Source organism: Dipteris shenzhenensis, chromosome 10, assembly GCF_047967505.1.
Source record: "Dipteris shenzhenensis isolate YYH24624 ecotype China chromosome 10, Dip_SZ_1.0, whole genome shotgun sequence".
NCBI classification, from domain to species: domain Eukaryota; kingdom Viridiplantae; phylum Streptophyta; class Polypodiopsida; order Gleicheniales; family Dipteridaceae; genus Dipteris; species Dipteris shenzhenensis.
In genome coordinates this window covers 31,875,285-32,019,463 of record NC_141605.1, presented here as the reverse complement: position 1 = coordinate 32,019,463, position 144,179 = coordinate 31,875,285, and the positions used below count along the sequence as shown (strand labels likewise).

At 41.1% G+C, this 144,179-nt stretch overlaps 2 protein-coding genes across 2 annotated transcripts; both read right to left on the bottom strand.

Moving 5' to 3' along the window:
• Nucleotides 1-27,450: 27,450 nt before the first annotated feature.
• Nucleotides 27,451-42,411, bottom strand: LOC147897702 (microtubule-associated protein TORTIFOLIA1-like). The gene is made up of 7 exons (XM_087380292.1): nucleotides 41,468-42,411; nucleotides 33,358-33,549; nucleotides 33,140-33,236; nucleotides 32,357-32,761; nucleotides 32,003-32,280; nucleotides 28,451-29,389; nucleotides 27,451-28,186 (listed from the first exon to the last, which is right to left on the bottom strand). Exons 1-7 carry the CDS (start codon nucleotides 42,161-42,163, stop codon nucleotides 27,986-27,988), a joined length of 2,808 nt encoding a protein of 935 aa, XP_087236418.1. The 5' UTR covers nucleotides 42,164-42,411; the 3' UTR covers nucleotides 27,451-27,985.
• A 30,623-nt stretch (nucleotides 42,412-73,034) lies between these two features.
• Nucleotides 73,035-76,699, bottom strand: LOC147897701 (ent-kaurene oxidase 2-like). The gene is made up of 9 exons (XM_087380098.1): nucleotides 76,564-76,699; nucleotides 75,364-75,524; nucleotides 75,086-75,247; nucleotides 74,844-74,990; nucleotides 74,498-74,752; nucleotides 74,203-74,364; nucleotides 73,898-74,092; nucleotides 73,434-73,778; nucleotides 73,035-73,151 (listed from the first exon to the last, which is right to left on the bottom strand). The coding sequence occupies exons 1-9, from the start codon at nucleotides 76,697-76,699 to the stop codon at nucleotides 73,035-73,037; spliced, it is 1,680 nt and encodes a 559-aa protein (XP_087236224.1).
• Nucleotides 76,700-144,179: the final 67,480 nt, after the last annotated feature.

The window sequence follows — 144,179 nt, the reverse complement described above, 5'->3', positions numbered from 1 at the left end:
GTAAGATATCCTCAACATCAGAGGTCTTACAGAAGGCAAGGGTGATATGGACAACATTTGGTTCCCCAAATCCTGATTTGAAGCGAAAGGTCACAAAAGCAGACGCCGACACACTCACAAACTTTTATACTTCTTTGAGTGCAGTTGTGCCTAGGGGAACCCAAGAGCGGGAAGAAAGTATGACAAGCCTCAAGGTGGTGAGGGACAGATATGCCGACTATACTTCTATCATATTTCGTCCTATTGAAGTGTTCAATGAGATGCTTGAAACGTGCATTGCTTGTGAGCATGGACAGCTGACCTATGAAGCTCCTTTGTTTATCTCCGGCAAGTCAAAGGTAATGGATAAGAAGGAGTTGACGGCAAGGATGTGGAGGCCTGTAAAGTACTTACCTGATAAGTATGCATCCATGGCAGTACAAAAAATTTTAAAGAAAGAATGGTTTTTTGGAAAAAAAGACAAAGACCACTGCATGGAAGAATGCATCAATGTACAGGTGAGGCGTGATGCAGTGCATAGTGCCATCAAGTATTTGCTGTCAGAGAAACAAATTCCACTTACTCATTGTAACATTGACTATAATGTGGTGAAGCATATAGCTTCTTTGTCAACACCCAAGGTAAAGCTATGGGCAAACAGGTGGATTAAAAAGGATGAAGATGGGTCGGAAATAGTAACCTCTTATATGAGAAAAGAGATCCCACAACAGGTGGTTGCATATGTGGAAAGATTAATCAGCGAGATAAGAATGCCGACAGATATGCACCAAAGCTTTCAATTCAATGTAGAGGTTACGGCAGAGTCTGGAAAGCTTGTCAACTTCAGGGGAGTCTCAGAAGATGACTTCTTTAAGAATGAGTCAGCATGGGATAAGCCACAACTATTCTTTATCAATGAAGTTTCTAGCGATGATATCCATAACTTCATTGATAGAATAGTATATACCACCATTAGCAAAGTGGCGATTTGTAACATTGTCATATTTGTTGATAAAAAAGACAAAGAAGCCATGCAGGTTACTCTAGAGCGAGCATATTCATCAGATTTGAAGATCTATAGTGGTGTTTATGCAGCAAAGAGAGGCAAGAGAGAATGTGGCATAGCGATTCAAACTCTTGAATCATTCTTTCTGTGTATGCAAAGTCCCAACCCTGATCACTCTTTACAAAAGAACATAAGAGGGAATTCAAATAATTTGAGATTGATGCTAGAAGAGCAAGATATTCCCAGGTCCATACATTATCAAAAAAACAACTATGGAAGTCCTGCAAAAAGTGGGAGTCTCTTGCTTACCATGATGGAGAATTTGCTGCCGGCAGGTTGGGAGGTCACCTTGTGCAGGATGGGATATTTATTTGAGGATCTCCTAAGAAAAGGCAACTCCACCAATATTATTGAAAATAAGCATTTCATGGCCTATTTCCAGCTTCAAGCAGATCTAACCACAGGCTATGAAAAAGAGATAGACCACAAGGATACCGATGACATGGATGATTACCTTGAAGATCATAATGTCCCAGTTGTTGATGATGAAAAGATGGACTTACATGACCCATTCACAGAGAGGTTGGTGGATGAAGACAAATATGATGATGCCCTCTTTGATAATTATGGCTCGCAGGGTTATGAAAAAAGGCCACTATGACAATACTTAGCGGTATGAACTCTCTATTTCTCAACTAAATACAATTTTTTAAATAAGATTTAAATTTAAAGATAATGAATCTAATCTCTCATATTTGTTTATAGGCAATAGAGGGAGAAGAAATGGATGAAGTCAATACGGAGGCACTCCCTTCTACTTCAACAATGAACCACCTCTAAATTCGATTGAAAAATCAAATTTAGCTGCATTAGATAAAATGGAGAGCTCATTTCAAGTTAAGATCGTTTTGAAACGAGAACCTCAGTATTTAAGCTTTGGTAGAGAGGAGGTTTCAATCCTCTCCAATCCTTTAAAAGAGGTTAATGACAATGTTATCTTGGCCATTCTCAGGTAATGTTTATTTATTTATTGCTACTTCAATAAGCTAACATTTGTTTATTTATTCACAGTTCAGTTATATATCAGTTTCCTATTGCAGAATGCAAATCAATTCTATGAGCTAATGTTTGTTTATTTCTTGGTGCAGTGTAGTTATTTCTCAACTTCCTAGTACAGTGCAGCATCGTGTCTACATGCTCGATGCTCTCCTTTCTTCTATTCTTAGCTCTCCTCAAAAGACTATAGAAGATGTTTGTACCTGGTTAAGCCCTTTGAATTTAGATGGGGTGCGAGTCATCTTAATGCCTTATCATGAGGCGTAAGTATCAACTCTAACCTTATTTTTACTATTTCTTTGGCAAGTTTGTGTAAAACAATAATCATTTTTATTCTGGTCGTGTAGCTCACATTGGAGTCTGATCTTCTAGGACCTTAAACTCAACCATTTATGGTTTGTGAATTCAATAGAAGGCTATCATGCCAACTCCCCAAGGTAATTATTCTCTTAATATTTTTGATACTTTCTTATTTTGTATCTTATGATCATGACATATTAATATATTTCATATGTCATGTTGGACAGTGCTGCATCTGCTGTCAGAACAACCACGGAGCAACAAGATCAAGTAGAATTCAAAAGACGTCTGCCAGTGGAGCAAAAAGATGGACACAGCTGTGGGTGGAGAGTCGCCTACAATTGCATGTTGTTTCTTAGAGAGATTTTTGATTTGGAGTTACCAGTCAAAATGGAATCATATACAGAAGTTGATCTGCTAGCATTTCGGGCTGAGAGTATTCAGCATCTAATTACTACCATTGGGAAACAACATGAAAATATGACTACATTGCAACATGTATAAAACCTTATCTTTATACTTGTATACTTGTTCCAGCCTTTAATTGGGATGTATAAATCTCATAACTTTTTTATATTTTCTTCCAAAAGGAGAAGAGAATGAGTTTAATGAAAGCATGCTATCTTTATACTTTTATAATTATTTAAACCATTAATTTTATTTGGGATGTGTAAATCTCATAACTTGTCTAATGAAAGCATGCTATCTTTATACTTCTATGATTATTTAACCATTATTTTTATTTGGGATGTGTAAATCTCATAACTTTTTAAATTTTTCATCCAAGAGAAGGAGAGACTCACTCTAATGAAAGCGTGTATGAAACCTTTTTAAATTTTTGCTCCAAGCAGAGGAGAGACTTACACTAATGAAAGCATGTATGAAACCTTATCTGCTTGTTTAAGCCTTTATTTGGGATGTGTACATCGCATAACTTTTTTATATTTTTATGGCAGAAGGAGGATGTGGAGGACATAGCAAGTGAAGAAGAATACGATGTAGACTACTCCCTCAATAAGATGAGTCATAAAAATATGAATCTATTGGAGCAGATTGGAAGTTCATTCACTGCCATGTTAATTCGACAACCACCTCATTTTTTTGAATTTGGTGAAGAAGAGATTTCAATCCTCTTGAATCCTAAGAATGAGGTTAATGTCAAAGTCATTACAACCATCTGATGCATCCTTTTCCTTGGCTTTATACTTTGCTTATTTTGATTAAACCCAAGAAGCTAATACTTTTTTTTTTAATATAGTAATGTTATAGCAAATTTTCCGCAAAATACACAAAGCGTTTCATATATGCTCGATCCTCATATTTCGGAAGTGCTTAGCAACAAAGAAGAAACCATAGAGAATGTTTGCAAGTGGTTGAAGCACATTCCTATGAATGATGTACGAGTTATTTTTATAGCATATTATGAGAAGTAAGCATCAAACCCTACTTGTTTTTTCTATTGCATTGCTAGAATTGTCTCAAACACAGTAATTATTCTTTATTGATAATGCAGCTCACATTGGAGTCTGGTAGTCGTGGACATCCTTGCGAAGAAGTGCTTCTTTGCAAACTCAATGACATCCGTCCATGGCAATGTGTTAGAGTAAGTATAGACTACACTTGTTGTCACTTCTTGACATGTAGATTGATATGCAATGCACATATTCACTGTTGTTATATGTTTTGATATGCAGATCAGCTCGAAAATTAGTAGATGCTATCGACATAGTAATGCGGCAATGTGACTTGGCACAACAAATAGAGTATATAACATGTCAGGTATCACATCAAGATAATAGCCACATCTATAATTGTGGATGGAGGGTGGGCTACAATTGCTTTTTGGTACTTGGTCAAATTTTTGAGATGCAAAATGACACCACACTATCAACATATACGGATTTGCATCTCTATGCATTTATAACATGTACCATTCGAGCAATCATTGATTGCGAAACGAATGCCATCAAAGAGTCAAAGTGGATAGATGACCTCAACTCTACAAACATGGCTTCATTAAAAGAATTGGGAAGCTCTTTTAATGTTAGGGTTATGATTCAACATAGACCTCAGTATCTTGAATTTGGGGGAGAAGAGATTTCAATTCTCTCTAGAGCTTCAAATGAGGTCAATAACAACGTTATGATGGCCATTCTCAGGTTTGATACAAACTTTTCTCTACTTGATAATTCAATATTTTGATTTAATCTAATAAGCTAATAAGCTAATATTCATTTATTTTGATTAAATCTAATAAGCTAATATTCATTTATTTGTTGGTGCAGTATAGTTATCTCACGATTTGGTAGAGTCGTACAAAATCGTGCGTATATGTTGGATTCCCTCCTTTCTCCTATACTTAGCGATAGCAGAAAGACAATAGCCGATGTTTGTAAATTATTACAGCCTTTACATTTACATGGCGTGCGAGTCCTATTTATGGCATATCATGAGATGTAAGTATCATGGCAACCTTTATTTTCATCTTATACTGGCAACATTGTGTTAAATAATAATGGTTCTTAATTATTCGTGTAGGGAACATTGGAGTCTGGTGGTTTGGAACCTTGAAGACAACTATTGTTGGTTTGTTAACTCGATTGCAGGCTTTCATGGCTCAGTGCAAACGTAAGTATTCTATTAATCTATTGTTACTTCTATATTATGTACCTTATGTGATAGATACACTAAGTTTTTTTAATATGTCATGATGAGCATGTCGATTGAGAAGTTGGTATCTGCTATCAGAGAAACAGGACAGTACAAAGACTCGGTAGACTTCCAAAAGTGTTTAGTAGTAGAGCAGGAAGATGGGCATAGTTGTGGGTGGAGAGTTGCCTACAAATGCATGTTGATTTTCAAAGAAATTTTCTCACTTAAGCCACAGATCTTATCGGAAGACTCTTTGGAGCTCAAATATTCAGAGGAGGATATACAATTGTTTAGGGCTGAAATCATTCGAGACCTAATTGCTGCCATTAGAATACAACGTGCAACTGAAGCAATACCAGAGCTTCCCTTTAAGGAAGAGGAGACTGAGTCTACTATGAAAGCACTACATACTACAGAAGAAGTAGAGACCCAATGTACACCTACAGCACCACAGCCTCCACTGGAAGCATCAGAAGAGTTGCCACCGCCTCCGCTTGCATTTAAGGAAGAGGATACTGAGTCTACTCCGAAAGCACTACATACTATAAAAGAAGTAGAGGCCGAGTGTACATCTACAGCACCACAGCCTCCATTGGAAGCATCCGAAGAGTTGCCAGAGTCTCCACTAGAAGCATCACAAGAGTTGTGATGCATGTATGATGTTGTGTTTGTAGTTTTTGTTGATTATACACCAATTTGTGACTTATTACTTAAGTGGCATAATCATGATATTTATATAATTTCTTTATACACACAATTTTATGATATGAATGTGTGATGATGTGATTATTTGGAAATAAATCCTTGTGTGATGAGAATTCTGATATGAATATGTGATGATGTAATATTTGTAATATATTTATTTCATGCACACAATTTTATGATATGAATGTGTGATGATGTGAGTATTTCAAAATAAATCCTTGTGTGATGAGAATTTTGATATGAATATGTGATGATGTAATATTTGTAATATATTTCTTCATGCACACAATTTCATGATATGAATGTGTGATGATGTGATTATTTGGAAATAAATCCTTGTGTGATGAGAATTTTATTCAGTTGGACAGTCTCCACACATAGGGGATACCAACATAGCTAATGTTGCCCGTTTTGCAGCTAACTGATCTAAGCTATGCTCCCCTTTTACTTTTTGCAGGCCATTTCTTAGGTTAGAGAGCATTACCTCGTGGGTGTGCATCTCACGAGGTGTTGGTACGGTTGTTACTCTACGAACTTTAGGGTGCAAGCTAAAGATTATGAAGACTTGAATGCTCCCACCAATCATGACACCACAGCTCGTGTTCATGGATAATTGTTTCAAGTTAGTTTCGTTAAGAAGCTAAAATTTTATATTGGCATCGAAAGTTTATATGCCCTAATTAAAAAAAATGTTTGAAACATTCGCCAAAATTTGAAAATTTTATGCAAAAAAATTTTAAGTATCGCCAGGATTTACATTTTTTCCTTCAAACGTCAAAAGAAAATATTTTAAAAAGTACTACGTTCTACCAATATTGTGAAACTAAAAAAATGAGCTTGAAAACTTTTGCCAAGATTTTATATTATTATGTAAGCATAGCTGCGATAAAGACATCTCTGCTTGTGTTCTTCGCTCCGATGGCAATTGACGATCGAATGCATGCATCTGCAACTGCTTTCTACTGAGCTGTTCTACAAGGAGTCTTATTTCTTCTCGTCGTTTCTCCCTTTGCAAATGTTACAAAAGTGTTTTCCATTGCCGTTTCGATATCATGCCATTTCTTTCCTCAACCCACAATCTGTTCCTTATGCCTTGGCCAAGCTTTTTAGCTTTCTTGTCTTGCAGCCTCTGTTTGCTTCTCTTGCAAGCCATGTTGCCATTGATGCCATGGCCATGATCAATCTAGAATGAGTCCAGAATAGACCCAAATAAGCTAGCTTGTGAGGCAAGCAAAGAATTGAAGACAACTTACCCGAAAGTAGACAATGCCAAACCAAAGTCTATGCAAGGTCACGTCGAGGTGTGTGCGGGTTGCAGGACGTGGGTAGGTTGCAAATACTTAATATTCCAAGATTCGATGGGCAAATTCATGGGAGTAGCAAAATTTTCAGCCGTCGGGTTTTCCCTTGGCCGATGATACACGTCAACAGAATTAGATAGCCCAAACAAGTGCAATGTTGCCTAAAATGCTTCGAAACACAAATAGGCCAAAGGGCACGCTATCGGGTTTGATGCCATGTATTATGAAATGCAATGACCTTTGGCATGCTTACGAGCCATATAGTAAGCAAGTGCATGGAAAAAGAAACAATTCAAAATTGTAACTAGGGTTGGATTTATTAAAAGACCTTTGGCATTCTTACGAAATGCAATGACCTTTGGCATTCTTACGAGCCATATAGTAAACAAGTGCATGGAAAAAGAAACAATTCAAAATTGTAACTAGGGTTGGATTTATTAAAAGATCTTTGCACATGCACAAATTGCACATTTTCAACCTCTTCCATTTTAGTGTGAATCTAGATACCAATATCAACAACTATCAATGTTTTAAGACTACCATGCAGTAGTCCCACTAGTTTAGATTCCAAATTTTCAATCCGTTTTGGTTTTTGAACAAAGCAAAAAAAAGTTATGGAGCCTCGGGGGGTTCACCTCACAAAATTTTAGTGTACCACGTGCATTCAAAAGGAGGGGTTTTAAATTCAAAAAATTTTAAAAATTTAACAGGATTACAATAACAGGAGGGATTCTCAAATTCAAGTTTAGAAAAAAATCACTTAGTTCATAAGTAATGAGGAGTGTTTTTATTGGGGGAAAATTTTAGCTGAGGGGTTTTTAATATACTCCTTGAACACACGTGATATATAGGGTTTCTTAGTATTGTCACCCCCGAGTATGGACTGTGCCCTCAAATGGGTGTGCATCACTTTAGCACAACATTGGAGGCCCATTAACCCATGCCTAATGTTCTCATTTAGGTGTGTCCTTGGGTTGAGGAGAAGCTCACGTAGTGTACTTTTGAATGATTACTTAATTGCATGTATGTATAGCCTACAATTTTGATGTTTTTGAATAAATTGCTATATCCTATAGTCTTCAAGATGCATGCTTCACATGCAACATAGCACTTATAATGCTTTAATGGTCTCGTTCCAAATCCTTATTCCATAATTTTTTGGTCTCATGTTCAAGTTGGAATGTGTACTACAACTTGAAGACAAAGTTTGCCGAATTCTATTGAGCAATGCATAAGTTATGGGTCATGCAAGATACCTATATATAGAAAGTTTCCTAAACCTCACAAAAAATAGCTACACCCAAGCAAACAATGACCTGTAGCACATGCCATGTTTGTGTGGTGATGTAGTGTTAGGTGGGTGTGACTCATTGATCCGATTAAGTCCTAGAAATCCTGCAATGTAGCCGGTGAAATAGGGTATCCATATTATGATTACACAAGGGGTGTGGATCCAACGGTGGACATCCATGCTCCCATGGTCCCGCAAGCCATTTTCTCGACCATCAAAGGCTTTGGAGGGGAAAGTCAGGTAGGTCGAGGAGTGGACATGAAGTTCCTAATAAAAGGGACCTTAGGAGACAGGTAGGCAACAAGCGATAGTCGGGAGCCTACACGCCAATGTGGGGACTTTCCTAGGCATCAAGGGCTAAGGGTGAGAGGTGAAAATGATGTGCTAAAACATTTTGTAGGTCATGAGAATGACTTGAAATCGTATCTTTCTTCAGGTCTCTTGGACATTTTGTCGAGCGGTGCTCTTGACGGAGTAGGTAGAGGCACGAGGAGGCCTTTACCCATGTGAAAGTGATGAGCGACGAAGCCGCGAGTTACTTTTACATGGGGTAAAGGTCGATCAATGGCTTCTACCGACCGTCAAAGTAGATGGGTCAAGGAAGTTTAATTTTTGCGAATTTACCTTTGATGCGATGGGGCTAGTGTGGAAGTTTAGGATGCGGGAGCACGCATGGAAATTTTTAGCCATGAATGATGATGTGATTGGCGAATCTGAAAGTTCTTGACCCGTTAGCCATGTCATAGTGCCCACCATTTTATGGATTTTAAAGAGACTTGATCGAATGGCTCAGATCGTCCCTCCGAGCCCCAACGACTTTGACAGAGTAGGGAAAAGGAGGGGGGAAGCCTTTCCCCTCATAGAATGGCGAGCGGGTGGGCAGCCCGTGAGCCATTTTATGAGGGGGAAAGGCTTACCCTCTTTTCCCTTCCGTCAGAGGCATGGGGAGCGAACCATGTGTACTATTCTGACAACGGGCAGCTGTTTTGGGTAGGGTCGAAATTTCGATTCTGCATGATCTCTAACCGAACGGATGAGATCGCATTACGGGCGACCTGAGCCTTTGATGGAAAAACAACAGTTGAGCTCTGAATTCCGAGGACCAAAGAGCTCTAAATTGCGAGGACCAAACCGAAGCCTTTGAGGGGGAGGCTTCAAGGGGAAAGGAATCTAACGACTAAGATGATGGAGAGGGGGGGCGGGGTTGCTGTTTCCTATCGCTATCAAACCAAGGATTAAAGGGGATTTTAGGAAACTTTGAAGTCCATAGAATTAAACTCTATTTCAAATTTTTGCCATTGCATGACGAAACAGAGACGGAGAAGAAGAAGAAGAAGAAGAAGAACAGAACCACGAACAACATCAACAACAACACAATATTTCATTTCCTTCATCGATCGTCGACGCACCTCCGAAATCCGTCCTTCCTTCTTCCAGGTTTGCAATACCGTCCAGTTTTTTATTCTATTTTCTGTTCGGATCGTTTGCATTCTACGTCGCCTTCTCGCAATCCTGCTTTTCCTGTCGAAATTCCGCTTCTCCGCTTCCGAATTCTACCAAGGAAGCGCCATAGCAGGCGAGGACGACGGAAGGCGGGGCAATGCAGGGAGGAAGGAGCGGAATTCGATTCAAGATTTCTTTCATCGCGAGCTTCTTGTTTCCTCAGAGGCTTAGGTCTGCTTGCCTGTAATTCGAATGAATCGTCCTCCATCGACCAGCTTCTTACTCTACTCTGTCCAGCTGTTAAAGATTTGCGGACAGATCGGTGTCTGATATATCTTGCAGGTATGTAAAAGATGCACCCTAAATTACATGTGACTCGCTCAGCTTTTTTGTGGAATCTGATCGGCTAGCCGATGCTGGTGTTTTTTGCTCGACCAGATGCGAGTATGGTGCCCGCTCTACCGAAGACCGCAAACCGCTCCCGCGCACATTTGAGCCCGGGTGAATATTACAAGGTGAAACTCAGAACGGCTTCCGGCACTAGCTTAACTATACGTTACAGGAAACGTCCGTCCATGCCGGAATGCTGCAGCGGAGAGAGCTCGAGTGTGGATCACGCTGAATCTTCACGGCGTGCTTTCAGAACGGAGATCTACACGAGTGTTGATGTTGACAATACATTTGAAATGCTAAGTGATCTTAGGGAGTGCAAGGGATACGATTGCGACGCAGTGTCGCTACATGACGATTTCGAGGTTTTCTATGACAGCGTGCAGCCTGACTTCTCTGCTTATCATTTCTGGGCTTCAGAAGACTGCACCACCTCTGATGGAAGTAACATTGGATCGAATGAGGGCTTCGCAGACTTTCCTGATCATACATTCAGTGTTCCCACGGATCCCGCTCTCAGTGGAAACCACCTCATTCCAGATTCGAGCTCCGAAGGACAACATTCTCCTAATCTATTTGAAGAGTTCTGTGCAGAGGAGTTGCAGGCTCACGACATGACTCTGCTGTATGCTGAGGGCATGCAGGCGAACAATTCTACTCAGCTGGATAACATGGAAAATTCTAATCTGCAACTTGAACTGCTAAATGTAATTTCTAAAGAATCGATGGAGGTCCTCAGCGATGCGGAAGCTGGGGAGGATATCCTTCCACAATACAGATCTACGCGACTCAGTGCTGAAGACCAAGTTAAGATAGAGAACTCAGAGCTTGAGCTGATTCACCTCCCTTCAGAGCTACAAATCGAGGCAAGTGGGCAAATCTTAGGTCCCCTTACTTCACAGAGTGGAGCACAATGCGAGGAAAGTGGGAAGGACAGCAGCCGTCCATCAAACGAAGCATTTTCGTACAACGATGCAGGACAGAGAGATAAGCTGCACTCAGGAGAAGGAGGCATGGCCAAGAATGAAAGTGGAATAAGTCCAACTGTGCGAAACGCGGTGCCGGAAGTGCCTATCAGTGTAGCTGCATTCGGTGCTCTGGTTGCAGGAAGCAAGAAGTTAAGGAAGAAGCGGGTCAAAAGAGCTATACCAGTACATACCATGCGATCACTGCTTACAGAAACAAATATGCACTACCAGATTACGCAACTTCAAGCAGAGGACAGCAAGCGATCGAAGCTGGCAACAAAGCAAGAAAACGAAGGGAGCTGCGGCTTGAAGGTTGATGACAATGCCGTTAATTTGTCATTGACAAAAGGCTCCAAGCAAGAAGGGAAAGATTTGTATCAGAGCTGCAACTTGAAGGCTGCGTTTTTGCCACTGTCAAGAGCTTCGACCGAGTTGATTTTGCAGACAAGCGACCACCTTGAAGACGCCGGCTCGTCTGCACTGAAGCTCCACAATCCGCTGAAACGACATATACTTGGAAGCAGCGTAGGTCGTCCCGAAAAGATATCGCATGGGGGATCACATCAGCAGGCAGTCTGTGGTAGCCTCCGCGACACAAATAATCTGCATGCAGTCCACACAACCGACACCGCAATACAACAGAGTTGGAGCAGCCGTCCATCACCTAAGGGATGCCCCAAACGAAAAGGCAGTCGCCGCTCTGACCCTGAATCTTCCCGAAGAAAGCAGCTCCCACAGCACGCTGTAGATATCCTCCGGCAGTGGCTGGACGATCACATTGGCTTTCCCTTCGCAGACAAGGATGAAAAGTCTGAGCTTGTTTCCGCGACGGGATTGACACTCTCTCAGGTCAGGAATTTCTTTGTGTACTATCACTGTCTGACTTCGAACTTCTGCATGTCTTCAATCTTTCTCGGTCATTTCGCTCGACCTCATTTTTAGGGTCTGGACATCATCCATATTGTTTCCGTCTTCTTCGCCGTATGAATTCACTTAAATATGTTGTCCAGCAGCGTTCTGTGACCGACTTTTAGAAAGATCATATCAATTTGCAAATTTGCAATGTGCTGTAGGTTGAAAACTGGTTATCAAACAGCAGGCACAAGTTGAAGGTGAAAAAAAGCTTTTATGAAGGGAAAGAATTCTGTCCAGAGATGGCGAACAGGAAAGGTGGCAGAGGCAGAAAAAAGAAGTATCAACCCGATCAGAAGCTTGTAACCTGTCTCCAATTCACATAAGCAAAGCTTTTTCCATTGAGATTTCCTCACAATCTTAGTTTGCTGCAACATAGAGTATCACTTAACGGGTTGTAAATTGAACGGATTTGTGTTGATCTTTCTCCGGCATTGGCTGACTTTCTTTTCATGTTCTCCTAACTCAGGACTACGTTGCCAAATATAAACCCCTCTTACTGCGATGACAGCGTCCAGAAGACAGAGAGTTTCAGCGCCTCGCTGTGTAAGCTGGTCTCCATCAACCCCAACTTAACATGATACAGATCACTCACAGGAGGTGGAAAATCATTCTCACCAATTTCTTTAGTTTGTTTAACATATACACATTCTCAAAATGCTTCTAGCGTGTAGTACTTATACCTAAAAATCATTACTAAACTTGTCGTTCTGATTATCCTGATCAATCACGTGATTGTATGCTGGAGATCACAGATAGACATGCATCCTTTAAATCGGCCATTCTTTGATGGATGCATAAGGCTCTTGAGACTTGGATTCACGTTTCTAATCTTAGTTCTTTTAAGTTTTCTTCATAACTCCATGTCACTTTTACAATACAAACTGCCATTTTCACAGCATGTATGTTCTTTCCTTTGTATACACCATTGGCTTCTGGAAACTTATCGCATTAGTTTTTTGCTCTTGATTTCTGCCAACCATTCCTGATTTATCTCATGCTTCAAAGCACGTACATTCAAGAAACAATGCATTTGCGTGCATTGTTTCTTGCCTCACCATATTCCTTTCAACCCTCAAGTTGAATACACTGCCTTCAATTGGGTTGGTATAGTCAGATTGTCTTTATTCACCCGTTTAGAGAAATACTACCGAATATATATTTACATTGTGTTACGTTGTATTCACTTTTTATTTTCTCGGATTGGTAATAGTAGTCTACTTTGAACTTATTTCATGCTAGTTCACATGTTCATAGATTTCTTTGTCAAGTGCCATGGAGTGTTATACAATATCGTCTTAAGATTCTAAAGTCAAGACGTCCCTTATACCAAACTTGGGAAGAATGTGTTCCTAGTATTATGTAAGATTGAATAGATCAAGGTTTGCCCTCTACTTTATAGAATGGAGCTGATCATCTAATAGTATAAATAAAGGAGACCGTATGGACTCTAGGTTGTTTACATTTCAATTACGATGTATCCTAACAAACATGAATTGCATTGTGTGGTCTCTGAGTACTCTCGTGGGTGTGGGGGGGCTAGAGGGGTGGAAGCAAGTAAGGAAGAAGTGGTGTGTTTCAAAAATGTGAAACATTATCTTATATAAAAAATACATTAAATAAGAGGGACTTTTGTATACCACTTTTTAGATAAAGTTTATAGACACAAGATGCATATTTATTTTAAAGATTTGAAAAAAATTATTCAAAAATTATTTAGCATGAAATGAGAGTATTTAGCATAAAATTATTTGAAAAAAACCCTAAATAAGCAAGGGGGAGGGTGCTAAGTTACCCCTTAAACACACGTTGTATGGGGCACATTTAAAAGAATGATGTATATGTGTTGGAGTTGGTGTGGCAAAGTATGTATCAATAGCAATAAGTGCAATAACCAATGGGAAGTGGACTTACATGTGCTTGATTTGGTTGAATCTTCTCTAATTAATTTGCAATTTTGCATAGCCCTTAGCTCCAAAAAATCAATGTTATGTAGCCCTAGGAGATGCTCGTGCAAAGATTTTAAGAACATTTTAGCCATATCAAGGAGCTTCCAAGTCCCACTCTTATAGAAAATGGATGAGCTTTTACAGATTGAATTCTGATCGATTTTGTGTTTAGTCATTTTGCATCAACTAAATGGTTTTTAAATATGGAATAGATACAAATGTGTTGCTTAGCTACATCATTTCTAAAAGAGTCAAAGGATATTTGGATATGTTTTGCCTTGTCTTTTAGTACATATTGTTCCTTTGTACTATTCTTCTATCTTATGACTATAAATTTTACATGCTACTTGATCACCAAGTTTGTTATTTGTACTACTAGCAAGTGAATTTTGCTCATAAAATGGCTACATAATGAAAAGTATTAACAAAAAATGTGTGAATCAAAGGTTGTTCTATAAAAAAAGAATTCAATAGGACCTATCTATATTTCAATATCAAAAGCTCTACAGAATTTCAATGTTAATACGAATCCCAAGGGCTAAAAACATGTCAGTATACTCCAATGTGGAGTCAACATAAGGGATCATTGAGATTTTGCAAAGAAAGTCTAAAGTTTCATACAATTAATATTACAATTACAACAAGGAAATGTCAAGTGTGATGCTACAAACATAATTTTTGTAATGGTTGAACAATTCTTCAACAATTGGGTCCTCATTTCCAATCTTCTAGTGGGTGCAAATATCTCTAAATAGCTACACTTTCAATTTGATAAGATCTGTTATGGCCAAATTTTATTGCTTTTAGTATAGCTTCCATATAACTCATTCTTTGTAACGGTTTCCTTTCTTATAAAAATTTGAATTGTTCTTCTATTAACTCTACTAGTGGGTCAGGTTTATGTTTCCTTTGTTGCTCTACTCTGGGCACTTAGCTGCTCTTTCTTTGAGTCCTTATACACTCTACTATGGGCTCTAGATCTTAGACTTTCCCTTTGTAGTTTTTCTTCTTGGAAGAAGAATTATGAGTTCAAATATTTTATTAAGATGACTACTTGCATTGTACTTTTGTGAACCTTTAAAGCATTACTTTGTCATATATAAAAACATCTTCTAAAATTCATCACATAATATATGATTTGCTATTTATGGGTTATTGCCACATCTTGTTACATCGACGATTAGACAAATAGCATGACATTTTCATAATAGGGTAAATTTCTTATCTCAATTCCAACACAATGGATGACCTCCTATCACTACAAGACATGGGCCTCTTTTTGACATCGATACCGATGCTAAATATGAATATTATTTTTTTAATGAGTGGAAATTTTTAGAAACTCTGTCGATGTGGACATCGCAAAGAAAGCGTCAGTACAGGTGTCGGTGCAGGCATCGATAAAATACACCTGATAGTTTCAGTATGGCATCGATATAAGCGTCAGTATATATTAACACCATAGTGTTGGTACATGTAAGTTACAGGCATCGGTATATATCAATGTTTTAATAGAAGCTTTAAAAAAATTATGTGGGGTAGGATGGGGCTTGTTTCAGTCCCATCCTGCCCCACATAATTGTTTTTCCATTAAAATCATGATTAAATGTGATACAAATGCGGAGGCATACATTATAATTTTGCAATGAAAGTCTACAAAGTGATGTCAATATGCTACAAAATGGCAAATCCGTCGAAGTAATTAATGCGCTACAAAATGGTCGCTTCTTCCTCAGATCCCATCTCTCCATCCGAATCTCCGGATGGGTCGAATGTGCCTCCCTAAGAATGAAACAAGTTAGAAAAACTAAGAGCGATGATTGTAAGGCAATGGTGATAGTCAAACGATAACTAAGAGGAATAGGGTATATACTCACATGATGTGTCGCTACCCTTTGCCAATCGATGTGGACTCCTCTCTGCTTGTCCTTAAACCATGCCTTGGCTCCAATCCTAAAGGCCCTTCTGTACTCCTCGTTGTCTAGAGGCCTTCCAATCACAGATTCCTATGGATCCAAATTCAATAAGTTAGATATGACTGACAAGACATTTGAACGATTGAACATATTAGAAATTTAGTAGAAGATAGATATATACTTACCACCCATGCCTCATTGCCGAGTCTGCCACCACTCCTGAGGTGTAAAGGATTTACAGTCTCCAAGTGTATCCTCGCTGCCCGCCACCCTGCTGAGGCTCATACGCATCTGGATTGTCCTTGTAAAACTTCTTCACTTTCTTCCAATCCTTCGGGTCCACCCACCCTGGCTTGTGCTTACCTTTGACTACAACATCCCTTCGTTCGTGTCTATGAGATCTAAGGAGATGCCCCATGGAAACAAGCATGGCATTTGTTCAAACTCAAACCCTTTAGGATTTGGAAATTGTCTCCTGAGGGCATCTATGCAAGCTTCCTTGGATCTATTGTCTTGTTGTTTCCAAGGTTTGAATATATCATTTGGGAAGTGGGTGCTCACCAACCTCCTCATGTATCTGGTGACCGCCTTCCCATCCTCTCATCCTTATAACCTCCCCAACGTTGTTCACTTTGTAGGAAAGGTCCTCGGGCAAAACAAAGTCTGAAGGATTTGCGACAGTGGATGGAGTAGTAGAGCTAGAGCGACGGGTGGTGCGAGTGCTTAAGGAGCGAGGAGTAGTAGAGGGAGTGGGCTCTCGGGTGCCACTGCCTGTGAGTGGAGAGGGCAAGAGACCTAACTGGTACTGCATCACGAAGTGGAGACCTATAGGCATGTGAGTATGCAGACTCGTTTACATCCCTCGAGCCACCACAGCAGCCTCGACCCTTACTACTCTTCCTAGACCTACGATGGGTATGCCCAGATGATGACCCCTCGATCGAAGGGGCTACAAGGGATGGCTGTCGAATAGGTAAAGCTGTCAATGGCCCTGATCTAGCCCCGAGGGGTGTAGGAGATGGAATAGCTGAGGTCCTCTAGGACAGAAGATAGAAGAATCTCACTGCCTTCGCCTCACTCATGGATGCAACAAACTTGTCGCGACTCCTGATGAAGCCATGGGCTACTAGCAAAGGAGTTCCCCTAGGGATAGTCATAGTGCTAGGCCCAAGAGGAGTCAACCCATGGGGAGTCCACCCAGGTGTAGTCGCAAAGGAAGGCCCTTGACGAGTCAGCTGAGTGGAATCAAAGTTCTCTGAAGAGTACCAATCATGATGTCTCCTCCTACAAGGGGTTTTTTACTCTCTGGACATGCAACGTGCTCATGTAGAGGAGGAGGTCTACTGCTCTGCATTACTATCCGAGGTACTTTCCTCCTCCTCACCCCATTAGAGAGGTCACTCAGGACCTCATATTCCACTTCTTTTTATATATAATTGTACTCTTCTTGGACTATGTACTCATAATCCAAGAAGATGTCTACACAAACCATTATGTCTTTTATAGTAATCTCCTTGCTATATACTTGGTCATAGTGGTCTCTCCAAAGCTTATGGATATCTCGTATGTTGTTTTGTGCCTCCCTTTGTCCATGCCACTCCACACACAATCGGTCAGGTTCCCACCCACATGCATGTACTTCGACGTTATACTTCACCCAATCCATATCACGTGCAATCTTCTCTGCTACATGTGATAATAGAGTTTGGATGTCCCAAATGATAGCAACATGGGAAACTGGGTTGGGATTTTTGGAAGATTGTCAAGAAAAAAGAACCAAATATGGGCATATGAAACACATTACAAATCATATCAAGGCACTCATTCAAGATATGTAAAAGAATTCAGGGTACAAACAAGCTACATTCACATACGCTTCTATTCAACAAATTATATATATCGCACAAGCCATTATATTCCTAAAATATAATTCTAGGAAACTTTATTGCATCCACTCTCCGCTACTTCCAGTCGATCTCTCGTGCCTTCCTTGAGGTTGCTCACTTCTAGTCACCCTTCTCTTCGCTCTCTCTCTCTCTCTTTCTCTCTCTCTCTCTCTCTCTCTCTCTCTCTCTCTCTCTCTCTCTCTCTGTGCTACTCCCCATGGCCCCTAGTGAAAAAGCTATGGTCGCATACTTGGAGGATCTGTACAGACAATATTATGATATAAAAAATGGGGAGGTAGATGTACCATCGCTCTCTGGTGCGCATCTATGTCCAAACGCACATGCCGAGGGCGAGGAGCTGCCTGACGAGGACATGTACAAGATTGATCAAGAGATCCTAGAGGATTCTATTAAGAAGATGCAGAGGTTGATCTAGGAGGAAGGCCATATGCCTAAGGAAGCTCCTTGGGCTAAGGAGCAAAAGAAAAAAGAGGTGGAGGATAACAAGAAGAAGAGAGATGACAAAGGGGGGGGTAGCACTTCATCGAGAAACAATGAAGAATGTCTTTACAGTTTATAAAGTACTCCAATTTGGAGAATGTTAGCTATAGTTTTTGGTGTATGAGAGGGAGCCCTCTCTTGGATATTTGTTGTAACCCCTCTTGGATATTTGTTACGATATATGATGAGATTATGTTATATCCCTCTCTTTGTTATTCGTTATGCTTTATGTTTTTAAAAATAGAGAAAAGATAGGGGGAAATGTTTGAAAAGAGAGAGAGAAAAAGATAGGCTTGTCAGCGTAGGATTTAGCAAGCATTTACAGACTCAGATCATTCTTTGAATTCTTGGGTCTCGAATCTTAGCCTCCAAAATGCATTACGGAAAAGAGAGACTCTCAGGAGTCAAAGAATAATTTAGAGAGGGGCGCAATGACACAAGCCTGCATATGCTTGCTCAATGTTAGTCTGTTGAAGCTTCACATGGGTGGGACCTCAAGGAGAAAAGAGAGAGGAAAGAGAGGAAAAGAGAGAAGGAAAAGAGAGGAAAAGAGAAGAAAAGAGAGAAAGAAATGACAGGAAAAGGAGCGAAAAGAGAGGAAGGAAAAGAGAGGAAAAGAGAGAAGGAAAAGAGAGGAAAAGAGAGAAGGAAGGAGAGGAAAAGTGAGGGGAAAAGAGAGAAGAGGAGATAGGAGAGGGGAGAGAAGAGGAAGGAAAAGAGAGGAAAAGAGAGAAAGAAAGAGAGGAAAAGAGAGAAAGAAAGAGAGGGCAAAAGAGAGGAAAAGAGAGAAGGAAAGAGAGGAAAAGAGAGGAGGAAAGAGAGGAAAAGAGAGGGGAAAAGAGAGGAGGAGAAGAGAGGAAAAGAGAGAAGGAAAGAGAGGAAAAGAGAGAAATAAAGAGAGGGGAAAAGAGAGGAAAAAAGAGAAGAGGAGAAGAGAGGAGAAGAGGAGAAAAGAGAGGAAAAGAGAGAACAAGAGATGAGGAAAAGAGAACAAAAGAAAGGGGAAAAGAGAGGAAAAAAGCAAAGGAAAAGAGAGAATGTATGGAAGGAAAAGAGAGGAGAAAGAGAGAAAAAGAGAGGAAGGAAAAGAGAGGAAGGAAAAGAGAGGAGGAAAAGAGAGGAAAAGAGAAGAAAAGAGAGAAGGAAACATAGAAAAAGAGAGGAAAAGAGAGAAATAAAGAGAAGGGAAAAGAGAGGAAAAAAGAGAAGAGGAGAAGAGGAGAAGAGGAGAAAAGATAGGAAAAGAGAGAACATGAGAGGAGGAAAAGAGAGGGGAAAAGAGAGGAAAAAAGAGAAGGAAAAGAGAGAATGTATGGAAGGAAAAGAGAGGAGAAAGAGCGGAAAAGATAGAAAAAGTGAGGAAGGAAAAGAGAGGAGAAAGAGAGGAAAAGATAGCAAAAGAGAGGAAAAGAGAAGAAAAGGGGGAAGGAAACAGAGAAAAAGAGCGGAAAAGAGAGAAATAAAGAGGGGAAAAGAGAGGAAAAAAGAGGAGGAGAAGAAATAGTGTAAAATCTAATTCGAGAACTGTAACATCGAAATGAGAACTCTAGGGGAATCTTTCAAAGATTCCCTCCTTTTCATGTGAATTTTACATATTTTTTAAAAAGATGGCCATTTTTCACAATGTCTTTTGACAAAAGACATAAAAACCATCTTTTTCTTTTAAAAAATCGACAATGGTATTTCAAAAAACAAGCATGAAAACCTTTACTTAGAATACAAAATCCACATAAAATACAATAATGTCTCAAAACCATTACAATATGGACCTATGCATCCAATGCAAATAAAAGGGCCATGGCATGACATATTTCAAAGTCTAATATGCTAGAAATTACATTGCTTCACAAATATACATGCCATTGATTCTACAAAGAATAGTACTCATCCTTGGATCCTATACCTTCAAATGCACTAGAGATAAATCTTTATGGGGTAAAAGTTGTAAGAGCCTTCCTCCTCCAAACTATCCACTAGAACATTCTCTGAGTGAACCTAGCCAAGTTGAGATGCCACCCTCTTTATTGCATGGCGTGTCTTGGCTTCAACTTGTGCATTGCATCCAATCAATGTCTTTGGAATCTTTCCGGATAATGTTATGTATTGTGTCGCCTTTGGCAATTGCCCTACTTATCTCAATTGAAATGCATATACCAAAATATCTAACCCAATTGCTCAGTCAATGATATCATCTACCAAGCTCTGCCTTACTTGCTTAATGCAACCAAGCTATATGCTTGGTCAATGATATCATTGATCTGTAAGAAAATAATACAACGTCTGTGCTCAACAGATAACAAGATCTCGTACGCAAGAGAGAAAACAAGATAGTATGGAGAATCAAAAAATTTGACTCACTGTAGAACTGATACAATAGATGGCGTTGCCTCCCAACCGTGCGCTCCTGTGAAAGAAGCTTCGATGGCATGCTGGAAACAGTAGAAGACGGAGGCTGGATGCTAAGGAATCAGGGTTGTTGTAGCCAGTGATGAAATGGGCTTCACGAGCTTGCTCTCATATAGCCACCAATCGTAGTCGGTTAGGCTCAATTGGGTGGCCAACCCAGTCCACCCAAAATGGTCGACTGGGGGTCAGTCCCGAAATAGGCCACCGACCATACGATAGAAGCAGTGCGCAAAACAGAGCAACTATCCTACGGTCTCCGTTCAGCCCACAGCCATCCGGGATCATCTGAGGCTCCAAACGGGCCCCGCAACCTGAGAGTGGGTTGCCCCGGGAAATGCTCTGTCTACCCTCAGTGCGGTTAGTCAAGGGATGCCTTCCCGCACTTGCATGTAGCCTAGTTGGCGGTGTGCCAACTCTACCTGAAGCCGTCCAATCATTAGGCCACACATGGCCCCCATCTGGTGTCCAAACCAGGACCTACCGGATAACCGAGCTACTCAAATGCCTTCTCCTCATATGGGGGGCTTACAAGTAGAGTTAGCTGGTTCCTGTGTAGTTACACGAGAGTGGATCATTGATATCTAACATGATCGAGTGAGCCAAAACCTTTGAAAGCTCTAAATTATTTGGAAAAAAATTTAAACTTTTTGTAGATACATATTTTGGTACTTTTGACATCAGAAATGAGCTTGGAAGGCCCCAAAACCCTAAAACGACTGCATACATGGGTACCTTCTGATGATTTTTTGAAAAAGCCTGGAGGGAAAAGCATTCGTCCACGTGCTAGGTTGATGATATCATCGACCTGGCACGTGTTTGGTTGATGACATCATCGACCCAAACGAGACTTTTCACCCACTTTTTAAATCACATAAAGAAAGAATTAAAATCTTTTATTTGAGTGAGCCAAAACCTTTAAATTATTTGAGAAAAAAAGTAATTTTTTTTCTAAATTCATATTTTAGTACTTTTGACATTATAAATGATCTCGAAAGGCCCCAAAACCCTAAAAACGACTACAAACATAGATACCTTCCGATGATTTTTTGAAAACCCCAGATGGGAAAGCATGCACCCGGATCTTCATTGATGATATCATTGACATGGCACGTGTTTGGTTGATGACATCATCGACCAAGAACGTTCTTGGTCGATGATATCATCGACCAAAAACGCGCCATGTCAATGATATCATCAATGAAGATCCGGGTGCATGCTTTCCCATCTGGGGTTTTCAAAAAATCATCGGAAGGTATCTATGTTTGCAGTCGTTTTTAGGGTTTTGGGGCCTTTCGAGATCATTTATAATGTCAAAAGTACTAAAATATGAATTTAGAAAAAAAATTACTTTTTTTCTCAAATAATTTAAAGGTTTTGGCTCACTCAAATAAAAGATTTTAATTCTTTCTTTATGTGATTTAAAAAGTGGGTGAAAAGTCTCGTTTGGACAATAATGAATAGAACATGCTACTAGGTGCAACAAGTAAGATAATAAAGTTATTTTTTGAAAAAAAATACAAAGGGCACCAGAAGGAAAAATCTTTAAGACTTTGAGAATATAGAAAATTGAAAGATATTTTGCGATATAGTGGAGGCCCTTTTTAATTTATAGGCATGATGTTTGGAAAATGTATGAATTTTGTGAGTTTTTAGTTTTTGACTATGCAAAATATAGCTTTTTTTTGAAAAAGTTGTAATTTTAATGAATTTTTTAGGGAATCTGAAAATGGGTACCAATGTTACATACCTGAAATAGATGTTACACTGTTAAGAGCGGAAAAGAGAGGGGAAAAGAGAGGAAAAAAGAGAAGAGGAGAAGAGAGGAGAAGAGGAGAAAAGAGAGGAAAAGAGAGGAAAAGAAAGAAGAAAAGAGGGGAAAAGAGAGTAAAAGAGAGAAGAGGAGAAGAGAGGGGAAAAGAGACTCGAAAAAGAGAGAAGAGGGGAAGATAGGAAATAAGAGAAGAGATAGGAGAAAAGAGAGGAAATAGGAGAGGGGAAAGAAGAGGAAGGAAAAGAGAGGAAAAGAGTCTCATGGGAAAACACCTGCTGAAAACTCTGGTGTTGGCTTGACCTGGGCTGCTGTGACTGTAAATCGGACCTCGTTTCCTGATGAAGAAGTTGCTGCACTTTTGTCCTCTCCTCAAGCTGATGCTTCATCCCAGGGCAGAAGCCCGGACATTGAGGTGGAAATGCAGACGTAGACAGCCCGTTAGTTGCTGTACATACCTGTTCCATACTTGTAAATATGCTTGATCATCTGAAGTGTGTTATTCTCAATGTACAGGGAATGTGTGATGGTCGCAAATGGAAACTGGTCTAGTAGATGTATATCAAGCAATTGCAGCCTGATAAAATTGCTTTGCAAGAGCATAATCAGCATATGTATGTTGGTCAGATAGGCCATTTTGCTAGTTATGATATCTTCTATGCTGGAGAGCACTCCTTTTCTGGTGTGGCTTTTTTGGTAAAGCACGACCTTCAACCTGTTGTGGCTCTCAATGATCGCCATGGTAGATGGATTATTGTTCAATGCCTTGTTCAAGGGGAAATTTTTGAATTTGTATCGGTTTATGCCCCCCAATCTTCTCGTGATAGAGCTTTGATATGGGCTTCCATGCATACTTATCCATGGCGACAATATGCCTTCATTTGTGGTGACTTTAATAATGCCCCTCAATCGCGTGACAACACCTCAGGCCACACTCATATGTTGGCTTTTGAAACACAGGCATGGTTTGATTTTTTGCTTCAGTTGCACCTGGTTGATCTCTGGAAGGAATTACAGCCCATGCTTCCGGGCTATACCTTTCAGCATAATGCTCAATCTTCTTATCGGGCATGCTTGGATAGATGGTATCAAGTTGATCCACAGCATTGTGATGCCTTTACTTGTCAAATTTGGGTTGGTCATGCTTTCACACATTCAGATCATGCTCCTCTTTGGTTGAGGCTTTCCTTACATGAATTTCCCACTGACAGATTGCCTTGCCGAAGGCCTTCGCTGATTAATAATAGTTATCTAGAGCATGTTGACTTTAAAGCATTGGTCTCTAATGCTATTCAGCGTCTCTCTCGTCGGATACACATTGGCTTCGATTATGCCTACTGGTAGGCTTTTCTTGCTCGAATGCAAGCAATTATTTGAGATTATGGCAAATCCTATATGCAAGCCACAAGGGAGACTATAGCACATGCCAAATTTACTTGTCAGAGTTTAACTGAGCTTGCTCATCTTCGCCCTTTGTCTTCAGAGGAAAGCATGCTCTTATGTCAAGCTCAATTCTCTCTTCAATCCAATGATCGCAGAAAGCTTGCTAAATGGGAAACCCGATCCAAACAATGGGCTTTTTAGGATAAAGGCTGCTCTTCCAAGCAATTTTTTAAGAGTTTACACTACAAAAGACAGGCTGCCAATATCTATCAGATCCGGATGCCTAATGGTTCTTGGTCAACATCTCATTCAGAGCTTGCTGATTTATGTGTGCAGCACTTCTCCACTCATTTCGGGCATGTGGATACTCTTTCTCCTCGGGTCGTGTCTGCACGTCAGCTTCTTTTGCAACGTATTCATCCAATTCTATCTGATGCTTAGGCTTTGGAACTTGAATATCCCTTCACTAAAAGGAAATTGTATGATGCACTGAGATCCTGTGGTAGATGGAAATCTCTAGGATGGGATGGTCTCACTGTTGAATTCTTTCTTGCATTCTGGGATCTTCTTAAATTCACCTTGCTACAAATGGTAAATACAGCATGGCAAAATCAACAGATGCCTGTGTCATGGAAAAAGGGTCTTCTCAAGCTGATTCCAAAGAAGCAGCTATGTGATTCACTTGGTGATTGGAGGCCAATTACGCTCATGTAAGTCATTTACAAGATCTTTGCCAAAATGGTGGTTGATCGGACTAAAGGTTATTTGCATGATGGGTTGCATCCCTCCCAATATGGCTTTGTCCCATGTCGCCATATCACAGATAACATTGCCAATGCTTATATTGGGATTGAATATGCCAAATACACGCAGCAGGATGTTCTACTCTTGCACGTAGATATTGCAAAAGCCTTTGACACAATTCAATGGGATTTCATCTCGCAAACTATGCGAGCTTTGGGATTTGGACCAAAAATGTAGCAGGTTATTTATTGGCTTTACAAAGATAGCAATGTGGCTTGCATTCTTTCTGGGGATATCTCTGATGAGTGGACTCTTCGTTGTTCGGTCCGCCAGGGATGCCCTCTCATTGCTTTACTGTATGCCATTGCTACTCATCCTATGCTGTAATATATTGATCATCTTGTGGCTACAGGATCACTTCATGGCTTGGAATTGGATGCTAATCTCGCAGCATGGTTGCTCAAGCTTATGCTGATGATTCTTTCTTTACCCCGAAGAATACGCCCCATGATCTTGGTGCCTTGATGTAGGCCCTCTCTGTTTATGGTTCGGCAGTTGGTCTTCATGTTAATTTTCAGAAGTCTAAGGTGCTCCCCTTGCATTCCAAAGACTGGCATAGTCTATTATGGCCCGGGGATATCATTCCACCCACTCAGTTTGTTCATCATCTTGGTTACCCTTTGGGGTGGGAACTCACTCGCCAACAACAAACTGATTGGGTTTTGGCTAAGCTTCAGAAAAAGCTTGAGTATTGGAAACTGGCAACCTAGCCTTTGCACATTTGTCTTCGAATAGTACAGTCCCCATCCTTGTGGCATATATTCAATTTTACTTACCATTGATCATATTCACTAAGGTAGATCTTACATCTTTCATGTCTGCCTTTATGGAAATCTTCTGTGATCCAAACATGGCAGAAAAAGTCTCAAGCTGCTTTCGATGCATCACATTTGTTCTCCCAAGATGCATGGTGGATTGAACATCACGGATATTCATGTGCACATTCTTGCCCACAGGGGGAAAATGTTGCTGCAATTTCTGTAAGGTGCTCAACCTTGGGCTCTTATGATTAGGACTCTGGTCACTCATATCAGTATTTCTGCGTTTGGTCTTGGCAACTCGATCAATGGGATTTCTTTTTTGGTTGCACTGATGGCACTTTGCCTAGCTGCCCTTTCTTTGTGGACCATTTCTAAACATTTCTTGGCTTATGGTCAATCTAATAGAATGGTTCTTAGCTAGAGAATCAATTACATGATTAAGCTAGTAAAAGATTGATGGAAATTTTATAATTTGAATTTCATCTCCTTTAAAAATCTTTAAAAATTTGCTTGTTTTTATGTTTTCATTTGTGCTTTGAAGATCCTATCAAACTAATAGAAGATATTATACACTCTCTAACAAAAGCATTATAACTTCATGGAACTTAGACATTGTCTCCTACTTGCTTCTTGACTGGAAGCATGTTCTTTCTCATCTGGAATGGAATGGATGACAATCTTTGCTTGGGAATTCTTTGAGAGCTGAAAGCATTCACTGGTCGAAAGTCTTTCAACCTCCCTTGGCTTTACAAGAACCTCGACGTTCCTACTTTGTCTTGTTTAAAGCATCACCTCGATTGCTGATGTTATAGATGATGCTGGTACTATGCTCCCCTTTTCTCTAGTAACCACTACATATGGATTGGGCTCTCATTATCGTCCTTTGTGGCAACAAATTACTTCTATGCTTTCGCCTTTTGTTCCGATTCCTCCTTTGAAACTCCAAGACCGCCGACTGGAAGATTAGACTTTGACTTCTCCAGGGTCCTCTTCTCGTCCTTTGAGGCTATCTTAGATTACTGTACCTGCATTGTATAAAATCCTTTTGCCTCAACCTTGGGTTTCAAAGAGAGGTGATTATGTTTGGCAAATACATCGCCCAACCAAGTGGTGGGGGAAAAGATTACACCAACTTTGGGCCTATAAAGTTCCGCTTCGGCAACAGGTTTTCTTTTGGCGAGTTCTTTTGGGATGTTTCCATCTGGACAACTATTAGCTCATCAACCCATTACTCCTGCACTTTGCCACAGATGTTCTGCTTCTTCGGAGAATGTGCCTCACTTGTTTTGGCATTGTCTGTGCTTATTGCTGCACCCATGTGGTCCTGTGCATGCTCGTTAATGCTGAAGTGCAAAAAAACTCATACATCAGCACACTCTTTATTGGATGTGTATGGGCCCTGAGTTAAGGATGCCCCTTTGTCCAACAGAATGCTAGGTTTCCTTTGTGAATTGTGAAAAAAATACAGCCAGTAATGGATGTGTGGTTACTGAAGTGTGGATGTGTGTGCTTGTGGGAGAGCTTGAGTTTATACAGCTCTACGTTCATCGTTAGCTTTGTGGGAGAGCTTGAGTTTATACAGCTCTACGTTCATTGTTAGCTTTGATGATGTTGGGGTGTCATAGCAGCTATTTCCTGCTAATCACATGCTTGTTTGGGCCTTGTGGGTGATCGAATTGCAATTCTTTGTTTTGCTGTTACAAGCTAAGTTTGGCAATAATCTTAGATGTATCCAGATGTCATGCTTACATGATTACAAAAGGGCGACAGTGTTAGCAGGTGAAGAAATTCAAACATAACTTCATTTTATCTGTACAAGGAAGCTTCATTCTAGTTTGGCACGAAAGCAAAAAAGATCTCAATATAAGACCGAGTTTGTTTCCTGGCAAAGCATCGTAAACAAAAGCCTTTACATTCCCACAAGTTCACGGCAGCTTTAATCCATGAACTCCACCTTGCATAGAGTGGACTCATGATATGATATATGATATCCCTGCTAGCATCACCAGCACCCAAAATATACATGCAGATCGTATACATAAAGCTCTATCCACTTATTTATACTGCCTCCAATAAGTAAACTTTCTCCAGAGGCAAAGGTAAGCCTCAGAAATTATAAAAGTTGGCACTAGAGTGCACAGCTATTACAAACAGAACCATTCTAGTGGTTGAGGTAAAATCCCCATCAGAAGAAAGCCTCTCTGACATCTAATCTACTCAGTGGCACTCATCCATGGGAGAGGCTTTCCAAAAAATTCCAAGTACAAATCTGAACGGAGCACATCATTAGTGCTGAATTTGATACGCACTGCATATCAAAATACGAGATCCTAGAGTGCCACTCTGCTAATTGCCAATGTGTCTTGCCCACTTACAAGCGTTTCTGGACACCATCATGTGATGCACGTGTAAATCTCAAAGCCAAGGATGTTATTTGGCATTTCAGTCTACTTTGGAGTATATTGCCCAAACAGACGATGAAAAGTGAAGAGCCCTGACAAGCAATCACTATTCCAACCCTGTGAAAATACTCACCTTGATTTTGGGAGCCAGATATGATCCATTCAAAGAAGCCTGTGTCTGTTAGGACTGTCAGCACTGAGATGAGTTACAAATCTGTTCCAACCTGCATGATATCAATGGACCAAGCACTTGCCAGTTGTTGTAAGAGCTGGTCAACACTATTGCCTAACCAACCCTCTGGCAAATCCATACCGGCTGCATCTTGCAAAGACAGAAGAAGCTCTTTCTTTGCATCAAGAGAGAGTGCTAAACAATCTGCTCCACTGCTAACCACCATATCTGCAACCTGTAGTAGCAATGGCAACGAAAGTTAAACTTCAATCCAAATATCATATAACTTCTTTAGTTAGGTTCCCCACATGATGACCTGTGCATTGTTTATGCTTTAAAGAACAAAGAAAATCTCCCGAGGTGATAAGAAAATAGAACCATGCATGTTTATTCCTTTAAAGCGCAATGAAAGATGTCCAAGTGCTGAGAAATAGAAAAGTAGATACCTTATTCCTTAAAGCACAAAGAGCAGTGACACAAAAAGTTATAAGATTCTAACCTGTTGGATCCAAGCAATGCAAAAATCAAAATAGCTCTGCTGTTGGAGAAGCTGCCCAACAGCATGTAGCATTTCACTAGCTGTGCTGGTAGAAAGCTGGTCTAGGGTTGGTCCTGTTCTGCTCATCAGCCGTACAAGCATGTGCTCATCTTCGCTAGAAAGCACCTCCACATAAGCTGACTCTACATCCCCAGCATGAACAAATTCCATGGCGGAGCCCCACAAACTCCAATACTGGCCCTTCCCCTGCCCACCATTTTTGTATAATAAACTCTCAGAACCCAATTCTGGATTGACAATCCTAGAAGCTCCGGTTGAGAGAGCCTCCACCTCTGCACCTCCTGCATCTTCACCTGCTACACGTATTGCTGCTAGAGTAGCTTCATCTTTTGAAGCCTGCCAAACACTTCTTGCAGATGGACCTTCCCCAAGTCTGACAGGTCCAGATATTCTGTCCCAAACTCTCCTTGTTACAACCTGTTCGGTTCCCAAATCTTCCCTACCAATCCTTGTAAGATCACTAGGACCCCCAATATTGCTACGGTGAGTTCCAACTTGACCATCACCAAGATAGGTTCCCACTGGCCCACCTCTAGGATTCCCATAAGCGTAGTCATCCCAATCATCAGGAGCAGGCTCAGAAGACCTATAATTAGACTCCCGTGCACTTCTGATACCTGTATTTGTATGTTCTGATGCAGGTAGCCTCTCTGTGTATGAATAATGACTGTCAATACCCTTTCCAAACTTAGTGTTTACATAATCCTGCCCTTGGAAAAATTTTGCAGACGGCCTGCCTTCATAACTGCCAACAACCCCATTTATCCTCCTCCCAGATGGAAAATCCAGATCTCGAGCCATATCCTCAACCATCCTTTCCAATACTCTCACTCTTGCTTGTAATGCAAACATAGTTTCCTGAGAGCTGGCCATAAAATCCTGGAAAACCATCAACAAACAAACAAACATTTTAGAGAGTTCCCCTGGCCTGGTGTTCGATGCACTTAACAAAGGATTCCCATGAGCGAACTTTACAAATCTATTGCGCTGATCAGACTCCAATTGATTAGCAAAAACAGTGTTCCTGTTTAAACTTAAAATACGGTTTGGTCCCAAAGTTCAGAAACTGGTAGCTCATCACAAAATTTAAAAAACGTCCATGCCAAGAAAGAATCACAATTCAAGTCTCCATATTTTTCACCACAACAACTTTGAGACCTATTCCTTAGAAGCATACATATTGAGCCGCACAACATTTCCCAATCACTGCAAAATCATTGATCTATCATTGCATTAAATCTCAATTCTCTCCCATTCTTCTTCATTTACTCTGGGTGGTTGGGATTTATACCCGTTTTTAGTAGCCCCACCCCGTCTTTCATTGTATCTGGTTTTTTCAGTCTCATAGACCCTTCGTTCTTTCATAGACCTTAATAAACTCTCTCTCTCTCTCTCTCTCTCTCTCTCTCTCTCTCTCAGATTGATATATAGTCGACTATCGACATGACTATGTTGTACTTAGGACTTAGTAACTGCCATTTTGCATTTTTTGCATTTTGCATTGGTGTGGATGCTCATTTAGTAGCTCCACTACCACAGCTCATTGTATCAGGTTTTTCAGTCTCATAGACCCATCGGTCTTCCGAAGACTTTAATAAACTTTCTTTGGCTGATCAATCTAAACCTCAATGTTGGTTTTTAGGAGTGAGTAATGAACTGTAGATTTCACGTTTTTAGGTTAGATTTCCACCTAAAAACGGTTGTGCATTCATTGATATTGTGGTGTTTCTTGATCCCCTCATGTTGGGGTTTGTTGACTTCAAACTGGGGGGTACGTCTTGGCTAAATACACCCATACCCCAAGGCTGGTGTCTGAATCACGACAATAAATACATCACAATGTCGCTGCGAGATAGAGAACCTAAAAAGTAAAAGGCAGTGATGGGATGCCACTGGCTGGTGACCGGCCAATCAGCTATCCATCTGGGATGACTGGACTTGTGTATGCTATCTGTGGGACCAACTCTACCGGTCAGCTGAGTATAGACAAGATGATCTCATCTGAAAATGGCTCTAGATCTGGTGAGGTCTGGCATCGTCTTTTCAGGTTACAACCAAGTGTCGATCGCCCCACAAGATCAACATAAGACCGCCTTCGCAACCGAATGGGGTGTATATGCAGCCAGTAGGAAGAAAATCGTGATGAATCGCTGCTGTCTAGATTGTCGCTGTGGCCTATGAATTCATATACGAGATGCTTCTCCTGAAAGAACTGGCCACAACTGTGTATACCTCATGGATGAAAAGAATCACTGAAGTCAGCTCAATGCCAAAGGATAAAGCCATGAGTGTAGTAGTCACTCACTCTTATCAACAGTAGTGGTGCCTTCTCTTACTATTGTCAAAACAAGCTCCGAGTGTCACAAGGCAAGTCTGTCCAGGTCTGGTGCCCGTAGAAATAAACACTATACGTAGATACAGAACATCACTAAGAGGCTCACTCCCCTCCCATGGAATGTAGGAGCAAAGGTAGTGATAATCTACTCTTGAACAGCAAGAGCTCTAAATGTTTATCCAAGCCCTCCCTACTTCCACCCTCTGAGCGCCCCAAAACAAACTGCCTCCCCCCCCCCTCCCTTCCCCCTCTTCCCTTCTCACCCCTATCCAACCCTAAACTGCCCATAGGAATAAACACTACGCATAGCTATAGAACATCACTAAGAGGCTCACTCCCCTCCCATGGGATGTAGGAGCAAAGGAGGTTATAATCTACTCTTGAACAGCAAGAGCTCTCAATGTTCCTCCAAGCCCTCCCTACTTCCACCCTCTTGGCGTCCCAAAACACCCCCCCCCCCCCCCCCCCCCCCCCCCTTCCCTTCTCACCCCTAAGCAAACCTACACTGTTTGGCTGCCTTCTCCCGTTGCAGCCCACAGCCCCCTCACCTGGTCTGTAATGGTCCACCAGAGTCCCCCCTCTTAGCCTCCCCGTCACCTCTCTCGTCTCCCAGTCACCCTCACCCCTCCCCATTTGTGATTTCCTCCTCTCTTCTTTGAGGGCTACCCCCATTCTCTTGTCTTGCATGATTATCCAATCCAGATCCCCTTTCTATTCAGCACTGATCAAAAATGTTTTCAAAAAGCAGGGAGGTAAAGGGTTTCCATTTCAATGTCTCCCCCCGATAATGTAAAGAGAAAACATCCCTGCATGACTATGAATCAGATATGTCTAGAAGTTCTTTATATGCAGTCATGAAAGGATTAACAGAAGCATAGCATACTCCATTGGAGAGCTCAAAATGAAAGGACTAACAGAAGCATAGCATACTTCTATTCAGCACTGATCAAAAATGTTTTCAAAAAGCAGGGAGGTAAAGGGTTCCATTTCAATGTCTCCCCCCGATAATGTAAAGAGAAAACATCCCTGCATGACTATGAATCTGATATGTCTAGAAGTTCTTTATATGCAGTCATGAAAGGATTAACAGAAGCATAGCATACTTCATTGGAGGACTCACCCATCACTCATAATGATGAGGTGAATTTTGAAGATACCTGAACCATTTGCATCAGACTTGACTGCTGATGCTCGAGCTGAGAAAGCTGTTTGTATATGTAGTGACAGTTGGTAGTGCCATTTGGAGGACCTTCTTCAAAGGTCCCATTGCTTGATGAGCCTGTTATGTGACCATTTATTTCCCAAGCATGATTGTCTATAATCCTTTTCTTTTCAAACTCCATTTCAGAGTCTTCCTGGCTCATCATTGAATTCTTTAGCATGTGGCCATCCACTACGGAAGTTTTATCCGTGGAGAAAGACTCAGTCTGCAAGCCTGCATTACATACACTACATTCAGTTTCTCTTTCCCTGCAATCAACTACAAAACAACTGTACTGGACGTACATCACCTTTTGAAATTTGCCCTCTCTTTGAGCTTAAACTTTCTTTACATTGGGCAAAGTCATCCAATCCAATACCATCCTCTCCTTTGACATCCACCTCTTGTGCTGTAGGTGTGGATGGGGGGAAGTTGCGAGGGACAGCAACTTCAATCTGCCAGTCATCCTTGTTTCTCATCTCAAGCTTTTGGAAAAAATCAGGATTCAGTTTTTTATCAGTAAGAGCAGGAGCTCGGTTCTTGACGGCAGCCAATTGATGTGCAGATGACAGCTTGCGCTTAGGACTGGAATTTGCTGTTGATTCAGGAGTGTTTTCATTTGAAGGACTTCCTCTTGCTACACTGCTGGTCTCTTTTAAAGGGCTAGGAGTTCGCAACTGAAGACTTTGCATTGCCACAGCCAATTCAGCACCATCTGTCATCACCATATCTCGAGACACGCAAACAGCAGGGACATAGGTTTCGTTAAGATCCTGTTGCCAAACTAGGTGATTGAGTGGGCAAATTTTCAAAAGAGACCCTAGCACATGCGACCTGAATGCTGCAATATCCTCTTACTTTCTGAATGAAAACATCACTGAGCACCTCTTGAATTTCATACAATAACACTTCATTCATAATGTTTTCAATAGAGAATCTAGCACATGTATCACATCTATACAGTGCAATGTCCATTCTCAGAATGCCCATGAATATCATTCAGGAACATGTCAACAAAATTTACTACCGCAGACCGATCACAACCATATATATCCACTCTATCTCAATGCAAACAGAAAGGCCAAACAACCACCAGATTTTATTGCTGATCCAGTAGTTTCCGACTCTGTCCCAGGGAGGTTCTTCCAAAGCTGAGTTGCATCATGAACACTGTCTCTCACAGGTTTCACCTAGCAAATACAAGATCATAAAACATATTGAAATGAGGAAATGTACAAAACAAAAACAGACAAGGTTGCACAGGAGGGAACTATAGGTATATACATTTCAGAAATGCTCATAAAGATCTACCTTGTCAAATCGACAGGATTCCAGCACATGAAGGGTCGTCGACTTGAAACAGGCTAAGGCAGGCCCAAGATTAGAGCCAATGCGACTGAGCGTCTCAGCTGCCGCCTTTCGAGTTGCCCAGTCAGTGTTCTCCAAGGCTTCATGTACACAAGGCATCAGCATGGCTAGGTGTTGCTGACCGAGGGCTCCAACCTGCACCTTTGTGACAAGCCTATGAGGACAGACCCAAAACAACCGTGGAAATACTAGAAATGGAATCAAAGAAATAATTAACTAACAAATTAAGCTGATCAAGCCATCATAGAGAGTCCATAGTGTATCATGTGATTCTCTTATGAACAGAAAGACAGCATCTTGAACTCTTTCTAACTGTCATTACTCCAAGACTGAATTGGGACAGAGACTGCATGCCACCTGAATGAATACACAGATAAAGCATAACATGACACACAACTGACTGTGCTGAGACAAAAACAACTATTCTCTGAGGCCTCAAATTCAATGATGGTGATGATGCATATGCATGCTTGTTTTATTTGGTTTCACTCGGTTTTTCTTCGCTCGGAATCTTGCTCAAAGTTTGGGAATAGACTTGGCACAGAGAGCAAATAAAGTGGATGAAATCATGGTATAACAATGCTGATATACCAGGAGATGCATGTGAAATCAGGGACATAGTGACCAGAAAATGCTAAATAAACTATGGCTAAACGGAGGGACAAAAATGCAGTTCTACGAACAGGAAATCAACTCAATGGACGTGGGAAGACATATCAATATTTAAAAGGCATCCAGTTCACATGATCTCGAGGTGGAGAGGGGTAGGCAGACAAGACCCAAGATCCCCAGAGAAGAAAGGACCTCCAAAATCTGCCCCACAGGGGAGGTAGAAAATGAACAACATGTACTCCTAAGATGTAGAGCCTACAAAACATCACAGAAGGATATGGGGACAGCAAAGGTAATTTGCAAAGTCTGCTGAAGCAGCCAGCCAAAAGCTTGGAAGCTACTTGGAAGAAGTTTTGGAACACTACAACAAGGTATTGGGACTAGCACACAAGCTAGCCAACAAGTACTCACTACATAACAAGCTTGTAAATTTTCTCTCACTAGACGTATTGGAATTTCCGTCAAACATTAATAGAATCCCGTTTTTTCCTATCTATGAATTGACAAAGCTGGATAGAACTGGACGAAAACCAGTTTTGAAGAGGTTTTGGAGATTGTCCCTATTTTGTATGCTATAAAGTCATGTGCAGAGGTATTTGGAATTGTGGAAGGACAAGGAGATATGGGATGCAAATATTCAAGACGAATGTTAGTACCAGGGGCACTCTCTTTCTTGATTCATTATGAATCTGTTATATTACAGCTTTAAAGTTTTGGATTCGTTATAAATCTATTAGATTAAGGTTTACAATTTTGGAATTTTGGATAATTTCAGGTATTTGGATTATGCCTGTATAGACGTGCTTTTGGGATCTGGTTTATGCAATTGTAATTACAGTTTCAGACAGTGTGTAGTTTCTTTATTTAAAACAAAACTCATAGTAAACTCTTAGACTAAACATTTGGAACTGTATGGACAGAGATAAACAACAGCAACGGGAATTGAACTCGTGGGTGGATCTCGTAGAATCAGGAGTCTGGATGACACAGCAGGTATGTTGCCCTATGGCCATACATTGTCCGGTAGGAGTGCTGTTGTAGATAGAATCAGCAGCTACAAGTTAATCTAGGCCAGTCAGAATGAAGAAGAATGGATTAAGCAATATATACGAGACCATCCAGAGAGAAGCAAGGAAATGCTCCGATGGAGCCTAAGTCTAGTATGCATACGGTCTGTAACAGTTAAAATGCCGAATATTGAAAATTACACGACGGACAAGTGTTCTGGTCAGATGGCAAACTGTAGCTCTGATGTCATTGAGGACTGGTTACACAAATGGAACAAGAAGTAGGCATTTTGTGAAATCAAGCATGACAGCAAGAAAATCTATGAGGCCACACATGTTTACTGAGGCAACGAATAGATGGTGGATAAAACATAAAAGGGATGAAATAGCACCAACTACTTCGAAAGGGCTCACAAGCGATTTTATAAAGCATTTCCTGACGAAGCGTTCCAAGATTGGGATGAGTACAGATATCGTCATTAGAAGAATTTATCAATAGCCGAGTACGCTCATAAGTTCAAAAAAATAGTCATGAAAATATCTCACCTCTTCCTCAGTCGATGCAAGTAAAAATTAAATCTTTGGACTAAATGACAGGATTAAGATGAAAGTTCAAGCTAAGTATGCAAACACGTTGGTGAAGCAATGGCTTTAGCCCTTAACTATGAGGATACTAGGCTTGCGGATCAGTCTGGGTACCCAAAGAAAAGCAGATTTCAAAAGAGGTGGGCCACAACCCAATCGCCAAGCCGAGCAGGTGAAGCCAACCGAGTGCCCTTCAAAACCAAGTACCACCATTAGAGGGAAAAGAAAAGGAACTCCAAGGGCAGTCCAGGCTTGGTCGAAATCGTCTATGACCTTGAAATAAAAAGAAAAGACGAGAGAGAAGAACTATGCTTTGGATGCCTTATACCTCATCGCGGGAAGGATTGTCCACGTAATAAGGAGCGTCGAATGGCTGAGATGGTAAGCTACGCAGGTGAAATTCAACCCTTAGGTCAAGTCCTTGTTTACTGCTACCCATTAGAGAACTCAATAGGTTAGTTTATTCCTTCTTTAGGACTAGGTGTCAGCCCAGGTTAGGAGCCCCAAAGCAAGCCTAATGGCTGCAAATACACTGGACCAGGCAGCCTTTTCTAGGCAGACCTGGCCGCCTATAAGTCGGCTAGTAGAACTGACTAAGTCAGCCCTGCCAGACCCACCAGCCAGGTCCAGCCTGTCAGCCAGGCTGGCTGGCCAAGTTGGCCCCTTCAGGGCCTATACAAAGGGCACACAGCCCCCTCTTTCATTGTTCAGTTCTGGCCCTTGCATACCTGCAGCTCTAGTCTCCCGTTACACAGTTCCAGTCCCTTCTACCCGCCGCAATTCAGCTCCAAACACCCTACAACCCAGAGCAGATATCTATGCAGCAAGGGCACGACATTGGACAGCAGTAAATTGAGGTTTCCCAGACTGTTTCAGCAGTTTGTTTCTCCATTCTTATCTCAGCACATTCTCTCTTAGTTCTCTTAGTTCTCTTAGTTCTCCCAGTTCCAACTCTCTCATTCTCAGTCCATTTTCCTCGCAGCTCATCTCTCTCACTCACGCAGAACCCTGCATCCCCGTGGACAGCATTAGCCTCGCAGAGTGGTCTACATCGACAGTGTGGAAAGAGTTGAAGTCTCTGTCATTGGTTGCAGCTGCTTCTCGGGTTCTTGTGTCTGTTTAGTGTTTCACAGTGTCTCTTCAGAGTTGCATACTCTGCTCTCTAGAAGAGTGTTCTCAATTGTATTTCAGGTCTGCAAGATTAAAGCAAATTCTCCTACAGATTGTGGGAGGGGGTCTTGAGGTGGGTACAAGGACCCAATCGGTTGTCAACTCTAGTATCTCTCTCTACTTCTCTCTCTCCCCCTTGTTGTACATTGAAGACATACTCGCTAAAGGGTTAAAGGTCTTGCCGTGATTACAAGATCATTAACCATTGCATGTTACATTGGTATCAGAGCTTCAGTTTGTGATCTAGCTTGACTAGCACGAGTGCATTGTTGTGTTAAGGTCAAAAAAAAACCCACAGCCAAGCAACATGGAAGGGAGAAGGCCAAAAGAGTTCAGACATGAGTCGGACATCGAAGAAGACAAAGACAGCGAGAAAAGCCCTCTTCCACAGAGCACTCAAAAATGATGGAGATGAGAGAGTATTTTGGCTATTCTCATCCTTTAAGATTTATCATACCATCTTTTAGGCTCAAGATATAACAAGCGGAGCTTTGCTGCTACTCTACACACACAATGCTCTCATAGTTGTTGTCCTAGACTGCACTTCTGGCCCTTGTTGCCACAGGGTTAACAACTCCCCTGGACCAATTGATTACCCGTCCTCGGGTTATGGTTGGGTCTACAGACAATGTTGTGATGCGGTTGTCTTTACCCAATGAGTATGGTAACGATGGCAACGGCGATGATAGATGGAGCGAGCTTCTTGTCGATCTTTTCCTTGTAATCCAGGAACACCGTAGATTGCTTGTTCAATTTTTAAGAAGCCAGTGTCAGCCATTTCTTCAAACAAACACACATAACACCCTTGAAGAGATATGGCCCTTTGACACCGTCGCTTCTATAGTGGTCACTCCAACTCCTTCGACTTCAGCCACAAGCACAGCCTACCTTCATTGAACCCCCTACCACTAGTGGTGTTCAAAGATAAGATAGAGGGCGACATCAAACCAAAAAGAAGAAGCTAAAGGGCAGCAGTTAATTGTCCTTTTCGCATGCTGAGTTCCCAGGATGCAATCTCCCCACAAAGTTGGCTGCAATCTTGTACCTCATCAGTGACGCTCAAATGGGGACCCAACAGGCCCCCTTATATAGGGCTCAAGGCCCTTTCAAATAGCTGACCAGCCAGCACACTGGCCCAGGCTGTACCAGCCAAGGTTAGGGGCCTAGTTCTGCCCCTATGCTCCCCCAAACCCTGCCAAAACTGCCGCGATCAGGGTGCCACCCTGTCCAGCTGATTCTGCATCTGTCCAGCCTTGTTCCAGGCCCCGGGCTCCTTCTGACAGGCCCATACCTTCTGCTGTACCCTTCCGTACAAGGGCTGACATCATCCCTGCATCATCGCAGCTATTTCTTGCTGAATACCCTGTGCAATCCTGCCCCCTCCCTCCGTGGAGAGCCTCTGCACCTTGCTGCCTCAGATCTGCCCACCTGGAGATGCCCTCTTTGCCAAGTACTTCCTTTTTGCTTGCCTTTGTCTGATTGCTGCCCACATGGCAGCCACAATGCTGCCCATGTGGCAATCTCTTAAACCCTAGGTACACACCCCGATGCACTCATTTGGGGGCTCACAGATGGGGAGGTGACCAACCCTAATCCAACAATTGGACCAGCACTCAACAACGTCCCAAATGGGCCACAGCCAAAGGTGATTGACCAAGCTGAAGTTGTTCAGCCCCAGCAGATTCTCCTCCACAAATAAGATCATGGGTCAGGATGACTTATTCAAGAGCTTTATACCAAGCTCAGTGATCAAGGTACCCATGAAGCAACTTGGCTGGACAAAGGTTTCTTCCCCAGATATTGGCGGACTACTTGGAGGCAATGCATCGACCATATCAATCTAAGGAGAAGAGAATGTCACATGCACCCCTGCACTAGGGGTTCATTGTGACACACTTGGCACATCATCAAGTGCATTATGTAAAGCAGTAGTTCCTAAAGTAGGCTCTTTATGTCGTTGCCCCATTTTGAGCCCTAGTCCAGGGATGAGTCGAGCACAAGCTACGTAGGTCAAACCTAAGCCCTTAGGCCAGTCCTTGTTAACTTGTACCCATTGGAGAACTCGGTAGGTTAGTTTATTCATTCTTTAGACAAGACCTCAACCTAGGTTAGGAACCCCAAAGGCAAGCCTAACGGCTGCCAAATAGGCTGGACGCCTTTTATAGGCAGACCTGGTCGTCTATAAGCCGGCCAGTTGGGCTGACTAAGTCGGCTCTACCAGACCAGCCAACCAGGTCAGCCAGTCTGGCTCGCTAAGTCAGCCCCTTCAGAGTCTATACAAGGGGCACACGGCCCCCTCTTTCAGTATCCAGTTCTGGCCCTTGCATACCTGCAGTTCCACCCTCCAATCGCACCGTTCCAGCCCCTTCTACGTGCCGCAATTTAGCTCGAAACACCCTACAATCCAGGGCAGATATCTATGCAGCAAGGGCTCAACACAGGACATCAAATCGAGGATTTCCCAGACAGTTTCAGAGTTTATTTCTCAGTTCTTATCTCAGCACATTCTCTCTCAGTTCCATCTCTCATTCTCATTTCATCACTCTCACTCGCGCAGACACACTACATTCCCATGTGCAGTAGTACTATTCTCATCCTTAGCCTTGCAGAGTGGTCTACATCGACGGTGTAGACAGCATTGAGGTCTCGGTCATTGGTTGGAGCTGCTTCGCAGGTTCTTGGGTCTGTTTAGTGTTTCACAGTGTCTCTTCAAAGTTGAATACTTTGCTGGATAGAAGGGTGTTCTCAGTTGTATTTCAGTTCTTCGAGATTAAAACAAATTCTCCTACATATTGTAGAAGAGGGCCCTCCAGTTGGTTGTCAACTCTATTATTTCTCTCTCTACTTGTCTCTCTCCCCCTTATCCCTCCGTGGTGTACATTGAAGACACATGTAGGCTGGAGATACTTGGGGGTATGAGGTTATCCAAACGTGAGCAAAATAGCAAACTAGAGCGTGCATGTACCATGCAGGGGGTGCATGCATGATGTGAAGGTGCATACAAAGGGGAATGCACAGGAGACTTGAGGGCGTATGCCCACATGGAGAGCAATGCTTGCCTTGAGACTGCATGCTATGGCGCTGTGCGCAACAAGACAATGCATGTGTTAGGTATGTTGGGGGAGGGAAATACAAGGGGACATAGACATGTGGTACTTACTAATAGTGGTTGCCATTTTCTTCCAATTATTAGGTAGAGTGATGCACATACCATGTATTTTCATGTCTCATAGGCAATTATGATTTCTGATGCCATTATATGGTTTACATTCTTTGATGTTTCCCCCCAGCCATGAAAGCAAGGACTGGCTGCAAACAAATGACTCTCATATTAACGTGCAGTACACCCTATCCGGCTCCAGCTTCAAAGAGCGAACCAGACATGAAGCATGGAGTGGCTGCAAAACGTAGTGCTGCCAGTGTGCCACTGGTCCTGCAACTTTGATACAGCCCATCGCTCAAGATATGGGCCGATGATACCTTCTAATATACAGGCCTTAGACAAAGCTAATGTTCGAGCAAAATGATTTGGACATTTTTCTCCAACAAAAAACAATCTCATCAGCAGGCAAGGTGTTCGGATTTTAACATATGCCATCAAAACTATCTTCTCTCAGCAATGCCATTTCTCCCTTGACTTTCTAATCAGAAATGTGTTCTCCCTTTATACAGTTATCGTTGCAAAATGTCCCCCAATTGAGGATTAATGCATTTTCTGAAGGAGAGATTGGCATAGTGGTGGTTTGTGCATTGTATTGTGTGACCTCATCTTAGTGAGTTTTAATTACCTCAGTTTGACGGTCCTATGGGACAGGTATTGAATCCCCTTGTCCTTCTAGACAAAGCCATTATCTTGCTCCACCCTTCAGTGAAACAACACTACCTCTCTACTGCTCATAAATTACTGCTTCAAGAATGGTATATTCACCTAATTCATCATTTGGCAGAGGGATTTCAGCTTCTCTCAAAAATCTTCACTGATTTGAACTGCCATGCCCAGTGCATTGGCTACAATGAAGCAGATCACCCCGTCCTTTTGCAGCAAACCCTCGCAAGTGTGCTTCAGTCGCTCTGACCGTTTCACAAAACGAGGTGCCACATACTTTTCCCTCGAAATCATTTGCATCCTCCAATTCCACATGGAACAATTTTGACCGCTGAGATTTCCATGTCACAACGGCCTCGACTACGCTCACTCTCCATAACATTAGACACTCTCTCTACGCTGTCCATTAATTCAGTGATATGGCTTTGCACCTATACCTATAGATCCAAAACACAGCAGTGTGTATCAAAGAGGAAACATGTAATACTAAGTCGAGATTGAAACTAGTATTCTGAAATGCAATTCCTCTCCGTCGATGGCAAAGTGATTGGGACCAAGAGCTTGCATAAAATTAAAAACACGAGACAGAATTTTACATTTATAGGCCAAGATCCTGTATCACCAATAGACAAGTTTTCATTTGCGCGAATGCTCTTTCATGTGACACTATGCCTTCTGACATGCCTGCACTTGCTTCTTACAATGCTATTCATCTGGACAGAATCGCAAGAAGCAAGACCGACTGCGTTTGAGGCATCTCAGAAGACAAATGCCAGATAAAATAATTGAGAGTAGTGCCATGCAAATAACTGTTGACAGGCGAAAGCCAATAGAGAAAGAAATTGCAACTGACCTGCGACAGGCTCCCAACAACTGCAAGCAATGCTGGCCTCGCTAGAAAATTGGGATTGCTCATAAATTTGCAAATTCGAGGACACAGACGTGCCATTGCACCCAGCGGGGGGGTTTTGGCACTCTCGATCACTCGAGCAAGGCACATTGCAGCGCCTGTTTGAACACTTTTGTTCTGCTCGCTCAGAGCATCGAACAAGGGCTTGGAGAACGTCCCCAATGTCAATGCACTAGCAACCTGCACTCCATTTTCTTGCCCACTGGCTGCTGGGGAAGAGAGCATACGGGCCGACAGGATGCCCATGGCATCTACGCAGGCGTCACGTACACTACTGTCCGGGTCTCTGAGTCGACGCGTGATGCTGGCAATGATCTTGGGCAGGTGAGGGATGAGCAGATCTCCGTGGGAAGCTGCCAGAGACCCAAAAAGCCGCACGCATTCCTTCTTGACGACGCTTTTCTGCTGCATGTCGGAGTCGTAGAGGCAGGAGAGGCAGACGGACAAGCTATCGGGGGTGATGGTGTCGAGGATCTTGTCGAGCTCCTCGACGGCGATCTGCTGGGTGTCACGGTCAGAGAGCTTACCGAGGGAGGCGAGGATGCGGTGTTTGAGTTCCATGAGGACATGTTGGGGGGGGGGGGAGGGTTTATGGGGGAGGGGGGGGCGAGGTTTGGAGGGGCGGGGAGCTTGGGTCATGGCGGAAGGGGAGGAGGGAGGGGAAGGATGGAGGATGGAGGAGGGGGAAGGTGGGAGGGAGAAATGGCTATGGAGGGGGGGAGCCGGAGATGGCTATGGCGATGGAGGAGCTAAGAGGGAGTGGAGTGGATAGAGAGGAGCTCAGAGCGCCATAGCCAGGAGCTCAGAGCGCCATAGCCTGAAGCTCAGTAGAGCTTGGACAGTGAAGATGAAGAAGAAGAAGACTCTTGTTTTCTGATACACTACTGTAAAGCTGCATGCATGACATGTTCTTTTGCTCAACACAAAACATTACATTACTTGGTCTTTCCTCCAACCACCCCAACCCCCTTCTCTAATCCCCTCCCTTCACCCTAGTTTACCTTCTTCGCTTCACCCTGCGCATTCTCTTGCCTCCTCCTGTCTCTCTCTTTTCACACCGCCCGCCCACCATCCCCCTGACCGTGCTCTGTCGCTCTGCCCCCTTTGCTACACCGCCCACCACTCCATGGCCTCTCTCCTCCCACTGCTTCATCACTGGCCCATTCCATCTCTTCCCCCTGCTACACCAATCACATCTTGGTGACATAAATTAACAGCCACGACGGCGTGAAATACCACACCTGACGGCGGCCATCCTCGAATTCTATTTCCTAATTGTATCACACCCTAAGCTGGCTGGTTGCCTGCCTGCTCGATTCCTTCGAGAAGGACCTTCTTTCCTAGCAAAGCACAACCGTGCTCTTCCCAACAACATAGTCCACTCACGGATGTGCCCCTCATAATTAGCCATGTGTGTGTGTGTGTGCGCGCGCGAGTGGGTGTGTGAGTGAGCTGGAGGGATGATCTGTGGATGTCACCAACATAGTCCACTCACGGATGTGCCCCTCATAATTAGCCATGTGTGTGTGTGTGTGCAAGTGGGTGTGTGAGTGAGGTGGAGGGATGATTTGTGGTAGGTTTACATTCAATCTCACCAACACAACCGCGTGCCACTACAATGGCCTTCTACAGCCTCCATCTCATGGACAATGGTTTCATTCAGCCACCATGATACTTGCAAATTCCTCTATCATGTAAGCTCACAATCCCCAACACTTTCACCAAAGCCTCCCCACCTTCTCTATGCTCCGCTCGTAGAACCAATCAAGGCAAGTGCATTGCATCGCCTCCAAAAGTGCCCCATTGGCTTGATGGCTAAATTCCAAGATCAAGCGTGTTGTTGTTGGTAGGACAACATATAAACTCCAACTTCACGTTGCAGTGTCTAGGCTTAAGACCCTAGAAGGGCTACCAGTTTAGGCATACAAAACTTTCCAAACATTAAGTGTCACCGCCAACGCTAATATTGTGCTCGATTGCCCCCTCATCTCATGCTATCAAGCTCAGCCACCATTAGCACATGGTACTAGTGTTCATGCACAGAGGTGCTCTTATGAACATGCAGCAATCTTTTATCAACAATAATCATGCAAGATGGCAACCAAGATGCATACATCAAGAGGGAATAATTATAAATACAAGGAGATTTTGCAAGAGAAAGAAATGTATGGCGTTTGGATTTGTGTGGGATGGTTGTAAGGTTGTGCAAGTGCCTATGAAGTACCCTTAGGGATATTTAGTAAGGGGGAAGTGGTGTTGGCACTTTGATCTATTGGGATTGAGTGTGAAATTGCAAGAGTTTAATGAAGAAAACTAATTGAAAGGAATGGTAGGTGAAGAGCGAGTTTGAAGAGAAAACGAAGTTAAGGAATGGTAGGTGAAGAGGGAGTTCGAAGAAAGGCGAATGAGAACCGACTGAGGCAACAAAGTTAAACATACCCAACATTAGAAGGCAAGGTTGATTACAACTAGCCAAAGACATGATTAAGACTGACAACCAAATTTCGTAGGTTGCCTTAACTACAAGCATGCATACCCCTCCTTATAAGGTAGGGCCAAAAAATGCATATGTATGTTCTCTTTTGACTCATGGGAATTTATAACTTGAACCCATGGGGCGTCTTCGACCACAAACATACATATTTTGACCTATAATGAAAGCCAAAAAAATATACATGAAAGTTCCCTTATGATTCAAGACATTTGTAAGGAAGCACATAGCTTAATCATTGAACAACAAGTTCCATCAAGGGGAAATCTATGCACATATAGGCCTCATAATGAAGTGGCTACCATTAGATGAATGCCCTTGGGTGGATCTCACTTTACTCTCTTGGATGGACCTCACTTCAATCCCTTGGATGGACCTCAATTTACTCCTATTGAAGTATTTATAGTCTAATTATCCTACCCCACCTGCGCATAAGCAAAGTCTCACCTTCCTCTTAATCATTGTAGTCTACCTATCTTACCTCCATCCCTTGCATAAGCAAAGTTGCTTGCATTTGCTTAGCAAAGTATGCTTATCCTACTTGCACTTGATGCACATCTTATAACCTACTATTTCTCTTGCTTTGGTTTGGACAATTTGGTAGTTGTTGTCAGTGATGAGGGGCAAGTGGATACCACCTCTATCTAAAGCACCAATGCATTTCTTTGTGATGAGACCAAGTCCTCCCTTTAGCACCCAACTGACCAACTCATTTCTCACAAGAATGAGTATGAAATACCCTTTGGACATCACTTTTTTGTTAAATATGTGTTTCTTTAAGGTTGCTATCTACTTTTTCTTATGGTGTTGTGGACCCTTATCGGGGCTTTTCACATAAGTAGCCCTAGCTTCCCTCATTTTGATACCTCATTTTGGTATCAAAGTAGCTTCGAGTTACCTTCCTTCAATGGGAACCCCTTAACACTGTAGATGCCTTTTTTGGTAAATGAACATTGGAAGTCCAAATGGCAAATTTTTTTATTTCAATTTTCAAAATGTCTTGGCAACTTGTCATAATCAATGTTCTTCGATACTAATAGCAATCCCAAATTATGCATAAGGTGAAGGCTTATTGATGTCATTATTGCTCGTTAGAAACATCTCTCACCAATATGCTTTCTCCTATTTTACAATCCTCCTTTTCTAAATACATTTTACACAATTTGGCTCTACTTTTGAAACCATGAATTTATTTTCCATTAACAAATAGATGTGTATTATCAATCTCAAGCAATACATATACATATGTGGGACTTCTAAACATTGGCAATGAAGATCCTCTTTCAATTAATGTAATGTTGGAAGTCCAAAGAGCAAATCTATTGATGTAGTTTGTTAAAGTGTCTTGGCTACAAGTGTCCTAATCAATGATCTTTGATAACAATAGTAATCCATATTGATAGTTAGGTTGACATTTATTAATGTCGTCAACATCTCCACCAATATTCTTTATCTCCTATTTGATGCTCCCTCCCTCTTTCTCGATTATATTTTGCCTACTTCTTTCCAATTCAATAAATATAGATGTATTGAAAATCCCAAGGAATATGTATGTGTTTTGGACATATACGAGACCTCAATGCATGTAGAAATATACAAGACCTCTTAATACAAAGTTTGCACCTTCTTGCATGCACATAATCTTCATGTTCTTTAACAAAATATTTTAAGTGTTTTAAAATAGTAATATTATTTGAAAAATGTAAGAGTTCAATTTGTTGCATATTATTCAACAAATTCATTAAGTGTTACAGCATAGTAATAAGTACTTACTTCAAGTGATTGCAAGCTATTTACTACTTTAGTAAACTCAATAAAATAATCAAGTTCCAACATCCCCACAACTTGTGCTATGATGCGTTTGTTGATGTTTTGTGTTCATGTACAATCACATGTGCATGTGTGCGAGTGTACGAGTGCGCGCGTGCATGCACACATGCATGTGCGTGTGCATACATGCATGCATGCATGCATGCATGCATGAGTACGTGCATGTGTGTGTATGTGTGTGTGGGGGTGGTGCACGCACCCGTGCGTGCATGCACATGTAGCTGACCTCTATTTTTCAATTATGTGCATTGCCCATTCAAATGGTCTATCTTGGAGTAGTATTAAAGAGATATATTTTTTGCCTATAAGGAAACTATTTATGTATAAGGAATGAGAATGAACTCATGTAGCAAATTTGGGGGTGAACAACTTTGATGTGGCAAGTAATCCTTATAATCATTAGCTTTGTATTTATGCCTAGGCATTCAAATATTTTTAGTTTTTCATGAAAAGGATAAAATGTAATCATAAAGACTTACACACACGTCAAGAAAGGTTTGTATTACCCTATGAATATGACAAGAATAATGATATAGCTTTACAACTTTCCAAGGAGTTGTGTAGATACAAATATGAGGCCATGTGAAATGCTTATTTGAATTAAATAGTTAATTTTGACACATCTAAGTACAATATTTAATTTAAGTACATATCATAATGACAAACTCCACATAGGATCTTACACTCTCACATTTCCATTGTAACCATAAACATTGATGTATATTGGGGGACTACCTTAAGAGATGTATTTTTGGACTACATTAAGAGATGCCACCAACTTCACGAAAAATCAAGGTCTTTGGATGAAATCATATTATGTTTCTATTCAATCATTACATATCACCCATTTTAAGAAAAGTCACATTTAAATCGAGTACATGTCATTATGACAGACTCTAGATCCGAACCCATAGGGTCTTACAGTATCACATTTTTGTTGTGATAATAAACATTGATATATTTGGGGACTACATTAAGAGATGCCGCCAATCATCATTGACGTATATTTGGGGGCTACATCAAGTGATGTCACTAATTTGACTAAAATTTCAGATCTTTGGATGAAATCACATTATGTTTCAATTCAATCGTTATATACCACTTGTTTCAGGGAAAGATCATCTGGTAAATTATTTTAAAAATTTAAAAACTTGAAGCTTCTTTCAAGTTTTAAAAGATCAATTAGTCCAAAGGAGACTACATACATGCATCTATAGATAGATAATTCGGTGCACATGTTTATGCATGTCTACATGCTCTATTCATGATTTGGTATGTAATTCTCTTATAGATAGATAGATTGGTGCACATGGTTATGAATGTGTGCATGCATGTCTACCAAGCCACACTTGTGTGTATACAAAGGTGCACATGCATGAACATACACGTGTGTGTGTGTGCACGCGTGCACGTGCATGCGTGGGTGCGCATGTGTGTGCACGTGTGCACACAAATGCATGGAAATATTATAATATTGCATATATATACAAATACATATATTATTATATGTATATATGTGTGTGTGTGTGTGTGTGTGTCTTAATAACTACAGTTGCATTGAGAAATATGAAATCCGATAACTGATCCACAATTCCTAAACGAATGAATTGTATGCCATTCATCTTGTTTTGTAATAATAATAATAGAAGCAAACCACTGCTGGTGGCAGTTATATTCCTAGTGTGCAACCAACCATGTGCAACCAACCACTGTGCTAGCGACCAACCATTGCGTAGGTGGTAGTTAAGTTAATATCCTCGTACTAATAAAATCAAACCACTGTGGTGGTGGCAGTTAATATCCTAGTGTGCAACCAACGTTCCAACCAGTGCTACACTAGAATGAATCGAATCGTTGCAAAGTGTTATCCTAAAATAGATACATTGCCCAAGTAAACTTTGGAGAACATTAATAATTAAATAGATTACATAATGATCACATAGATTACATACATTACATCTCAAAGACTACTTTCCTTCAAGGGGTTGGTTCCACATTGTTTTGATTAGGTCGCCTTTTTGAGCTCCCTGATTGTAGGCTCGGCCCTCCTTGCTCCTTTTCTGAAGGGGACTGGTTCCTTCCTTTAGGGGCTTGGCCCCTCCCTTCATGTCGCTTCCTCTTTCCTTGCTTTGAGCTTTCTGATTACATGCTCGACACTTTTTGATCCTTTCCTAAAGGGAGCTGGTTCCGCCTTTTAGGATCCTTTTCCTCGCAGTCACAGGCTCTTCTTCAATTCAAGCTCCTTGTCTTTTGTAATTTTTGCCCACATGGAAAATTGAGTTGCAGCATCTACTTTCTCGTTGTAGATAGCTATAGTAGGCAGACACATTTGATTTGCTGGGCAATGGCAAATGGCATTCTCTACATATTGATCTTGCATGCACAAACACCCCAAAGCAAAAAACATTCACAGGGTTGTAGCACTCAAGCCATCAGATCATGCAGTCATCTACATTGGGGGTATGGGAGACCGTGCATTTTAGACGTTATTGCATAACAGGAGAGGCATTCAATTTAAATATTGCGGCCTTCAATACCATAGCCTTGCTTTGTACATGATGAAGTTACTTCTTGATTGCTTCCTCCCTCATTCTAAGCCTGCGGATGTTCACCTTCATCTCCTCCACTCTTTGCTCTCTCCATGCAATAGCTTCATTTGATTCCCTCTACATCTCTTGAAGCTGCTTAAATTGCTCAAAAACATCAATACAAGCCGTTTCCAAGCCTTCCACTCTAGTTTGGAAATCTCTCACGATGACGGACTACTTTTCAAAAATTTTGAAAGCCACTGAAAGCTCATGCAGAACCCTATTGTAACCTTGTTGTAGGGTCTTGTAGCTTAATCTTTGAACTTCCACCATTGTTTCTAGACAACAACCCCCACTATGGTTGTTGCAACTTGCTCCACCGTGGCTGCTCTTTGCATCCTTCCTTGCTTGGAGAGGTGCCTCATTGACTTTCTCCACCATGGCTGTGCTCTGCCCCATCCTTCCTAGCCTTGAAGCTCTCTCACAGCTCCTGCATCACTGCTCTAGTTTCTGCATTCTCCCTTTTCAATTCCTCCATCATCTGGTCTTTTTTAATGTTCAATGTGTTCTGCATGTTGTAGAGCCATTTGTAAAGAGCCTCCTTTTCAGCTCTTTGATCTTCAAGGTCCTTTTGCATCATTGCTAGCTCCTTGTCTGCGATGTCCCCATCAGTTCTAACTTCTTCAAGCCTATCTCGAAGCTCCTTCATGCAATTCTCTGCTTCTTCTTTCATATGCCTTTCCATGTCGTCCATTTTTGCAGCAGTCTCAGCTTGCTCTCGTGCAGGCCCTTGCTTTTGCCTCCTCTACCTTGGCTTCTGCACCCTCGCTGAGACTTTTCTCAACTTGCGCTGCCTTTTTTGTATTGGTGGATTTCTCTTGTACACTTTTTTCGTCCATCCTACACTTTTTGAGGTTCCCCCACTTTGTGTAGAGACCCAAAAGGTCCCCCCACTTTGTGTAAAGACCCAAAATGCCCCCCCCATAAGTGGAGGGACACTTGTCCAAAGGGTCTCCTACAAAAGAAATCCCACCACGGAGGTACCTACGGATTGTGTAGAGACCAACATGTATAAATATCTCTCAATGGAAGGAAGCTCCCACTCTTTGGGGTTCAGTGTTCAAGCTCACTATGGTGTTCATGTGATTGATCCCCATCACGTCCATGCTCTCTTACACTATCGTGTTCTAGCATTCCCTTACCCTTGCACTCCCTACCCTTCTACTCTCTCCTCCTTGTCCCTTCTTCTCCATCTCCTCCTCCCTCCTCCTCCACCCTCTTCCTCCCTCTCCCTCCTCCTCCCTCTTCCTCCACCCTCCTCCTCCCTCCTCCTCCCTCCTCCTCCCTCCTCCTCCTTCTCCTCCCCCTCCCTCCTCCCTTTTCCCTCCTCCTCCTCCACCCTCCTCCCTCTTTCTCTCCTTCCTTGTCCCTCCTCCTCAACCCTTATGCCTTGAATGAAGGAGACTAGCTCTCCACTCCTCAACCTTGGATTGCATGCATGCATGCATGTATGTACAAGTCTCTATGTACATGTATGTATGCTTGTACATGCCTATGTGAATCTATGTATGTGTGATTATCAAAAATTGAAGAAACCAACAAGTAAAAAAACCCAAACAAGACACCCAAAAATGCTCTGCAAGCCATTGGAGCGATAATAACCTGAGAAAAACTAAGAGATGATACCCACACAAGGCAAAAAACCTTCAAGCTATTGAAGAGATAAGAAAATCTACAAGTGCAAATTGGACAAAGATACAAAGCCATAGCTACCACAATAATGCCTTAAGTGTGACTTATTGGCCTTACGAAATAAGCAACATCAAACATACAACTGACCTTATGAAACAAGTCATTGAAGTAAGGTAAATAACATAAGAAAACCTAAAAGTGAAAATTGGACAAAGATACAAATCCCATAGCCACCATAAGAATGCTTGAATTGTGACTTACTGACCTTCTAAAATAAGCCACAACAAACCAAAGAAGACTACCAATGCAAGAAAAGTAATTGGCAAACCACTAAGAGAAAAATAAAAGCCAACACATATAGTGTGATGCATGGAACAATACTTGACCACCCCATTTCCATTGTGCCTCATCTCATATACAATACATTTCCTTGATTCTTCCCTCCTCCACACTTAAAAAGGCCACCTTTTTTTTTCTTCAATTTTCTAGAATGTAGAATCACACTCCATGAAAGACAACATCATTAGAAGAGAATGCTAGAGAAGCATCCCAACATTGGAATTTGATTCAAAAGACAAAAGAGATTGGTTGCACAATCACAAAGTATAAGATAGAATTGAGATTTCACTTTTGGAGGCATAAAAAAAACTTACATTGCATTGGTCTCATAGGCTACTTTCCTTTTCTTGAATAATTTTTTTGATGATTATACATCAAAAATCTCATATAACCACTAGCATTTAGGAGGGTATTCTTCTCTAGCATGTGCATTATATGGCGATTATCTTCATTGTAATAAATACAACCAAATAAGAACAACGAAATGATCCAATTTTTACAACCATCGAACCTTTTACTTCCACAAAAGATCACTAAATTTTTATAGCCATGGAACCTTTTACTTCCAAAAAAGATACTATTCCCAAATGAGAATGCTTAATAGAGAACAATGATATATATTTGATGACATAATGTGTGAAAAAATATTCCCTACAAGGCAATTGACTTCTTCCTAATAGAAGGAGCTAGCATAGTCAAAACACAAGCCAATTGACCTCTTCCTAATAGAAGGACCTAGCATAGTCAAAACCACAATCATACAGACATTGTCAATAGTTGCATCATCTATGCAACAGCAAGATTGATATGGACCACCCAAAATTAAAATACTTAAATTGCATTCATTGGCAAGTCACTTGTTACATTCATGCAACAGATCTCCAATCCACATTTGCCTTAGCTATATAAACTTCTAGGCAATGCTTGAAATGGTATTCAGTAGGTTAGACAAGCTCACAAAATGATTTGTCAACCTCTAAAAAATCATCCTAGATGACATCTCCTTGATAAAAAATGGGAGCTCAAGATTTGTTGAGAAGCTCCTTTGTGCTATTATCATCAATGCTTCATTAGAAGGAGGATTTCTTCATTCAAAGGAGAAGAAAGCCTCCATCAACATCAATTCATCAAAAATCAATATGTAGTTCTCTATGAAAAGTTATTGCATTCACTTCTTCTTTGGACAATTTGCATTTCTAAAATGGGGCAAAGTTTCCAACTACAATCTTGATTGGATTTGCAAGGAAAAAGTTGTTCTTCAGTTTATTTAGGGTCCCAATAGGCCAAGAGGTAATGACCATGTGCACTTTGTGTACTCTTGTTCCACCAAGTAAATTTTTAAAAGTATCCTTGCAAGGACTTTTTGTTGGTTTTCTAGCAAAAATGTAAGGTTCTTACATCATGCTCAAGGAACAACAGATGTCCTTTGATTGGTGATATGGAAGCTTGAGGGTAAAGCATTAGCTACTCTTTGTAATAAGTGTTTAGGTCTTGATGGTTATCGAAATGTGTATATTTGGTTATGTATAGTGGTTTTCTAGATTCATATGTCTTACTATTTTACTTGGATCAAAATGCTACATGGGAAATGGATTTCTATTCACTCTACAAGGGATATGGATTCCAATGTGTTAGGCCTTCTCATATAATGGTCAGTAATTGGCAGCTACATTATGTCAAATTAAATCCTCTAGCAATGCCTATAGGAGTTTATCTAGTTTTAAAGCACTATTTTTCAAATGTTGTTGTGAAGGTGATGTGTTTATGAACTACGTTGTTCCTCAAGCATAATATAATGGTAATGGAAGTATTGTGTAGACAATTTGTTGACATTTTTGTTGCAATTTTAAGAAAGTTGTTCACAAATTTTATGTGTTTAGTAGCATCAATGTGTTCTTGCTCTCGTTGGAGTCACTGTTTTGTTTTATAGTCTACTTTTGCTAGCACTGGCTCTCCTAGAGACAGTGCTTTAGGATTGAGTTGAGTGGGAGTTTTGTGATTATTCTTAGTTTTTAAGGAATTTTTATTAGGAATTTCTAAAATTCTTAACCTCTACTTTTAGATGGATGTTGGCTTTTCAACTTTTAGCTTGTGTGTGGTTTTTGGCTTTTCATTAGCTTGTGTGTGCATTTGACCCCCCTCCAACATGGCTATAAATCAATTTGGGGGCTCCACTCTCCCTCCATGCTTGAGCTCTCCTTAGAATGATTGCCTTGGCTTCCTCCAGCTACAAGTGTTCAAGTCACTTCAAGCTTTCCGATCACTTATCCAGGTCTCACGTGTCCATTTGTGAGCAAGGTGCTAAAGCGGTTCACTTGCCACTAACAATTGCTATCCAGAAATCCGTTTTCCAGACAAGCAAGTTTGCCTGTAATCCATTTTCTTGTTGAAAGGGCTTCATGCCTACCTAATGGGCTTTATGCTTGCCAGTGAAGAGATTGTTGTCTACTAGATCTGTTTATAAAAATAAAGCAAAAAACCCCCTAGAAAGTTGACATCAAAACTTTGCAGGTATAATTTGTAAAACCTTTAAGGAAAAATAACGCCGATTTACCTTCCAATTTTAATTTATATAAAATTTTTAAAAAAGGCAATGGCTTTGTACCCATGGATCTTGTGAGTCCTCAAAGCGTTTCTTTTTTATTATTTCTTATTAAACAATCGAGAGTGTCTAAAGACCCATAAAACCCACAACTTGCAGCCAAGTGCTTTCGTGCATACATGCACCCTTGTTAGTTAAGAGGTGCAATATTGGGTCAAGTGTAAATTGAGTATTAGAATTTGCACTTGGGATTTGTGCGATATTCCACCAAGAAAGAAGTCCATTGAAAACAAAGTAAAGTACAATCTAGATAAAGTACAATCTAGATGGAAGCATTGAAAGATACCAAACCAAACTAGTGGCAAAAGGATTTGCACATCAATATGGTCAAGCCTATGATGAAAGTTATGCTCCAATAGCAAAGATGGATTTCATACAATTTTTTATATCACTAGCCACACTCAAAAGATGTAATGTGTACTAGCTAAATGTAAAAAACGGTTTTCTCAATGGCTACCTAGACAATGAAGTCTACATGCAGCAACCAATAGGGTATGTTGAACCATGGAAAGAGCATTAGGTTTTCAATCTCAAGCAAAGACTCTACAGCTTAAAGCAAGCACCTAGAAGTTAATACAACAAAATCAACAAGTATTTTGCTAATTTGGGATACATGAAGTCCAATGTAGATCATACTCTCTACTACACAGTTCAAAGGGAAAATATTACTATTGCACTTTTGTATGTAGATGATCTAATTATGACAATAAGCTCCCATAGCTTCATTAAGAAGTTGAAACAAGACTTATTTGTAGAGTTTGACATGAAAAACCTTGGACTTATGCATTATTGCCTTGGTATTGAGTTCTGGAGAGACTCAAACAACACCTTCATTAGCTAGAAAAAATATGTCTTAAGGTATATCAAAGATCCAAAATAGTTTGGAATAGAATACAAAGAAAGTCATCCAAGATTGCATGGATATTGTGACAGTGACTATGTGGGAGATTATGAGACCAGGAGATCATCCACACAAGGATATGCCATTTTCCTTGGTAAAGGTGCTATATCTTGATTGTCAAACATTGAGCAACCAACTGTTTCTTTGTCTTCAACAGAAGCAAAATATAGGGCACTCAAATAGGTGCATGTGAGGCTATTTGTCTCAGAATACTATTGTTAGAAACATAATACCAACAACGATAATCAATTAGCTCAAGCATTAGCAAAGAATCCAGTATATCACTCCAAGACAAAGCACATTGATGTTAGAGAGCACTTCATCAAAGAAAAGAGTGTTAGTTGGTGACCTCATATTGCAACATTATGATAGCAAAGAGAATGTTGTAGATATCTTTACCAAACCACTTGGGAAAGAGATTTTCAAGAAGTACCGACAAGCTCTTAGTTTGACTCAAAGGAAGGAAATTCCCATTAAAGGGGTGTGATAGAATGTAATGTTGAGTCCTTCTTCAATTGCTCATAATATCATCTTGAGGAAAGGCTTACTTCATGATGTTGATCTTGAGGGAAGGTGTTAAGGGTTCATCTCAAAATCATGTGTTATCATATGTGCATAGCACTAACACATGGAGTGCTAAAAGGCACAAGGGTTGGAAACCCTAATCTTAACCCTAAAGGGGTTTTTATATATTCATTCTTTTCATCTAATACTACTGTACATTTAGTCATTTGTGGTGTGCTCTCTAGCTATGCCCTCTCTCCTCATCTCCACTATTCTCATCTCCTCTCTTCATATTTGTTCCGTGCATGTGTGCTTATGGAATTGGGTTATTTTTAGAGTCTTGAGAATCAATGTGTCGTGGCAAAAAAATTGATAAATTTTGTGACTTTGTTGAATTTTTTCTCTAAATAAAATAAGGGCCTACTTTAATTGGAATAATATGTGGTCATCATTGATGGATTTATCAAACAAAGAATAATCTAATATGATAATATACTAGCAACTTTTTTGTAGATCATGTTTTAAAATCTCATGAATTATATGTTTTGTAAAAATTCCCTTCGAAAATTTCCCCAAACATTCTCGGGCACTGAAAAACCACAAACTTTGTTAAAAGCAATAATATCAAAATTTCATAGTTTATTATTTCAATCCAAAATTACATTAGGATGTTATAAAGTATGTAAAAAAGCGTAAAATGTTAACGAGTAATGGATATCCTTAGAATCAAGTGAAACAAGTGTCCAGTTGTTGATATCCAAAAGAGTTAACTGCAACCTTTGATTCTATAAATTGAGTCCCAAAGTGCTTGTGCTTTACCATATGAACACCTAATAACATCATAAGGACAATAATACAATTCTCAAGCTAGGTTTTATTATACAATAGTGAATCTTATTCTTCAAGTAACCTAGATTATTATGACACCTTTCACCTCAACTAAGCCAAGAGATAGGGAAGATATTTATATAATGTAGAGATAGTTGGGATATGGATTTATATAAATTCTCTTGAGCATTCTAATAGGGGTTTCAAATAGCATGCGTAAGACTAGAGTGCTTTTGAGCCTAAATTTCTCAAAAACTATATAAATAGGTGAGTTAGTCTCATGAGCATTTGGATAAGGGAATCACAAACCATGTTAAAACATTGGAGTGTTATTGAGGCTAGATTCCTTAAAAATAGTATAATGACTAATTCTTATAAATATTCTTCCCAAGGGAGTTATGTTAGAATAATGGTGTGCTCTTGAGGCTAGATAGCTTAAATCTAGCTCAATTGGATGATATGTTTCCTCATGAATAATCTACCAAGGAATCAGAAGTCATCTTTAAAGACTAGAGTGCTCCTAAGTCTAGATCGCTTATTAGAGTTGAGTTCGAGTTTTTAATTTTCATGAGCATTTTGCCATGGGAACCATGATGCATGCTAAATGAATAGAATTATCATGTGATGAAATAAAGTCCAAGTAGACAAACTTAGATTTCATGAGCATTTTGCCAAGGGAATCACATATTACATTAAAACATAAGAGTGTTCTTGAGGCTAGATTGCTGAAATATCACTTGGCTAGATGATTTTATTTCCATGCATATTCTACTAAGGGAATGGTAGACCATGTCAAATGATTGGAGTTCCCTTAAGAGTACATTACTTGAACCCAATTCAGTCAAATGACTTGGCTTTCATGAGCATTTTGCTAGGGAAGCATAGTCTATGCCAAATGACTAGAGTGCTCCTAATTAAGGCTAGATTGCTTAGATACAAATCCATTAGAAAACTTGATTTTCATGAGTATCCTACCAAGGGAGTGAGAGACTTGTTACAAGCCCAAAGCGGGCCTAGAGTGAGGCTTGATTGCTTAAATAACTTCAATTAGGTGACTCGATTGGCTAGGTGGAGTACACTTGAGGTTAGAATACTTAAATATAGCTCAATTATATGACGTGTTACTCATGATCATTCTATCAAGGGAAGCATACACGTGCTAAACAACCATGCCAATGTCTCCAATCCTTTGTCTAGGATTGGTCTCAAATTTAAATACTAGGTCTAAGAAGTATGAAAGCACCTTAGACCCATTGTATGAATTTAAGCATGATGATATTTAAGGATAGTATAAGCTCTTGATAGTATTTCTATAGTGGTAAACTTTCTATATAGTATTTAAGAATGATGATATATTAGGCTAGTACAAGTTTTCCATAGTACTTCTATATTGGAGACCTTTCTATTCCCTAAATGACATTAATATAGAATCATTTAAGCTCTACTATTACACACAAAGGATTCCATTGCATGCCCTATATGAGTAGCTTTTGCTACCTTGTCTTTCAACTGCATGTATGGGCTTCCATTATACCCATGGGACAATCTTCCATGCTAACCATATACTAGCTCTTTTGTAGTCCATTGAAGGGTATCCATGAGGTAGTCCCATGTGGACTCCACACATCATGCAAATGGGTGCATTTAGTGCCCCTAGGACACATTTATTGAATCCCAACAAGAATGCTAAGTTAAGGCCGTTACGCTTCTCATTTAAAGGTTTACATTGGCACATTGACCATCTATGCTTCTATCATTGACCTTGATGGAGATTGGTGGTGGAAAGGCATCAAACCTTAGTGTCAATTTTATACAACCAACACTTAATGATGACATTAATAGACCTATGTAAAGGGAGTCAATGATTGGGTTAGAGTTCTCCATGAAGCCAACTAATGGGTGGAGCAAGAAAGTTTTAAAAGTACCAAATGGATTGATTATGTGATGAAGGCCTACATGGTGCTTAGATATCATAGTAGAAGGGATGGGTATTAAATGCAACTAAAATGCATCACACACACACACACACACACACACACACACACACACACACACACTCCTTTTCTTCCCTTTTTCCATGCAACTTACATTCTTTCCTTTGTTACCCATTTGAGCCTCCATATTCCATTTCCTTCATTGTTTCATCTTCTATCCCTCTCGATCATTTCTTTCTCCCTTGCACTCTTCCTGCAACTTCTATCCCCTCTCAAATTGGATCCCCCTGGACACGCCAAGCCCCAAAATCTGTATGCATAGTTTGAAAGCTCCTCACATGATCTTTCCTCTCCCCCTACATAGTCTGGGAGCTCCTCACACAGTCTTTCCTCCCCCTCTACAGCACAGTGCAAGAGCCTCTCCTCCCTTAATTTTGAAATTGTGACATCTGGGAGCTCCTCACTCACTCTTCAAAAGCCCAATTTGGATGCTCTCAGAAACTTCACTAGGCTGGTATAGGAGGTGAACATGATGGAGGGACAAATAATCTATCAAGGTCAAAAGATTACCATCACTGAAAGCATGATGGAAAATATGCTAGGCATTCCTGGAGACAATTTGCAAGCACACTTCTTTGAGAAGTAGTGGAAGAGACAAGATATTCTAGATGTATACCCCAACACTCAGATTAGTAAAGATGGTGGAGTGAAGCTTTCTAGATTGCCAACAAACCTTCAAGATGTGCTGAAGAAGACAATACACTTCTTTTCTAATACGAGAGCAACCGTGAAGTTCTGGCAGGTTCACACAATAGTAGAGCAACTGGAAAGGACATGATGTCTCTTTCTCAAGGGCACTCTCCAAGAGTGTGATAGCCAACCTAAAGAATTGCGGTGGATGGCAAATCCAAATTGTCATCTTAGTCTCCTAGAGTTGCAATGCACCTGATGACATCTACCCTCAAAGGGATTTTCGAGCAATGCAATAAGAAGATATGTTAGAAGGTGACTTTTCTACAAGACAATGCCACCGTTGCAGCAAAGGTAGACTATCCACCTTAGTTGAATGATGAGAGGTGGGCATGTTAATTCATATGAAAGAAGAATGAGGAGGCAGGCTCAATGAACTCTCTTGCACACTTCATGAATGCCATACAATTCATTCGTTTATGATCTAGGTAGGGATGTTTTTATTGAAGCTATGCTTATGTATTAATATAAAATCTTGGTGAAAGTTTTTAAGTTCATTTCTTTAGTTTAACAATATTGGTAGAACATATTACTTTCTTATATATTTTCTTTTGAATCTTGAAGGAATAAATGTAAATCCTGGTGAAACTTTAAAGTTTTTTGCATAAAAGTTTCAAATCCTGGTGAATGTTTCAAACATTTATTTTTATTAGGGCATACAAACTTTCGACGCCAATATAAAAGTTTAGCTTCTTAACGAAACTAACTTGAAAAAAACATCCATGGATGTAGGATTCATTTACAATTCATCCGTTTAGGAGTTTACATGGATTCTTGTGACACCATCTTGGTAATTAACTATGGTAATTACCTACACTCTAGTGAGCATCATATGTGAGCGTAATATTTTGTGAGCATATACGAATTATCTCAAGTCTGCCCGAGTAAACTATTAACCGATCTTATTTTAGTCAACCATAGTAAACTCAGATGGATCTCAAGTTCATACATGACCGCTTAATACAAGATGTGGATGAAGCGATGAAATAGGACTACTCTAATTTCTTAAGTAGCCCGATGGAGTTGATATCTGATAGTTAAAGATAGCCAGCCTAAAAGGGACTCTTTTAGTATAACAATTTGCAAAAAATTTTAGGATAGCATGGTGTAAGTGAAAGATAAGTGGTTGCCATGGTGGTTGGTTGCACACCAGGATATTAACTGCCACTAGCATGGTGGCTTGCTTCTATTATTATAAGATGAATGGCATACAATTCACTCGTTTAGGATTTGTGGATTTATGGATTCGTTATGGAATTTAATCAAACCAGTGCGGGTTTGGGATATACTAAAAATAAGCGTGGGATATATCATTTGGGATTTATTAAAAAAATTACAAAAACAAGCACGGTGGTTAGTTTGGGATTTACTAAAAGAAGCATAGTCTCAAATATATTTTCCATTTTCCAAGATAAGTGGAACATTAATTTCTTGCAATGAGACCACACTTTCTTAGTACTATCTTAGTCATCCTTGTCCACCACTCTAAGACACCCCAAGATGTGCTCATGCATGTCTAAATCCAATTTGAAGACACTCTTGCCCTTCTTTCATTGTGGCATAGGTTGCATTTGAAACTTAAACGCTCTCACTAGATGAGAGTACACAAATGTTTGTGGACTCCTATGCACTAGTTCATAATTGTGGCCTCTCTTGGATGTTTTCTTGTACCAAAAAGCTCCAACTACTACATCCCACTTCTCATAGGTTGTTACCCTAAATGCTTCCTCAACCTTGTGCTTAGGTTTTGTGCACTGCAACACAAAGTATGAGTCATGTTCCTTGTTCTCCCTAGAGCCAATGACAATTGCAAACTCCTCTTTCAGACAGTCAGTGAGGTCATCAAAGCTCTCCCCAAACTATCGCAAGTCATTGTTTGTCTCTCCATTGTTTGTCACTCCATCTGAATGTAGAGGGGAAAATTGAACTTGCTCCCATGTCTTCATAATTGCAATGTTTTCACAATTGTCATGATCCCCTATGATGCATGCACTGCAGAAACAAGAAAGTTTTCTTATTTTAATCAGATGGTTGTTTGAAAAGCCCCATATGCTGTGCAAACCACAAACTCCTTTAATTCTCTTGCAATCATGCCGGATTCTTCTTTGCACTTCATCCAGTTTCATTTCATGGAATACTCTATGTACTATACTATTCTTAAGGCTTTGTTTATTGTATGTTGAGTGCACGCCTGTGGAGAGGTTGGCTATATGGCATGTTATAGCATCATGGGCATCATTGAGTCTTTCTTAAGGGCATGTTAATTGGTGTTTAAATAGAGCTTACTTAATAATAACACCACATCCATCATGTTCAACCTTGCCATGGCTAGACCCAAAGAAATTCCACATCATGTCTAGACCGGTTAGAGATTTGATCCTTGAGACAAAGTAGAATCCATGGCCTGATTTAAATTGAGAGGCAGCACCATTTGACCACACCCAATGTCATTTTATATCTTCAGCATGGGGATTTTCCTTTTTTAGCCATTCCCAATGCAGTAAAAAGCATGATGCACAAATCAAGTGTCATGTTCCCTATCATCTTAAATGCAGAAATGCTATGTGCATTGCACTGACCTGGACTCCAGTGAGTCAGCAAAAGCAGATTGGCATCAGTCATAGAAGAATCAAGCAAATGACTATACGTGATATGCACAAGAATTGTTATCTGCTTGTTGTACTAGTGAACACTTTGTATATCATCTTGTTCTTGAAATGAAGACTGTGAAATTGTGAAGCCCATATTTTGGGATGGATTGAACCATGTGACCTATGAGCTCCCTCAGCTCAGTGCTTTTTTATCGGAACCTTCAACATTGACATTTTCAAATCTCCTCCATTTTAGAGCAACATGGTTGTCTGCCCTCAATTCATTTGGATAGACATGAAATGTTTTCTTCTTCAGCTTTAGAGTGCAATGCTTGGATGTGCCATGAATGCATTACGATGCCACTCATGGTCTCCCATTGGACAAACTAGTGGCTCCCACAAAGATCTTAGGCTTCAAAACCTACTCTCCCTTGCAACACATGATGATGATCCAGGTGGCTTACAGATTGCGCATTCATGGGGGGGACATGGGCATCAATTCCCATGGAGAATGCTCCAACATGACCAAATCTCAACTCATTCATAGCTTGCTGGGCTAGGTCAAAGCCGATGTGTGTTTTGCAATGACAAACATTCCTGTCTTTGAGTTTCCTAGTGTACCAGAGCTTATAATGCTCAAATCCCCTCTTTCTAATTGACATGTCAGGATTCTGATCCATAAACTTGAGATAAAACTCTACCTACTGACCCAATATGTGGGAACAACAGAAATGTGAGCCCTCTTTTAAATGGAACAATAGTACAGTGAGCCCCCTTTTTGCACTACTAAAACAAGATAAAACACAGTATGTGCAAAAATGCGGTCTAATTAAACTAATTATTGAGCTAATTATTTAATAATTGAACTAAGCAAGCTACTAGAAGCAAAACAACTTCAACCATTGTGTTGGTTTAGGATAGTCTAGATAGTCATAATTTCAATCACCAGGTTGGTTTATGACATGTTTAGGACAGTCAACCACTAGGCTAGTTTATGAATATTTAGGACAGTCACAATTTCAACTACCATGTTGGATTAGGACAATCACAATTTCAACCACCGAGCTAGTTTCGAACATTGTCACAATTTCAACCACTAGGTTGGTTTAGCCTTACGGTCTCAACTTCACATATTAGACAATAACAAGTATATTGCTTTTCATTTTTGAATTTCATAATTAGAAAATAACATTTCACAATTAGAAAATAACAAGTTACTGCTTTTCATTTCTAAATTTCACATTTTTAATTACAATTTCAATTAGTAACTACTATTTGTCTTGGACCAGCACTGGGGGGCTGGTTTAGGACAATCTTATTATGTCCAAGCCATCCTGCTCTAGACATTAAGTGGTATATGACCCAAATAGAAAGAAATTAAATTTAACTAATTTAAGTACCAAGAAACATAATAATTTCAACCACCGGGCTGGTCAATAACTAATGTCCGTTCAATTATGCTAGTTCAAGACAATCACATGACTAGTAATTGAGCTGAAGCAGCCCCACGGTTGCATGATGTTCCAACCACTAGGATGGGTTAGTAAAATAACAATATAATGCTTTTCTGTTGCAAAATATATTAGTGTTAATTGCTGCCTCAACCATGCCATCAGACTGGTCAACAACTAATATCTTTTCAACCATGTTGGTTTTGGACAACCACATAACTGGTGATTGAGCTGAAGCAGCCATGGTTGCATGATTCTGCAACCACCGGGTTGGTTTAGTAAAATAACATTATATTGCTTTTCTGTTGTAAAATATATTGCTATTACTTTCTACTCAACCATGCCACCTACATGGTCAACAACTAATGTCTGTTCAATCACACTGGTTCAAGATAATCACATAGTTGGTGTTTGAGCTGAACCAGCCTACAGTTGCATGATGTTCCAACCACTGAGCTAGTTTAGGACAATCACATTTAGTCCAAGCTTGGTTTAAGAAATGAAACAAATAAGCTATCCCAAAACTCAATCATAAACAACTACCGGGATGGTTTAGGCACCACTGACCTGCGTTATATCAAGCATGTATGATGTTTTCTTCACACACCTTCTGTCTTGGAAAGAAACTCCTTTTCTTGTCAACAAGTTCATGGGATGCACTATCTCTGTGAAATCATCACAAAAGTGTTGATAATACTTGCTCTTTCCTAGAATTTTGCGAACACCAGTGACACTCTCAGGACTTGGCAATGCCATGATTGATTGAACCTTGTCAGGATCCATTTGTAGGCCTTCTTCAGACACAATATGCCCCAACAAGACTACTATTGTTTGAGTCAAATGACACTTGCTAGGATTTAGACACCCTTTTGCTTCATTAATCCTAGCTAAGGCCATCTTTAACTTCTCCATGTAATCTATGCAAAAATCATCCAAACACCCTTATGAACTTTCCCAAGTAAGGTTTGAGCACTTGACTCATGAACCTTTGAAATGTAGCTGGTGCAACCCAAAAGGCATCACGCTATAAGCAAAAACTCCCGAAGGTGTGACAAATGATGTTTTCTTTTGATCTTCCTCCCGAATACAAATTTGAAAGTACCCAGAATACCCATCAGATACAGAATACATCTCATGCCCTGCTACTTGGTCTAGTATTTCATCTTGGAATGGCAAAGGAAAATGATCCCTCTTAGTGCATGCATTTAAAGGACAAAAGTCCACACAAACCCACCACTTATTTTCTTTGGTGTGACAACTATAGGAGATATCCATTCTGAATCATCAACAAGAAAGATGAATCCCACCTCAAGTAGTTGTGTTACCTCTTTCTTTAGTGCCTCAGCTTGGATCACCCCCAATGAACTTAAGCGTTGCACAACTGGCTTACTTTCAAGCTTCAACTCAATCTTGTGCTCCACAAGAGAGACTGGTCGAACCTGTGAATAACTTGTTGTTGCAAAGAGACATGGAAAATCATCTAATATATCCAAGTACTAGAGCTTCTCACTACCTGATAGAGAATCACCAAGAAGCTCTTCATTGCGTTGGCGTCATTTAGTGTGCTCCACATCCTCCACATGAAGTGTCTCTATAGGATCTTCTTGCACCACCACCTTGTTCCTTCCTGACTCATCCTGATCAGCACCAAGACAAAGACCAAAGGCCACTCCTTCCACCTCACCCTCTGAGCTGGACTCCTCAGAGCTACACCCTGTCTCTTCTTCTTCATTGGTTAAGTCAACTCTCTGATGTTGAAGACTCCTCCTTGACAACTTCCTTTTTGCGGCTTCTGATGTTGTAGTGCACCTGCTTATCATTTCCCTGCAAAATCAATTCTCTAGTATCCCACTTTTGAATAGCCTTCACCTTGCATAGCCAAGGCCTTCCCAAAATCAATGGATAGGCATGTGCATTTGGGTTGGTAGGGATCACCTGAAAAGTAGTTGGCACAGAAATTCCACATACATCCACTTCTAGATTCTTCACAACTCCCAAGGTCTTTACCCTAGTGTTGTTAGCCAATTTGATGCAATAAGGAGAGGTAGTACTAGAGTATTTTAAATCAGCATCGACCATGGTCTTCTCACTCATGACATTAATCGATGCACCTCCATCAATGTACACATTAGAAATCACTGCTATTGGATCTTTACTCATTACTTTTGAGCAAAGACGAGGCTCCAAAGCCATAACAAATTTGCTCATCTTTAAATGCTTGGACATCCTTGAGAGACTTTGAGGGGCCGATGATGCAGATGCCACAGCTCGCAAAGCTGCCCTTTCATACTTTGTCCATAAAGTTTCATATCGGATTGCCAATGCAGAGACCATCTCACCCTCTCCTTGATAGAACCGGTCCAACTACAACATCAAAGCATTTGGCAACTCCACTACCCCAAATCTCTGCTTCATTGCTGCCTACCACTTTGTCCCAGTCCTCCTTGATAGAGTCCGGCAAGGTCTCATGCCAACTCAAGGCTACACCTTCAAGAAAATTAGGCAAAATCTCCATTCGATCCTTCATGGACCATCCAGAAAGCCGGCATCCTTGAACAAAATCCCAAAGATAAGACTCCGGGTCTTCCCCTTGGGTCCCTTGAAACACTAGAATCTTCACCATGATGAAACAAAAAAAGGAAACACCAAGATCCAACTAATATCCCAAACAAGATCTAAACAAGATCCCACAGAGCCTTAGGATACCAAGACCAACTTATTATGCATAACCACTTGTTGAAAACCATCCATAATGTGATCCTCAACAAAATCTTCAAAAATAAGTGACCAACCAGCACCATGAAAACATTGTGTATACATGCATTCAAGAATCACCCTTCTCACAATTGGAAGTGCACATAACATCCTCAAGATATTGTACTCTTCATCATTTGCATAGCAAAAGAAGTTGAAAGCATTGAGAATCACCACTGCATTATCATAGTCAAAAACTACCTAAAGACTCAACTCTTCTTCACACCAAGCTGCTAGTGCATGAAACAATCCCCAATCTATCATTGTGCCTACTGCCGGTGTTGTCGATTCACCAACATATTCAAGATAGCAAACATAAAGGATATGATCATAATGACCATGCGAATAGCTTGAGCATCACCTTCACAATCTTCTAGTTCTCTTAAACGGGCTGCAATCTCTTCTAATGGAGTTCTTCAAGGCATCTTCTTTATCACATCAAAAAACACATGCCTATACTAGGCACAACATGTAATCAAGTACACCCAAGACCATTTAGTAAGGTGGGATGAATCCAATACCAAACTTACCTGGCGTCTCCACCAAAAGATGTGACATGAAGTTGGGGGTAATGAAACTTCACGCACCTCTTAGCTTCCTACTCTTCCCAATCTTAATAATAGAGACCGTTATCACTTGCAAAGCTCTTGCAAAGAGAGATGAAGAAAATATTTTCATGCAAAAAAAACGACAAAATATCTTTCTCATTGCTTCCCTTAGAGGAGAATGAATATGGTAACATCCCAAGTGACGTTGTAGTCCAGCATCGAAAGAAGAAGAGGATCTGCAGAGGCCATTATCTCACTAAGCTGATCGGTGCCAAAGAGAAGAGCGATGCGTTGTTAGAAGAAGATCTTTTGGTTCAACATGACATAAACTGATATATATCTAGGGCTTGAAGGGGCTGATTTGGCTAGATGGGTAAATTCTGGGGAAACATGGCACCTCCTTCACAGAAGCCTTTAGAAATGGCTAAAAATCATTCTACAAATTGCTAGAAAACACAGAGGACTATAACTTCCACAAAGAAACTGATATCAAAAATTAAAGTACATAAAGGGATGTGCCTTGAAGTGAGATTCGTACTGATATAAGTTTCATTGAAAATAGATAACCAACTGAAGAGATATGGACAGTTTACTGAAAGGGGGTAAAAACTACCATAGAAATAAATAGTCATACACAGAGACTCATAACTTCTTGTCCTAGACCCAATGCAAGAAACTAATTACATGGGAGGAAGATCTTAAAGAGAGATTTGCACTGATATACGTTTCATTGAAAACAGATAACTGATTGAAGAGATATGGGCAGTTGACTGAAAGGGGGTAAAAACTACCATAGAAATAAATAGTCATACACAGAGACTCATAACTTCTTGTCTTGGACCCAATGTAAGAAAATAATTACATGGGAGGGAGACATTAAAGAGAGCTTTGTGCTGATATAAGTTTCATTGAAATTGAACCATCGAGGAGAAAGTTATAGGCCAAATACTGACAAGGGGTCTAATTGCTATATTAATTGCCATCTGCCCATGCAGATTTCGCCTAAGAAAGCTACTCCCTCAAGGCTCCACAATTATCAACGATCCAATACCCCTAAAATTCTCCTGAAAGAGAGGAAGAAGCTTGCATGGTGGCTCAGGAAATGGATGGACCATGAATAGAGAGAGAAAAGAACATAGGAATGGAGACTCAAGAAAAATGATAAGAAGTGACTTTCATTGCCATGAGAGTAAGACTCCACTCAAATATACTCAAAATACTATAAACACAAGGGAGAAGAAGAGGTTTGATACATACAAGAGGGAGCAGAAGCTCCAAGACTACTCATAGAGAGAGAATAAAGTAGAGAGAGATTGATGGGACATACATCTAGAATTCTCGGGGTGGAAGCACAATTCACCCTCAAATGGTTCAGCCTTCACCACACTTGTGGTTGCATCTATGCGCAAGGACACATAGCATGTACCGCCTTCACTATTACCATTCTTTGATATAGCTAGGCCTTTAATCCTATAAAAGTTATCTACCTGTATCAAGTCCTTCAATGGGGGGATGTACGTGTCAGGAACATGCAGAGTGATTGTCTCAGAGCAGCCGATGTCGGTGAAATCAACTCTCATGTAAATTGAGTACGAGGGGGGGTTAGGGGCTCTTGAGGTCCCATACTTGGCTAGAGCTTTTATCTTGAAGAAAAAATGGTAAGGGACAAATTTTGAGAGGTCCTTGATACGCAGCACAGGAAGGCTACTCGTATTAGGAAATCTAAACTTTGCTCAAACTAATACCTTGGATTGATTCACCACATTCTTGCCTCCATCATGATTTATTGTGTTTGCATGTCCCAATGCTAAAGACTTCTTTTCTACAAGATGTTCATGTCCTCTCTTCATGCCACAATTAACGCTCATTGTGACATTCAAAACAGAGTCAAAACATATATATCCATAAAGGGAACGAAGAGGCATAATACAAAGTGAATAGCCACAATCAAAATCTAATCTGTTATAGTTTAATTGGAACAATAATTTGTAAAATTAATTCATTTCATGGATTTTCTTTATCGAGAGAGAATGATGCAAGTTGTTCATTGTGTACACACAAGAGCAATAGTACATAGACCAAAATACTAGCAAGTGGTTTGAATTCACTACTAGGCAAAAAGACAACAACAACACAAGTGGGAGTTGATGTTTGGAATCACATTGAAAGATTCATGCCTTCCAAAATTATTGCAACAAGAATTCATGGAAATTCAATTGGCTAATAATTCAGTTGATCAAAGGTCCTCAAAATAATTGGTTCCATTGAACATGTCGTGTGTAGTAAGCCCATTTTTCACAAAACAAACTAGACACAAAAAAAAGAATCATCACATTTGAATTACTATGCAAAAAAAAGGTCATATTACCCAAGGGCACATTTAAATGTGACTACAGAGATGCCAAGTACACATAAAATAAGCTGTCAACTACACACATGTGCTCATGTCATATGAGGGAACTATCTCGTCAAGATTTTTCTTAGGTTTTGGAGAATGTCTGTTTATGTAAACTGTAATCTTGCACTTCACGTTAGCATGTGCAAAACTCTCATGCAAAGCTCTGCGTACTGAAAGATCCCAAAGTCTGGTGTCAGAAACAAAAAATGTAGGACTAAATAATGGATTGTATCGATGCACATATACTCACCTTCCACATATGCTTGGTTTGATACAACTTTTAATGCCTTCTTTAGGGAGCATCTTGATGGATTTCCTATCCTTGAGCTTGTATCTACTGACACTTTAATCATTGTCAAGGGATTTGAACACTCGATATGACACTTTGGATGAAGCTGCTACGACCTCCTTTGGACATAAGCTACCATATGTGAAATGAAGATGTAGAAACTTTGCTACATAAATTTTCGAAGCAAGAGAAACTAATAAAATGATCCAAAAGAGAGGGGACAACTAAAACATCAGCAATCAACACCCACCAAGTTACCTTTGTAAGTGTAAGCTAGTCCAAAGAAAACAAAATCCACTGTAGCAAACTTTGAACACAAATTATTCATAAGCAAATGAAGTGATTAGACTCTCAACAATAGGAAAAATAATGGTGTCGTGCATGCACTATCGGTGAAATAGTGAATGCCAAAAGATTCCAACTTTGTTATTTCACTGGATGCCATTAACATCAAAAATTGAATTTAAGAAGGAGGCATCTCGAGGGCATCTTAATCCTTAAAATGGGTGGTCAATCCAAGCTATTTAAGTTGACTGCACTGCACATCATCTTGAGTCCCCTTAGTCAAAACACCAAATGTCCCAATAATCTAATGCTTCCTTCACTTAGTGTTCTGAAGCATTCGTAGGTTTGGAAGACTTGATGGGAATCACGGTGATGCTTCATTAACAAATGCCTCAAAGCCATCTTTTGTGAAAAACAAAGTAATTTAAAAAGAAATGCAAGCATTTGATGGTGTCATAATAGTAACAACAGATATGCAAGCAAATTTTGAGCCACTACACGAACAACAGAATCTTGTTGACTGTTTAGGGAGCAATATCAAAACTGAGCAAGCATTTGACATATCAAACTTCCCCCAAGGGCTAGAGGAATGTAAGTGAAAGCCATAGAGAGATCATGATTTCATGGAGGTTTGTTGACACCACTGGAATCGGGCTATTAATGTGTAAAAACCGCAGTACAACAAAAGGCAGAATAGAGCATATTACCTATTATTTGTGACATATGTTATAGCCATATCTAGGTTTCAGCATTGCCCTTTTGTAGCATAACAAGCGACTGAAATGATGTTTTGCAGGCTAAGGGAAGGCCATTGCTGTGAAGCTACAAAGCCTAAAAAGCAAGCATCCATAGCGATGGAATGAAAAGTGTGGGAAAGGCGACTTATATTCAGCTGTGGTTTCTATGTGAAAATCAAAGCACAACTTATAAAGCTATCATGCCATATTACAAGTAAATCAAGACGTAGCATGTAAAGCTACATATTTCACAATCTGATTTGATTTGGCCATTGGAAAAGCCTATTGTTGATCACATAAGAAGAGGCCGCTATCCTCATGATGTTGATTCAAAATGCATGTTTTGACAAATGCATGTATTGACAAATCTACTGGGTCTACGAATAGATTTAAGTTTTCTCTTGTGAGGGAAAGTTGGAACTTAGCAAGCACATTTGAGGCATTGGCCAGATGATGACCATAATGGGCGTACAAATGCAACAATCTTCTGAGTCCCCAAAAAAGTCTATAATGACAACAAGGAGGCAATAATGTAGGAGCTGACCAATGAGGAGGCAACATAGGAATTGAGAGGGAAATTGCACTAAGACACACGAACTAGAAAAGGGACCAAAGTTCGAGTTTTGCTTGATGAGACAAGAAACAGAGCATGGAAGCAATTATGAGTAAACAGATGAAGGTTTTCAAGGCGGGTGAGGGCACAGAGAGCTGGAGATTGAGAGGAAGCATTGTGGTTGCCCCGAGGGGTTCACTAAGAAATATGTAAGATAGCACGTGCGATCAATAGAAGGGGTTTTATTTTTTTATGGAGTTACATAAAATATACATCTATAAGGGGTTTTTTAATTCAAAAAATAAAAATTTTCATACATAAGGGATACTTTAATCATCTTAAAATTTAGAGAAGGGGTCTATGTAGATTATAAAAATCCGTAAGTAGGGGGTTTTTTTAGTGCCCCTTGATTGATGTGCTATATGGGGTTTTTACATAGTGGGCCCCCGGGGCATTGTTGGGATTAAAGAGGTGTTTTTTGAATGTTGATGAGCAACGAGACAAGACACCATTAGGGTAATGTGCCTAAGGCACACAAACTGGAAAAGGGGTCAAAGTCAGAGTTTTGCTTGACGGGACAAGAAACAGAATATAAGAAATTACGAGTAAGATCCATCATATCTCAGCTTAAATTTTCATGGCTTCTTGCTTAGCTTTGTGTTAAACATTAGAACTAGATCGCCTTTCTGAATAATTTGAATTTGATATTTCTGTTGATCTAGCTCTTCTCTTTTGAATGATGTTTGCAATGTATGAGCTTTGAGTCATGTCTTCATCTAATTACAATAATTGTTATAGTCTAAAATTAATTGATTCTTCTAGTGAAAGCTTGTGCTCTATGGCCACTCTTAGGCTTCCTATAACTAACTCCATTGGAACTATAGCCTCACAACCATAGACCAGTCAGAATGAGATATGAAGGTTTTTAAGATGGGTGAGAGTGCAGAGAGCTGGAGATCGAGAGGAAGCATTGCGGCCTCATTGCGGCGGCTGCTCAGATTAAAGAGATGTGTTTGCCAAATGTTGGACAGCATCGAGACAAGACTATAAGTTTTACCTTGCATGTTCACATCCTCCACCTCCTGCACACAGCCAACTACAGCTTTCCCTTTTCTTTGGCATTTAGCATATTAATGTCCTAGGTGAATGCAGGAACTTCCTTGCCTTCACGTTGACAAGCAAACCACGGTGAAAATAGGGCATCCAATTTCTCGTTTCGAATAAAATTAAATCTAATTTTCTCATCTCCCACAAGGACCTCCAATTAGACCTTCCCCTCGGGCAGATCAAAACCCATTGTTGACTAAACAATCATTAAGAGGGTAGGGTAGTTATCAATCTTTTGACAGATTGTGTACCAAATATAAAGAAATTAATTTCTTTTTAATTTGCTCCAAATTTGTGTTCTAAATCGGCAAACATGGGGGTGTAGACCTTTGGAAAATGGTTGAGTTTCCTGTTTTCATTTGTCATTGGACTGCACAAAACTATTTTCTATCTATAGGAATTAAGACTGAAAAGTCTAATCACACACACATACTCTGCTGGTGATATCAATCGACACACCCAATGCCAACCGTCACAATTGTGACTAGATCTATGTAGATTGTTCAATGAATAAACAATTCACTTCTACGTATGAGTGCAACTCTCAGATTTCTATATGGTATCAGGCCAGCGGTGGGCCCAAACTACCCACACTTTCTGCAAGAAAGGACTACAATCCTCCTGGGCAAAGGAGTGATCGCAGCTAACAAAGTTCTGCACAAGACAGCCATCCAATGGCAAAATCGAGACGCAGTTAACATAGACTTGAGAAGTAGATGATGATCTGTAGCCCCATGAAGGGATCAACAACAAAGGTGGACTCCCGACCAAGAGAGGAATATAAATCAAAGGTTCCCTCCTGCCTGCAACAAAAGGAGATTAATTATTAGACCAAAGTTTGAAGCTCGGCATACTCCCACACAGACGAGGAGATGACCAAAAAGGCAAACCAAAGTCCCAAAATGAAGGGCAGCCAATGCAAGCCCTGAATGATGGGCAAAGCAAATATGTAGAAACAATTGGCCTACACTCCCTGATCGAAGGGAAAAGATACAAAAAGATCTAAGAAGAGGGCAAACTCCCGCCTGTCAAAAGAGGAGCGATAAACATCAACGTCGGTGATGTCTTGCCTGCGAATGGAGATAAAGATGGCAAAAATGGCAACCTCCAGCCAATGAAAGGACGAATGATCAACACATTTGCTACACTTTGGGCAAATCGAAAGGTGAAGAAGAAAACAACACTTCTACTTTGCCTAACGATTCACACACCCTTTGATCCAGGTCAGCGAGGGGTTGTTCAGGCAATCTGTAATGATGTACTAAGAAATGCTGCCAACGCTGAAGATCTGATCAATTCAAATGGCGCAATAGCTTCTCACGATACCTCCAAAATAGAAGCAGCAGCTATCGTAGGAGACAAAGAAAACACACTGCAAGATCATGCCAATGAAGAAGGAGAGGGTCAAGCTGCTCGCAATGGAAAGCTTGAAAGTCTACAAACATGAAGATGGAGCTAAAGCCCTCCTCAATTTCTCTCGCTTGAGGGGGAGAATAGATGCACAAGCTCATGAAATCAACATTGATAAATTTCCATATGCACCAAGAACAAAACTGAAGACTAAATTAATAATGTTTCTTATCATCCATGGAGCATTAGATCCTAGTTGAATTCTATTCATACACATTGTTATATAATTGTCTACTCACCTCCAAGTGAAAACTAATGAATACAATAACACTCACACATCCTACTCTATTACTCATAAGACTTTTCGTCTTAAGGGGGAGTATAGGAATTAAGACGAAAAGTCTAATCACACACACATAATGGCAACCGTCACAATTGTAACTAGATCTATGTAGATCGTTCAATGAATAAACAATTCACTTCTACGTATGAGCGCAACTCTCATATTTCTATACTATCATTTGTAAAGTGTCATTTATTTTGTTTCGTCGCTATATATGCGGTATCCATGGTTTGTCTCTTCTCCAGTGTATGGATATTCCTCGTTTGTCAAGTGTCATTCATTTAGTTTCGTCGCTATGTATGCGGTATCCATGGTTTGTCTCTTCTCCAGTGTATGTATATTCCTCGTTTGGGAGACAGGTGAAAAGTTTCACGGCGGCTCTGATTTTTTTTTTTTTTTTTGCAAATTAGCTTTCGATCAATGGTTTACTTTTCTGGTTCTTCGTCCTCTGACGAGGCGAGATCGACAATGTAGGAGAGAAAATATCCAAGATGATTGGGAGGTATTTGAAAGCATACTTGGCACTCGACGTATCATGCACTTGATTGAAAAACTAGCTCACCCTAGTGACACAGATTGCTGGGTGAGAAATATCTCAACGCGAAATTAGACGGCACATCATCAAATCATATAAGCTTGTCTCTTGCAATCGGTTTTTACAGTCCCATTAACTTGATTCATGCAGTTCTACTTCCTTTTTGCAGGCTACAACCGACCGAGCAGAGCTTTCTCTCTTCCACCTCCAATAATCCTGTGTCGATGTACCAAAGCACCAAAGGCCATAGAATGGCTGAGACTTGCAAAGCGGGTGGTGTAAGGATCCTGAAATGAGATCATATAGTCATTGAGAGTTCAACTGCGAGCAAAAGCTGGAAGCAGGAAGCAAGAATGAATTCAAGAAGACAAGGGGTTGCAAATTAACACGATGCCGGTGTGAACCCAAGCTCTTGTCATTTAACACATAAATTCAGAGTTACATCGACAACAGATCTGCACTTTTACTTATCTAACCACCCAAGGATCTTAACACCCTGATTCCATTATAATCTTCACCCCTAAATGCACACTCCTGTTAAAGATTTGCAGAATTTTTTAAGGAGAGACTGTGCTGTTCAGCCGCTTTGGCTCTCGTGGAATTGCAATTGCCTCCAGGGGATACAGTTTGTGAGTGGTGAGATAAACAGTGTCCTCAAGTTGATCGATGTCCTTCTGGTCGCCGGCTATACTCCACTGGAAGTGCTGCACAAAGTATGCAATGTTCATAGGAACCACAAGCATGGCTTGCATGAATCCTGCACACATTCGCTTTCCCGCCCCAAAGCTAAAGATCCTGTAGTCTTTGAAGCCAAGGTCAACGCTGGTATCTCCCACCACTCTGTTGGGATCCCATACTTCAGGATTAGGCCAGAGGTCCTTGTCGTGGTTGATTCCATATGCGTTGATAATAATCTGAGACAACAGGAAATGGAGCAATTTTCAGCAGATAGCAAATGAAGAATTGTAAGATGGCGAAGAATGGAAGCAAGAATTGTAATTCGATGGTGCCATGTGGCTGATTATATAGGTACCTGCCACCCTTTAAGAATGTCATAGCCCCCAAGCTGCATATCTTCTTCTACGTAACGCGGTGGCAGCAGAGGCACCGGAGGATACTTTCTTAATGTCTCCTTCACCACTGCTTCAAGATATGGCAACTTTGGCAGATCATCTTCCACCACAATCCTGTCTCCCACAACCTCTTTCAGCTCCTTATACAGGCTTTCCTACAGATCACACATCAACTGTCACCTAATCACATACCATATTTTCTTGCATTGTTTTAATTTGCTAGCGATGTCAAGGTTCTTCACATTGAACAGCTATCGCTCTTTACCTGCACTTTGGGGTTTCTCGCCAGCTCATACATCGCCCATTCTATCGTCACCACCGTCGTGTCTGCGGACTCGATGATGGGTTCCCACGTCGACATATTCAGCTCTTTCTCGGTCAGCTTTGGGTATTCGGTGAGGAGAACGTCCAGGTAGCAATCTGGCTTCTGTTTATCAAATAGCCTCAGGATAAACGTGGAGGCAATCATGCATAATATTGCCGATGCAAACATACTTCGATCTAAAATATACTTTAACTTCGTAAACCTCTCCAAGACGGAATGAATAGGACTGACTCACCTTCCCCTTTGTGAGAAGTTCTCTCTGCTCGGCAATGATTGCTGCCATCACTGACGTCCTCTTTCCCTCGTATGCCTTCAATTTGTTTTCCAACGGTCGGTTCGGCACCCAAGAGAGTGCAGGAAAGAAGTCTCTCCAATCCACATCGATACATAACTTGAGCGGGTCCGAGACCAGGATGTCAAACATCTCACATCTGGAAACATTTCGGTCCATCCCCTTTACGAATACGAAATCGGGATCCCGCCCAATAACCTGCAGGCAAATTCCACAAAAGACGGCTCTGTTACGATCATCCGATGCGTAACCCAGGTCGTTCGTCATGAGAAAACAGAAAGGAGCTCACCTGATGCATGGCGAAGGAGAAGAGTGTTTTCTGGACATATTCCTTAAGATTCAGTTTACCCATTGATGCAGGGTACTGCTGGAGCTTGGCGTAGATGTCATCCAGCATTCTGTACGATGCTCTCTCGCGAAGCATTCGATTTGCCCTCTGGCAATATTGCAGGACTGAACTTTGTCATGGGCGAGTTAACATAATATCCCAATGTTTAAGCTGTAAGCTATACTAGCTCTGTCAATACGAACCTGCGGGGTTGCACCGAGGAGGTGGTTGACAACCATCCTCTTGAGCAATCGATGTTCCCGACCATAATCCGACATTGCTACCATCGTCTTTTGCGCCGTGAGAACGTTTAAGGCGTTGCTCAATTTTCTCGAAGAGATGGAGGAGTACTTGGTTACCATAGCCTGCAGCACCAAAGATACGTTCCCTACATTGCATCAGATCAAGTTTACTGACATAGTATCCTCGAAGCTGACTGGAAAGAAGCTGTACACTGCAGGAGGCAAGGACGTAAAAGCACCTCCTTGACGATCTCGGGTGAGCTGACGACGATCATAGTGTAAGCGCCTGTTTGGATTTTATAGATGGGGCCATACTTGGCCGCCCAGACGGTGAAGGTCTTGTGCGGTTTCTTCTCATCGAGCTGCAGGAGATTACCTACAATGGGAAGGCCGGGAACGACTGCAAATTCGACAGAGACAGACGTAGAGGAATGAGATGATCAGATGATGCGACAAGAAAAGCTAGGATAGACCTAGAAAATTACCTGGAGGAAACCTCTTCGTAAGGTTGGTTGAACGGAAGAGGCCGAGGGATTTGAGGAAGGCGAAGGCAAGGCATGCTGAGGAGACAGCGATGAGAAGATTGAATGCAGAAGCATGGAGTGGAGTAGTGGAGGTGGCTAGCGTTTTGAGCAATTGCAGGGAAACAGATTCATTTGCCATTTTGCTCTTTTGCTTCAATACTTGCTTGCTTGCATGGTCCATATTTATAGTAGGAAAAGCCTAATTTTAGATCTAATGGCATCTTTTGACTCTTATTTTACAATTTCTTTTCCACACAATGAGCCAATTCTGCGACCCTTCCAAGTTCCCTCTGCAAGAAGGGGCATCAAAGTTAATCACATACAACAAAAATGAGAGTTCCTCCATCCTTTTTGGATTGCTAAAGTTGTGAAAGTCAAACAAGTGAATTATATTCATAAGGCTTGCCGCTAAGAGAACTTTGTATTCAATGTTATTAATCTATGGTAGTGTAAATTAGTGTAGTGATCAGACCCAGTGAATGAAGTTTGTTTTGAATTAATATTTTTTATTGTAATTGTTTGTCCATATGTGGTCTATAGTTGACGAGCCATGAAAAGTAATTGGTTGATCAATTAATTGTTTGAAATTTTTTTGTTTCATGAAATGCAAGAGTTGTTTGTCATTATTGTTTGAATTAGGGAGGTTAATGTTGAGATCTCCTATGATTTTTGTTGTTGTGCCATCATCTATTTTTTCTAGTGTTCTTTGTGGTGACTTAAGCTGTGTTTCTTTTTTTGATAATGGGGAATTGTATGCATTTATGACTGCAAATATTTTTGATTTTTTTTTTGGGAAGATTGTGAGGTAGCATTCTGATCCTTGGTCTTGAATATAATCATCTCAAATGAGTTTAAGGTTGTCTTTGTAACATGTTGCAATGCCTACTCTGTGAGACTTTTGTAAGCATGTGAAACCTGGCAAGGTTAATGCTGTTGTTTTGTTATGTAATTCTTGGAGGTAGAGGATTGTTGCACTTAGTAAGCTTTTGTTGTTGACTATGTTTACCTGATGGGAGTTTAAGATGCGCGTATTTAGTGATTGCAATGTCATGGTTTATTGGTCTTCTGTTGAAAAGTTCTGTTGAAGGGGATGCCATTGTTTGTTTGTTTTGAGTCTTTCCATTTCTTTTAAAATGTTGTTATCAACTTTGATGTGCTTGGGCTCTAATGGTTTGATGATGTAAAGGTATTTAGGGTTTCTTATACGTGATAGTGCTATGTATGTCAATCCATGTGACTTTATGTTTGATGGGTCAAATGCAAGTTGATCCCTCGTTGATCCATTGATAGAACTTGTGAACGATGGATTGTCCTAGTTGCTGCGGGCTAGATTGGAAATTGTCTACATGTAATTAAATTTAGGTTGTTCTTGCCAATTTGGAATTCTCTTGTGATTTGTAGTATTAGTGTCCATTGTTTTGGAATTTGTACATTGTAAAGGGATGAGTTGTTGATTCAAGTTTGTCTTCCTATTGCCGTGTTGTTGAATAAGATCCAAACAACTTGTTGTTCATGTGTTATGTTTGAAGTTTGGAAAGTACCGTCTGCACCATTCACCAAGCCATCAAGGATGTTGAGATTTCCCGAACATATTTCGACTATCATACCTAGCTTTAGCTGGAGTTTTTGGTGTAGTCTTGCTGTGTTTGTTGGATTTGAAGGTATTGTTATAGTTTTGATGCATGTCTTGTGGCATTTGTCTATTGCTCTCAGAATATGAGGATTTTTTTTGAGTAAGTAGAATACTTCTTCATTATGAGTGTCTTTGGAGGCATTAGTATAGAATAGGTGTGACACACTCTCTTTCTCAATTGGTTGTTTATGATATTTTTTGTTAATGTATGATATGTAATTTGTTGTATGTTCTCCTATTCTTATTCTATTGAGTATTTCAATGTATTGAGAATTTCTTTGGCGCATTGGTTCTTTTTATTCATATTGCAAGACATTGTCCTTCCAAAAAGACATTTGCATAGTTGTTTGTGTTGATTGGTTGATAAATAGCCATGAATCCTTTGTGGGACAAGTCTCCATATAGGAGAATATCAACACCTCCAAAGGGTTCGTTGTGGTTGTGCTTGATTTCATGAAGTCGCATATCAGCCCCCGCAACTAATGTGGAATGTCCTATCAAAGATACTTCATCAAAGACAACAAGTTGAAAGTCTTTGTAGAGCTGAGATAGTTCTTGTAATTTTTCACTCGAAAGACTTGTGTAGTGTGATGCCATTAGAGGCAGGTGTAGTGCAGAGTGGATTGTGGTGCTGCCAATGTTGAAAGCAACTTTTTTCGTATATGCTAGGAGGATAACTTTTGGGGAGTCTATGCTATGTGTTTGCTTATGTGAGTAGTTTTGCAAAAGTGCTTGTACTATTGTCAGGAGTGTGAATGTTTTTTCTGTTCTTGCATTTTCTATTAGGAAGAGGTGAAATGCTTGTGAGAGGAAAATCCTTTTTTTTAGCATTATGTCTTCTACAATCAAACGTTGGTTGTTGTTCAAGGCTTTGAAGTTAATGTCGTAATCATATGTTGGTTGTTGTTCAAGGCTTTGAAGTTAATGTAGTAATCATTATTTGATGCCATTGTATATTTTTTGAAAATGTAATTAGGGAGTTGCTTTGGTTTGGGTTGGTTTGGCATGTCTATTGCAATGTCATAGGCCTTAATGTTATTGTTCATCTCAATATTTGATGTGCTTGTGTTGGTGTAATCACTTGTTGAATTTTCAATTACTTTTGGAATTAGCTTGTTGAATTTTTATTTGTTTGGGTCAATAATGTCTTTGTTGTTGTTGTATTTATCCTGCCATGTTAAAGTGTAGTTATCAAGACTTGGTTTGACTTCGTGAAATGGAAGAAATAGAAGACATTGCTCTCTATAGTAGTTCTCGAGGTCCTTTATCTCATTGTAGTTGTTGAAACATATGATTTTTGTATTCTTTCTTTCTTTTATTATTTTCCATTGTTTGTGTAGTTGCTAACGAAAGTTGCCAAACAAATGTCTTGAAGAGCAATATTTCGTTTCAAATATTTGGTAATGATGTCATCAAAGTAAATCTCTGTGCTTTGAGGGTTCATTTTTTACAATTTCTCGTGTCGCTTTAGTAGCAATGTGTGCTTCTCTGGAGGGTTGTGTTAATATATTGAAATTGCCTTGTTGAAGTAAAGAGTGGCAATGATAGAGCTAACTATATTGCTTGTTGTGAACTTATATGTTGGGTATTTAAGATTGCGTTTCCAACTTTTCTAATCCGTTAATTAGATGGGGCGCTAGAATTTACGGTTTGTGAGAGAGCTTCTTTGACTGCTAAAGTTGTCTCTTTGTCAGTTTTTGTCATGTAAGATGTACAATAGGCAGCCCCATGGGGATTTAGTATGAATTGTACGTTTGTGTTTGCCCCCCATAAGTTGGATACATGAGGATGGAAGTTGTTAGTATAAATGTCTTTGGGTTCTCTTTTCCAGAAGAGTGTTGGTTGTGAAATAGATCCTCGAAGAGCATATGTATTGATCTTCTATTAGTTTAATAGCATTTAAAAATTCATTATAGTGCAATAGTTGTGTGTTTTCTATTGACAATGTTTCGTTAATCATGTTGATGAATTTTTTCAATGTTAATGTCTAGCAGAGCATCCTTTGCTTGGAGGGCTATTCCTTTTGTTTGTGCTTTTCGCATACGAACCCAAGATGAGGACAGAACTTGCTTTACTAATATTTTCATTGTTTTGAAGAACAGGTTCTCTAGGGAGAGTGCAAATCGGCGATCCACATTTGTTAACCCCTACTTTGCAATTTCTTGGCAGGAGGTGTGTTTGGGAATGTTGTATTGTCGAGGATTTCCAAAGAAAAGTTCAGGAAATGATAGTTCTTCACAAAATTTGTCCTTGAAAATAATTAATGGAGAAAAACCTTCAGAGGGTGCAACCTCAATAGTTTGACCTTCAAAGTCGACTACTTGTTGACTTGTGTATATTCCATACATGAGTGTATCAGTTAGAAATTCTTCTTCCAATGATTCTTGGAATTCTTCATCATTGTTTTGTTCTACTATGTGTTTTGCTTGTACAACTTGAATATCAGCTTGCTCCCAAAGATGATTAATACGAATGTTGTTTTGTTGATACAAGGGAGTTGACAACAACTCTTTCAATGCAAGCATTGTACCAGTTGGGCATACGATTCCACTCATATAATTATGTTTGAAAGATAGCTTGCATTTTATTGCCCAGCAATTGTACCTTGTTTGTTTAAGAACCTTGGCAATAATTGTTGTGCTCTATCGACATCAGTGAAAATGTTGACAACACTTCCATGAAGTCCATATTGGCCTTTGTATGATAACTCACGTATTTGAGCAAAAGGTATTCTAATTGATACCAATCGTGCTTCAATATCATTAAGGTTCTTTGTAAATGTTGTTTTTTGAATCATTTGCATGCTCTTTAAAGATAACAAAGGAACTTTTGTATTTTTCACATCTTTATAGTAGCAAAGTGTACATAAGAGTTTCTCCATTGATTGTGTCATTGCTATGTCTATTCCATTGGTTTGGACAAATATGGCCATTTCTGTTTTCATCTTTTTCATTTTGCTACAAAATTTTAATTAGCCACAACATTTGCATGGGAAGCTTGGAGTGTCTAATAATTTTTTAAAGTATTGTTGTTCAAATGAAACTTGATTTCTTTTTCTCTTTGTTCCTTTCTTTTGTTTTCTGGAGGTTGCGATTTGTGGTTGTGTTATTGAGATTGTAGCAAAGGTAATAGGTTCTAGGATAATTGCACATAATTTGTACACTTTGTTCATTATTGCTTGCATTGTGTGTTGTATGTTTACAGAATATTTTTTGAATAAATTGGAAATCTCTCTAGTTGGAAGGGTAGGATTTTGCACCACAAGTTGTTGTAGAAGCAAGTGATCATTAGAAGACCATATATTATATGCACCCTTTTCATACAAATGAATCAATGGACTAATTGTGCAAGGATAGGTTGACGCATTTAGGATCAATGTGTATGTATTTTACCTCTTGTTCTTGCCAATTGTAATATTTTAAGAGAGCTTTACTCCATTGTAGATGAATATTGAGAAGGATGTTTCAAACATTGTGTGGAAACATTGAAGAATGTCCACTACTAATGCACGAGATGTCGCTAAATTAAGTAATGAATTTCGTATGCTCTCAATTGTCAATCCAATATCTTTTTGGATTGAAGCAAACATGATCACATAATGTTTTCAAATATGGTTTGAAGAAGTTGTTCATATGTAAAATTAGGGAAGAAATGTAAGACACACATGAGAATGTTTGTATTAAATGGATTAAAAGGATTGAATGTTGGATTCATTGCTAAGTGCTTGGTTGGAGGAGTTTTGTCACATTCATTTTGAGATGTTTAAAATGTCACAATTGTAAGTACAGAAAAATTAAAGACAAAATAGTAAGAAACATAAGAAAGGGAAACTAATATTTCAATAAAATGCAAAGTACATCAAGCATTTGGCTCAAATGCAATTACAAATCCAGAGCTATTAATGGTAAAGCTCCAAATAGGCTTAGTAGTTTTGAGTTTGCTTCGTGCCATCATCAAGTCTTGCTTGTACAATTGGATGAATCGAAAAGACAAGGCAAGAACAATGTCGACATATAGCTCTCTAATGTGGATAGGCACTTCCTCACCTCCACATTGTAGGATGTCTCCTGAGGGAAGGAACTTGTTCAACGTTTTGACAACCCTAGCAGGAATAGCAAAAAGGTTGCACCAGATCAGATTTGCTAACATGTACTCCTCCACAAGCCTCAAAACAAGCTCGATCAAGTTGGCATTAACATTTGTAAAGTGTAGAATGCCAAACACTTGGAATAGGACAAACTTGTGAGCTTTAATTGTGAGTATATTGCATGAGGTGGTAAGGTCGAGGTATCCACCTTCATTCTGTATCCTAATCATGAAACTTGGATGATAAAAACTACTTCCAAGTCATTCTTTGTTGGACCATCTGGAACTTCAGTTAAAATAGTGAAGTCAAAAACACAAACGGTACCCTTTGCCTTCAAAATGAGACATTTTTGAGAACATACATAACCACCCCTTCTTCATTGAATTCTTGGATAAGTTGAGTAAGAGTTGGTTTTCTCTCATTACAAAGGACAACTGCATAAGGTACAAGTAGAGTAAGACAATGTTCACATCATAAATAAATAAATAAGTGAAATCAATTGTTGGACTAACTCACCATAGCTCTATCTTCATCTCGAGGCCCATCTACTATGATAATTTGATCACCCATGCCGCAACTTTAATTATAACAATAGAAATTGTGCCCATAACATTTGACATAGAATATTTGTTGAAGTTCATCATCTCTAAAGCCCACAGGACATAAGTGCACAATGAATGATCAGGAAACAAGCGAAGGTTGCCATCAAGTGGCCCACCTCTAATGATGCATGTAGTTGCATCAAGTAGCAAGGAGAGTTATGAAGTTCCACATTCTATTATTCCTCTTGGCACAACACTTTCACCCTCTATCCTATAAAATTCTCCAACTTGCAAGAAATTCACAAATTGGTGAATGTATGCATTTGGGATGAGCAATGTAACCATGAGGCTGCAACATTTATCGGTGATATCTCCTTTCAAATAAGTGGGATACTTAGGATTAATGACTTTGTAGGTGCCATACTTGCATAAAAGCTTTCGTTCAAAAACAAATCTATGGGATGCACAATCAGATAATTGAGTCACAATTTTTTTAAAAAATGGAATGACTACTTTTGTAATTGATGGATTGTGTGGCGAGGGGACAAAGTTGGTAGCCTCATTATATGCTTTGTAAGAATTTGTTTCATCGATTTCTTCTTTGCATATGAGTTGTTTGTTGGCTGTAAATACAAGTATGCGTAAAATGAGATTTTAAATTACTAACAAAGTACATTTTTAAAACTTATAATACAAATAACTTTAATGTAAATTTCCATGAATGGATTTTTCAAAACCTAATCACAATATTAATGAAGGAAAAATAACTACTTTGTTTTTTTTTTGTTTTTCAAACTTTTATCATAAGAAGTACAATTACGATTACACAAAAATAACTAGTAACAATGCTAATTCTTATTCTAATGATCATAATACATCAATTATTTCCAATATAAAACAAAAAAAAATAACAATACCATAGAAAATTTCAAAAAATATTTCATATAATATATGTTTATCGAGCAAACACATAACAACACTTATAAAGGAAATAAGGAAATTAGAAATCAAATGTTGCTCAATCAGAGTCGATGTTTATAACATCATTAAGATTTATTTTAGGCACGGGTGCCTTCTCCTGCAATTGCCTTTCATATTTTACTTTAGATTTTTGATGGACATGAGTGGTGATTGTAGATCTAAAGCTGACATACTCCGGGTAGTCTCGTACTAGTTTTTTCAGTGTTAAAAAAGAAAACAAAAACTATTAAAAAAACAATATAAATTGAAATCTTAAGCAAGAAAAACTAACATAATCTTATACCTTGAGCATATGCTTCTTGAGCAACTTCCTAAAATGAATGCTTCATTAAAGAGCCTTGTGGACTTTTCTGATGGGCGAATGCTTGAGAAAATTTTCCTTAGGAGGTTTGCTTGGAGAAGCATAAATTGAAGGCATTGACACGCCCTTATCCATATAAGAGCATGCTGAAGCTACTGGATGGCCTAACAAAAAAGATCAAAAAAACAAAATTTCCAAGTGTTGCAATTACGCTTTCTAAATGTTAATTTGAATTACAAAAGTAAAAAACAGGCAGAGCTTTATTACATCTTAAAATGTTACGAACAATATTAATAAAATATTAATCGTAATATGCAGGCAAGTCTACTAAAAAAAATTGACTAAATGGTTTCCCTATTGACACCATAAGTCCTGCAGGGAGCAAAGCTCTCACGGATTCTATGTAAAGATCTTTGGAGTCCACTGTTTGACTTGCGCTAGACCATATATGAATTTTGTTTCTAAAATAACTACTCATAAAGCTTGTTTCGTTCAACATTTCACTGGATGTCTCTCATAAAGCATGAGCACCAGCTCTAGTATTTTGCAACATATCTTTCTCCTTGTTAGTCAGAAGTACTCCTAGCATAGAAAAAGAGGGACATGCTCATGAGACGGGATCTGAGACCTTGCCTATCTGCTGATAAAGGGAGCATGAAGCCTTTGTTTGCAATGTCAATGGGACTATGGCATTCAGATTCTATTTCATGTAACTATGTTGTCCATGTATGCTTCAAACCATGTCCATTATTGACAAAAAATACAGACAGAGAACAAATATATGACGATGCACTTACAATGCGAATACGATTGGGTAGGGGCTGTAAAGCATTGTGGAATCATGACAGCCTTGCAATTCAATTCTGGGTAGATGAGAGGAGTATGTCCAAACGTGATAATAGCAGGCTTGCAGCAGGCAATCTATAGACAAGTAATGGGAAGGTGTAGAGTCAATTTTGTGGAACGCATAGGGGAAGACCTTTATGGCATTGCAACGGGCAAAAAGAAGCACGAGAGGTGAGTGAATGCTGATGGTAAAGGGAAGTAGGGATGGAGAGGGGGACGCAAGGCTAGAGGCAAAAAATATCTATCTATCACCTACAGAGGCAAGCTCCAATGGTGACCGAATATGTCAAAGTGAGAAGAGATGAATGGAAAAGCTGGAAAGCAAAACAAGAAAGCACGAAAACTGCAAAGACTGAACCCAACGGTCTTCACTAGAAAATGATGGAAACAGATGCACATTGGATGAAAATGAATACTGCTACACGTATGAAACATTGTTAACTTTTGCAAATTCACCGTCGCATCATGAAATTCATTGTGCACCCTTGAGAAACACTCCACTATTGGTCTCCATGAAGTCCATCGAGCCTTAGTCATAATAGCATAGTTGGTGCTTTCCACCTAAATTGCTTTGCCTTTCTGAGCATATGTCAATCTGGTAGGTGGTCTGCTTTCCCTAGTAGACCATCTGAGCTGTTGTGGCTCTGCCTCGGCTCTGCTTGGGTTGGAAACCATGACTGTGGGCATTTGCATGACTTTGCATGACTTCGCATCCCTAGGTGGTCTTGCTCTTCTTCATCAACCTGTTCTGTAGATGACTGTGAAGTCGATGCTTCTATTTCCTATGTAGGTGAGGTTTTCCATTCTGATTCCTCATCAAAGATTACATCTCTAGAGATAACAACTTTGCGCTTGATGGGATCATACAATTTGTATGCTTTGCTTTCTTCACTGTAGCCAACCATGATGCATTTGCATGACTTCGCATCCAATTTTCTGCGATGATCATCATGTATGTGGGCATATGCTATGCAACCAAATATGCGAAGATGCCCAATGCGTGGCTTATGTCCAGTGAATGCTTCATAAGGAGTCATACCCTGTATCGGTTCGGTAGGAAGCCGATTAAACAAGTAGTTTGCTATAGCTATTGATTCTGCCAATACTGATTTGGAAGATGCTTTTCACTAAGCATTACTCTAGCACTGTCTACTAAAGTCCCATTCTTCCTTTCAGCTATTGCATTCTGCTGAGGAGTATCTGCACATGTGAATTATCTTCGAATGCCATGATTTCTGCAAAAGTTCATGAATGCTAAAGACATGTATTCACCTCCTCTGTCTGATCTATATCACAATGCTTGTGGCAATGATGCCAGGAATAGCCAAGAGGCTTTACAAGGCTGAAATGATGTGCATGATGCCATGAGATAGCCAAAGAGGCTTTACAATGGTGGCATGTGTGTGTGAAATCAAATGCTATCTGCCCACTGAATCAATCTGCAATGCCTTTGAACTCTGAAGTCTGCTCATTGAACTGATGAATGTAAGGTTTCAGGTAATGTAATGATGTGAAACCGTATGTGAGCATATGGACTGACTCCGAGTAGGTACTAGTCAGGAATTTTGGGCATGGCTTAGATTGGCAACTTGGGGAAATTCAAAGCGTCCCCTCTATGACGATCTAGTCTACTCTGATCTAGATCTAAACCAACCGTCGATCGATGAAAGAACAGCAAATAATTCCTTTTCTTTTGTTCTTTTTAAGTTCTGGGTCAAATGCATCGATGTAGAGGCAAATGTGCATGAAGGAAGTGGTTTTGCCGACGAGGCTCAAATGTGAGTGTAACTTGCACGAAAATGTGCGTGTGATGTGACGAGATCGTAGAGCACAAAAAATGAGCGACTTTCCTTTTTGGAGCGCCCTCAAATTCTTCCTGGATCAAGAGATATGACTTGATCTAGGTGGAGGGGCAAAAGGAGTGCAAAGGGTGCTCAATGATGATGTGTCACTGTGAGTCACATGCAATGATGATGTGGCACTATGCCTAGCAAGAGGTGTGCCTGTGAAGCCCTGTGCTGAGGTGGCAGGAGTGGTCACATGAAGTGCTTGTGGAGCACTGTGTGTGCCTGGTAGGGTTCAATGCTGATTGGATAGCTGAGGTGGCACTGTTGAGGTGGCACTACTGATGTGGCACTATGGATAAGGGTGATACATAGCAAAGGATAAGATAGGTACATGTGGCACATCCGAGTGCCTGGTGATATGGCAAGCGAGGCTGACGTGGCAGATAGGGTCTGCCACATGGCTAGTCCTTGACCAAGCTCTAGGGTGTGCTGACCCTGAGGATAGGATAAGTAGATCTGCCACATGTTGCATGCTGGTGTGTCAAAATCTTTAGAAGATGCTGACGAAGATGCCGATTTCATCAACGTTCTTGTAGGTGTTGGAGTCCCATGAGCTCATCATGTTGGGAGCGCATCGTAGTAGTCGATGGAGGTGTTGGAGGCAAGTTTTGTGAGTGCTTGCTCTCAGAGAGTCTATAGGTCGGTGTAGAGGCTGAGGCTGCTACCAGGAGCCATCGCTGGAGGAGAAGCCATCCGGGCTGGCAAGTTTGCTTGTAGCTTATGTAGAAAGCCACAGAGCAGTCAGTGGGAAGGCATGTTGAAGGTTGTTAAAGATTCCGTCAGAGGCTGTAGCCCACAAGCTCGAGCTGGAGGCAGAAGCGCGTTGAGGAGCAGCAGTCACGAGGTGATACCATCTACCGATGCAGCGCGATGCTTCCCAGCTCACTCACACAATAGAGCTGTTGCAATAGCTCACACCTTCTTCTCAAGATCACGTACGGTGGATTGAGAAGAAGAATGGCATTTTTGCACCTCCCCTCCGTTACTCTTTCGATCGATCGATTGATCAATCAATCATGCCTCCACTACTCCCACAGTGAGCTCCACAGCAGATCGCCTCGACTTCCTCGTCCTCCTTTCATAGCCGCTGTTTGTGTAGCTGCTGGTCGTGTGGTCATAGGAGCTTTGCTATTGAAGGAGTTGTTGTTTGAGAGCCGCTGAAGAACCAAGAATGAAGAATTATAGTGAAGGCGTCCTCAAAGCATCTCTCTTTCGATTTCTCAGAGAGAATAAATCTCTCTCTCTCTCTCTCTCTCTATGGCATGGTATCTTTTCCTTCTTGTTAATATATGATTCCATAGTATACTTTAAGTAGACCCCATGGCATGCCGTCTTTTGTTCTTCCTCATCTACACCTATTATGAAGCTCCACCTTATTCTTTGTCCTTTCCAAGACTCTACATGTATTTTGTCCCATACATTGACTTGTAACCTTATAATCATTAATACATGCTTGCAATTATATCTTTATGAGCACTTATGCCAATCCTATCAAGCATTTGTCACATATGCCAAGAGTATCACATATGCCAAGAGTATATGCCCCTTCCTCTATCAAACATTTCTTAATACTTATCACATATGCTATGGGTACATGGTCCTTCCCATCAAGAATTTCTTATCACATATGCTTTCCAAGCATCTCAAATTTCCATGTTACTAGCTTACCACTTCCACCATTTTATCGTATAAGGATGCATGGATCTCAAATAATTACATAAAAGAATCTTCCTTTACCACTATGGCTTCTATCATGTACATTTTCATCGTTAAATTAAATGATTTGAACCCATTAATGTTTAAATTAATGGTTTGTTCTAACTTGAAACAAGAATCACTAACTTACCTTGAATTAGATTCTCTGGGAAAATAAAACTTACCTTGAATTATATATTTTTATAAGCTTAGAATCTTTAGTATGGCCTTGAATTATGTATTTTGTAAGCTTAGAAACTTCAGCGAATATCAAATGTATGCCCTTTAGATTTCAATATAACTACCTTTATCTTACATTAAAATTTATCCTAATCCTTCATCAAACTTCATTTTTTCCTAAAGATCCGATTTAAAAGATTCCTTGTGTAATGATTATTCTATAAAAAGTGTAAAATATCTGATTTCTAATGATTTCATGAGCCATCTTACATATTTTTTACTGGATCCTCTGAGTGTACATACTCTAAGCATGGTGTAATGATCAATATACATGAAAGATGTTCTGTTATAGCCTCCTTCCTGAACAAGGTTCTTTAGAAAGTTTCCTAGATTCCTCACCATGAAATTTTTTTGCTCACCTCCCTCCCTAACTTTGTTACTCCCTTGTTAGTTCTCCTTATGCATTCAAGGTTTGATGATGATAGTATCTTTCTCATTATGGTAGTGATGTTTGTTTGATAAAATACACATAGAAACTCTAAAAATTTGCTATTTTTTATGAATTTTGGCCTTCAATTTCTTATTCATGATGTACACAATTCAATTGTGGTATTTTCTTCGAGATACCACCTCTAATACTAGTATCATTTGGATGGGTTTTGGTTCAATGACTACCAAGCAATATATTATGCTTTCAGTGAAGATAAAGAACCTATGCTATCGTTCTTCTTGCTTGACCATACCATGGAGTGTTTATTGATCTCAATAATATAAAAGTGCTAGTTAACTTTGTCTCTTTACTCCATGCCAATCTACATCACAAAATGATGATGGGTTAAGCCAAGGATTACAGAAAACTTGGAAGCGGCCCAAAAGAAAGCGAGCCAAAATAATAGAAGACTGAAAAATCCCAATTTGGCATGAAAAAATTGATCTCTCATTAAAGACCAATCATTTCTTTGTAGGTGAATATGTTTGGTCAATTGTAGATTTCAGTTTCAAAAACTATCTTAGATATTTTTTTCACTTAACAATGATGTCACTTCACCCATATGTGGGTACATTAAGAACTCAAGTCTCATTTCAAAATATGAGGTTGTTAAACTATCACAATAATATCGCCGCCTTAAAAAATGGGCCATTGTAGCAAAAACGTCCAAAAGTAAGACCACCGCACTGGTTCTTGGCATAATAATGAGACACAATCTATCATTCTGAATAGTGCCACAATGTAGTCTCTGACACGACCACTTGTCATCGCTAGCATTTTGCAGTAGCTTTGCCATCTGTCACCAGCAGCACGCCCACGTAGATTAGGAAAATTCAAGGTTGGCTTGGAGCAACCACCGCACTGGTTCTTGGAGTTATGGCTCTATTACATATTTTTATGTATTATAGGAGATCTATGATGACCATCGTGCAGGAAAATAGAAAGAGATCTATGACAACCACCACACTGGTTCTTGGAGTTATATATTAGTATGCCAAGGAAAATGTATTTTCTTGTGCAACCAAGGAAAAGTAAGGAAAATGCAATTGATGATAGGTCCCCTTTAGGGGCAAGGGCCATATCGACATGCCATATCTGTCCATTGGCAATATCTTGGATATTGTATATTGCATATCGATATGGCGCTTGCCCCTTGAGGGGACCCCTCATGGGCCATATCATTCATTTCATTTTCTAAAAGTTTGATTGTATTTTTCTAGATGTATCTCCATGCAACCACAATGGTGGCTGGTTGGAGCCATTTTAGTGCTATTTTGGTCCTAAACCAAGGAAATTATAGTCCTACTTTACTGGTATTTTAGTCCTTGTTGCAATAAATCCTAAATGAGGGCAAAAATATTCTGAGCCACCACATTGATTGGAGGCCTAGTGGTGCCATCCAGATAATCAACTATAATTCATCGAGTAAAAATTGAGCAAACGAAATTACATCTACATCCAATAATAAGTTATATCAAAATTAACAACTTATATTGAATAAAAATTGAATGGAAGATATTACATTTATAAAAAATCAACAATTGATGAGAGCCTTAGAGGCCAAAAGATTACATCTAGTGACTAGAACCACTCAAATATAAAAATTAACAACAATGCATACTAAGAGCCTCAAAAGGAACAAAAGAGATTACATAAATTAATAAACTGAGCAATTGTGAGAGCCTTATAGACCAAAAGATTACAACTAGCGAGCCAAAAGATCACTAAGAGCATTAAAGGACAAAAGATTACATCCAGCCATTGTTGAGTGGTTATGAGCCTTATTGAGTAAGAGCAAATTTGTACAACTCAGTATCACCACACAATCACCTTATACGAGAAGGCAGATAACATTGGGATCATGTTGCATCGAGGGGTGGTAGAGCTACAATAAGCATGGTAGTAATTACAACACAATGATATAGAGGCCCTCTGTGAGCTTGTCATCCAAGCTGGTGACATGCAAATGTGGGGGGAATCAACCGAGAATCAACCAAGGGAAGGGAGGGTGTCCAAAAGAGCTAGAATTTCTAGTCCTATAGAGTGCAACACAATCACCTTATACGAGAAGGAAAATAACGTTGGGATCACATTGCATCGAGGGGTGGTAGTAGTTGCAATAGGTATGGTGAAGATGAGTGGGTGAGTAGTGGAGGGGATGAGAAGGGGAGTAGATGAGTGATGAGATTTGGGGGAGGGAGCATGGAGCAAAGTGAGATCAAAGTAGAGTATGGGAAGAAGAGAGCTAGAAGAGGGTGTGTGGAGCAAAGTAGCAGAGCATGTGGAGCAAAGTACCAGAGCAGGAGTGGATGAGAGCAACATAGCAAAATGCCAAATGCCATGGATCTTATATATATATTTACATATATATATTTATACATACTTATATTTATTCTTTTAAACATACATATATTTATATATATACATAATTTGAAACTTCAAAATTCAAAAATTACAAAAGAAGGAAAGCGTTGAAAGCATTAATATAGCTATTGAAACAACCTTAAAAGGATTGTAATTTCCTCTCTACCAAATGTCAGAACATGAGGTCGCTTGCTAATGATAACCCTGACCTCAAAAGAGCTCCCCATTTCATCCAATACAATGGTTACATTAGGACAACTTATGGGCATAGCAACCAATGTTTCCTCTGGATGCTTCACCACATTATCAATAAATGCCTTAATGGTAAATGGCATAAATGTGTGTAGATGCAAGTCTATATATGTATACAATGAGGTTTCACCGCCGCTTATATTAAAAATTTGAGCAAGGAGCAAAAAGCAGTTATATCTGACTCTATTTGATCTTCTAAGTCACCTTGCATTTGCATAAGTTCATTTATAGGACCTACCAACTTCTGAGCCGATCTACACATCAAAATAGATAACATAAATGAATGTGCACATTGCATAGGATGCATCTCATTGAAGTAATTGTGACATAGGTAGGTTATACTTACTCTGACACACTGCCATGGATAGATGCTATTGAATTGACAAAGAAACATTGCTTGGCTCCACAGTCACCAAGCTCCAATGCAAGCTGCATTATCAATTAAGAATAATTATTATTTGACATAATCCTACACAATGTAAGAGATAAGATAAGTAAGTATTGACACTCTCTGCTTGTGATATGCAGTAAAGATAACTCACGCCGCAATCAAATCAATAGGTTGCAACCACTTAAAAAACATCCAATTCTATGGTCTTTTGCTTATGGCTAAGTACATTAGAAACAAGAGGATCGACCATATATGCACATCTCTGTATATATAGGGGAAGATGTTCTAAAACCATACTGCAATAAAAAGAAAAGAATAAAAGTCTATTTGATCCAATGGAAATACAAAAGCATAAAGTCGAGAAAAAGTTTGTGTCAAACCTGAGGATGGCTTTTATGACATTGTCATTAACCTCTTTCTTGGAGTTTAAAAGGATTGAAATGTCCTCTTCATCAAATAGAAAAGTAAGAGGTTGTTCTCGAACTTGAAACCTAACTTAAAATGACTTCTCCATCTACTGCAAGGTATGATTATTTTCTAGACTCATCCGATGGATAGCCAGAGCAGCTTTGCTTTCTTGAGATGAGCTTCCTATATTCTCTACTCCAACTATGTCCTCCTCATCCTCCTCCTTTTCCTCCTCCTATAAAAGGATAAAATAATTATGAGATTCAAAAATTTAAATTAATTATAATTAAAAAAAGGCTTTTAAATAAATAAAGAAAATTAAGGATAAGTTTCCATACCTCTAGATATCTTTGTAGTCTTTTTATGTGACCTTCTAAGGCAAGGTCAATGTCATATCCATCTCTTTTAGCTTCCTCACTATTGCTAGTGTCCTCACTATCATATCCAGAGCTTTTAGCATTTTCATCCTCTTTCTTGCTCTCATCATACATGGCCATCTCTATGTCAGCATTTTCTTCATGTGAGATCAGACCTTTCTTATCATACTTCATTGTGAGAGAAGCCATGGTATCAAGGTATTCTAAGAAAGTAGGGCTCTCAATAATATTTACATGGTGTCCTTTTCTGATAAGAGCTTCAAACAAATGTCCCATTTGACACAATGTGACTTCCCATTCGAGCGACAGCAAAAATTCCATCATACTAATTAAAAGATCAGCACTTTTTGCTGGCCTTTCATAGTGATTGGCTTTAAGATGGAGGGGACTTGGAGCTTCATGCTCTTCCATCACTAGTTGCAATCTCTTTGCATTCCCTCATTATGTTGTTCTATAAGGAGTGATCATTGTAAGGGCTCTTCATGCACAAGAAAAAGGTTTCAAGACTTTGTATCTTGAGATTGCATTCTCTCTTGTCCCTCTTTCTTGAGTATATACCATTGTAAATCTTAAGCTCATTGCCATATTGTTTTGCTAGGGTACCAGACATTTTTTCCTTGTCATCTTTATCAGCAAATATGACAATGTTACATAGTCCCACTCTACCAATGGTGGTATGTAATATTGTATCAAGGAGTTGACGAATGTCATCCGGTGACATTTCATAGACAAAGAAAAGCTAATGCCTCTCTAAGCAGTGTCGTCAGACAAGAAATCATTCAATGAAACTCCCTTGCACTCAAAACTCTTTCCAGACTGTGAAATGATCTCATGTATGAAAAAAAGCCCTTGTTCAAAGTTTTTGCTTTTCTGAGAGTGTGCTCATTGATAAATTTTTGTGAATATGCATGCATATTTTTTGGAATGTCACTTGCCATAGAAGGAGTAATTTCAGATCCATCATCTTCTACCTTCACCCATTTGTGTGCCCAAGCCAGAACTATTTAGCTGATGGTAAAGCCGATGCCATTTGCCTCACAATGCTATGATCAACTTTACATTGGCTAATTGGAATATTTTTTTCTACCAACAAATATTCGATTGCACTCCTTACTGCATCACGCTTGACTTGTTGGATGATGCAATGTTCCATGTAATGATCTTTATCCTTTTTGCCAAAAAACCATTCTTTGGACATTAATTTCTCTGCAGCAAGACTTGCGTACTATGTCTGGCAAGTTTCTTAGAGGCTTCCACATTCGAGCCGTCATCTCTTTTTTCTCAAGTAGTCCCACATAGATGCTAGTAGATGATGGCAGATGATGGTTGTGTGCCTTGGTCCGTCGAGGTGGCTGGAGAAACTAGTTGGCAAGCTTGTAAGGTTGGCTAGGTGTGCCTCATTCGTGCATTGTAGCTTGTTTGTTGATTGAATGGATGCGAGTAGAAGTTGCTTGAGGGCTCATCTCTTGTTGCGTAGTTTGTAGTCGATGTAGTATTTGAAGTAGTCGTAGGATAGACTCTTTGGATAGGGAGTCTAAGACTCTCTCCGATGAATACTAAGCTTTCAATTACACTCTTTCATAATAGAATTCACAGCAGAAGATCTCTCTCTCTCTCTCTCTCTCTCTCTCTCTCTCTCTCTCTCTCTCTCTCCCCCTCTCTCTCTGGGACAATGAAATATCTCAAGCAAGAAGAAGAGCATTCTCTCTCTCTCTCATGGATAGAAATTCTCAATGGATGGAACACTCAATCTCTCAATCTCTCGATCAATCTCTCACACTCATATGAATCGCAATGCCTCAGCGGAAGGTAGAACCATGCTCTGATACCATGACAAAATATGAAGAGGCTTTGCCTTGTCTTTAATCAATGATGGAGCCTCATATGTGACATCTCCCTTCTCACATGCAAGACACACTTCTTTTATCTGATGAAAAACTTCATCACTACAGAAAAGTATGCTTGTGTAGTCTTGATACCTACCCCTTACTGTCTTAAATCTTGTAATCACCTTTGTTCTTTCCTGCTTTTCCCTTGGTACAATGGCACTCAAGCATTGTAGAAGTCAACAAGATTATCCGCTTCCACTTTAGTTACAGTTCTTTTGAGAGTGGTCATAGGAGAATTAAAAGTTCTCCATATGGTCCTAGCTTTGAGCAACATCTCTGAAGTGGAGGTGATCTTTCATAGTGCATGAATGTCATGATTAAGTATTTCTGACTCAATCAAATATTTTTTCTTGTTCTTGAAGATACAAATGCATGCAGAATAGTAGTGGAATTGAGGCACACTCACGAAGGTTTGATAAGTTATTTCTCCTTTGTTGTATGCCTCTTTAGAATGCTCATTACAAGCATAGGAATAGTGCTAACAATCTATTGCCTCAAATGTGCAATGAGCCAATAAATTTCTCTTGGCATCCTTTATATGTCGTTTTGGATCATTCAATGAAATCTATCCTTCCTGAAGTGAGGGAACTTGTTTTTTGAGGAACTTAGTGAATTGCATCTCAAAATCTATAGGCTGAAAGAAATTGATGCATTGATACACCTCAAGTTTTCATTCTCCCAAATGGTATAAGTGTCAATTTCATTCTTTGGGAATAGCCTAAAAGGCTTTACAAGGCTTAGATCATACATGCATAAATGTGAAAAAAAAAAGGATTTACAATGCACTCGTGGATAGTGTAACATGAAATAAAGTACAAACGAATACAAATCTGAAGTTTGTCTGATACAAGTGCAATATGCTCTATCAAATCCCACAACTGGTACAAATATTATCTGCTCTGTCCACTCCCATAACTGATACAACTGTAATCTCTCAGGACTGTCCACTAATACAATTTCCAATCATCTTGAAAGTTTTAAAACCTTGATCATTGCTTAAATGGTAGGGTTGTTGTGAGTGTGAAACTGCATGTGAACAAATGGACTATAGGAACTAGTTGGGAAATTTTGAGCATGGCTTTGATTGGTTTTTTTAAAGTCCTCTCCTCTAAGGATAAACTAATCTATGCTTATCTAGACTATACCAACCGTCGACGCGAGTAAAAGCAAGAAATAATTTCTTTTCCATTGTTCTTTTAATATGCTTAGGTTGCGAGTTAAAAGCAAGAAATAATCTCTTTTCCATTGTTCTTTTTAATATACTCAGGTTGCGAGTTTAAAAAAGCAATTAATATTGAGACAAACAATTTAAAAAATGAGAGAATATTTTTATTTACAAAAACTAATTTACTTACAACTCATAAGAATTTAACATTCACATTAATAAGAAGTTAAAATCTTAATAAATTTAAATCTGACTTTATGAAAAATAATAAAAACTAAAAATTCAAATTGATTCCAAACCCTAAACCCAAAATCCCAAACCCTAAACCCTAACCCCCAAACCCAAAATCCAAACCCTAAAACCCTAAAACCTATGGGATTTTTGACATGAGAAGAGTGCAACCTTTCTATTGATTAGCTTTCTGCCTATGCTGATCAATTGGTACTTTTTAGTAATACTTGCTTGGTAATTCATTAGTTTTGGGTCACTTGCAGTCCCTTTAACTGTAAGTACCTTTAGTAGCTCTCAGCTTTCAGCTTATTTATTTTGTTGTTCTCTTTGATGAGACAACACTAGCAGATGTATCAACTATTTTAGTCTCATAGGCTTTGGCCTTTTAGAGACATTAATATATATCTATCTATCTATCTATCTCCCCCCCTCTGTCTCTGTCTCTCTCTATCTTTGTGTCTCTCTCTCGCACACATGCGTTGTTGTGGCAGCGCATCTCTCTTCCTTCACCTCTCCCTCTCTCCCTCCCCCCCTCTCTCTCTTGCATGCTGTCCTGACAGTGCGCCTCTCTTCCTTCACCTCTCCCCCCCCCCCTCTCTCTCTCTCTCTCACTGCCATGGCAACATGCCTCTCTTCCTTCACCTCTCTCTCTCTCTCTCTCTCTCTCTTGCTGTCACGATAGCGCACCTCTCTTCCTTCACCTCTCCCCCCCCTCTCTCTCTCTCTCTCTCTCGTGTGATACCGCGGTAGCGCACCTCTCTTCTTTCACTCTCCCTCCCTCCCGCTCTCTCTCTCTCTCTCTCTCTCTCTCGCTCTATCTGTCTGTCTGTCTGTCTGTCTGTCTCTCTCGCGCAAGCGCGCTGCTGCGATAGCACACCTCTCTTCCTTCACCTCTCTCTCTCTCTCTCTCTCTCTCTCTCTCGCTACCTCTTTCCCTCTCCCTCCCTCCCTCTCTCTCTCTCTCTCTCTCTCTCTCTCTCTCTCTCTCTCTCCCCCCCTCTCTTGCGTGCTGTGGTGGCAGCACACCTCTCTTCCTTCACCTCTCCCTCCCTTCCTCCCTCCCTCCCGGATTGCAGGAGCAATGTGGACTCGAGGACATTGCAATCATACAAGGACAAGATTGTACAGGATGTGTGCATGGCCATGAAGTTTACATTTGGATCGAAATGGGCAAGGTTATCTTGGTTTATGCCTCTGCACATTTTTGCTTCTTTATTTCAGAATATACATATGCATAGAAAAAAAACTATGTGGTCCTACAAGCATGTAGATGAAAATGCCCTTGACAATTTACTTGGGATAAATTGGGGAACTAGGTCAGGCGACCAAAAGGGTAATGTGTTTCAATGTCACGCATGTAAAGACAATGTGGTTATTAGATACCATTTGTCATGCCAAATGTTGTATTTAGCTTTTCAGTACAGGCACTGGAAGAAAACAAATGGCCGATGGCTTCCCCTAGACTCTAATAATGAAGACAATATGGGGGTAAGTTTGTCTATTGATATTGAAGAGGGAGATGTCAAGAATGTGAATGTCACATTGCAATGGAATCTAAGGGATGTGCAAGAACACCTATTGGTCATAGAGGATGGCATGTTAGAGTCCTTCTACTTTACCTTAAATGGTGGTAAGATCAGCCGCCATGTGGAGAAGTGCATGCATAGTGCCAATTTCATTCCTCTTGTACTCTCTCTCTCTCTCTCTCTCTCTCTCTCTCTCTCTCTCTCTCTCTCTCTCTCTCACGTGTGCTGCTGTGATAGTGTACCTTTCTTCCTTCACTTGTGCCTCTCTCTCTCTCTCTCTCTCTCTCTCTCTCTCTCACGTGCGTTGCTTCTCTCCCTCTCCCTCTCTCTCGCATGCCCTGTCGTGACAATGTGCCTCTCTTCCTTCTCCTCTCCTCCTCTCTCTCTCTCTCTCTCTCTCTCTCTCATGCCCACGCGGTGCCTCTCTCTCTCTCTCTGTCTCACTGCCACGATAGCATACCTTTCTTTCTTCGCCTCTCCCTCTCTCTCTCTCTCTCTCTCTCTCTCTCATTGCCTCTCTCCCTCTCGCTCTCTCTCTCTCTCTCTCTCTCTCTCTCTCTCGTGCGGGCATACACGACCCTCCCTCTCTCCCCCCCTCTCTCTCTCTCTCTCTTGTGCGCTACTGCGACAGTGCGCCTCTCTTCCTTCACACCTCTCTCTCTCTCTCTCTCTCTCTCTCTTGTGTGTGCACACGCATGCGCTGCCTCTCTCTCTCTCCCTCTCTCCCTCCCTCTCTCTCTCTCTCTCTCTCCCCCCTTCCTCCATCTCTCTCTCTCTCACTGTCTCTCTCTCTCTCTGTCTCGCGTCGCCTAGTCTCTCGCTTCACCTCTCCCTCTCCCTCTCTCTCTCTCTCTCTCCCTTCTCTCTCTCTAGCATGTGTGTGCACTCTTGTTGTTGTGGTAGTGGGGCCCCCCCTCTCTCTCTCTCACGTGCTGCGCTATCGCAGTAGCACACCTCTCTTCCTTCACCTCTCTCTCTCTCTCTTGTGTGTGTGCGCTATCGTGGCAATGTGCCTCTCTTCCTTTACCTCTCTCTCTCTCTCTCACGTGTGCGTGCGCGTTTGCTAACTCTCTCCCTCTCTCTGTCTCTCTCTCTCTCTCTCTCTCACGTGCGCATGCTCACCTCTCTTCCTTCACCGTGCCCCTCTCTCTCTCTCTCTTGCATGTGCACGCACTCGCATGCTGCCTCTCTCTCTCTCTCTCTCCTCTCTCTCTCTCTCTCGTGTGTAGTCGTGGGAGTGTGCATCTCTTCCTTCACCTCTCCCTCTCTTTTTCTCTCTCCTGCACTACCGTAGCAGTGCGCCTCTCTTTCTTCACCTCTCTCTCTGCCGTGGCAGCGCGCCTCTCTTCCTTCACCTCTCCCTCCCTCCCTCTCTCTCTCTTTCTCTCTCTCTCTCTCTCTCGTGTGCATGCACTGTCGTGACAATGTGACTCTCTTCTTCCTTCACCTCTCCCTCTCTCTCTCTCTCACACGTGCACTGCCTCTGTCCCTCTCTGTCTCTCTGTCTCTTTGTCTCTCTCTCTCTTTCTCTCATGCATGATGTCGCAGCTGTGCGCCTCTTTTCCTTCACCTCCCCCCCCTCTCTCTCTCTTTGTATCTCTTTGTTATGCATGCACTGCCTCTCTCCCTCTCCCTCTCTCTCTCTCTCCATCCCCCCCTCTGTCTGTGTCTCTAAGTCTATATCTCTCTCTCTCTCCCTCTCTCTCGCACGTGCACTGTCGTGGCAGTGCACCTCTCTTCACCCCTACCTCTCTCCCTCCCTCCCTCCCTCTCTCTCTCTCTCTCTTGTGCGTTGTCATGGAAGCAGGCCTCTCTTCCTTCACCTCTCCATCCATCTCTCTCTCTCGCATTCATGTGCGCTACCTCCACAGTGCACCTCTCTCTCTCTCTCTCGCTTCCTCTCTCCTTCACCCTCCCTCTCTCTCTCTCGTGCATGTGCTATCGCGGTGGCAATGCGCCTCTCTTTTTTCACCTCTCCTCCTCCTCCTCTCTCTCGAGTCTCTCTCTATCTCTCTCGCTACCACGGTAGCCTGCCTCTCTTCCTTCACCGCTCCCTCTCTCTCTCTATCTCTCTCTCTGTCTGTTTGTCTGTCTCTCTCGCATGTGTGCGCTACCTCTCTCTCTCTCTCTCCTGTAGCACGCCTCTCCCTCCCCCCCCCCTCTCTCTCTCTCTCTTCCTCTCTCTCTCTCTCTCTCGTGCATGCGTGCGTTGCCTCTCTCTCTCTCTCTTGTGTGGCCCTCTCTCTCTCTCTCTACCCCCTCTCTGTTTCTGTCTCTATCTCTCTATCTGTTTGTTTCTCTCTCGCGTGCGCATTGTCGCTACTACGTGCCTCTCTTCTGTCACCTCTCCCTCCCTCTCTCTCTCTCTCTCTCTCTCTCTCACATGCACTGCCTCTCTTCCTGTCCCTCCCTCCTTCTCTCTCTCTCTCTTGCATGTGCATGCACTGCCTCTATCCCTCTCTCTCTCTCTCTCTTGCACGTGCACGTGCTACCGTGGTAGCGCTCCTCTCTTCCTTCACCTCTCCCCCCTCTCTCTCTCTCTCATGCATGCATGCTACCACGACTCTCTTCCTTCATCTCTCTCTCTCTCTCTCTCTCTCTCTCTCTCTCTCTCGCATCGTCGCGGCATCACACCTCTCTTCCTTCACCTCTCTCTCTCTCTCTCTCGCGTGCACGTGTGTTGCCTCTCTCTCTCTCTCGTGCAATGCGCCTCTCCCTCTCTCTCCTTGTCTCACGTTGCCTCTCTCCCTCCCCCTCTCTCCCCCTCTCTCTCTATGTCTTGCGTTGCCTGTCTCCCTCCCCCTCTCTCTCTCCCTCTCCCCCTCTCTCTCTCTCTCTTGCATGGCTGTCTCTCTCTCTCTCTCTCTTGCACGTGCATGTGGCCCTCCCTCTCTCTTTCTCTCTCTCTCTCCCCCCTCTTTCTCTATGTCTCTCTCTCTCTCTCGTGTGCATGCGCGTTGCCTTTTTCCCTCTCCCCCCCCCCCTCTCTCTCTCTCTCTCTCAGCCCTCTCTTCCTTCACCTCTCCCTCTCTCTCTTTGTCTCTCTCTCTCTCTCTCTCGCTTCACCTCTCTCTTTTCCTCTCTTTCTCTCTCTCTCTGTCGTGGTAGTGGTACTCTTTCTCTTCCTCTCTCTCTCTACATGTCTCCCCTCCACCTTTCTCTCTCTCTCTCTCTCTTTTTTCTTTCTCTCTCTATAATAAAATTTCAAAGAAAAAAATTTAAAAAAAGTACCTGAAAGAAAGTTAAGATGTATACTTGTGCTTGCTTTTTCTCTTGCTCCCCCTTTTGCTTCTTCTCTTGCTCTTCCTTGTTGAAATGAGAGAAATAATTAGAGGAGAGTATATATAAGAAAAGCTAGGGTTTTAAGTGCTTCTCTCTCATTGGTCCTTACATATCATTGTCTCCTCTCCCATTGGCCTCTCCATCACATTATCTTCTCTTCCATTTGTTCCTCCATCCAAGTACCTACTCTTCCATTGGTTTGTCCTACCCTCTCCTCTCCCACCTCTCCCTCTCCCACCCACTCCCACTCCCATCCTCCCACCCCCACCTCCTCCATTCCCACTCCCTCTCCCACTCCCACTCCCACTCCCACCCCCACCTCCCCCATTCCCACTCCCTCTCCCACTCTCATCCTCCCACCCTTGCCCCCACCTCCCCCATTCCCACTCCCTCTCCCACTCCCACGCCCACCTCCCCTCTCCTACTCCTACTTCCACTCTTCCTTTCTCCCACTCCCACCCTCCCACCTCCCACTCCCATTCCCACATTCCTACTATCCATTCCACTCCCACTTATGAATCCTAATGAAAACTATTACTTAAATGAAGGATATTACTAAATCATAGGATTAAGGTTTAGGGTTTGGTGGTTTGGGTTTAGGGTTTGGGGGTTTGGGTCTAGGGTTTGTGGGTTAGGGTTTAGGGTTTATAAGAATTAGGGTTTAGGGTTTGGGAGTTAGGGTTTAGGATTTAGGGATTAGGGGTCATTTTTTACACGTTAGGGTTTAGGGTTTAGAGGGTCAAGATTAACATTTATGCATTAGGGATTAGGCATCAGGGTTTAGGGTATAGGATTTAGGGTTTAGGGTTTAAGATTTAGGGATTAGGGATTAGGATTTAGGGATTAAGGGTTAGGGTTTGGGAGTTAGGATTTGGGGGTTAGGGTTTTGGGTTTTGAGTTTAAAATTTAGAGGGCCAAGATTAGGGTTTAATGTTTAGGGGTTAGAGGTCTAGGATTAGGATTCAGGGTTTAGGAATTAGGGGTTTAGGTTTAGGGTTTTGGGATTAGGTATTAGGGGTTATGGTTTACGGATTAGGATTTAGGAATTTAGGGATTAGGGTTTAGGGTTTAGGGTTTAGGATTTAAGGGTTAGGGTTTAGGAATTAGGGTTTTAAGATTAGGGTTTTGGGATTAGGGATTAGGGGTTAGGGTTTTTGAATTAGGATTTAGGGGTTTAGGATTTAGGTTTAGGGATTAGAGTTTAGGATTTAAGGGTTAGGGTTTAGGAATTAGGGGTTAGGGTATAGAATTTAGGGCTTTGAGGGCTAGGATTAGGATTTAAGGGTTTAGGAATTAGGGGTTAGGGTTTAAGATTTAGGTTTAGGATTTAGGGTTTAGGGTTTAAGTGTTAAGGGTCAAGGGGTTAGGATTTAGGGTTTATGGTTTCGAGGGCTAAAATTCAAGTTTAGGGTTTAGGGATTAGGGGTTAGGGGTTCTAGGTTAGGGTTTAGGGTTAAGGTGCTAAGGGTTTAGGACTTAGGGTTTAGGGTTTAGGGTTTAGAGATTAGGAGTTAAGTTTTATGGGGTTAGGGTTTAGGACTTAGGGTTTAGTGTTTAGGGTTTAGAGATTAGGAGTTAAGTTTTATGGGGTTAGGGTTTAGGATTTAGGGTTTATGGTTTTGAGGCCCAATATTAGGGTTTAGGGTTTGGGGATTAGGGGTTAGGGTTTAGGGTTTAGGGAGGTAAGATTAGGGTTTAGGGTTTAAAGAGCAAGGATTAAGGTTTAGAGTGTTTGGGTTAATGATTTAGGATTTAGGGTTTATTTTAGGGGGTAGGATTTAGAGGATTTAGGTTTAGCAAATTGCAAATTGCTTAATCTTAAATCCTTTATTAAAAACACAGATTTCTAAATAAGACCTCCCATATTTTTAAAATAAGATCTAGAATTCTAAATAATTAATAAAGTAGATTATTAAGAAGACACTTATGTTCTTTATAGTGGTTGTTACAACTTGTTTACAAAGGAAACTCACAAAGGAGATGGCTACAAAATTTATTCTGGGGATGGAGGCGATTCTATGTTGCAAAAGAGAAGTATTTGCATTTGCTACTACAATCCATGAAAGTGATCCAAATTCTATTTGTCACTTTAGAAGACTTGGCGAAGATAAGGTGGCGGTTATCGTATCAAAGATTCTTAGTGCACATGTTGAGCTAAAGCATAAGTGAAGGGATATGGAAATCCTTGGAGATGTTATGCCCTATAATACTTCCAAAAAAGCATTTATTGCATGGGACAGAGATGAGACTTATCCAACACATGTCATCAGGAATACAAAGTGCATATCTTTGGATTTTAGAGTGGGAGATATTTTACAAATGTTATCATTTGCAAATAAGAACGTAGCAGAAGGTGAAGTCTTGGGATTTGAACAAGTGGAACACTGGACATTTATGCAGATGAGAATTTAAAAAGTTACTAATGATAACTCAATCTCATTGGATGGTCCCTGCTATGAGGTAAGTAAGGTTTTGAGATGGAGCATGCAATTTAGATTGGAAAGACTCGACATGTGGTTTTTAATAATAAACATAATGTATACTACAACATCAAAGATTTGAAAGAATATGCCTATGTACCAAGCTCTATTCCTTCAGAGATGGATGATTCCAATGCACTCAACCATAGCACTAACATCTTATCAGGAGTCGATGAGTTCATTGGTACCGAGAAAGAAAAAGATTTCACAAGTGATGCCTTATCCGGGGTGGACGAGTTCATGCACATTGAGAACTTGGGCAAAGATGTCAAAAGTGATATCTTATCAAGCATGGATGGCTTCATGGGTACTGATAAAGTTCTTGGAGTCAAACCAAGTAGCTATGGAATTATGAAAATCATGCACGATGATATAATGAGTGATGTTCTCTCTGGAGTAGAGGAGTTTCAAGACTATGGAGTTATGAAATTTATAGAAAGTGCATCAATGAGTGATGTTCTCTCAAGAATAGATGAGTTTGAAGATCATTCTGGACACTCTATTGCCACTGTGACAAGTGGTTCTATGATTGTATCAAAAGTAGGGATGAGATCAACAAAGGGGTATTCGGTATTTGACTTTGATTGTGAAACAGTTAATGTTAAAAATGGTTCTACGAATGTTTCAAAAGCAGGGATGAGATCAACAAAGGACTATTGAGTATTTGACTATCAGAGTGATAAGATCAAGGATGCAATATCCCATGAAAATAATGTGACAAATAAATCTTACAAGGAGAATTGCACAAATCCAAATAAGGATGTACAAAGGTCCCAAAACAGACATACAGATGCAAGAAATGAAAGCGAGTCCAGGCAAATCCAGAAAAGAAACCAAAGAGAATAAGAGTAATGAATGAAGATGTTATGTTAAAAGCAATGCGATCTACATGCTGTAAGCGTAGATATATGTGATCCATTAACTTACATGACATCAAGGGCTGTAGAGAACATGTCTGGCAAAGGAAAGGGAGCATAAGAAATGAATACCTACTCACGAGACTGTCTTGCTTTCTTGTAAATGATAAGAGAAGGCAAAGTTCAGGACAATAGATAAGGCCTCTTATAAATGGAAAAAGTATTTGCAACAATGCATATCGCATTCTTACAAGATTATCACATGGCACATATTGGAATTTGGCTAGTAAAGGAAAGTATGGAGTTAAATTTAACATTCATGGAAACATAGGAAGGCCCAAAACAAGAGCCTCAACGGTTGCGGCAACAACAATTTTGAAAGATTACCTCCTATAAAAGAATTCAGCGAGAAATCCAAAGGTGAAATAGAAGGCTTAAAAGCTTTTATTACATGCAAAAAGGAAATGCTCCAGAGATTTCTTGATTGGAAGCCCTCTTGGAGGGAACACACTACTCTTGTAATTAGCAAGACCTACCAATTGATAAAGGACCTTGCAAAAATGTGAAAACATGATATTAAGGCAAAATGGCTTTTATTTAGGCCAAATGTTGGTAACGACTTGCACCCAGCATGTGGTCTCTTTGAAAATGAGTTTGAATTGCTGCTCCCATGTCCATATGTAACACAAAGTTGTATTACAAAGTTGTAACACAAAGTTGTATCACAAAGTTGTAACACATAGTTGTAACACAAAGTTGTATCACAAAGTTGTAACACATTCTCTTTCTACATGTAGAAGTCGTGTGTAGAAGTTGTAACACAAAGTTATATCACAAAGTTGTAACACATTCTCTTTCTACATGTAGAAGGTGTAACATAAAATTGTAACACATTCTCTTTGTCGTATGTAGAAGTTGTAACACAAATTTGTATCACAAAGTTGCATCACAAAGTTGTAACACAAAGTTGTAACACAAAGTTGTATCACATTCTCTTTCTACATAAGTTCATGTTGGCAGAGAGTCAACAATGTGCACCTATCAGTATTACTACGTCCTACACATGAGTGCTCGTATATGTGATTTACATAGCATATTTTATTTGATACAAAAAGATACCAGTCAAACAAAGAAAGCCCATTAGCATCAGTCCATGCAGTTCTATCATCGGTATTCACTTTCACACATTTGACACCAGTACAGTTCTCTTGGCATTTGGCACTTCATCACTCAATGTGACACTTCGTAGTGATCTTCCTCTTGGATTCAAGATTGTTGCACCTTTGCATGCACACATGCCACCCATGTACAGTCACATTTATTGACTACTTTTGGCATTGGTTTCCACACACATACATCAGTCTTGTATAGCCTCTTAGCTATGCTCGACATGCGGTTTTCATCATTCTACTATAGGCTTGATCCTTGGCATACATCAGTTCTTACATGACTTGGTTCTGACAGTTTAGCATGATAAGCTCCCTAGCGGCACCTCTCATATAGTGTTCTCATGGGTAGACACTCTTGTCGATACATAGATAAGCCTCTTGCACAGAGCACTAGACTGCCACCTCCAGCATTGTTGACTCTGTGCCAACATGAACTTATGAAGAAAGAGAAGGTGATACAACTTTGTGATACAACTTTGTGTTACAACTTTGTGTTACAACTTCTAGACACAACTTTATGTTACGACTTTATGTAACAACTTTGTGTTACAAGTTTGTGTTACAACTTCTACATGAAGAGAGAGAATGTGTTACGACTTTGTGACACAACTTTGTGTAACAACTTTGTGATACAACTTTGTGACACAACTTTGTGTTACAACTTTGTGTAACAACTTTGTGTTACAACTTCTACATGTAGAGAGAGAAAGTGATACAACTTTGTGTTACGACTTTGTGACACAACTTTGTGTTACAACTTTGTGATACAACTTTGTGTTACAACTTTGTGATACGACTTTGTGTTACATGCAGAGAGAGAAGCTCTCCAACTTGTATAAATACCCCATAATGGAATGAAGCCCACACTCTTGGGGCATTGTGTTGAGTCTACATTGGTATTCCAAGCATTTGTCTCAAGTGTCCATGCTTCCTTGCACTGCACGTCCAAAAGCATGTCCTAACCTTGCAACCCTTCTCCCCTCTCCTCCAACCCTGCAACCCACCCTCTCCCTCTCCTCCTCCCTCCTCCTCCTCCTCCTCCTCCTCCTCCTCCCTCCTCCTCCTCCTCCTCTCTCCTCCCTCTCCCTCCTCCTCTTCCCTCCTCCTCCTTCCTCCTCTCTCTCTTCCTTCACCCATGCTCTTACACCTTCTTCCTCTCCCACTCCTATGCTTTCCTAAACCCTTAAACTCCATGATCTACGAGGGAGACGAGTTCTCCACCTTGTAATCTACTATGAACCTTGAATCCTCCTTCTAACCCTGGACTCCTTCTAAACCTTGGAACCCCCTTCTAAACCCTTGAACTCTTTCTAACCCTGAACTCTTTCTAAACCCTGGATCCTCCTTCTAAACCCTTGAACTCTTTCTAAACCCTGGAACCTCCTTCTGAACCCTTAAACTCCTCCTAAACCCTACAACCCCCAATGAAGGCGAAAGCCTTCATTACCCCAACAACAATGGTTTACGTGCCTTTTACACATGCTTGCATTTTGTTTACTCACCACACTTAAGCCTACGTCTCTCACCGGAACACGACTCGAGGTCCTAAGCTACACATATACCACAACGACAATTCCAATATATCTGTTGGTGACAAAAAGCCTCAGAACCCTGCAACATAGAATACCCAGCTCTTCCTACGAAAGCGGTAGGAAAGAGCCAACATTTGGCACCGTTGCCAGGGAGACTAGCGTCTCAAGTAGCAAGTAAACATGCGTAGGTAGGTGTAAAAGCCACATGATGTACAATTAGGCTAGGTAGTGGACACAGTTGCGAAGAGCTTTCAATTACGATCATTTTACCTTTTTACAGAAAGGCAAACCGAGCTCTCCATTAAGAGTTATGGCTCGGGAAGAGTTTAGGGTTAAACCCTAAACCTAAACCCTAAACCTAAAATCCAAACCTATAAAAACCTACTCCACCCCCCTCATTCTTCATCTCACACTTTTTGCCTCCATTCTCTTCCTCCTTCCGAGCCCCACGCAAGACACTCCTCCCTCTCCATCGACCGCCCCCTTACTCCTATCCTCGCCATGTAAGTGACATCGAGCCCTTCTCGCAGCGATGACCTAGCCTTCCACCCACCGTCCATTGTTCCGCGACAATCCTGTTCCATCGAGAAAGACTTGGAGAGTGTCAGGTAACCACTTCGCCTTGCTTTTCAATTTCCGTCTTTTAGTTTTTTTTTGTTGCTCTTTTACCCCTCCCCCATCATCACCACCTCCCCCACCTTCCCCCCTCCACCACCACCACCCCCTCCCCCATCATCACCACCTCCCCCACCTTCCCCCCTCCACCACCACCTCCCCCTCCCCCATCATCACCACCTCCCCCACCTTCCCCCCTCCACCACCACCTCCCCCCCCACCACCTTCTCCCCCTCTCCCCCTCCCCCTCCATCTCCACCTCCCCTCTCCCCCTCCCTCTTCATCCCCCCCTCCACCACCCCCCTCCCTCTCCCCCTCCACCACCATCTTTCCCCCCTCTCCCCCTCCACTACCACCTCCCCTCTTCCCCCTCCCCCTTCATCTCCACCTCCCCCTCACCTCCCCCTCTTCCCCCTCCCCCTCACAACCCTTCTCCCCTCTCCTCCAACCCTGCAACCCATCCTCTCCCTCTCCTCCTCCCTTCTCCCTCCTCCTCCTCCACCTCTCCTCCCTCCTCCTCCCTCCTCCTCCTCCTCCTCCTCCTCCCTCCTCCTCCTCCTCCTCTCTCCTCCCTCTTCCTCCTCCTCTTCCCTCCTCCTCCTTCCTCCTCTCTCTCTTACTTCACCCACGCTCTTACACCTTCTTCCTCTCCCACTCCTATGCTTTCCTAAACCCTTAAACTCAATGATCTACGAGGGAGATGAGTTCTCCACCATGTACTCTACTCTGAACCTTGGATCCTCCTCCTAACCCTGAACTCCTTCTAAACCTTGGAACCTCCTTCTGAACCCTGGAACTCTTTCTAACCCTGAACTCTTTCTAAACCCTGGAACCTCCTTCTGAACCCTTAAACTCCGCCTAAACCCTACAACCCCCAATGAAGGCGAAAGCCTTCATTACCCCAACAACAATGGTTTACGTGCCTTTTACACATGCTTGCATTTTGTTTACTCACCACACTTAAGCCTACGTCTCTCACCAGAACATGACTCGAGGTCCTAAGCTACACATATACCACAACGACAATTCCAATATATCTGTAGGTGACAAAAAGCCTCGGAACCCTGCAACATAGAATACCCAGCTCTTCCTACGAAAGCGGTAGGAAAGAGCCAACAAGCATGGAGTTATCCACATCACACAATTGATGATACACCAGTCATGACTCCGGACGAGATATGTGAGTGGAAACAAAATCTTCTTTGACCATTCCTTGCCACAGGGTATGTACCAGTCTATGATGCAGACTCGAGCCTCATTGGCCTTGATAGATCGAATGCAGATGTAGATGCTTTAGATGTTAGGATGGATCAGCCCACTATTTCTGATCATGCACATTCCTTGGTAAGCCCTCAACATGAGGCACACTTCATGGTAAGCCCTCAACATGAGGCACATTCAGTAGTAAGCCCTCAGCATGAGGCATATTTGACAGTAAGTCCTCAGTACGAGGCAGTCCTGTCTACATCAACACAGGCTAATTCTGGTGATGTACACCCATCGCATTCCTGCATGGATCTAACTCCATCTACTGGCACATCATATGTAGATACTTAGCAAGATTTTACCAGTGATCATGCAGTTATTCAGTAGGTAAGTCCTTAGTACAAGGCACTCACATCTTTTACCGCATGCAGAGATATATGCCCTAGCGCATTCAGCTCTTCAAGTGATTCCATTCCAACATCCATCACTGATGCTTTCACCTCTAACACAGAGCATACTTTGGGCTCAATTCCCTTTAGCACTTTAGATTAGCAGATCAGTCTTCCAGACATTTCAACATCGGCTCACTCATGCTGCATTGCACCCTTGGATCCCCACCTCTTTCGATCAGTAGATCATTCCTCAGTATGAGGATACCTATGAATCCATGCAGTCCTACCCCAGTGCAGTGGACATCATCAAGTTCAGCCATAGCGCAACATGGGGAGACTCAATCTTTCATCATGCCCTTATGGCTGTCGTATACAGTCCATACTTGATGCACATTAGTGGTTGGATTCAGGAATATAGATTAGTCCCTACATCAGCATTCGGCACCTCATTCGCCTTAGGGACATCTTATGCGACCTTTACACTATTAGCTCCTTCTTGAAGAACCTTTGATAGATGCTAAATCCCATGCTTATGCACACATCGGACGACCCTCAGCTCATGACAGTTGAGCATACAGGTTTGATAGGTTGTCATACCTTGTCAGCTTTACGGGCCTCTTCTTCAGCAGAGTAGCATATCATACTTGCACCTTCGGCCCTAGATTTTCAGCCCTTGGATCACTCTGTCCACATTAATTATGCAGTCTTCTTAAACCCCACATCATTCGACAGAGATTACATTACTGCGGCATACCTCGCACATTGTTGTCAATTATTTTGGGTTGGTGACACCCTCAAATGTCACAACCTATCAGATCACATCACCATGGCTACATTGACTAGCTATTGTGCTCATATATGCACATACTACTCTGATTTCTTTTCAGTTCTCTTTTCAATTTTGGATGCTAGCATATGCACCAAACGAAATCCACAAAAAGGTCTTGTACATGCGCCCTCTACTTACCTAGTGCAATTTAAGAGGGGGTGTTAAAGATAGTGTAAATTGCACTTTTTACATAGGGCATAAGGGCAAGCCCTAACCCTAGCCCTAAGGGGTTCACATGTATATCTTCATGTTCATTGTCAATACACTGTGTATAGGTAGCTATATCATGTGCACTCCTCTCTCTCCCTCCCTCTCTCCCTCTCTCACTTCCACTATCAACTGACAAAAATGAGATTGACACCAATGACATTCTGATATAAAATGGAACCAGTGCCATTCCAATCCATGAGAGCTTATGGATAATGGCACTGTGCCAATCTCTCAAAAAGCCCAGGGAAGATGGCCCATGTTTCAGATGGATGTAAAATCCACCTTTCTGAATGGAGATCTCAAGGAGGAGGTATACAGGCCCCACGAGCATGTACTAGCAAATTGATGCCATCGTGGTCCTTTATGTGGATGACCTTGTCATAACAAGGAACCATGAAGAGAAGATCTCGCAGACAAAGCATTTGCTAGGAAGAGAGTTTGAAATGACAGACGTCGGACTGATGCATTTTTGTTTGGGGATTGAAGTTTGGCAAGAGCCAAAATAGATCGTCATAGCTGAAGTATGCTGGAGAGATATTGAATGCATTTGGCATGGCTGAGTGCAAGACAGTTGGCACCCCTATGGAGGTTGACGTAAAGCCAAAACACCGTGAATTGTGGTTAGTCGAGCTGTGGGAGCAAAAGTGTCTTGATAATCAAAACCATGTACCTATGCGAATCCTTTTGCCATGAGCCGAGCCTTGTACTTATCCAACGTGCCATCGGGGACTTATACTTGGTCTTGTACACCCACTTGGTGCCAATTACCTTGCATTTTGGTGGATGATCCACAAGGTCCCAAGTGTTGTTCTTCATTATGGAGCCATATTGCAACTGCATAGCCTCCATCCACCTATCATCACCCTATGCCTCTTTAAGACACTTGGGTTCATCAGCACAGATCACCTCTGTCATCAAAGCATAGTTGACCAAGTGTTCCCGTGCCCTTCTTTGCTCTCTAATCTCTTGGACCGACGGTGTTCGGATGGTTCCTCCTCAATGGCTGGAGGTTCTCTACCATCCAAAAGCTGCTTTACCCACTTCAGGAATGGCCATTGCCGTTGTGGTTCTGCAGGCTCTTCTTCCTCTTCTTTATCTTGAATCCTTCCAAGCCTTGTTAGGGGAGTTTGGTCTACTGTTGGTGGTTGTACTGGATGGATATCCTAGTCCTGGTTGTTTGGGAAGGAAGCATCCTCCTCCAATTGATGTGGCTGTTCTAAGAAGACCACATCATGACTTACTATTACCTTCTTGGTAACATGGTTATAGAGACGGTAACCCTTCGCCTCTTCATTGTAGCCCAAGAAAATACACTTCCGGCTCTTCAGTTCCCATTTGGTCCTGTTAGCATCAGGGACATGCACAAAACAGTCACATCCAAAAACTCTGAAATGTGTAGCTGAAGGTTTCTTACCAAAAAAGACAGCCTTCATGTAGCTATGATTCAGAATGTAAACTGCCGTGTTACATGCTTCAGCCCAGAAAGTCTTTGGCAAATCTTTCCCTTTCATCATACTCCTACCCATTGATGAAGCACATCTTGTGTTCTGCTACTCCATTTTGCTGTGATGTATGTGGCGGGAGTTTTTGCCTCTTGATCTCGCGACTTTTGTAGTAACTTTTGAATTCACTTGATGTGAACACTCCACCTTTGTCTGATCTCAACTTCTTCACCTTCCTCCCCGATTCTTTCTTGACCATTACATGCCATTCTTTGAACTTATTAAAAGCCTCATCTTTAGTCTTCAGGAAGTATATCCATATCCTTCTACTGTAGTCATCGATCAGCATCATGAAGTAGTAGGAACCACCCAAAGCTTCCATCTCCATCTTTCTGCAGAGGTCCATGTGAACGAGCTCTAGAGGAGCCTTTGACCTACTGGCCTCTTTAGGAAAGGGCCGCCGATGCTGCTTGCCCATCATGCAAGGTTCACATACATCAGGCATATCTATAATTTCTAGTAGCTTTGCAATCATTCCACTTTTATGGATCTCCTTTAAAGAACTAAGGTTTAGATGACCAAACCTCTCATGCCACAGCTTAGTGTTCTTCACATCGGCTCGAGCAGTGAAAGCTGAGAGTTCGTAGATGTTGTTGATCTCAATCTGCCTGTCCATGGCGAAGTATGTGTACCAATGCTAGAGGACACTACAGGTCCACTAATATTTTGTGATTGTTGCTGTGAATTCTATGCAGCATTACCATTTTGTGCATCTACATCAATCATCACATTTACTGGTTTATACCAACTGCTCATCTCATTAAAAACAACATCTCTACTCACTGTAAACTTATGAGTAGAAGGGTTATAGCATCTATACCCTTTCTACTGCAGAGAATAACCAATAAAGATGCACTTCTCAGCTTTTGGATCCAACTTGGACCTGAACTCATCTGGCACATGAACATAGGCAATGCAACCAAAAATTTTCAAATGAGAAATATCTGGTTTTCTACCAGTATACATCTCCTTTGGTGTCATGCCATGTATTGCTATAGTGGGAGTCCTATTCATTATGTAAATTGCTGTAGCAACTGCTTCAGCCCAATAATAATCTGGTAGGTCTTTTTCATTTAGCATGGCCCGAGATACCTCTCCAATATGCCTGTTTTTCCTTTTTGCAAGTCCATTTTGTTGTGGGGTATGACTGCATGAATATTACTGCTTTATGCCATGCTCCTGCAGGGACCTTGCAAACTCATTTGAGAGGTACTCTCCCCCTCCATCTGACCTTAGGCATTTTATTTGCAGGCCTGTTTCTTTTTTAACCATAGCTTTAAGAGCTTTGAAGTGCCCAAACACTTCACTTTTATTTTTTCATAAAATACACCCAAACTTTTCTACTGTAGTCATCAATAAAAGTGACAAAATAATGACAGCCTCCAATTGATGTAGCTTTAGTAGTCCACACATCAGAGTGGATTAATTCCAATGGCTTCTTACTCTCTTGAACATGCCTAGGAAATGGTTTCCTTGCTTGTTTTCCAAATTGACAGGCTTCACATAGTACCTTATGCATTTATGCAACTTGAATTTAGGCAATCCTGCAACAATATTTTGGGCCTGCATTGATTTAAGTCGTCGTACATTAACATGACCAATGCGTTTATGCCAGATATCAATATCTACAACTACACCGGTCCCATGTGCAAACATCGCTACACTCAATTCAGGCATGTCCACATCCAACGTAAACATCCTGCCCTTCTTCTTTCCTTTTGCATGGCATCCATGAGGATTAAATCTGACCTGCAAGCCCTGCTCAACCATTTGACCAACGGAAACCAGGTTCTTGGTGATGTTCGGACATGAAATACATCAGACAGGTATTTCTTTTTCCCATCCTGCATAGACAAAGGAATTTTACCAATCTGCACAATAGGATGTGCAGTATCATCACCAGTCTCCATAAATCTTGGTCTTTCCATTTTCCTTGCATCCTGCATCCATTCTGCATGACCTGTCATGTGGTTTGACACACCTGAGTCAACATACCACACATCATTGCTTTCTTCTGCACTTGTCATAGAATTGGTCATGTGCTGCACCATAAACAGATGCTCATTTCTATCATCACCCTATCTACTAGAAGATGCATAACTCCCTTGCTGCGATTTTCCAATTTATGATGTCATTCTACTTTTTGTAGCAATCTTTAGCCATATGACCCATTTTAGCACAATAGTAGCATTCAACATTGCTGTTTGCATTTTGACCTCTCTGCCATCCACCACGGCCTCTTTGGCTCCCCCTACCTCTAGAGTTACCACGTCCTCCTCCATAGGACTGGTTTTCTTGAGTTTGCTGCATATTTTGATTTCTACCATGGCCTCCAGATCGGCCTCCTCTACCTCTGCCTCTACCTCTTCTAGCATTTGAGTAGAAGACAGTTTCTTTTGAAGTTCCTCTTGAAGAAGATGCACCACCATTTCTCTGCTCTTCAAAAATTAGAAGAGCAAACAACTCCTCAAAATCAGGAAATTTTTCACGGATGGCAATGGATGTCTGGAACTATGCATAATCCTTTCCTAGGCCATTCAAGGTCACATAAACTAAATCATCATCTTCTACTGGCGACCCAGTGGAAGCAAGTGCATCTGCAATTTTCTTCACCTTCATGTGGTATTCATTGATGCTCATATTTTCTCTCTGCACATTGTGCAACTCCTGCTTGAGCTGCATTTTCCTAGCTTGCATATTTGTGTTGTACATTTTTGCCAAAGTATCCCATTCCTCCTTTGGCGTACTTGCATCCTGAATATGCACAATCATAGAATCCAAAATACTGATAGACAGCCAATACATAACTTTTCTAGCTCTCTCATGCCATCCTTTAAATGCGTGCATTTCCTATTGATTGGGAACATTAGGAAAAATTGGTTCTTCTTCATTTCCTGTAATGAACTCCCAATAGCCTTTTCCCATAAGGAAATTTGTCATTCTAAACTTTCATGCTTGGAAGTTGTTCTTGTCAAGCTTTTTTGTGTGATAATCTGTGAAAGAGAATTTGATGCCATTACAAAACACTGCAAAAAATTCTGTCACTATAAAAGACACAGCTTTTGCCTCACACTGGCAAATCTGCAAAACTGGCGAAAGTGGTATTTGACCACATATCACTTCCTAGTGACGATTTTGCATGAACATGCAATAAGGATTATTTTGTAACTCCCAATATCTCTGTGCATAGGCATATGATGCAATTTCTGTGGCAACTTTTCATCGATCTGGAGAGCAGTGGTCGCATAGCAAAAACAGGGCCTTTTTTCTAAGTGCCTGCGAAGAACTTCTGCCTTTAAAACGGGCCCCGAAATGGCCTCAAATCACAAAAATAAAGTCACCAGGGGCTTTGCCTTCTCTCACATCATATATTGCCATCTCGCCACACTACGAAGGGCGTCTCAATCTGAGACAGTGCACTCTTGCACTTCCGGCTATGCTACCTGCAGAGATTTTCTCCCAAACTCGAAAAAGGAAAGCAACACTAGTCCTCTTACCAGGACATCGTGAACTTGGTTTGCTTTCTTGATCTCCTTGCCATGAACCAGGATCTGATACCATGTGAAGATAGTGGGAGAGAAGGAAGGAACCTCACTTGTGACTTTCTCACATATAGAATGGGGGAATACACACAAAGGTGGAGGCTGAAAATAGTTTTCCTCTTCTTAGTTGTAAAAGCCAAAAGAACTCTAGTACAAAGAAATAGAAGAACCCTATATGTGGGTCTCAAACCAAACCCAGCTAACTAAGGTGGCATACTAACTGAGCCACGAACTAGAGTACATAAGGATAGCTATCATCCAGCTATTATTTGTGGGCGGTGTACCAACTGCATCTGCAACTAACAAGTCGGTGACATAAATGCACAACGGTCACCCTGGCATATCACGAGTGGAGCTCGATATCTCAGCATTTCTATTGTGCATATTCAGTGCCATAACAAGACCGTCATACTTTGGTGGGAGAATCCGTATGCACCTTCGTGCTAGATTCTTGCTGGCGATGGTGATGCCAATCGCAGTCATCTGATCGTGCAGATTCTTCACCCTAGTGATGAATTGCTCTACCGCTTCAGACTCAGACAGTTTCTCATTCACGAGTTGAGTCTCCAGATTCTGAATTCGCATCTGATTCGTGGTGTCATACTGATTTTTCAAGACTGTCCATGCCTCCTTTGCTGTGATGACATGTTGAATTAATGCCATGATAGAGTCACTTACACTGTAGACAATAGAACATAGTGCATCTGCATTTCTTCTTGTCCACACAAGAATCCCATCCGCACTGGGTACTATCTGTTGTCCTGCATTGGCTGGATCCGATCTCGCAATCGGCTTCATGTCCACCCCAGTAGCAGTATCCCAAAGCTCATATGCACTTAGGATGGTCTTCATCTTGAACTTCCAGAGTGGATAATTAGTGCCATCCAACTTTCCACTTTCGCCGAATGGTGGGATTCGCAGTCTTGCGGGCTAGGCCATCTCTCACAATCTGCTCACAAACAGAAACACACTACCAAATCTTCTTACTAGAGTCCAGGCTCTGATACCATGTAAGAAAATAATACAATGTCTGTGCTCAACAGATAACAGGATCTCGTATGCAAGAGAGAAAAACAGATAGTATGGAGAATTACAAATTTGATTACTATAGAACTGATACAATAGATGGCGCTGCCTCCCAACCGTGCGCTCCTGTGAAAGAAGCTTCGATGGCGAGCTGGAAATAGTAGAGGACGGAGGCTGGATGCTAAGGAATCAGGGTTGCTGTAGCTAGTGATGAAATGGGCTTCATGGGCTTGCCCTTATATAGCCACCATACATAGTCACTTAGACTTGATTGGGGTCGGTCTTGAAATAGGCCATCGACCACATGATAGAACCGGTGCGCAAAATAGAGCAACTGACCTATGGATGCCATTTGGCCCAGAGCCGTCCGAGATCATCTGGGGCTCCAATCGGGCCCCGCAACCCGAGAGTGGGCTGCCTTGGGAAATGCTCCATCTACCCTCAGTGCGTTCAATCATGGGATGGCTTCCCGCACTTGCATGTAGCCTAATTGGCAGTGTGCCAACTCTATCTGAAGCTGTCCAGCCATCAGGTCACACATGGTCCCCATCTGGTGTCCAAACCAAGACCTACCGGATAACTGAGCTACTCAAATGCCTTCTCTACATATGGGGGGCTTAGAAGTAGAGTTAGCTTGTTCCCCCGTAGTTACATAAGAGTGGAGCATTGATATCTAACACTATCTCTTTCTACTTCCTCCTGGGAGAGCATCTTTACGAACTCTGTAATGTGCAAAATAATTGGTTGCGGTAATTTTATTTTGTCTTCTACATCATACCCCATGTGCTTCTTTATTTTCTTCGTCCTTGATTTCCAAGATACTATGACTATCTTTGTGGAAAGTTTTGAAATTGCATCATGGTTTAGGACCCATTCCTTTTTCAGACAACTACTATACAATATATTGTTATCCAAGTTCTCCTTCCTACCCCTTGGCTCATACTGTACCACTGTAAATGTTATAGCTCTCCCCCATCATCCATGCTCACGTCAACTACTTTCGCAACCCAAAACTTCACATTCTCATATTCATCATCGGATGGTCGAACTCCAACAAAACAATGGATGTCTGTGTCTATTTGTGGCATAAACTCTCTCTTCTTGGGTCCATAATGCAATTCCTACATGCAGAGAGAGAAGCTCTCCAACTTGTATAAATACCCCATAATGGAATGAAGCCCACACTCTTTGGGGCATTGTGTTGAGTCTACTTTGGTATTCCAAGCATTTGTCTCAAGTGTCCATGCTTCCTTGCACTCCATGTCCAAAAGCATGTCCTAACCTTGCAACTCCTCCTCCCCTCTCCTCCAACCTTGTAACCCATCCTCTCCCTCTTCTCCTCCCTCCTCCTCCTTCCTCCTCCTCCTCCTCCTCCTCCTCCTCCTCCTCTCTCCTCCTCCTCCCTCCTCCTCCTCCCTCCTCTCTCTTCTTTCCCCCATGCTCTTACACCTTCTTTCTCTCCCACTCCTATGCTCCCCCTAAACCCTTTAATCCTCATCCCTTAAACCCCATGATCTATGAGGGAGACGAGTTCTCCACCATGTACTCTACCCTGAACCTTGGAACCTCCTTCTAACCTTGGACTCCTTCTAAACCCTAGAATTTCTAAACCTTGGAACTACTCCTAAACCCTAGAACCTCCGTCTAACCTTGGAACCTCCTTCTGAACCTTGGATCCTCCTTCTAAACCTTGGAACCTCCTTCTGAACCTTGGAGCCTCCTTCTAACCCTGGAACCTCCTTCTAACCCTTAAACTCCTCCTAAACCCTACAACCCCCAATGAAGGCAAAAGCCTTCATTACCTCAATCATGATGATACACATTCTTTTTACACATGCATGCACTTTGTTTGCTTACCACACTTAAGCATACGTCTCTCACCGGAACATGACTCGAGGTCCTAAGCTACACGTATACTACAATGACAACCCCAATATATCTGTAGGTGACAAAAAGCCTTGCAACCCTACATACGGAGAGAACCCAGCTCTTCCTACAAAAGCAGTAGGAAAGAGCTAACATTTGGCGCCACTGCCGAGGAGACTAGTGTCTCAAGTAGTGAGTAAACATACATAGGTATGTGTAAAAAACAAACTACTTCGAACTTTCACAAACATAACACTCAAGGGCAAGGAGAGTAAATTTTTTTTTCCATTTCTAGCCAAACATATCTACCCCAAGCATCAACCTTGGGTTACTAGCTTAAGAAATTTGTTTATTTCTTAAATAGAAACCACATGATATACAATCAGGCTAGGCAGTGGACACGAATGCATAGAGCTTACAATTTTGATCATTTCACCTTTTTGTAGAAAGCAAACCGAGCTATCCATAAAGAGTTATGGCTTGGGAAGAGTTTAGGGTTAAACCCTAAACCTAAACTCAAATCCTATAAAAATCAACTCCACCCCCTCATTCTTCATCTTTCACTTTTTGCCTCCTTTCTCTTCTTCATTCTAAGCCCTACCCAAGACACTCCTCCCTCTCCATCGACCACCACCTTACTCCCATCCTCACATTGTAAGTGACTTCGAGCCATCTCACAGCAATAACCCAACCATCTACCCACCGTCCATTGTTCCTCAACAATCCCATTACATCGAGAAAGACTTGGAGAGCGTTCAGGTGACCACCTCTCCCTCCCTTTCGATTTTCGTCCATCAAGTTTTTTATTTTTTCTCTCTTTTTTTTCCCCTCCCACCCCCTCCCCCTCCCCTCTCCAGTTCCACCACCATCCCCCCCCCTTCCCCCTCCCCCCTCCATCTCCCCCCCCCCTCCATTTCCACCATCCCCTCCCCACCTCCCCCCTCCATCTTCACCACCACCCCCTCCCCCCTCCATGTCCACCACCCCCTCCCCCTCCCCCCTCCATCTCCACCTCCCCCTCCCCCTCCCCCTTCCATCTCCATCTCCACCTCCCCCTCCCCCTCCCCCCTCCATCTCCACCTCCCCCTCCCCCTTCCCCCCTCCATTTCCACCACCCCCTCCCCCTTCCCCCTCCATTTCCACCACCTCCTCCCCCTCCCCCCTCCCCCCTCCATCTCCACCACCCCCCTCCCACACCACCACCTCTCTCTTTCTCTCTCCCTCTCTTACTCTCTCTCTCTTTCCCTCCCCCTCTCTCTCTCTTTCTCTCTATCTCTCTCTTTATTTATCTCTCTTCTTTTCTTCTCTCTCTCACTCTCTCTCTTTTCTTCTCTCTTTCTCTCTCTCTCTCTTACTCTCTCTCTTTCTCTAACTATCTTTCTCTCTCACTCTCTCTCTCTCTCTATTTTTCTCTCTCTCAATCTCTCTCTCTTGCTCTCTCTCTTTCTCTCACTCTCTTTGACTCTCTTTATCTCTCTCTATCTTTCTCTCTCACTCACTCTCTCTCTCTCTTTATTTTTCTCTCTCTCAATCTCTCTCTCTTGCTCTCTCTCTTTCTCTCACTCTCTCTAACTCTCTCTCTCTCTTTCTCTCACTATCTCTAACTCTCTTTATCTCTCTCTCTCTCTCTTTCTCTCTCTACTCTCTCTCTACTCTCTCTCTCTCCATCTCTCTCTCACTCACTCACTCACTCTCTCTCTCTCTTCCCCCACCCCCTCTCCCTCTCTCTCTCTCTCTTCCCCCACTCTCTCTCCCCTACTCTCTCTCTCTCTCTCTCTCTCTCTCTCTCTTTCTCTCTACCCCCAACCCCCTCACCGGCCACTCCTTGCACTCCTACCTACTAACTCCCTATACTAACTCCTAACTCCTAACTACTAACCCCCTCACTGGCCCTTGCTGCTCAAGGGCGATCGCATAGCGGTGCTCGCGCGCAGCACCACCCCAGCCGTAGAATTCAAACGACGCTTTCAAACAAAGAGGCTACAAGATGATCCTGCTCTCCAACTAAGCAAGCTCTAACAAGGCCGGCGACAAGATGTATGCACGTACTTGGGTAAGATGAAGAGATTAATCGCCAAATGTGACCCACGCCCAGATGCAAAGTACCTCACGGCATGGTTCATTGCAGGACTCAGAAAGAAAATCCGAAAGGATATGAAAAAGATAAGCAGCTATGAAACGTTCAGTGCTACTCATGCGGCAGCCATTGACATCAAGGATGGCATGACAGACTCAGACACTAGTAGTGATGACGATAGATCTAGTATCCGAGACAAGCACTCCAAAAAAGGCAAATCCAAGTCTGTTGCTGAAACATCAAATGAAGATCACCTAGAGGCCATGACCTTGAAGCTAAAAGTAGATATGATGCAGGCCATGGATCAAAAACTTCACTTGTCTTAGCTGCCAACTCAAACATATCCATGGCGAGAAAATGTTTGGTGTCCACATTGCATGGCAAATCATACAACAAATGAGTGCCCGGTCCTCAGAGCCAAGATCATTGCACAAGCAAATCCACCACCAAGATTGTGGTGCCATATCTGTGTCATCGGTGGCCATGATGAGAACAGTTGCATCTTCAACATGCGCAATAACCCGCCTCGACCTCAACAATACCAAGCAGCACTCATGCCAGTATACAGGCAACCGGCACTTGCCCCCAGCTCCGAGGCTAAATCCTATTCCCGTTCGGACACAAGTCCCACAACCACTCAGGAATCCGAATCCACGATCATATCCAAGAGCACCAAACCCAGCTCCTCAGGCAGTTCCAATACATCAATTACAAGCCGAGGAAGTAGACTCGTTATTTGAGTATGAAGCAGAGTACCCAGTGTACTATGTACAAGGTGCAGAGGGTCTAATACCAGTTTATGCAAATCAAGTATGACCCAACACATTTTGAGCACCAGTCAAGTGTTACGGTTGTGGAGAAAATCACCGGATCACAGAGTGCCCTCATCGTGGTAGCCTAGCTACTTTCCAACCACTCTATAGAGATTGTGGCATAGGACATGCAAGCATGGATTGTCCCATAAAAAATAAGATCCCAGAACAAACAGAGGTTAAGCCTAACATCCCCATCAGCATCGTTGGGTTTGACCATCAAAGTTTGGGTCTGGCAAGTGTAAAGTCACAACCTATCAATGTAATTACATGCCAACAGAAAGAGGCCACCAAGGACCCTAACATTCCAATCCACCCAGCAACACACAAGTGCCTCCACCTCCACCAAGCAATGAGTAGCCAAGCTCATCCACATCAATTCCCGAGCCTCAAATAAAAGAAGCTCCATACCCGAATGCAGAGGTGGAGAAGGCTCATTTTCAGGTACTTTAACAATGGGTCCAAAATGAACAAGCTCAATTTGAGACTAAGAAACAAGCTCAAGACCCAATCCATGACTTGGCCCCACAAAGTATTGATACTGTACTTGAGCCTTTGTTCCAACAACAGAATCCACAACAGAATGTACTATCACATCAACTTGAAGGAGCCGCACTCTCTAGCATCCTGAGTTGCCGTGTGTCAATTCCCATCGGAATCCTCTTACGGAAGTGTCCCAATCTCTAAGAGAGTTTCAAAGGATGGGTTGAACTCGCAAGTCCCCCTCCACCTATGAACGACATTGAAGATATCCCTGTGCAGATGGGTGAAAGAGATGACATATGCAACATTATTGTGCCTTTGATCCACAAGGCATATAATGAAGTCCAAGCCATAGTGGATGGTGGAGCAGGTGTAAATGTCCTATCAAAGGAGCTCTACAAAGAATGGGGTCTCCCACCAATGCAAAAGACTAATTTCAACATACACCTTGCTGATGATTTACGGGCTAAACCCTTGGGAATAGTGAATGGCATGTCCACAAAGATCGTAGGAGTTGGCTTTTCCCTTCAATTCACAATCTTGGATCTCCCCAAAAAATCCTATCAAATCTTACTAGGACGTCCTTGGTTATGGGAAGCATCAGTCCTCCATGATTGGGGAACTGATAGACTGACAATCCAGAATCGAGACACTGCAGTTAGGGTGAATGTGGGGACAGGAGCTATTAAACCACCAATTGTGCCTAGAGCATTGGATGACACATCTTCCACGACAATCTCAAGCAAATCAGCTCCCTTGCAATAGCATGCCATAGCGGGTGACTCACAAAGCAATGTCAGTAACTAGATACAAACATTGGCAACCATCGACAACTGCCATTCATTAGACCCCATCTTCTCACAGATAGATGCTAATGCACTACAAGTCGATCCTCCACTGACACATGAAGAACCAATTAATCTAGAGATACCATTCTTTATGGCTGACCTTGAATGGGATAATGAACCTGAAGAAGGTACCAATACCAATGATGACTCAGATTTTCCTTGGGACCTTGAAATAGAGGCCGCGAATGCTAAAATTGAAGGTCAAATATTTGATAATGACTTAGCCATTCTGCATGCCCTAATGGCAGTCGAGCTCCCAAAAGTTGAACCTCCAAAGTTGAATAACAGCAGAAGATCCTGCAAGAAAGCTAAAGGAGGAAATCGTAGAAAAGCCAAGGCCGAGCACTTCAATGAATTCGAACGAGTCCAATAAAGGATTGTCGAATTGTACCTTGCAAAGTCAGCTCCCTCCAAATCAGAACCACCGCCTCTTGAATGGTCCCCTGAGTGACTGGAAGGAGTATGCACAGCAAATGAACCCTCCAACATTTGAGTAGAAGATAGCTTCTTTTGAAGTTCCTCCTGAAGAAGATGCACCACCATTTCTCTGCTCTTTAGAAATTAGAACATCAATCAACTCCTCAAGATTAGAAAAATTCTCACGGACAATCACACAACAAAAACATGGCACTTTCTTGAGTGCTTGCCGGAAAATTTTGCCACCAAAATGGGCCCCGAAATGGCCTCGAAAAAAAAATAATTTCACCGAGGGCATCGCCCTTACCCGTAGCATATACTACCCTCTCACCACACCACGAAGGGTGTCCTAATTTGAGATAGTGCACTCTTGCACTTTCCAGCTGTGCTACCTACAGAGATTTGCTCCCAAACTCGAAAAAAAAAGGAAAGCAACACTGATCCTCTTACTAGGACACCACGAACTTGTAAGAAAATAATACAACGTCTGTGCTCAACAAATAACAGGATCTCGTACGCAAGAGAGAAAACAAGATAGTATGGAGAATCAAAAATTTGATTACTGTAGGACTGATACAATAGATGGCGCTGCCTCCCAGCCATGCGCTCCTGTGAAAGAAGCTTCGATGGCATGCTAGAAACAGTAGAAGACAAAGGCTGAATGCTAAGGAATCAAGGTTGCTGTAGCCAGTGATGAAATGGGCTTCACGGGCTTGCTCTTATATAGCCACCAGTCGTAGTCAGTTAGGCTCAATTGGGTGACCGACCTAGTCCGCCCAAAATTGTCGACTGGGGGTTGGTCCCGAAATAGGCCACCGACCATACGATAGAACCAGTGCGCAAAACAAAGTAACTAACCTACGTCTCTGTTCGGCCCACAACCATCCGGGATCATCTGAGGCTCCAAACGGGCCCCGCAACTTGAGAGTGGGCTGCCCCGGGAAATGCTCCATCTACCCTCAGTGCGGTCAGTCAAGGGATGCCTTCCTGCACTTGCATGTAGCCTAGTTGTCAGTGTGCCAACTCTATCTGAAGCCGTCCAGCCATCAGTCCACACATGGCCCCCATCTGGTGTCCAAACCAGGACCTACCGGATAACCGAGCTACTCAAATGCCTTCTCCTCATATGGGGGGCTTACAAGTAGAGTTAGCTAGTTCTTGCGTAGTTACACGAGAGTGGAGCATTGATATCTAATAGAACTTGGTTTGCTTTCTTGAGCTCCTTACCACAAACCAAGCTCTGATGCCATGTAGAGAGAGTGGGAGAGAAGGAAGGAGTCTCACTTGCAGCTTTCTCACATACACAATGGGGGAATATACACAAAGGTGGAGGCTGAAAACAATTTTCCTCTCTTAGTTGTGAAAGCCAAAAAAACTCTGAGTACAAAAGAATAGGTGAGCCCTATATGTGGGTCTTAAACCAAACTCAGCTAACTAAGGTAGCATACTAACTGAACCACTAACTAGAGTACATAAAGATAGCTGCCATCCAGCTATTATTCATGGGTGGTATACCAACCGCATTTGTAGCTAACAAGTTAGTGACATAAATGCACAACGGTCACCCTGGCATATCACGAGTGGAGCTCGATATCTCAACAGACTAAGTGCTTTCTTCTTATCCACATCAATTGACTTGCCAGCTAACTCACCATCAGATTTCAATAAAAACAATAGTGCCAAGAGAGCAACCTCACTTTGAATCATTTGGGTGACCACTTCATCCAAGTTGCTATGCTTGCTCTTTTTTCCAAAGAAGCAGTCACCACTTAGGATCTTCTTGCATACTTCTTCTATTATTGCATCTGGAAAAACCTTAATGCTCTCCACCAAACAATAGACATCACTTTCATTATTTCTTTCTTCTGAGTTGCAGTGTGCTTTGGTGCCATATCTTTCCTATTTCATACACTTGGCAAACATCCACCATGCTCTGAAACACTGAGTCCTTGTGGAAGACAATGTAAGTAACATCCTTGTATCTTGCAATGGCGGTGTTCAGATCCTTTCCCTCAACTGTATTACTTGGTATGACTTGTGTATTGCTTACAACAACTTTCAAGCATCTATAGAACAGAGTCCTCTTTGCCATGTAGTCAGATGTAGGTCTCCTACCCTTCACTGTTTGTGGCTTTCCACTGCCCACCCATAACTCCCTTGACTTTGTCAGGATCTCAAAAAGAAAAGAGCTTTTTTTCAACCTAAATGGAGTAGAATTCAGCCTTTCTGATTCTAGAATGTACTTCGAGTCATCATTAAATATGCATACATGACAAATGACACATTGAAACTTTTCCATCCACTTAATCTGTGGCAAGTTCCTTTTCTTCCCTCATCAAGGGTGATCCTACAAGCTTCACAAAAGTGTTGCCCATCAATGGACTCACACCTGCATCTTTCCAAGAATCTATTCTTTGCCAGTGTTGTGTATCTCTTCTCGATGTTAGTCCCATATTAGTTTTTTTGAAATGTGACATCTAGCAATGTAGGATCATCTTCTTGAAGTCTCTTAAATGCCATAGGATGAAGAGTGATATTAGTGGCAACTAGAGTTCTTGTTTTCCTCATATCTTCATACAATTTGTGTGCAAATGTCTTATCTAGCTTTCTTTGATTTGTGAACAAGAAAGCTCGATCAATAAGCATTGTGGCCATGCTAAATTGTGAAAATCTTCAAATGTACCCCTCATCCTCTAGAGGATGTAAGTCTGTTACACTTATAGAAAAGTCTACGAGACTTGTATCTTCTTCTTGCGGATCCTCCTGATCATCACTATCCAATTTTTTGCCTAGTTTTAAATAACCTGCACTTGAACGATCTGCATGTGGAGTAGGAGTTATTTTGGCTGTCTTTCTGGAAATAGATGTGGAACTTGAATCTGCTCCACGATCACTCCTTCTTGTTCCTATAGTTGCAACAGTCGATGGTGTAGGTACAGTTGGAGATACTGTAGTTACTGCCGCAGATATTGTAGTTACTCTTGCCAGAGATACCGTAGTTATTGCCATAGATATTGGCAGTACAACTTGAGGGCTACATGTTATAGATGGCATACTTACTATTGCTGAAGGTACAACACCACCACTTGGAAATGCATCCCACATTTTCTTCAATGCTTCCAAGGCACTAAATAATTCTTGGGATCCCTCAATTGAATCTCGTAAGGGCTTTAAGAAGTGCTTGTGCGTAACTCGTAACTTGTAGACCACATCGTCATTCTTCCCTTTGCACATAACTTCTATCAAATTGTTTTCTTTAATGTTGATGGTTGAGACCATGCCACCATTTCTTACTGCCTCTGGAGAATATTTCACGCTTGACACATTCTCGACAGTGATCACCAAAAAATACTTTGATTTGCGCTCCATAAAACACCAAGCATGTTCAAGATATTTGAAAGACACCTTGGAACCAAAACTCGAAGCCATAATTTTCTGCAAAGTAATCAAAAACAAAAAATGATAATTACAATGATTTTCAAACTCAAAATATTAAAAAAATTGCTAATTAAATATTTAAATATTAAATATTAAAAATTAATTAATTAAAATTTTAAAAGTTCAAATATATTTTTAAAAATATATTTTTATATTTCTAGATACAATTTTTTATTAAATATTTTTTACATAAATAATTAGAATCAAAATATTTTAAAAATAGATAAAAGAATTTAATTTCATTTTTTTAAATTTAATTTAAATTTTTTTTATTTTTATTTTACTTATTTAAATTTATTTATTTATATATCTATATATTTAAAATTTAATTTAATTTTTCTAAAATTTTTAAATATTTTTTAAATTTTATTTATTTTTTTTTTAAATTTAATGAAATGAAATTTTTTTATTTTTATTTTAATTTTATTAATTAAATTAAATTAATCAATTAATTTTATTTAATTAAATTTATTTGTATATTTAAATTTTATTTATTTATTTAATTTTACTTTTAAAAATTTTTTTAATTTGATTTAATTTATTTTTTTCATCTTTTTTTTTTGGAGCCCCAAAGGGCCCCCACTTAAGAAAGGGTTAATCCCCTCCCTTAAGCCCCCTGTTGTGCGCATAATAGGCTGGCCCACGCTATTACATGTGTTGTTTAGGTCCCCCTTTTGGGGGCTTAGGAGAGGCGATTAACCCGCCCTGAACTTATTATGCGTGCAACACGCTAGCTCGCGGGTCGGCCTGTTGCGTGCACAATAGGTTCAGGGGGGTTATTCCCCTCTCCTCCCTCCTCTCCTCCTCGCCTCCCGCCTCCCTGCCTCCTCACGTCCCTCCTCTCCTCCGCCTCCCCACCTCCCCCTCTTCCTCTCCTCCCCCTAAGCGCTCCCCGCCTCCCCGCTCCCCAAAAAAAAGTATCAAAGGGGAAGGGGAGGGAGAGGATTCGTAATCGGAGGGGGGAAGTGGGAGAAGAGGGGAGGGGGAAGCGGGAGGAGAGGGGAAGGGAGGGGAGGGAGGAAGGGAGGAGAGGGGAAGGGAGGGGAGGGGGGAAGCAGGGGGGGAAGCGGGACGAGACGGGAAGGGAGGGGGAGGAGAGGGGAAGGGAGGGGAGGGAGGAAGGGAGGAGAGGGGAAGGGAGGGGAAGGGGGAAGTGGGAGGAGGGAGGGGGGAAGCGGGAGGAGAGGGGAAGGGAGGGAAGAGAGGAAGCGGGAGGAGAGGGGATGGGAAGTGGGAGGAGAGGGGAAGGGAGGGGACGGAGGAGAGGGGATGGGAAGCAGAAGGAGAGGGGAAGGGAGGGGAGAGAGGAAGTGGGAGGAGAGGGGAATGGAAGCGGGAGGAGAGGGGAAGGGAGGGAGGGAGGGAGGGAGTACCTGGGTGGGGAGGTGGTGGAGGGGCTCCAAGAAAGTTGTGAGAGAGAATGAGGAGAAGTAGAACTTTCTAGGAAATGGGTAGCTTTCAGGTCAAGTCAGCTTTTTTTAGTTTTTAAGGTTTTTTTAGTTCTTTTAGGTTCACTACAAGTAGAATGTTCTTCATTCTCTCTTTCATTCAAAGTTCATTCTTTCACACTACACACTTCTCTCCTCTCATCAATCTATTGCAGGATTCTCAAAATTTTCAAAATGTTGCAAGAGGTGAGTTCATTTCCAACCTATTGCGTATGCAAGAACTAAGATTCAAGTTTTTGTAAATTTGATATTTTTTTCCAAATCCGATTCTTTTCTCAAAAACCTATTGCATATGCAACAACTTCAAAAAACCATCTTTTGCATTAAATCTTTTTTCCCACAAATTTCCCTCTTTGCCTTAAACTCTCACAACCTATTGTCACAAATTTCTCTCAAACTCAAACTCTCCCAGCCTATTGGGCACGCAACAATTTTTCAAGAAAAAAAAGAAAACAATCTATTACAAATTTCTCTCTCAACCTCAAGACCACTCAAACCTCCCTACCTATTGCATATACAACAACTTCAAAACAAAATTTAACCATAAATCTCTTCAAAAACTCTTCTCACGACACTTTATTGATATGAGAAATCCATTTATAATATTTATAATATTAACAATGAAAATATTTTTAAAAGGGAGGTCTTCTAGCATATGTGATGAAGAATTAGTGAATGTATTATTTCTAAGGTAGTTCTTAATATGAAAAATCTCTACAATATTCTTCCTGCTATTAACTAGATATTAAATTTTAGTTTTAATAAAACTATACATTATTAACTTAAAAACTAATATAAATATAATGCAATTATTGTATAAATTTAAATAAGTATATATATTATTAATATTACATATTGATAACATTTAAAATTATGTATATTGTATACTAATAACCTTTAAATTTTAAAAAGGTAGTCAATCAAAGAATTGAATTAATTTAAAAAATAAGAAAATATTAAAATTTACACGTGTGCTTTTAGCATGTATGCTTTTCTTCCATGTGTATAATACTTGTTATTCGAAGAATAAAGAATTAGATAATGTATTTCTAAGGTAGGTATTTAAAACCATAGAATCGGGAAGAGGTTTAGCATACTTGCTTATCTTTGTTACAGTATGTAATACTTTGCAAAAGCCTTAAACTTTGTTTAAGGCTTTGCACAAAACTACAATATCATTGAATCCATATCATTTTTCTACTTTAGCAACCACCAAATATCCATGATATGGAATACATATTTCTTCTGAATATTTCTTATCACATACTTCTTCATTTCTTCTGATACACCATGCGGCATGAATGTAAGAAAATATGAATCAGTGTGCTTTTAACCTATGTGGTTGTCCCTAATCAATAGGATACTTTGACTAGGTAGACTTATAATTACTTAAAGTAAAGCCTTTGCAAAGGATCATACCTAGTATTGGATATAAATAAAACACTTTACAAAGCATATAACATATAGTCTATATATATCTAAACTAAATACTTTGGAATGCATATTTTATATAGTCTATATACCTTAAATCTTACACCCTAAATCTTAAATCCTAAAGTTCCCTATATAAAATCCTAAACCTTCAACCCTAATCCCTATAGCTTAAATTCTAAAACCTAACGTCCAGATCCTAAACCCTAGATTCTATACTCTAAGCTCATGACCTTATACACTAAACGCTAAACCCTAAACCCTAAATCCTAAACCTTAAAACAATAATCATAAACCCTAAACCCTAAATGCTAAATCCTAAATCCTAAACCCTAAGCCCTAAACCCTAAATCCTAAATCCTTAACCATTAGCCCTAAACCCTAAATCCTAAAAATATAATCATAAACCCAAAAGCCTAAAAACTAAATCTTAAATCCTAAGCCCTAAATCCTTAACCCTAGATACTAAACCCTAAACCCTAACCCTAAAATACAACCAAAATTTAATGATTTCTTTCAATTTGTGTAATAGGTTTGATATATCCCCCAACCTGTTACAAGTGGAACAGGTTAATGGTGCACCCAACCTATTGCAAAAATCAAGAAATTTTCTTGATTTGTGCAACAAGTTGGATATATCCCCCAACCTGTGTTGCAAGTGACTCGAACAAGCTCACTGGTATAGAAGACTTGTCCTGTGTAGCAAGTGACTCGAATAGGCTCATTGGTATAGAAGACTTGTCTTGTGTTGCAAGTGACTCAAACATGCTTACTGATATAGAAGACTTGTCTTGTGTTGAGAATAATAAGATGGGACCACAAAGAAAAATACACGCAAAGATCGATGGGATAAGTGATGCAATAATAGGACTTGATGATATTAGTGACAATGATCATGATGTTACCACTCAAATACAGGCTTGGCAAAAGGAGAATTTGAGACTTGTCATGTTGTTCGTAATATTGTTGCTTGCATGCCAGAGAATATACATGGGAGAATCTTGAGTTACGAAGGAGAAAGAGTTCAACCACAAAATTCAAGAGGCATTGGCAACACATTGACATCAATGTTATTAGCCAGAAAAGAAATCAGGACCAGAGGCTAGAGGCTAAGCATGGCAACGCTCAAGGGCCATAGAGGAAAGGAGAATGTGAGGGCAAAGAGTTATCATGGGAGGGGAAAAGGAATTAGAAGGGGAGGGAATGAAGAGGGAGACTATGACACAAGGGGAAAGGGAGAGGGGGAAGAGAAGCGTGTGCATGATGGGAGGAGGAATGTAAAGATGGAGACATTAAGGTAAGAGGACCATGCTTTATTTTGAAAGGAAGAGAAGGGAGAAATCAAAGTACTAGCTAGGTGGCTTTACAAGAATGAGCGTGTCCCATCAAGGAATAGCCCCCTCCTTTTATAGCCAAGCGAGGGGCTCTCTCCCAGTAAATGCATCCTCCCACATGTATGGTGTGTGTGGAAAAGTCTCCCATGTGGGCTAGGCGGTTACGCACTCTCAATTGTGTGCGGCAACCCTTTGCCTCATCTTTCCACATAAATCAAGCCCCATATCTCAAGTCTATGATACTCCCTTGGTCTCTCCCAATTTTATAATATGTTCAAACCTCTAGGAGGACAAGTGGAGGGTTGGCACAAGGAATCTTGCCACCTCATCCTACTTTCCCCATTATTTAACTTGCATCCTTGGACTATCTATACCTCCCCCACATGGGCCTATCCTATATGGAGGGAATAACCCAATATAATATCCATCTCCACCTATTTTATATTACTTCTCCCATGGACTTTGAGCCATATCTCACTAAATGCGGCCTAGGTGGAGGGGTGGCACATGGAGGAGCTATGCCACCTTACATTTTATAATATTACTACCATGGATTATGTACAACACACCTTATGGGTCCTCTTACGTGGAAGGGTGGCACATGGTCATGCCCTGCCACCTCAACCCTGGGCCCTATGCACACCATATTTTATTATGCTATTGCCACACATATAAACACACACTCATATTTATGCCTTTTTCCTTAGACAAATTTATCCATTACAATTCCCCCCCAGGCAGGGAATGCACAGCATTTCCATGCCTGGGTCCATCATGCACAAAGAGGGGCTTGAGGTAATGCTTGTTGATCACCTTCTTGCCATATGGTTCATGCAATTCATGAACTTGTACAGACCCATTGCTACGTTCCTTGATGACTTTGTATGGACTGGTCAATAGTGGCAGTAACTTCTTATCCATTTGGTGGTCCAATCTGTTATCAAAGTATAGCACAACATCCCCCTTAGCAAAATGTCTTTCCCATCCCTTGCGAATCTTAGCATCCAAGCGGGCCTTTTGTCAATTCTTTTGGATCTCTGTTTGATGTAGGGCAAGGCGTTGGGTTTCATCTAGCTTCTCAAGTTGCACCAATTGGGCCTCTACATGTTCATCTTCTATCATCCTCTGTTCTTGTGCCAATCTCAAAGCTGGAATCTCTATCTCTAGTGGTAAAATGGCTTTAGTACCATATACCAACTCAAAAGGAGTGTGACCTATAGATGTTTTATGCGTGATGTTGTAAGCCCATATGGCTTTTGTGACCTTTTGATCCCACTGGCTCATGTTCCCTGTGGCCATTTTTCCCATGGTTTTACAAAGGAGGCCATTGATGCACTCTGTTTGACCCATGGATGCTGGATAATAGATGCTAGAAGTGTGACGATCAATACCCATGCAGTCCATGAGTAACTCCACTGCCTCATTTAAGAATGGACTCCCATGGTCAGAGACAATTTCCATGGGTGTCCCAAACCTTGTACAGATACATTCAAATATGAAATTTGAAACTGCCTTACCATTTGCAGTGGGGAGGGTGATAGCTTCAGCCCACTTAGTGACATACTGAGTGGCTACCAAAAGATACTTCTTTTTGTGGGTGGTCATGGGCAAGGGCCCGACAAAATCTATTACCCACTTCTGAAACAGATGGATGGATATCAATAGGTGATGTTGCCTAGGATGCAAATCCTTTCTACCAAAGAATTGACATGGTTCACAGGTTTTGCAATACAAAGTGACATCTTTGAACAAGGTTGGCCAATAGTATCCAGCATGTAAAATCTTCTTAGCTGTATAGTCACTGGCATAGTGGCCTCCACAAAATCCATCATGATAATGCTTCAATACCTTAGGCACTTCATCTGCATCAATGGCCCGTCTTAGTACCCCATCCATGCCTTAGCAGTACAACACCCCATTAAGGAGGGTGTAGCACCTACTATCTCTGCGGATCTTCTTTCTCTCATAGCTAGTACTTTCTGGAGGAAAGGAGAAAGCAGTTAGAAACCTATAGATACCACCATACCATGGATCCCTAACTTCTATGGCCGCTACAAGGGTTACATCGAGGCACTCCTCTAAATCAATCAAAGCATTCTTCAAGTTGGAACAACCCCCTTTTACAATTTTGAAAGAAAAATCATATTCTTGTAGAACTGCCAACCATTTGGCCAACCTGCCCATGGGATTTGGTGATTGAAGAACTTGCTTTGCAAGACCAGTGCTAGTGAGTATAATGAAGGACTTTCTAGCCACATAATGCTTAAATTTCTCAATGCATAACACCAAAGACAAGGCATGCTTGTCAGCCTCTGAATAGCATCACTCAGTGTCGAGAGCAATTGTCGAGAAGCAAATCGAACGGGATACATGAACCGATCCTCCCCTTGCTGGAGAAGAATACCTACCAGAGTGTGCTCACCAAACCCAGGATTGATATAGAAAGTCTTTGACCAATTTGGATTGCGTAGAATGGGTTCTGAAGCCAGAGCATTCTTGATTTGTGCAAAACCATGATTACAATCCTCATCCCAAGAGAAATCAACCCCATCTTTTAATAGCATAGTCATGGGTCGTGTCAAAGCAGCATATTGATCAATGAAGCAGCGATAGTATCCTACTAGATTGACAAATGAGCGTACCTAACATTTGGTTGTTGGCGGGGAGAGCTTAAGGACAGCTTCTACCTTCTCAGGTTAGGCTTGATGCCCTCGGATGAGACAATATGTCCCAATAAACTCCCTTGAGTGGCTCCAATGGTGCATTTCTCAGGGTTGAGACTGCCATTTGCATCATTGACCCTTTGGAAGGCCAATCTAACCATGACGTGCTCCTTACGTGATGAGAATATACAAAAATCATCTAAAAACACCTTCAAGAAATCCCCAAATAAGAAGCAAATACCATCTGCATAAATCTTTGAAAGGTAGCAGGAGCATTGGTGAGGCCAAATGGCATTACTTTGAATGCAAATGTCCCCTAGGATGTGGCAAATGTGGTTTTAAGCACATCTTCTTCGACAATTCTGATTTGATAAAACGCAAAGTAACCATCACAAAAAGTATACATCTCATGACCACTTACCTTCTCAAGAATAAGGTCTTGAAAGGGTAGAGGATGATGATCCCTCTTGGTGGGTGCATTGAGTTTCTTATAGTCGATGCAGACTCGCCACTTGTTATTTTTCTTTGGGGTGACTACCACTGGTGAAACCCATTCAATATTGTGAACCGGAACAATAAACCCAGCTTCTACAAGTTTCTGCAACTCTGAGCACAAAGCATCAATCTGCAGGGGCCCTAATCTCCGATACTTCTGAGCCATAGGCTTCGGTCAAGAGGCTTCAGCTCTATCTTGTGCTCTGTGGCAGTCACATGGCGAAAGTGGTGGTAGCTAGTTGCGAAAAGGTCAGGGAAATCTTTGAACATTTCTAGGAATTCATCTTTCTCACTTGGAGTGAGGTAGTAGATTCAAGCTGTTGGGACTAGATGTTACCTTTTCTGTAGGTGGCGAGGTTGGAGACACCCCCATCATGTAAACTTCCTCATCTGAGGACTCCCCCCCCCCGTCTGATCCTTCCATTGATTTAGACACTGAGGACGAGAGAGTACCACTGTCTTGCTCGTCTTCTTCTTCTGGTTCCATGGCACTTGGTTGCACCGGGATTTTCTCCTTAGAAGCACCAAAAGACATGTGTCCTATCTTCCAATAGCTGACTGCAGCACTTTTTCTCAACCATGGTCTCCCGAGTATGGCTGGGTAACTCCTACCTGTATCTTCGATGTCCACTACATAGAAATTGATGGTGGTGGTCAACCCATTGATAGTGATGGGCAAATCCTCAATGACTCCTAGGGTGGTGAGTCGTCGACCATCTGCTACCTTGATTCGAGTGGAGGAACATCTTGTGCATTTCAAATTCAATTTCTTCATGATTCGGGGCACCATGATATTACATGCAACTCCCCCATCAACACACACATTTTTGACATGGCAATTATCTATGATGACATCGATTGTATGTGGGTGCCGATCAATTTCTTCAGAGATAGAAGATACCTCTCTTACCTTTTCCTTTTTCTTGTTCCTCCTTGTTGAGAGCCCTTGCTACAGCTCACGTCTCACCTTAGGGCTTAATGCTATTAGCTGAGGGAGCGTGATGCTCAAAGAATGATGAGCAAGGTCCTGAACGACCGAATAGTCTTCTTGCCTCGAGCCGATGGGAAAATCTAAGGGTGACCACTTACTCTTGCAGGATCTTTTAGACGTCTCGATTGGTGGGTCTACCATCTTAGCATCTGAGGGCTCTAAGAAGGACACCTTCTTCCTGGGGCGGCCCGGTCCACAATTTGGAGATGGGTCTGAGGTGTTACGACTTCTTTTCCCAAGGTCAAGGATCTCTACATCAGAATCCTCAGTGCCTGATTCACTTAGAAGATTCACCCTTAGAATATTGGGACATTTCGTGTGATAATGACCCTTTTGGTGGCACTCGTAGCATACAACATTAGCACGGTCTCTTGGAGGGTGGTTGGCTTGATTTCTTATGCCCACCATCTCAAGCCCAAGATCTCATTCAGGGCCTTGGCTAGGTCATTGACTCCAGGTTCTATTGCAAGGGGGGCCTCTTTAGCTGGAGGGGCCAAGGGAGTAGAAAGGAGGGGGGCTCGTGGGCGAGGCTGGGGAAATCTTTGAGAATATACACCTTGTTGAGGGTAAGCATCTAAGGGAGGACCATACATTTGAGGTGGAGGTGGTGGATACATCCCTGATGAGGGGTGAGGGTATGCCCCAGAGTTAGACCCCCCAGGTTGTTGTTGCAGGAATTGAGGGGGTTGCGGAGGGACAATCATCTTCTTTGAAGCGGGGTCAGACTGAGCTTTATCAAAATTTTGAGCAATCTCATGTGCTAGCACCATAGTTTCTGGATTCTCCCATTTAAGCTTGAGGTGGAATTCATCACTTGCTCCTGCTACAAGGTAGCCCAGCACATGCTGAGTCATTCCAGCTCAAAATCCAGCATTGTCCTCCTGTGTGGCAATTAAACAGTCCAGGAGCACGACCGCTCGATCCACATATCGACGTGCCGTCTCACCTTCTGACTGCTTCAAGTTTGCCACATGTAGGTACACATTCTCCGGCTCCTCTTCTTTGCTGAAATACTCAATCATCACTGCTGTTAACCTTGGCCAGCTTTGGCGAATGTCTTCAGCCTTCTCATACCACACTTAAGCCAAACCCTTTAGAAATGTGGGAAAAACCAACAGCCATCTGTCTTCAATAAGAAAGTTGAGAGAAACACAATGGCGCTTGAAGGCCACAAGATACTCATTTGGATTTTCTTCCACCCATCCACAAAACACAGTAATGTCAGCCATGCTTGGAAGATGGAAAAGAGAGAGGCAAGACGAGGCTTATCTATGGACAAACAATAGAAAGAGGAAGCGTGAACTGAAAATCGGGTGAAGATACATCCACAAAGCACACATAGGCAGGGTAGGGTGTGACTGGTGTATTGTGAAATACCACACGGGAAGAATCTTCCACATCAAATAGCACATAGATAATCTTAAAAGGACCAACCCTCATGATATCACATCCATCTTTACAAGCAAGGTTTAGAGACACAGCGCTGCATGAGGTTGTTCATCAAGGCAAACAAGAATGCCATGACAAATGTCAACAGTTGGAGAGCTTGCACATCACCTTCAGCTTCTTCCAGTTCTTGTAGTTGCCATGCTATTTCTTCAAGGGGTGTGTGGTTTGGCATCCTTCTTTTGAGCAATGTCCTTGAGGACCTTTTTGATGATCTTTCGAAGTCAGTAAACTCGTATCAAATACACCCAACACTTAGTTTCATGATGACCACAACCTTTGCATTCCTTACAAATGATCACCCTCCTTCATGGCTTGCGGCTTTGTTGGGGTGGTGCTTCCACTCACGTCATGCGTGATTGAAGTACAAGCTTCACGTGCCAAGAAATTAGCAACTAGATTTTGAGCTCGAGGGATTTGCTGAATTTTTACCTCTTCAAATTGGTTGCAAGTTCCAATGCTTGTTGATGTCATGGAACCAAGCCTTTGCTCCGCACCTTCCACCTTCCACTAACTTGTTCACACACTAGTTGAGAATCTCCTTGCACTTCAAGTTGCTTGACGTGATGTTCTTGTGCCTTTTGTAGCCCAAAAATGAGTGCTGAGTACTCAGCTTGATTTTGCGAGTACTTGTCGTGAAGACTTGCTGTAACAATACTTCTCACCACCCAGTGAAGTGAGCTTCACACCCACGCCAGTAGCCTTGGTCGAAGGTTTGTAAGCTCCATCAAATTGAAGGATCCAAGATGTCATCATACCAAGACTAAAATTCAGACATCCCAAGTTTCTCGATAGTCCAAGATAGGTAGGTAGGAGAGGATGGGGAGAATTCAACACTTGAGCCAAACGTTCAGCACCAAATAAACTTGCAATCCTTTGTTGATAGTTTATCTTTAGACCAAAAAGAATTACAACTTGAAGCTCAAAATGAGGCACAAAAGGTTGATTAGGTACAAATGGATTCCTTGGTCGAAACATTACCAGCCCCGGCCTAGAAACCTTTATAGTGAGATTGAGAATAAACCATTTAGGATGAGCTTATACATAGGAATTAACAAGCAGATGCACCAAATCTCCCCCCAAGCTTGGGGAGCATCCCACCCTTTGATGAAGGACACTGTTTTAATTACCTCTGAAGCAGCAAGTAGTTCGATCACCACACAATGAGTAGAATTAAATTCAAAGTTCTCCCAGCATATCAGTAGTTCTTTAGCATGAATCATCCACGGTGTATCATCCCACCCGTCATCTCCTTGAACAATGCACTGGAAAATCAATCGTTGAAGGTCAACATGAAGATCAAGGAAGAGATCTCGTGCATTAGTAGCCATAAGGCACGGGGGACTAGGCACCAAATCCTTAAATGCATCGAGAAGTGACATAAATATCCACCCTCCTCGTGTGGCGTGCATCCGTGAAGTGGACTTGGAAAAGTTTAGAATCGGTGATCTAGCAGGAGATGTGAATAGAGCACATGAAATGAAGTACTTTTGCTTTTTACAGCAAGAGTAAACTCCCCACGGTTAGAGAGTTACAGTTCTCGAGATTTCGATATATAAACAAAAATCATTACATTTTCATCACTTCCAACTTGTTGGCCCAATGATAAGGTTCCCTTTTGTGAAGGGGGAGGTCTTGGGTTCAAATCCTACTCTATAATAAAAAGAGAGGAGAGGAGAGGAGAAGGAGAAGAGAAAGAGGAGGAGAAGAAGAGAAGAGAGAGGGGGGGCACGTGATCTGCTGTTACAGTTTTGCAGAAGCTCAAAAAAACTATCCGTGACCAGAAGACGTAGCAGCCTAGAAAACTGTAGCACGGGTGAACACACTAGACGTGCGAAGCGAGAACACTATCCATGACCAGAAGATGCAGGAGCCCAAAAAACTGTCACACAGGTGAACATAGTAGATGTGCGAATTGAATGCGTGCGTGGGAACTCAGAAGGAGCACAGATGGTACAATTTTGCAGATGCGATTGGTATGAGCAGAAGATTTGTCGGCCAGAATACACGTAGGAACCGTGAGCAGAAAGAAGGCAGACTGAAAGTGCAGATGCTGGGAGGTTTTGCAGCTGTAGAGATAGGGAAGGCACACAATTTAGAGGTGCAAAAGAAGAGAACTGTGCAGGAAGAGGCCGCAGTGCCGTACCCAGTCGTAGGGGTAATAGATTTTATACTCCTAGCCATGGAGATTTCGATCCCAACAGCCACACCATTTCTATTAGCCAGAAAATAAATCAGGACTAGAGGCTAGAGGCTAAGCATGGCGATGCTCGAGCACCATAGAGGAAAGGAGAACATGAGGGTAAAGCATTATCATGGGAGGGGAAAAGGAATTAGAAGGGGAGGGAATGCAGAGGGAGACTATGACACAAGGGGAAAGGGAGAGGGGGAAGAGAAGCGTGTACATGATGGGAGGAGGAATGTAAAGATGGAGACATTAAGGGAAGAGGACCATGCTTTATTTTGAAAGGAAGAGAAGGGAGAAATCAAAGTACTAGCTAGGTGGCTTTACAAGAATGAGTGTGTCCCATCAAGAAATAGCCCCCTACTTTTATAGCCAAGAGAGGGGCTCTCTCCCAATAAATGCATCCTCCCACATGTATGGTGTGTGTGGAAAAGTCTCCCATGTGGGCTAGGCGGTTACGCACTCTCAATTGTGTGCAACAACCCTTTGCCTCATTTTTCCACATAAATCAAGCCTCATATCTCAAGTCCATGATACTCCCTTGGTCTCTCCCAATTTTATAATATGTTCAAACCTCTAGGAGGACAAGTGGAGGGTTGGCACAAGGAATCTTGCCACCTCATCCTACTTTCCCCATTATTTAACTTGCATCCTTGGACTATCTATACCTCCCCCACATGGGCCTATCCTATATGGAGGGAATAACCTAGTATAATATCCATCTCCACCTATTTTATATTACTTCTCCCATGGACTTTGAGCCATATCTCACTAAATGTAGCCTAGGTGGAGGGGTGGCACATGGAGGAGCCATGCCACCTTACATTTTATAATATTACTACCATGGATTATGTACAACACACCATATGGGTCCTCTTATGTGGAAGGATGGCACATGGTCATGCCCTGCCACCTCAACCCTGGGCCCTATGCACACCATATTTTATTATACTATGGCCACACATACAATCACACACTCATATTTATGCCTTTTTCCTTAGACAAATTTATCTATAACAATGTACATGTCTACTAGATTGCCATTTCCAAGATATTATAAGGCATCAAATAATTCTCAAGCCCGCACAACATTTGATTATAGAGATGAATATTCAAGGGAAATGGATTCAAGGTTCGATGGTCTTACAACTGGAAAACACAAGACACTATTTACAAAAAGAAAGTATGTGAGCGTGAAGAGGCGAAGAATCATGGCATCAATTCTAGAACCAAAGAGACATGTAATGTTATCCGAGGAGAATATGGAAAGGATGCTTATGCGAGTTTGTTGCAAGAGATTTTGCATTAGAAAAGTTGGAAAGGATGATTATGCAGCCATACACCTTGGTATTTAGAGTAAGACAATGCCTAATAGACACAATTATCTTCTTCAAGAGTTTTCATGCTTTCTTTATCAAGGCACTAATCAAGATTTGAGCATGACACTGTAAACCTAGATTGAAACCTATGGTTAATGGGAGACGCATTTGCAATTAAGGATATCAATGGTTAACTGGACTATCACATGGCACAAACTGGACCATCTAGGCATAGGTGAAAGCAAAAGTGGTTCATACAATTCATGGAAATACCTACAAGCTTAAATGCCATGGAAGCATTATAAATGCAACCGTAACATTAAAGCACGTTCTCAAAGACCATGCATTACCACAGCCTCATCTTCAACAAACAATGCTATATGGATGTGTCGAATGTCAACAACATTTTCCTTTGGGAATGACAACGAAGGTCGTCCTAGAAGCTATCAATAAAACTTTACAAGACAGAGATGAGAGCATGATTTTACGGTCAACCTTGTACAAAATTTGGCGTAGAGATTTTTGCCCTGTCAAGACACCATCAAAGCAAAGGATGTCAAAATGTAAGACATGTGATGAATTAAAGAATGCCATTGAACATAGTATTTAATGTGAGCAATAGCAGCAAGGAAGATATATTAAATGGCGATCTATCCATTTACGTCATGTGCAGGATGCTCGAAAGTTGTATGCTTCTTGGAGAGAGGAAGCTATTTCACATGTTAATAAGTCCATGTGCATCACCATTGATGGCATGGACCAGAATACAACAACTTTGCCATGATATAGACATATCCCACTGGCATTGGAGGGAAAACATGGACTAAAAACACACTTGTGTGGAGTATTAGTACATGGATACTGAATCTTTTGTGATGTATGGATTGATAGTTTGCATGACCATGATAGTAGCCAAGTTGTTACATCAATCATGAAAGCAATAAGAAAGGTCAGAGATGCTCGCGGATGTTTACCTAACACATTGTGAATACAAGCTGATAATTCTTGGAGAGAGAACAAGAATAAATATATATTTGCTTTATGCTCTATGTTGGTTGGTGTGAAAATATTCGAAGAAGTGGAAGTTGGCTTTCTTCTTGTCGGCCATACACATGAAGACATAGATCAAATCTTTAGTGTTATCTCTGGTGAGTAAGTCAATGGATGTTTTGACAATGGAGCATATACTATTTCAAATTAGGAAAAAAATTGGAGGGTCTCGCAGGGAAGAATCAGAAGTGGCTATCTTAGAGAGGATGGTAGATTGGAGAGCATTCATAGAGCCACATTTACAAGCAGGAGATGATGCCCTAATAGGACACACAAATCCACACTACTTTTCGTTTCACATGCATAACAATATTCCAGTGATGCAATGGAAGCACTGCTCAGTAGATGGAGATCATTTATGGAGTGAGTCATATGCTTCATTACAACGAATAATTCCATTGGAGGAAACTAGATTTGTTCTTGCAAAACAAATCACTTGACATAGATGAAATGAAAGGCTTGAAAGCCTTCATTAAACATCTTCAAAGTATGATGCAGAAACATCCTGAGCAATCAACTAAGAATTTGGAGACAATTAAATCAACTGAAGCACTTATCCAATCTTTAGAAAGACAAGAAAACTTAATGGGCATTGAATACTATGAATCCTTTTTGCTAGAACAAGCTAGGTCACCAAGTTTTCCTTTGAATATAAATAGGTTAATAGATATGGAGGAAGTAGAGGAATGCCTTTTACCTCGAAAATATTGTGGTAGAAGGGAGACAAAACCTTACTAGAGTTTATACCATCTAATGAGATTGAAGAGGGTCTATTTGTTGCAGTTTGGGCATCTGATCCAGGTTCAGAGTTGTAAAATGCATAAGATAATGTTTTGTATGCTTTTTTCCATGCAGATGGTGTATCTATACACCACTAATAAGATAATGTATTGTATGCTTTGTTTTTCAAAAAAAGGGTGTATCTATACACCACTTATATATTTAATTCAACAAACTCTTTTTTTTCCAAAAAATGGTGTATCTATACACCACTTATATGTTGAATTCAACAAACTCTTTTCATATGGTGTCATATTTTCACTTTATCAGCATAGTGTTAAAATTGAACTAGAGTTAGGAGACTACTATTATTATTATTATAGTTATTGGATGGGGGCAGCATGCACAAGTTTGGGAATTATAGGTTCATTGAGCCATATTTTTTTTTATTAGAGGTCACCACTTGACTTTTTAGATTAATAAGGCCATATTTATACATAAGTGACCCATTTAGTGCTCTAAAAATTCCAATTTTTTAGCTCAGTGAAGTTGAGTGGAGAGGATGTGCTCCAAAAAAAAGTCCAACCCAGGAGAGAAAGTCCAAAAATTTTGAATAGTGTGTTACAAATGTTTCCAAATCTCGAGGGAGAGAGTATGCTGATGGATTTCTTACATTGTGTGCTTGTGGTGGACAACCTAGATGAAGGGGAAGGATGTTCCACCCTTGGGTTGCAATCTCAGTGATGATCACCATGATAGTGGAGCAACACATTTTATAAGAAGGACGAAGGGTAGTAAGGATTGTTAGCCACCCCACCACTCACAAACTTTAATGTAATCAATAGCCAGACGAGAACCATTGCCACAGGCTTGGATTGCAAGCAGACCTTTGATAATAAGGAAAATTTGGAGAGAGCAAGCACAACCTTATAGTCTGCAAAAGCAACAACTGCAATAGCAAGGTGGAGAGGACAAATCAAGCTTGATCGAGGCAATAGATAAGGATGGATGGATGGATGGACAACATTGTAGACATCAACTGACTAAAAATCAAAGCATACTAAATGGAGAAGCCTAGCTCTATAGTTGTTGTTGATGGAAAGACATGCTCGCCACATGTTGCATTCTACCTTCCGACACATGGTTTTTCTTGTGGGAAGAATGTGACTCAGACAAAACATTTTCTTCCATCGCATCCGCAGCATCATGTAGGCTACATACTAGTCCAAATATAATGCATCTCACTTGGGTTGGCTCAAATATCATCATGTCTAACTGAATAAAATTGCCCAACATATGAAGGGATAATTGAATAAAACTACCCAACATATGAAGGGATAATTGAATAGAATGGTCCAACACACATAATGAAATATGAAGGGATAACTGAATAAAACTGTCCAAAACACACACACACACACACACATGCATGCATGGATGCATGCATGCGCACACACACAAACATAATTCAAATATAATGCATGAAAGAGTATAGGTTTCCCTCTCACTTGGATTGGCTCAAATATCAACATGGCCATTCTTATCAATAGAATCAATCTTAGTTCCCTTCAATCACCCTTCATTGTTCAAAACTCTCCAAGTATCGACCTATCTCCATCTCCTTGCATTGCATGTCTCTACCTCCTTCCTCCTTCCTCATTATCATGCCATTGACAAAAAGAAGGGCCCTCAAGGAGTTGGCCCTTCTCTCTACAAGACCATCGAGCAGCTCTAAAGGGCCTCCTCTAGCCTAAACCGTTCACATTTTCCTAGACAAAGCCCTTCCTTATGCCTCCCCCTTCCCTAAAGAAATGAAGCATGGTTCCTCATTCTCACCTCAGATTCCATGCCAAAAATATTTTGACCCACAATAAAATTTTCTCGCATAGCACATCTTGGTTAGTTTTGGTGTGCTATGCTATATTATGTCTCCTTCCTCCTCCCCATTCCATCAATAGAAAGCAGGGGCTTTGAGGTGGCCCTTCTATCTAGGAAATTGGCAAGTGGCTCAGGAAGGCCTCCTCTAGCCTAAGCCACTCGCCACTTTCCCACACACAAGACCCTCTCCAACATTGCCTTACTCCTTCCTGAGAGTGCTCTCAATGGAAGCAAGAACGGAAAAGGGAGAGAGAGAAACAGAGAGCCACACAAGTTTTGGTGGGTGCAAAACCACCCTAATCTTCTTTTTCATTCATTTATATATGTGTTTGAGTATTGTACATAACTAGGGTAAAGGCATAGTGACCTTTAACCCCCACAACCTCCCACTTAAAGGACAATGTGCCTTTAAGGGAGAACAACCAGTGAGCATACTATCCAATGCCCATCAATACACGACAATACTCAAATCGCTGACTAGGTAGACTCTTCGTCAGCATATCTGCAGGGTTATCATCCGTATGAACCTTGACAAGCTCTATGCGCTTGTCCTCAAGTACCTCCCTGATGAAATGGTACCTGACCTGAATGTGTTTGGTCTTTGCATGAAAGACCGGATTCCGTGCTAGCTGAATAGCACTCATGGAATCACTATGCAATGTCAGTACACCTGTATGAATCCCCAAATCTCCCACTAGCCGATCAAGCCATATAGCCTCCTTGCAACCCTCTGTGGCTGCAACATACTCATCCTCTGTGGTAGACAAAGCAACACACTTCTGTGTGGGAGACATCCATAACACTGCACCACCTGCAAAGGTGAACACATAACCAGAAGTGGATCTCCTACTATCCACATGCCCTGCATAGTCTGAATCTGTGTACCCAAGTACACGCATGTCTCCTCTACCAAAGCAGATGCACATCTCCTTGGTACCCTTCATGTACCTCATTATGCACTTAATTGCCTCCCAATGCCTCTTTCCTAAATTAGCCATATACCGGCTAACTACTCCCACTGCAAATGCAATGTCTGGTCTAGTAGCTATCATAGCATACATAAGACTCCCAACTGCTGATGCATAAGGAACCTTGGCCATCATGGCCCTTTCCTCATCTGATTTGGGACTATCTATATGACTCACTTTCACATATGGAGGCAATGAAGTACTCACTGGCTTCCCCCCCTCCATATTGAAATGCTGCAATACTTTTGTAACATATGCCTGTGAAAGCCAAAGGAGTTTCCTACTCCCATCACGCGTGATACACATGCCAAGAATATGACCTGCAAGTCCCAAATCCTTCATATCAAAGGCCTCATGCAACTTGGCCTTTAATGCATCTAGCTCATAAGTATTCTTGCTAGCCAATAGCATATCATCCACATCTAGTGCCAGGATTATCAGGCTGTTATCCTTAGCACTTTTAGTATAGAGGCAGTGATCAATTTCACTCCTCTTAAAACCCTAGGACTGAATGAAAGCATCAAACTTCTGATACCATTCTCTAGGTGCTTGCTTAAGACCATAGAGACTCTTCTTTAGCTTGCAAACTAAATGTTCTTTTCCCTTTTCTTCAAAACCTTCCGGCTGCACCATGTAAATTTCCTCATGCAAATCCCCATGCAAGAAAGCTGTCTTGACATCCATCTGCATAAGCTCCATATCCTCTGATGCCACTAGTCCAAGCATGCATCTAAGTGTGGTCATCTTCACAACCGGAGACAATATCTCATCAAAGTCCACACCCTTCTTTTGCTTGAACCCTTTAGCAACCAAAC

Excerpts from the sequence above, each read along its gene's own strand:
- LOC147897702 (XM_087380292.1), bottom strand. The coding sequence starts at position 42,163 with ATGACCCAAGCTCCCCGCCCCTCCAAACCTCGCCCCCCCCTCCCCCAT. Across the intron at positions 33,237-33,357 it reads AATCCTGTCGATTTGACAAG|GTGAAACCTGTGAGAGACAG; the intron begins GTAGATCTTTAT and ends TGTATTTGCTAG. Across the intron at positions 28,187-28,450 it reads GCATTGCTTGGATCCAACAG|GTTGCAGATATGGTGGTTAG; the intron begins GTTAGAATCTTA and ends TTGCTACTACAG.
- LOC147897701 (XM_087380098.1), bottom strand. The coding sequence starts at position 76,699 with ATGACATTGCAATCACTAAATACGCGCATCTTAAACTCCCATCAGGTA. Across the intron at positions 74,991-75,085 it reads TCCTCGGTGCAACCCCGCAG|AGGGCAAATCGAATGCTTCG; the intron begins GTTCGTATTGAC and ends CAATATTGCCAG. Across the intron at positions 73,779-73,897 it reads ACATTCTTAAAGGGTGGCAG|ATTATTATCAACGCATATGG; the intron begins GTACCTATATAA and ends CTGTTGTCTCAG.